This window comes from Lynx canadensis, chromosome B4, assembly GCF_007474595.2.
Source record: "Lynx canadensis isolate LIC74 chromosome B4, mLynCan4.pri.v2, whole genome shotgun sequence".
NCBI classification, from domain to species: Eukaryota; Metazoa; Chordata; class Mammalia; order Carnivora; family Felidae; genus Lynx; species Lynx canadensis.
The window spans coordinates 43,877,828-44,022,006 of NC_044309.1; the positions used below are offsets into that span (position 1 = coordinate 43,877,828).

General features: G+C 40.1%; 6 protein-coding genes and 1 long non-coding RNA gene across 11 annotated transcripts in view; 4 read left to right on the forward strand and 3 right to left on the reverse strand.

Annotated features, from left to right (window-relative positions):
- Positions 1-876: 876 nt before the first annotated feature.
- Positions 877-13,813, forward strand: CLEC9A (C-type lectin domain containing 9A). Its single transcript, XM_030322221.1, is given in 6 exon segments — positions 877-1,041; positions 2,986-3,066; positions 9,552-9,698; positions 11,778-11,929; positions 13,109-13,230; positions 13,681-13,813. Coding segments are annotated over 6 exon segments (726 nt in total). The 5' UTR covers positions 877-950.
- Positions 9,509-43,705, reverse strand: CLEC1A (C-type lectin domain family 1 member A). 5 transcript variants are annotated; one of them, XR_003970209.1, is made up of 8 exons: positions 42,823-43,705; positions 30,893-30,991; positions 29,379-29,555; positions 24,664-24,815; positions 22,333-22,451; positions 20,347-21,028; positions 13,305-13,468; positions 9,509-9,753 (listed from the first exon to the last, which is right to left on the reverse strand). XR_003970209.1 is itself a non-coding variant. In XM_030321675.1 (7 exons), the coding sequence occupies exons 1-6, from the start codon at positions 42,935-42,937 to the stop codon at positions 20,878-20,880; spliced, it is 813 nt and encodes a 270-aa protein (XP_030177535.1). In that variant the 5' UTR covers positions 42,938-43,705; the 3' UTR covers positions 13,276-13,468; positions 20,831-20,877. The 5 variants fall into 5 exon arrangements, 3 of the variants coding, with proteins under 3 accessions (XP_030177535.1, XP_030177536.1, XP_030177533.1); XR_003970208.1 differs by lacking the exon at positions 9,509-9,753 and having other exon boundaries at positions 13,276-13,468; XM_030321675.1 differs by lacking the exon at positions 9,509-9,753 and having other exon boundaries at positions 13,276-13,468; positions 20,831-21,028.
- Positions 43,706-51,921: 8,216 nt separating this feature from the next.
- LOC115518264 lies at positions 51,922-56,933 on the forward strand. Its single transcript, XR_003970210.1, has 3 exons — positions 51,922-52,003; positions 55,617-55,619; positions 56,901-56,933. It is a non-coding gene; the product is annotated as an uncharacterized LOC115518264 (long non-coding RNA).
- CLEC7A (C-type lectin domain containing 7A) lies at positions 54,447-67,447 on the reverse strand. The gene is given in 8 exon segments (XM_030321679.1): positions 54,447-55,037; positions 55,039-55,066; positions 60,290-60,365; positions 60,368-60,407; positions 62,420-62,571; positions 64,144-64,281; positions 65,370-65,468; positions 67,259-67,447. Coding segments are annotated over 8 exon segments (744 nt in total). The 5' UTR covers positions 67,362-67,447; the 3' UTR covers positions 54,447-54,929.
- A 25,637-nt stretch (positions 67,448-93,084) lies between these two features.
- OLR1 (oxidized low density lipoprotein receptor 1) lies at positions 93,085-104,450 on the reverse strand. The gene is made up of 6 exons (XM_030321681.1): positions 104,312-104,450; positions 101,683-101,784; positions 99,752-99,997; positions 95,814-95,953; positions 95,393-95,508; positions 93,085-94,893 (listed from the first exon to the last, which is right to left on the reverse strand). Exons 1-6 carry the CDS (start codon positions 104,385-104,387, stop codon positions 94,749-94,751), a joined length of 825 nt encoding a protein of 274 aa, XP_030177541.1. The 5' UTR covers positions 104,388-104,450; the 3' UTR covers positions 93,085-94,748.
- An 8,399-nt stretch (positions 104,451-112,849) lies between these two features.
- On the forward strand, positions 112,850-121,457 carry TMEM52B (transmembrane protein 52B). The gene is made up of 5 exons (XM_030321683.1): positions 112,850-113,138; positions 115,187-115,230; positions 117,828-117,866; positions 118,416-118,582; positions 119,809-121,457. Exons 1-5 carry the CDS (start codon positions 113,085-113,087, stop codon positions 120,048-120,050), a joined length of 546 nt encoding a protein of 181 aa, XP_030177543.1. The 5' UTR covers positions 112,850-113,084; the 3' UTR covers positions 120,051-121,457.
- A 16,701-nt stretch (positions 121,458-138,158) lies between these two features.
- Positions 138,159-144,179, forward strand: part of GABARAPL1 (GABA type A receptor associated protein like 1) — an 8,786-nt gene continuing 2,765 nt past the window's right edge. Inside the window, exons 1-2 of the mRNA XM_030321684.1 lie at positions 138,159-138,520; positions 143,531-143,609. Coding sequence (XP_030177544.1) covers positions 138,431-138,520; positions 143,531-143,609 — 169 coding nt within the window. The 5' untranslated portion in view covers positions 138,159-138,430. The remainder of the gene's footprint in view (positions 138,521-143,530; positions 143,610-144,179) is intronic.

Consider the following 144,179-nt stretch of genomic DNA (forward strand, 5'->3'; position numbering starts at 1 on the left):
GACAAATGGCCAATATGTGAATGGTGATTAAAGTCTCAAGTTTCTTAATACCAATGCTATAGTCACAGGATGTGACAGAAATGGCCACCTATCCACTAAATAACTCATGCTTCCCATTTAGAGTAACATTGTCATAAAAATTTCCCTGGCCAGGCAAAAATCACATTTATCGGGCCCAGCCTTTTAGATCCAAACACAAGCATTACATTAGTGGATGTGGATGTGCTACGTGTAGGTTATGGCTTTTCAAGCAGATGTGGATTTGCCATCTTCTCTTTCCCTTTCCAAGGGACTCCGGTGTCTCACGAGATAGAAGGAGCCTGGGTCCCCCTTGGAAGAAATTGGCCCACTAACCAGGGTTACTCAAGCTAAATTGTTATGTGAGCAAGAAATAATCTTTAGTGTGCTTTCTGAAACTCACTTGTCACTACATTACCCTAACTACTACAGCAGGTAAATTGATTTTAGAGATGAAATCCCTCCCTAGCTTGTTTGTTTTAAGGATACACAGTGATCCACAGCTCCTTACATCCAGGTGAGCGAACCCTGGCTCTTTGCTCCCTAGGTCATCCAAATGCTTCCTACACCAAATATAAGGGTGCTGTTTGGACTTCTATTCTTTTCATCTTGACAATAACCTAGTGCTGTCACCTTCAACGTCTGCTGTGCTTTGGAAACCAGAGCAATAATCTACTCTACCATCGGCCGTTTCAAGTTCAGGTTCTTTCTCATTTCCTTCTTTAACAAGTTCTACTTTGGCTTCAACTTCACAAACTTCTACTTTCTAGATGAAGATGCATCGATTCTATTCCTTAAACCCAAACGTAGTTTCCCACCGGTGTGAGAAGTAGTCAATTTCAATTCTTTCACCAGCCTGCTCCTGCCACAAGAGGAGATATTTTGCCTCGCCTTCTCCTGGAGACTGCCTTACCTGTCGAAGCATCTCAGACATGCAGGAAGAAGGGACATACAACTCACTCCAGTGGGATAATCCAACACCAAACCCTTACCAGAAACATCTGTCTTCCACCAAATGTTCAGGTAACCAGTTCTGATTATTTAGTCCAAGACTTTGCAGTTTACATTTTGTTTCCTGGCCTACGATGAGCCCAAGGTGATTTTTCTAATGAGATTACTCACGTATGCATCTGATAATGTGCATGATACGCTAACGTTAAAAATGAAGTGATATGGGAGAGTAAATAAAGGTGCGAAAGGAAAAGAGCAATGGCTACGACAAATACGTAACCTATGACAAAAAAGTAACCCTTTTCCCTCTCTCTTGCTGGAAATACAACAAATTCCCAAATTTGGAAGATACATGAAAGAAATCATATATTTTTTTATTAGTTTGGTTCCTGCATAAAATACCCTGAAAATCACCTGACAAATACTAGGAAATAAAGAGAAAACATGAGTTGAAAACCTGGCAAAATCTTATCAGTCTGGAGGGGTCTGCTCCAGTGATCAGTGCTGGTATTATTATTTAACATTTGTATTAGCTTCTTATTATTTTGATAATAGATTAACACGGACCGAGGGGTTTAATACAAGACGAATTTGTTATCTTATAGTTCTGAAGGTCAGAAGTCCAAAATTGGTTTCATTGGGCCACGCGTTGGCAAGGGTGCGTTCCTTTAAGGGGCTCTGGGGGAGAATACATCTCATTGTGTCTTCTAGTTTCTAGAGCGGCATTTCTTGCTTTTCTTGGCTCATGGCCTTTTCCTCCATTTTCAAAGCCAGTAGCATTATGTTTTCAAGTGTCTTTCCGCTTCCATTGTCATATAGCACCCTGACTCCCGACCTCCCACTTATAAAGGCCCAGATCAAACAGGATAAAGTCCCCATCCCAAGATCCTTCACTTAATTTAAAGTCTCCTTTACCACAAAAGGTAATATTTACAGGTTCCAGGGAGTAGGACATGGGCATTTGGGGCAGTGGCATTATTCAGCCTACCACATAATACAAACAAAGATAACTTTTAATTCTTTCTGGCTAGGGTTAAGAATATAGCAAATCATACATTCTTCATTTTTCCTTCCTGAATAGATGCAAAATTACCTGGAAAACAAAATGTCCCTCATCCAAAATTGTATATTTTAAAAGAAATATCTGTGGGGGTGCCTGGGTGGCTCAGTTAGTTAAGTGTCTGACTCTTCATTTCAGCTCAGGTCACGATCTCCCGGTCCATGAGTTTGAGCCCCGTGCCAGGCTCTGTGCTGATGGCCCAGACCCTGGAGCCTGCTTGGGATTCTGTGTCTCCTTCTCTCTCCGCCCCTTCGCGATTCATGCTCCGTTTCTGTCTCTCTCTCTCTCTCTCAAAAATAAATACACATTAAAAATAATTATTTTTTTATTAAAAAATTTTTTTCACATTTATTTATATTTGAGACAGAGAGAGAGAGAGAGAGCACAAGCCAGGGAGGGGCAGAGAGAGAGAAGGAGACACAGAGTCTGAACAGGCTCCAGGCTCTGAGCTGTGAGCACAGAGCCCGACGTGGGGCTCGAACTCACAAATCGTGAGATCATGACCTGAGCCGAAGTCAGACGCTTAACCGATTGAGCCACCCAGGCGCCCCCCGCCCTGCCCCAATTTTTTTTAATAAAAGAAGTATCTTTGAACCAATCTTGTTCAAGTGGCACTGGAGAGAGATGAGGATGTTTGCTTTCAAAAATGGAGGCTTACTACCCGGTTTGCTCTAAAAGATTGCTGGAAGAGAAAACTAGAAAACTAGGTAGTAAGATTGTGGCATCATATACTGTTAAGAGAAGTATGTTGTTTAACCTATTGGATTTGACATTTTTCCAAATCTAACTTGCATTTCCAAAAGTTCAGAGTGCTTTTTTCCTGTTACCACAGTCCCCAGGGCTTCAGAGATTCTCTAGTAAGAATGCAAATTCTTTCTTTCACTCGGTCTGCTCTTAGCCCATGTCTTTCGTCTACTTTCTCTAACTCAGTATCATTGGCCCTATTCCTTGCTCAGGAACATGGTGTCTTCTGGTGGTGATTTCATGTATTTTCTGCGTGGGCTCAGTAACAACCTCTGTTTTCCTGGGCATCAAATGTAAGTACAAAAGGGTATCTTCTAAATAATCTCTCTGTATACATACTACATATACTTTACATATAATTATAAAAATTATATGTAAATTATACATATTATTATAAAAATACATATGTATATATACGCTGCATGTAGCTTTATAGACAATTCTATATATCATTATAAATAAATATCATAATTTATAAATAGATAAACCAATCAATGAGAAACCTGTAAATGCATATAAGTGATGTAAAATAATGGCTTACTAATTTAAGTTATGGGGCATTTATGTAACTCTCTAAGCACTGGGATGCTACTGATAACTTTTAATGCTCATCTTCACGAGTTAATTGTTTAACTCAATTCTAATGCCATCGTCTCTTTGGGGAAAATAATGCAAATAATGACTTATATTATGATTCAATTTGTGACTCTTATTAGTATGCCAAAGGATGCAATTTGAAAGATTTCAGTATAATGCTCTTTCTTTTCTAAATATTCATGTATTCTAAATTTGACTTTATGCAGATTATTTTAGTAAGAGCTTTTCACTTTATATGAGGCAAAGTACAAGATAGTAAGCTTAATGCAATCTGAACACTTTATTTGGGCCATATTTAATCACATTTCTTTAGTCCAAATTTTAAGACATGTTTTCATATCTGGCTAGTGAAATTTTTATAAAATATAATAATTACAGAGCTGCAGATTACAAAAAACAAACAAAAAAACAACCAACAACTTGGATTATCACTCATGCTAGCACTAAGAAATATTTATAGAAAGACAGAGATAAAGTTTATTGTCCAGATAATTCCTCCTTTTCATATGCTCTGGAAAAACATTTCTCTATCTAGCAGACATTAGCTGGTGAGAATTATGAGTTCTAGAATGAAGAAGAGACGGGTTCAGATTTGCTTCCACAAAGTACAAGAAACTTGATCTTGTTCATGTTAGCCATGAACTTATTTTCCTGATTGTTCTTAGAAAATTGTTTTAAGAATTACTAGCAGTTCAGTAAGTAATTGTTGCCTTGCCTATCGCCTCAAAAGAAATTTCACAACAAATGTGAGCACTGCGAAAGCCTTCCTTATCTCACCGTCTACTCTCTCTGGGTATCATATAAAAACGTTATTTAAATCAAACGCAAGTCTGTTTTTTTAGGAAACTCACACTTAAATGTATATTTCTCAAACAGACACACTGGAAATAGATTGAGGAGTTGAAAGAGAACTAACAGAGAAGTAAATTAACCTCTAATAATTCAGTTTCTTCTGTAAAACCTGGGCACTTTGAATGGAATATTGTCTAGCTCCATTCTGACGACAGTACAAGAATTCATGCACAGAGTGACACTGGAAGGATACAAAAGTAACTAAAAACAGGGTCAGGAACGTAAGATAGACGGTGACAACATCAGTGATTGCTGTTTGTTGTTTTTTTAATGCCGTAATCCCATGGATGTAGTCTGTATGAAACAATTTTTTTTAACTCCCAAAACAAAAAATATGGGAAGAAAATACTTCCAGGAGGATAAAGGAAAGCTAGCTAGAAAATAAAGTATTTAAAACTTTCAGTAATTTCTGGAAAATGCTTACAAATACAAGTTTTGGCTTTTTTTTGCATTAATAGCTACAAATACCTACTTTTAAAACTTATAAATAGCACTATACAAATGTAAAATATTTTTACTAGTGGCTTTTCTTCATGTATAGTGGCTTTTAGTTTTTTGCTACCAATATGGCCATTGGCCAAGATCATCTTTTACACTCTCAAAACATTCTTAGGGCTTTTATTAAGTAAAAGCCAGTTACAGAAACAAGAGTTGTGCTAAACAAGAAGTGGTTTGTTGACTTCAGACTTTCTTAACTTATCACTGTCCTTCTAGTTATAGATTATTTTATAGCCAGTATATTTTGAGTTGTAAAAATCATGTTTAATTTCTAACAATTATCTCACCTTAATCATGTTCCACTTAATAAAGAATGTTAAATATTCTCTCCGTGAAAATTTTCACTGTAAGAAAAAGGCCAATATTAATATTTAAATTATTATATACTATATAATTTAATATACATATTAGAAACAGGGACATGTTTCTGACAAAGAGTAATGAATGAAATCTATATCCTGTTTAAAATTTTTTTTTTCAACGTTTATTTATTTTTGAGACAGAGAGAGACAGAGCGTGAACGGGGGAGGGGCAGAGAGAGAGGGAGACACAGAATCGGAAACAGGCTCCAGGCTCTGAGCCATCAGCCCAGAGCCTGAAGCGGGGCTCAAACTCACGGACCGCGAGATCGTGACCTGGCTGAAGTCGGACGCTTAACCGACTGCGCCACCCAGGCGCCCCTATATCCTGTTTAAATATGAAAGTAATGCATGGGTTAATTACAAATTTTTCTTGTATACCATTAAAAATGCATCCATATGTATCTGACAGTAAAATGACTCGAAAAATTAATCATGTACGTTGATATAAAAGGATACACTGCAGTAATTTAAAGAGGTCTTCTAGAACTGTTGCTGTTAATATGGAGATATGGTTACACAATAGTTCCCATGAAATAAGCAGACTTAAAAGTCACTTATGGAAAAATACAGTTTTATAAAAATTATATGTAACATAGATGGGGTTTTACATGCATATGTGGAAAAAAGTTTTAGTAGATATAAACTAAATGCTAACAACTGCTATTTGAATGGTGGGTTTAAATGTAAGGAAAAGCAGTTTCTTGCTTTCTTCCTACTATTTTGTATTTTCTATTTTTTTCTACCAAATGATTTATGCTAATTTCTATTTTGAAAGCTCTGTAGTGCAAAATATTTTCTAAAACATCAAATTTTTTCATTTGTTTTTACTCTTCTTTTTCATTTTCTTAATTCATCCATTAAGTATATCATACAACATCATATAATTACAAGATACTTTTATTTTGGGGGGCTTTAAAACATTTGTCTTATATTCCCCCAAATAAATATATTGTTTAATCTTTATTCCTCACTTGTTGCAAATTGATTACAAGCCCAACACTGTATTTTGCTTCCCATTTGGGAGGGAACAAAAGAGAAGTCTCGTTTCCCTTTCTCCAGTTTTATTACAGTTTTATACAGTACAACCTTTTCAGATGGTAATAAACACAGCAGCAATAACCTCAAGAATATGGTTAATCTAGAAAGAGTTCATCGAAATTTAAACTTCTGGAATAATACTTCAAATTCCTAAAAAAAATATTATTTTCAATCTCTAAACGTGCCAGATTATTGATAGAATAAAATAAATAACATCACTGTCCTACTCCCCACTCTGGTTATATCTAGCCTTTTGCTAAGAAGGAACACAATCCAAGCCACTAGCAGCCTAGGTTACTTGAACCACCAATGGACAAGGTATAAACCATCCATTGCATATCTCCCTAGCTCTTGAGCAAAATATGGAAAAGAGGGTAAGAGTCCTAGACCATATTGAGAAAGATTAGCATATGTGTAATAATAGACCCCAAAGTAGAAGAGATAGTTCGATAAAAGTGGTATTATTTTAAGACCTATTGGATGGATGTTTTCCCAAACTGATCAGAAACACTAAGCCGCGGGTTTCAAGACATTCTATAAAAACCAAACGGCACAAAGAAAAGCAATATCCATGTGAAGAAAACTATTTAATAGACTAGGAATAGATGGGTACTTTATAATATGATTTTTAAAAAGAATCGACCTAAAAAGCGAGTCAGACTTAGAAGGAAAGAACGGCAACAAAAAATAGTATAAAAGTAATGTGAAAATGGGAGAAAGGCAGGCCCTGCCGAATACTGAAATAAAATTATAAATCTAAAATAACGAAGGCTGTGTGGTTCATTCCGCCGAGAAGCAGGCGGATCGAATGTAACTAAAATAATAGAAATATATTATTCCTATTATTCTATCCCTTCAGCTACAGATGGCAAATAAATGAGGATGGGGAGGACAGGCACGTGGGAGGCTCAATCGGTTAAGCATCTGACTTCGGCTAAGATCATTATTTCATGGTTTATGAGTTTGGGGACCCACAAGGAACTCCGTACTGATGGTGCAGAGCCTGCTTGGGATCCTCTCTTTCTCTCTCTCTCTCTCTTAGTCCCTCCCCCACTTATGCATGTGGCACTCTCTCTCTCTCTCTCAAAATAAATAAACCTAAAAAAAAAAACAAACAAGACAATGGGGAGGGGTTTCATTCAGTAAAGGATATGAGACCACACCCAATGTAGCCATCTAGGGGAGAAAGGTTGAAGTCATACCTTATAAATTCCAACGAAATAAATTCCAGCTACCAAATATGGAAAAATGAACTACACTTATAAAAGTATAATCTCAAGTGTAAATTTTTTACTAAAAATGACTCAAGAAACAAAACACATGAACATAGGGGAATAGAAGGAAAAAAATACGATAAAAACAGAGAGGGAGGCAAACCACAAGAGACCCTCAAATACAGGGGACAAAACTGAGAATTGCTGAGGGGGTGTTGGGTGGGGGGATAGGCTAAATGGGTGCTGGGCATTAAGGAGGGCACTTGTTGGGATAGGCACTGACTACCAAAGGTAGATGATGAATCGCCAGATTCAACTCCTGACGCCGTTGTTACCGTATATGTTAACTACCTTGGATTTAAACAAAATCAAAAATTTTAAAAAGCATCTGACGTACGTGGGGCAAACTACCACACGCAAAGTCAGACACACTGGGACAGTGTAACTGCAGCTCGTATCAGGGAAAAGCTCAGTTTACCAAAGTACAAATGCACTAACGGAACCCGTTACACGAGATTGATTTGCCGAAGAAGAGTCACACGACCCAAAATGCCAGGGCTGACAAATGTACAGTTTAACCATAAGAAAAGGGTACAATTTAACGACCACATTAAAGTAAGGGTATGTATTACAATGAAGGATCCGGACAGGCCAGGTACGAACAGGTGTCTCGTCCTCCCTCTGTATCTATCCTTTCGGAACACAGTTCTTCTCTTCAGTCAGGAACCACCAATGTATACACAGAATACTTTGGTACCAGGGCACCCCAAATAGAGTCTTGCTTGGGAATTTTTATATTTTGCTGACTGCATAGGCATACTTCTGTAAGGTACCCGGCTTCAACAGCAGACCCTGCTCAGGACCTCCTTGTAACCGGGGGCAAATCATCGGTCATATGGCATCAGTAAAGAATGCCGACAAGCTAGTATAATCTGGCCCCAACATCCTCAGACTGATGATTGCAAAGCGACACTATTAATCAGTATGTCTCATACCTCGTCCAGAGGTCGGTACCAGGCAGAAACTTTACAGACACTGTCAGGCTGATCCCAGGCCTGTTTGAATGAATTCTCAGCACAATAAGCACCTCATATAAAACAGTCAAGGAAAGACTAGAAACTCAATGAGAAAAATTATAATTATGTATGTAATTATATATTATATATTATATATAATTATACACTTCATAGAAAAGGAAATACAAATGACATTTATATGTACGAGAAAATGTTTCGACACCAGTGTAAAAAGGTAAATGCAAAGTCAAATGATATTGAGATACCATGTGCAACAGCATATATGGAGGGTAATTTGGAAATATGTAATACAACTTAAATGTACATAAACTTTGACCAAGCAACTTATCTTAAAAATATGCTTGCATAGGTGTGAAATTATGTATGACTAAGGTTCTTTATTACAGTATTTATTTCTGGAATGCCAAAAGATTACAAACAGTCTAAAAGTCAATAGAAAATGTCTAACATAAATCATGATATATCCAGACAATGGAATTCGATACAGTTATAATGAAAGGATGAGAAAGCTATTTACATACTGATATGGAATTAGGTCCAAAATGTACTTTATAATTACCTTTTTTTAAAGTTTACTTATTTATTTTGAGACAGAGACAGCATGATTGAAGGAGTGGCAGAGAGAGAGAGAGGGAGAGAGAGAGAGAGAGAGAGAGTGAATCCCAAGCAGGCTCCTTACTGCCAACACAGAGCCCGATGCAACGCTCAGTCTCATGAACCAGGAGATCATGACCTGAGCTGAAACCAATAGTCAGACACTCAACTGACTGAGCCACCCAGGTGCCCCCCAAATATATTTTAAGTGGTAAAATAAAAGGTGAAAAACCATATAAACAGGTTGCTACCGTCCATACAAAGGGAAGAGAGGGCATTTTATATGTATTTGCTTGTAAAATTCAAGCAAACATATATGGAGGAGTAAAAAAGAAATTGATAAAGCTGAGTGCTCTTGGGGAGTGAAGTCAGGTGCATGGGGAGACTGGGTGGTAAAGTGGCTTTTTGCTCTGTCTCCTTTGAAGTTTTTGATTCTTGAACAGTATAAATTGTAAACAAAAACTTAATGCGAATTAAAGTCCCAAAGATCATCAGTAATTTGCAGCTGTACTTAGTCTGTATGGAAAAACTACTTTGCAATAATTTGTTAGTATTTTTTATTAAGAATGATTGTTATTGTTTGAAGTGTTCCAGGTGTCCACTATTGCAATGAAGCAGCAAGAAAAACTCATCCATCAGGAGAGAACGATGTGGAATTTCACACGATGGCAGAAAAACCATAACCTTCAGATGAAATACTGTCAAACCTTGATGCAAAACTCCTTCGTTTCAGGTAATTGATATCAAATCAGTTTCCACTGTGCAGATACAAATGTAGGCACCAATCCCTTAAAAGAAACAGTGACATACATTTTACTCTCTGCAGAACTACGGTCAGAGCTTTAAATTAGGAGGGACGTAATTTTGATCCACACTTCAGTTCAATCTTATTTATATATTTCCATAGAACGTGGAAAATACTGAGGTCCCATGAAATGCAGATTTAAAAAGCATATAGTCAAATTTCAAAGGGAAATGTGTAGGATTAGATCAGATTTTTTTTTAAGCAGCATTTGATGTTTTACCCAATCACTCCAATTTGTAAGTGCATCTTTAATTATAGTTCTAAATTCTTCAATATATTTAGTTGAGACATTGCTTTAGATTCAAATTTAGATATCCCTTTGGGCAGAAAAATCATGTTAGAAATCAGAGTCTTTACCACAAAAATTATAACAATGCAGTGTTCAGCTCTTTTTAAATATTCTATGAAGTTATTTCAGTTTTATCTTTTACATCTCTTACAAGCATTTCTTTTCAAGTAGGCTCCACACCTAACATGAGGCTTGAACTCACAACCCTGAAATCAAGAGTCACACTCTACCGACTGAGCCAGCCAAGCTGCTCCCCTCTTATAAGCATTTAAACCTAAAACAGCCTATTTCTATTTGTTTTGTAGTTTGTCAAATATTCTATGGTTACCTAATTGGCATTAATTATCCTTGGAGTGAATACCATTTAACGAATCCCCAATGAGAGAGATCAAAAACCTACTATAGCTCCTTCTGACTAAAATGTAGTCAAATAAATGTTTACAGAATCACTGTGTGCCCCACAGTGTTTTTAAATACATCAAGCTTTTGCAAGCATGAGTTGGGCCCACATCTGAGCCACCAACCTTGAGACAATGATAATATCCATTTTGGAGACCTACAAATCTAACATGTCCTCCAACCTTTCAGCTGCCATTGTCAATGCCACTCAGGCTATAACTTTAACAATAGACAAGACACTGATCAGCATAGATTCTAAATGAAGGATAATGAAAAGCTTTAAATAACTCAACATTGGATCCATGGAAACTGATAATGAACTATTTGTGACCCTCAGTAGAAGTCCTCTGTCTAGAAACTAGAGTTCTGGAAATGCCAGTGTCTTTCCCTCTATAAAACTGTGCAAGAAATGGTCAAATTCCTGCTTTTCGGTTCCCCTTGTATACTCTTGAGCACACTTTTTTTGTGAATACATTCTTTAAGACAGGGTTCATAAAACCGATTAAACAATATGGCTTGCTTGTTAGTTATATCCAAGTTCTGAAATAAGCTTATTGGTCACTTATGTTTTTCTTCAATTTTCCTCACTCACGTTTTTCTAAAATCATTCCTCAAAGTAGAATGAACTGTTTGTTCTCTCCCTTACATACGAAACACGTTCATGTTTAACTCTCAGAATTTAAACATCAACTTGAAACTTATTACTCAGCTTACCTAATGGTCCAGTATATTTCCAATTAGATTGGACCAGTGAGATTAACAGACATGAAACAATAAGCAAACAAATGAAGACATAAATGATGTCAACCTAAAGAAGGGAAATATTTATAAAAATAGAACAATCAGCTCACTTATTATAGAAGAGGAACAATTTGGGGAAAAACATCCCAAAGCTAATTTTAAGTTTAAAAAAAAAGTTTACTTATCTATTTTGAGAGGGAAGGAAAGAGAGAGAGAGAGAGAGAGAGAGAGAGAGAGAGAGAGAACCCCAAGCAGGCTCAGCACTGTCAGCTTGAAGCTTGATGTGGGGCTCAAACCCACGAACGTGAGATCACGACCTGAGCCGAAGCCAAGAGTTGGTCGCTTAACCAGCTGAGCCACCCAGGCCCCCCAAAGTTAATTTTATCTTAAACTAGTTCTTACAGACCTATTGTAGCTGGAAATAATCATATAAATCTCACTACGGTAAGTACTGCCTCATACGAACCATTTGGTTAAAAGTGCTCAGTTTCATTGGGGGTGAGACAAGGGGTTCCTTTGGGGAGATGTGCTACTGATATTTTTCTGATAAATTTAACGAAGTATGTTTATATTCAAAGCCCATAACTGCAGCCCTTGTCCAAACAACTGGATTCAGAATGGTGGAAGTTGCTACCATGTCTTTGAAAACTGGAAAATCTGGCACACCAGTAAAGAGGACTGTTTGAAGGAGGGCTCTAATCTTCTACAAATAGACAGCAAAGAGGAAATGGTAAACAGTATCTCGTGGTTTCCTATCATTCTGAAAATACCCTGATACGTTAAAAGAAAGGACTCATTCTAAGAAGACAGGACTCCTTAATATTCTACAAGAGTAGTATATTTGTTGTACGTAACAAAGGTTTCAAAGAGACGAAGTGGGAATTGCCAAAGTTTGTTTTCCCTTTAATTAGACAAACAAAACAAAAGCAGGAAGCTATCCAGAAATCAACGAGAATATGTTAGCTGTATGTCCTTTGTTAACCAAAAAGGCGAGGCGGTAAAGGAAATACTATTTTATGACTTGTTGATCCACTCCAAGATGTACGTATATTACAGTTGTGTGTGGTTCAGAGTCATCGTTTTCAATGCTGTCGGGAAGTATAACAACCAATCACAACTCTGTAATTACCAAGGAAAAGCGGAAGTATAAAAAGGGAAGTGACGTCATGAAATGGAGAGGTCTATGAAAATAAGCATTTGCTAAATGAAACGTTTAGTCTGGTTTACTACCATCTTAACAAGCAGTGTTTCCCTGAAGTCGTTTTACATATTTATGGAAATAGGTATGAAGTAGAATACAGAGTTGACACATTTCTGCCCTTATTAAAAATGTATGCTTGCTATACTCAATAATTAGCTAACCTTCAATTTTCCAAGAATAATGAGAGAACAATTTAACAATATGTTAAGGACACGCAGGAAACCAAGACAACTTGAACTCACTACAATTATAGGCTCCCACTATTTTTTCTGTGCAAATTTGGTGACAAAAGCTAGTCATGTTTTTTTCTAACAGAATACCCCTACAGTTAAGTTGCCTCTGGAATCTTCTAAATTATTTCTCGTATTGAAGTATACTGGGAAAGAATGATCTATGCGGTCTATGATGTCAAGGATATTTCTACTTTTCCTGATTAGTATCACACCTTGTTTTGACATGTATTAACTGTCAAACTCGGAATCTGTTAAGATTATTTTATTGCCAGATGCTTATTTTCCTTATAGTCCTTAAGACCCCATCTATCGTACGACAATAAAAACAAATCTACGAAATGTATCCCTTCTTTTAAAACCATCTCTGTCTTATTCTTTCTCAATTTCCATCGAGGCAAAATGTCACACTTTATATTTCATCATAGTTTCTTGCTGTTTTCCCCCTAGTTCACTGTTGAGGTCTTGTTGCTTCTAGGACTTTATCACTGGCAGCCTGAGGAAGATCAAAAGTGGCTATGATTACTGGGTGGGACTGTCTCAGGATGGTCTCAGCAGATCGTGGCTTTGGCAAGATGGCTCAGCTCCTCCCCCTGACCTGTAAGTGTCTGAGGGAATTGTTACAAGAAAAATTAGAAACCTGAGGGAATTCAGACGTTCCTTTTATTTTATACCTCAGAGTTTTTCCAGAAGACAGAACCAGCAATGATAGCTTCACAGGCTTTTTATTGGAACCAAAGCTGAGGTCATTGAAGGGTAGCTTCATGGCTTCCAAGTTTTCCTCCTTCTCAGTCCTGCTGCCATCACCCGTAGCACATTCACATCAAAATTGGAGACGCTGCATGAACAACATTTATCAGTATCATGACATTTCCTGTGGACCGTTTAATGGCTAGAGTACTAAGGGAAAGACATTATGGTGATTATTAAGCGATTTCCATATTAAGGTTTTTAGATAGAACTAGGGAGATTGGTGAACAGGATTAGAAATCCTGACCATCACTGTCAGCCCCATGCCTAAAGTCAGATTCACTGACTTTGCCTCCCCAGGTCACCAGTAAAGACACTCCAATCAACTAACCAGCTTTGCGGATATCTCAAGGACAAGTCCCTGTCTTCCGCTAACTGCAGCATTTGGAAATATTTTATCTGTGAGAAGTATGCATTATGATCCTCTACCTGAACAAAATTGCACTTGAAGAGATCTATTGCAAGAGTGTGCTGATCAGGCCATTGGAAAACCTGCCACAAAATTCCAAGGGGCAAGTGAAGTATGCCGATGTGTGGGCTATGAAACTACCTACCTGAGAGGTAGGTATCAAAACCTATCTCTGCATTTACGCTTGGCAATTTCCTTCAATGCTTTCCAGACCTTCATTTGACATTGTGTAAATTGCCAAGAGTAAAAGTGACTTCGAGCTACTGAGGACAAAATCCCGAAACGCTGAGAACAAACTGAAGAAAAAACATGTCCTTGTGCTTTTGTTTCCCCCCTAATCTAGAGTGACTATAAACTCCACACAAAAATCTATAAGCCCCTGGGGGGGATGATGCCTTTCTAGCTGGCTGATTTTTTTTGTATATAAATAAATAAATGTAGGCTTTTAAAATCTCTGCCTGCCAGATCTTTCTTTGCATGTTTTCTAGGCTTCCAGGCATTCCACTATTGAATCTGCGGGAGAGTAGGACAGAGATATGGATTTTCGTATTAGAAAGAAGACAGCTCTCTGCTGCCTGTAAGACAATACCCTTTTAGGATTGCAGAATTCTACTGGACACTTGCATTACGAGCACTTTATATAAGTAGAAGGAGTAGTTAGGCCGTCAGTACCAGTGCATCTCCGGTAAAGGATAGCTGTGAACTTCCTTCTTTCTCTCTCTGTCTCTAGTACTCACAAATCAAAGGACTCAGGCTGGGACTCTCAAGGTTAACACTCCAGCATTTTTTTTTTTTATTTTTAAAATTTCAATTCCGGTATAGTTAACATACACTGTAGTATTAATTTCCGGGGTACAATGTCGTGATTCACCAATTCCATACATCACCCTGTGTTCATCATAAGTGCATTCCTTAATCCGCATCATCTATTTAACGCCCCCCCCCCACTTCCCCTCTGGTAACCATCAGTCTCCTGTCAGTAGTTAAGAGTCTGTTTCTTGGCTTGTCTCTTTTTTCCCCCCTTTGCTCACTTGCTTTGTTTCTTAAATTCCATATATAAGTGAAATTATATAGTATTTGTCTTGCTCTGACTTTCTTATTTCACTTAGCATTATACTCTCTAGCTCTTTCCATGTCATTGCAAATGACAAGATTTCATTCCTTTTAATGGCTGAATAATATTCCATTGTGTGTGCGTGTGTGTGTGTGTGTGTGTGTGTGTGTACCACATCTTTATCCATTCATTAATCGATGGACACTTGGGCTGCTTCCATATCTCGTCTATTATAAATAATGCTGCTATAAGCATAGGGGTGCATGTATCCCTTTGAATTAGTGTTTTGTATTTTGGGGGTAAATACCTAGTAGCATGATTACTGGATCATAGGCTAGTTCTATTTTTAACTTTTTGAGGAACCTCCATACTGTTTTCCAAAGTGGCTGCACCAGTGTGCATTCCCACCAACAGTGCAAGAAGGTTCCTTTTGTTCCATATCCTTGCCAACATTTATTGTTTCTTGTGCTTTTGATTTAAGCCATTCTGATAGGTGTAAGGTGACATCTCATGGCAGTTTTGATTTGCATTTCCATGATGACGAGTGATGTTGAGCATCTTTTCATGTCTGCTGGCCATCTGGAGGTCTTTTTTGGAGAAGTAACATTCCACTGTAACTGCATCTCTCTGTGCCTCAATTTCTTCATTGTAAAATAGTAATAGGATTTATTTCAAAATATTATTTGAGAATTAAACTATTAATGTATGTTAATTGCTGAAACTATTGCCTTTCCTAGAGTTTGACACTATATCAGTGCTCATTATTATTATCTGGAGTAAATTACTAGTCATCTGTAGGCATCAACTTTATTAATGTAGTCCAGATAAACATGACCCTTTTTCCTGCGCGGGTTATGGGAATATTGAGAAGCTAAAGTTTATATATAAATGTCAGCAACTGTCTAGACAAAATATCTGTTTTAAAGTTAATGACTCTCTTCAAATAAATCTATAGACAATCTGAATCCTAGGTCTGCAGGCTCCTTGTACATAGATCAGCTTGTTGCCAACACACAAGATATGAAAGTATCTTGTAATCTACAGGAAAGAAAAATTCGCCAATTATTACTACATTACTTCTGTTTACCATCCTTATATAACTTACTACACAGTAAATTCTCATCAAATACCTGCTAAATTCAATATGATTTTATTTAATTTTTCATTTTTCACAAGGACTAGCTGAGCTACATTAGATTCTCATCTCTCTTTACAATAAAGATACCGGCTTAAATAAAGTGAAACAAAATAAATCCACTGAGGCTAGTGGAAATAACTTAAATGAACCTAGAAGTCTATTGTAAAAGGTGACCTCTGAGGGAGAAGGTCCTTTAAGGATGGGAAGAGCACGTTTTCATGTTTTGTTTTGTTTTGTTTTGACTTTTTTAATGTTTATTTATTTTTTGGGTCGGGGGAGGGACAGAGAGAGAGGGAGACAAGAAGCAAGCTCCAGGCTCTAAGCCTCTCCAGGGAGAGGGAAGCAAGCTCCAGGCTCTAAGCTGTCATCACAGAGACGACGTGGGGCTTGAACTCACAAACTGTGAGATCATATCTGAGCCGAAGTTGGACTGAGCCACGCAGGCGCCCCTATTTTGTTTTTTTAATTTACCCTTGACCTGGAGTTTAAACGGTGGGCTTTTCAATAACAGGCATTTTTCTCTAATTTTCTGCTGAACCTGGAAAAGGAAAATAGCACAGAAAACACGGTATAAGTTGAGTCCTGTGTTTAGTTTTCACAGCTGACAGCTGGCGGTTGAATATAATAACCTGGAATAAACGAGAAACAATAACAATTTGACTGTCTCAAGATTCTTCAGAGTATTGTCATGGAACTATGTTTACAGAAAGGATAGGAAGCATTTAATAACTCTGTTAAGAAAAAGTACAATGAAGCCAAAGGCAAACATCCTTCAGCTGATGTCATTCCATCAATATGTGATGCATAATTTACAAGCCAGAATCTTATCTACAGTGCAGCTGGCATAGGACCCTACAAATTTCCTCAGTGGCAATACTGCTTTACACATAGATATTACGGGTGGAAATTTTTTTTTTCTTTCAGATTGCTTTTGGCCCAGAATATCAAGATCTTTTTCCAGGCACTGGTAAGGGATTGGGCCTTGGCACAGAGATAACGAGTTTTATATGTTGGTCTCACCAATACTCAATTGGATATCTTTCATCCATCTCATTGAAATCCAAGTTAGCTTTAAGAAAAAGGAGGAAAGGAAACATAAAACCCTGTCCTATAAATGTAAAGAAGCTTTGTTACAAGCTATGGTTAAAGTACATTAAGCGTATAAAAAGGAAAACATGAGAATGGTAATGTTGATAGAATAATAATATTACCAGATCCTAAAAACTTATTCACACAACGCACCTTGTAAAAAAGTTATGTACACTGTAAATAAAATCACGATGGCTTTTGCATTCTGCGAAAATGACAAGAATCCCTTTACAAAGTAGTTGATTGAGGAGGGCACCCGTGGGGATGAACACTGGGTGTCGTGGGGAAACCAGTGTGACAATAAATTTCGTATTAAAAATAAATAAATAAATAACAAATATTAAGGCCAAACACAAGGCAATCTACTAGAGTCTTCTACTTATTTCATAAGCGCTTATGTCTCCAATGTAAAAGCTCCCCTTACACTTCTCACTCTTCCTGCTATTACAGGGCTCATGATCTGTTTCCTGTTGATAAGTTTTAAAAGCGGTTCAATATCCTCAGGAAAAGAAATAACTCATTGTGTACCCTAGGGAACTCAGATCTACCAGGAAAGGCTATGTTCCTCGTTTGACTTTTCCTGAAATTTCTTCAGAATTAACTAACCACACAAAAGCCTGGAAGAGAAAAAGTTTTCACGAGCCAAAAATTAATTCACGTGGTGCTGCTTTTTCTGATTAACCATGGAAACATGTCTTAGCAAATCACATTTCCAAGTTCACGTCATGATTATTTCCTATTCTTTTTCTTTTTTTCTTTTTTTTTTTTTTTTTTTGAGAAAAAGAGAGAAAGAGGATTCCAAACAGGCTCCACTCTCAGCGGGAAGCCCGATGCGGGGCTCGATCTCATGAACCATGAGACAGTGACCTGAGCTGAAATTGAGAGTCTGATGCTTAACCAACTAAGCCACCCAAGAGCCCCTATTTCCTATTCTTAAATATTTTTAAAAATGGGGAGAAAATGTTGTGCCCTACTATATTTCTGTTCTTTTGAAATATCTGCTCATATTGTGATCAGCGTCGCAAGTTTTGTGATACAGATGATGGGACCGAGGGGAAATATGGAGAGAAATAGGGTTAAGAATAGCAAGAATGTCAAATAAATGCTATTTTTTCCCTCTTCACTATCTAAAGTGACACTTTCCCTTAGGTTGCAGATTTGAAGGAAGAACACTTTTCAACACCCACTTTCCAGGCAGCTAGTCTCTTTAAAGTAATGGCATTTAAAGAGACACTTGTCATTCAACCCTGAACTAGACTGCAGTTATGTAGGATGCCAGGGGTCAAAACGATGTGTCCCATGTCCCTGTTTTACAACTTAGTCCACAAAATAATTTGACTTTCTCATATTAACCACGTTTTCTTCCTGTGGTCACAAAACTTAAATAACACTTAATTGCTTAACTAAAGTCCTAAACCACATTTCTTGTTATGTGCCTATTTTATTAATTGCATTCATTAAGTATCTGCACTCATCATAAAAAACATTTGGTAATATCCACATCTTCCTAATGTAAGTGCCTCTCGATAATTTACTAAAGAATACAGATATCCAAAAAGGGCTGCTTATGCTTTTTTGTGGTCCCTTATGTAAAAAAAAAATAGGGGTTCCTGGATGGCTCAGTCAGTTGAGAAACTCTTGGTTTCTGCTCAGGTCATGATCTCATGGTTCATGGGAACCAGCCCTGCTGAGAGCACAAAGCCTACTTGGGATCCTCTCTCTTCCTCTCTCTCTGCATCACTCCCGCTCACAGTGTCCCTGTCAAAATAGATAAACTTTAAAAGAAAACACTAAATCCTTTTTTTACGTGTTGTTAATGTCGTTTACATTTCATATTGCAATTTAGATTGTAAAACTAATTTCATATTTACCCCAGTTCAGCTAACCACAGCACCACGAGAAAATTACAAACATTTCCACTTCATACTTAATGAAATAAACTTCATGAGGTAAAGTGATTTGCCCAATAATGAATCAGTATAGGGGATCTAAAACATCTCATTTTATGGCCACAAGTGCATTTATTTTTGCACAACACAATAAATCAAGACAAAATTTGTTCAACGCTGAAGACATTTCCTGACGAATCGACAGAAAATTGAAAAGAAAATTAACTCATAAGTAAGAAATCAACATGTAGTGATTGCTAAGTAATGCAGTCTTATGAAAATGAATACAGACATATTCTCTTTATCATGATTGCTAATTTAATATCATTTTACCATGAGATAGATGCTTACTGAAAATAAAACTAAAACACCCCAGTTTCCACTGCTGACAAATAAAGATTTATAATAGATGATCCTTTCTAGCATTAAACCCTTAAAATTGATTTTTCCATAAACCAATAGTCAGTGGTTGTGATGGTGTTATTTACCATGACCCCTGTTATGATTGTGCATATTGGCTTCCTGAGAAAGGAATGCTTACACAACAAACCAGTGATGTGTGCAAATGTCACAGTCTCTCTTCCCCTTTCCAGGACCTGACTGGATAACTCAACCTATTAAAATTTCCCTGACTTATCTTTAGCCATGGGTTGATGACCAGCTTGCCTCAAAAGATTTCATCTCAGGAAAGTGCTAAAATCACCTTCTTGAAATCAGTGTGCCTCTCAAAGACTTATCTTCTTCCAGTGATCAAATAATCAGTACTCTTGTACAGTCCCTACAAACTCTCTGTAAGGCACAAACAACCAAAACACAGGTTGCTATCATAGTTTGAAGAACATCTCCACGCTGAAAATTTCCCCAAATCACAAATCTATTCTCAAATCACATACATTTCACATTATTTACATTTATTATTATTAAATCTTCAGTACCTGAAAGGCATAAGCATGGATCAAATGGAAGAAAATCGGAACTGATTAAAGACTCACATGATTAGATTCACATAAAGAGACTGACATTTGCTCTGGTCTTCAATCTCTCTGAAGGGAGGATCGGGGCAGTAACTGGGATACAAAACTGAGCTGAGAATATTTCTTTCTTGGAAGAAATTCCTCAGGAAAGGAGATAATTGTTGGAGTCTTAAGTGAACAGGGGGAGGTATGTTCATAAGAAGTTAAGATTCTAATAAAGAGAGTTATCCCAGTGGAAAGCAAGCCCTAGACATGGCAGATGGGGGCTTTATTGAGAGAGTAGGAAGGGAAAAGTACGGACTGAAGCAAACAGAAACAGAAAGAATTAGTTCTGTATTTAAGAACGTTGTATAGAAAGTGACTGCTAATTTCTTATGGTCTACTTGACCTTTGGAGTAAAGAATGTTACACACCTTTATTTCCTCTACTTCAGTAAGTTTCTCACTTCTCCAAATATTAAGGAAGACATGGAAAAAGGCAGATGATATTAGATGATGAGAAGGAAGAACGCTGGAAAGCATCTCTAGGTCAAGAAGGTAGATTACAACTTTACGAAAGTCTGCGACTGGTGGGTGGTATGCAGATAGGACTTCTTTGTGACTCATAAACATTTGCATGAACCTAAGCTCAGAAATGCTGGTGATCTTGAGCAGGAAACAGGCAAGTGCTTCTTGTACCTGTCAGAGAAACTGCCTTTCCTCCTTTTTTCCCATTTCCCAATGTCTCGAATATCCTTTGCAATGACCTTGCTTGGCTCAAATCATTTTGCTGCTTTGTTGTACAAACATGGCTCCAATAGGAGAAAAAAAGGAACTGAAACCAAATTATTACAGGTGCCCATAAAGAAATTGACTTTTGTTCTGATCTTCAATTTCCCTGAAGGGAGCATGACATCACCTTTATGGCGGAAGAGTCAATCACCTCCACGTAATGGCTCAGAGAGGCTAATGGAGGCTCTCAAGCTTCACTGCTGCAGCCCTTCTTTCACACGCACACCGCCTCAACTCTTTGCAGTCCTTTGAGAAAGCCTTCCCATTGAGGATGGTCACACAGTCCCTGCTTCTTAGGCTGGTGAAATCTATTATAATCTCAAACCTTGAAGAGAGAAAAAAAAAAAAAGGTTAATTGAATCATAGTTTACTTCTAAAGTGAAACGTTAAATACCCAGAGAGTACATAGGGAGTATCCTTCGCTTGACAAAATTGTAGAATAGACACGCAGAATGAGTTTACTGCGAAGACGGGGTCACCAAGCTCTTACTTTCAGCCCCTCAATTTCCATACTCATTCTTGGAAGCATCCGTTCATCTAAAGCAACAAAAGCTGTTTCTAATTAAAACTAGGATGCATGGGGCGCCTGGGTGGCAGTCGGTTGAGCGTCCGACTTCAGCCAGGTCACGATCTCGCAGTCCGTGAGTTCGAGCCCCGCGTCAGGCTCTGGGCTGATGGCTCGGAGCCTGGAGCCTGTTTCCGATTCTGTGTCTCCCTCTCTCTCTGCCCCTCGCCCGTTCATGCTCTGTCTCTCTCTGTCCCAAAAATAAAAAAAAAAAAAACAAAAAAAAAACTAGGATGCATGCTACAATCCATCAAATTTATCATATGATTTTACCACCATCTGAGAAATCATCTGCGACTCAGTTTAATTAACTGTAAAATTAAAAAAAAAAAAAAATGATTACACTGATTACGTCCTACCTCCTGGGAGAAGATATCCTGTACGATATAGAGAGAAGAAAGGTATCTGTCCGAACGTGGCTTTAAACTGTAATATATTTGGGGATAGGTATTACATTTACCTGTTTCAAAAGATACCATGACAATCCTATCTAAGTGCTCACATAAGTAAAAGTAATTTTTGATAATATTACTCTTACAACGTCAGCAAATCTAGTCTCAGAAACTGTACTTTTAAAGATGTGCTCCCCTGGGTGTTGTATAGAAACCCATTTGACAATAAATTTCATATTAAAAGTAAATTAATTAAATTAAATGAAAAATAAAATTAAATAAATAAATAGATAAATAGATAAGTAAATAAAGATGCACTCCCTATTACACTACCCAGGAAGCCAAGAAATCTGAGGTCTTATATTGTCTCCGGGTATTGATAACTCCAAGGGACTTCAGGCCCTGAGATAAACACTCTGAAAGCATCCAGACGGGGAACTGCCCCCACTGTTTCACTAACAGTTTGTAGGTCTCCTTCACTGGTTTATAAGCCATTGAAAAGCAAGCACTATGTTTTATTTTTGAACGTCTTGGTCCATCCTCTTACAAATTCCGCACCCAGTGTAAAGCAGATGTTCAACTAATGCTGATTGAACCCAATTGTTGGACCCTGTGATGCAAGCAAACCCTCTCTATTAAATGCTTTTCCCACAAAATGTTCTGAAGGCTTACAGTTCAGAGGAGTACGGGGTTCCATCGGTCCATAGCCACGCCTGTCTGCTGCCATTGCGGGATAGCCCTGTCCAATAAGAGTAGAAAAACTCAGAGTAGCTCTGAGGCATGGCAAACTCCTGTGAAAGGCACACAAGAAAATCTTTAGCTTTAGAGATGTTACACCCTATACACACAGAGATGTGTAGGGCCAGCCAACACTTTTAATATAATACAAGAACAACACATGGGTCCTGCCCCACATAGGTGATAGTGCCCTTGAGAGAAAAAGTGTCTGCAGGGAGGTCAATTTGGCCAAGTTAAAGAATTGATCTTGTCTTAATAATTATGGAATGTATACTGATATTCTGAAACCATGAATCGCATCAACCAAGATTTATAAATGACCCATTATTTGCAAGTCACAAATACTAAGGCTTATATAAAAAAACGAGAGGCAGATTTACAAAGAGATGGGGAGTAATTCTGGGAAATGGAAGAATATGGAAGGACAAGTGTAAACACGGGAAAAATAACCTTTATACAGGGACTGACCCAGAAGGAGAAAAGACTAATGAATATAATTTAATGCAAAAAGATGTAAGAGAAAATTTGGAAAGATGATTTATGTCTCAGACAAGGAAGGGCAGAGAAATTTTTCATATGTGTGTGTCTATTTATATTTTTGTATAGTATTTATATATACATATATACTCATATATAAATTTCTTCCCTAATATCTATATTGAAAATTTTTTATTTTTTTAACATTTATTTATTATTGAGAGAGAGAGACAGAGCATGAGCATGGGAAGGGGCAGAGAGGGAGACACAGAATCTGAAGCAGGCTCCAGGCTCTGAGCTGTCAGCACAGAGCCTGATGTGGGGCTCAAACTCACAAACCGCAAGATCATGATCTGAGCCGAAGTCAGACGGTCAACCAACTGAGCCACCCAGGCGCCCCTATACTGAAATGTTTTTAAGTTATTCACTTCCTTTTACCTAGTCTCACTCTTGATAACATAGAAATTATATAAATTTGTGATAATTATCCATTTTTATGTCCTTCTTTTCCACCATATTACGAGTTCCTTAAGGACACACACATTTTTTTATGTCTTCAACCCTTCAGTTAGTTAATGGCACATGTTTGTTCAAGAAAAGATTATTGGCAGTGTATGTGAAACTATCACTAAGTAATAGTCATCAAGTAGGCCTATCGAAAGAAGTGTAGTTGAAATACTTCCGACTGAAGGGTAGATCCCTCAAATTAAAAGTTCTGAATATAAATCACATGGAAATGATTTAAATATATACAAGGATATGAAGCATGAGAGAAAATCACTGTATAACTTTCACGATATTCCCTACCATTATATATAACGCAGTTCAATTATATACCTGAGTCCTCAGTATGTACGAGAGGTGGGGGAAACAAAGAGAATAAGAAAAATTAGATGGGCTTATGGTAGGACACATTGTCTTAGTCAAATAAAGTTACCTCCCTTTCTGCTTAAATTGAGCTGTCAAGAAAGGATACAAGTATTATTTTAGTGGATAAGAGACAGTGCAGAGTTCTATTCATCACAGATTTCAGAAAGTAGGTAGGAATTTGGATGTAACCAGAGGGATGTTAAGAGTTTGCATAGTGAGGTGGCCTTTTATTTCAATTAAATAATCCTTTGTGGATAAACTACTTACTCTGGGCCGAGACCTCCGCTAAAACAATGATAAATACATAACGGTCACACTGCTTGAGGGACTAAATCCAGAGGCAACGATAAATATTTTTTTAAGGTGGCGACAATTAGTGATTTTTAGAGTTTATTTTAACCGCATATACTTAATATATGTCAATTTATAATTTCACTTTCATATTTGCCTTGACCCGTCTATGTTAGGTTATAAACTTCTGGAAAGCAAGGTATTTATCTGCAAACTCTAGTAATGATTTACTTAATGAAATATTTTTAATGAAAGCCCTTGTCCCTTTATAACGGAAGGACAGGAAGGACTATTTTCATCTTTCTGACACTGCCTCCATATTGTGCCCTTCCCGCCCACATCCAAAGAGGTGAGGCACAAAAACAGTTTTTAATTTGATTCCTGACTGGTGGAGATTTTGAAGCGCCTCCTCTCGTGGTTCTAAGGCATGGGTTTCTGTGGAGAACAGAAAATGCCTTCTTCCATAACCCAGGGAATCACTCGACACAACAGGAGTAAGACTTAGGCCTTGATGGCAGTAAGTGTGAGACTCTGTGAGCATTGACTCCTTAGATTCTTCTTATACGGCGCTTTGAAAGACCTCCTTTTGCGAACAATTCACGCACCGACTAAGCCTCAGGATCTTACCAGCACTTCCTGCGTGTTTATCTTCAGCATGGTGGCGTTCTCTGCAATGCAGAAATATTCACAGCCTTGCCAACTCTTGCTGTCTCTACAGAATCGGTAGCATTTGTCCCCATGCCATTTCCATTTTTCTGGACAAGGGCTGCATCTGTGTTCTTGGAAAGAAACCAATTTTGATACGTTATTTTTCTATCCAGGTCTACCTTCTTTCCTTTCCTGAAGTTATATAGTACGTGATGACTCAAGAGAGAATTGATGCCCTTTCTCTTATTTAGTTGCCCGGGTGATGATAACTACAAATGTTTACCGAACACCCTCTATGTGCCACGAGTTGTTACTGGTACTGAATATACAGTGGAATTTGAAAATATCCAGTGAAAATTGAAACAGGGGCGTCTGGGTGGCTCAGTCGCTTAAGCATCCAACTTCGTCTCAGGTCATGATCTCCCAGGGCCGTGAGTTCGAGCCCCGCGTTGGGCTCCGTGCTGACAGCTCAGAGCCTGGAGCCTGCCTCCGATTCTGTCTCCCTCTCTCCCTGCCCCTCCCCTGCTTGTGCTCTCTCTGTCTCTCTCTCCGTCTCCCTCTCTCGCTCTCAAAAATAAATAAACGTTAAAAAAAAAAAAACTAAAAAAAAAAAAAAAAACTAAAACAGACACTACCTGCTTTCATGGAGTTTGGAACCTAGCAATGAATGATTGGAATTGCTTCTTGCCATATGTAACAGAGAATATTCAGTTTCATAAAGAGCTTTTAATTATGCATGGTATTTAAGAAACAACTGAAGCTTCCATACTTTTCTTCCTCAAAATTCTCTTGAATAATTGTAAAAAAAAAATTTTTTTTTTTTTTATATAGAGAGAGCATGTGCATATGCACGTGTTCAAGCAGGAAAGGGGCAGAGGGAGGGAGACAATTCCAGTCAGGTTCCATGCCCTGCACAGACCCCACGAGGGGCTCAGCTCATGACCATGAGATCATGACCATGAGATCATGACCTGAGCTGAAATCAAGAGTCCAATGCTTAACCGACTGAGCCAACCAGGCACCCAAAGGCTTTTTTTTATTTTTTATTTTTAAAAATTTTTTTTTCAACGTTTATTTATTTTTGGGACAGAGAGAGACAGCGCATGAACGGGGGAGGGGCAGAGAGAGAGGGAGACACAGAATCGGAAACAGGCTCCAGGCTCTGAGCCATCAGCCCAGAGCCTGACGCGGAGCTCGAACTCACGGAGCGCGAGATCGTGACCTGGCTGAAGTCGGACGCTTAACCGACTGCGCCACCTAGGCGCCCCAAAGGCTTTTTTTTAAAATGCAATATATACCAATAAGATATGGACTCTTTTCTCATTCTAAAAAAAGTCAATAAAATTTAAGAAAAAAAAAAAGCATAAGTACTAAGCAAAGTATGAATTCAAAGGGTAAATCTCCATGTGTCAGAAATTAAGATGGGCCCCACAGTCGGAAAAGGTAAGTGCACAGGTCAAGGGTGAGAAGGACTATGTGGGTAGAGGTTATAAGTGTAGGAACTACTCCCTGAAAGCCATGGTTTCAACACTGGTGAGGGTACATGGCCTTGGGCTTTTGAGAACAGATATTTGTAACCACAATCCTTACGGAGGTATGGGAACTCAATCATTCCATAAAAATATATCTATTTTAAAAACAACCCAGTGTCAAAATGTTAACATGTTACAATGTAAATGGTCAATATGCTAATGGGTATGATGTTATTGTTCGCATTTTTTTGTGTGTGTAGATTTGAAATATTTCTTAAGGTAAAACAAAGTTTTAAATAAATAAATAATCTGGGAGATTTTTCGTAAGTTAGTTGATATTTCTGGCTCAGACTTTATAGCAAACTACTTACTCAGCTCTCCACTTGGATATCCATATGATACTTCAAATTCAACAGGCCCAAAACAGTGTTCTTTTGGTTTCTAACCTTCCCCCTCATAACTACAGAATTCTGCCCCATCTCACTTGATCACGTCTCCCCTAATTGCATTGTCCAAAATCTCTGGAGGTATCCTTGACTCCTTTATTTCTCTCACCTCCCATTTTATTCCATCCTTCATTCATCTCCACTAATAACATCCTAGTTTGAGGAACCATCATCGCTCTCCTGGATGATTGCAAAAGCCATTTCTGATGTCATTTCTCTGTTTTCACTCTTCCTTCCTCTAGTCTATTTTCAACATATTTGCAGAGTTAGCCTTTAAAACTCATGGCAGATATATATTTCCTCGGCCGGAGATGCTGCAGTGGATCCTTATTTTGCCCAAAATAGAAGCCAAATCCCTTACCATGTCACCTAACGCCATAAATAATCACTACCACATCTCCTATTAGTTCTCCGCTCCCTCACTCTGCCCTGGGCACACAGGCTCCTTATCATTCCCTGAACAGGCAGTTGTATTCACTTGAGGGCTCCTGCACTTCCTGTTCCGGTTCTTTCCAGAACCTCCTTGGCTGGTTCTTTCCCCATATTATCTACATGGCTAACTCCCCCCAATGCTTCAAATCTTTGCTCCGATACCCTCACCTTATTTAGGAATTCATGGTCTCCCTACTTTAATTAGCAACCCACCATCCCTAAATCCCTGATGCCTCATGCCTTATCTACTTTATTTCCCATAGGATTGATTACCTTCTTATAGATTATGTTTAGTTTGACCAACCCTTTCCTGTGTGCCTGAAACCTGAGCTTTCCCAAAATGTGGGACTTTCAGTACTAAAGCTGGAAAAGTTTCCAGCACACTGGGACAAGTTGATCATCTTATTTTATGTTTTTAAGTCTATTTGTTACCACCACCCCAATAGAGCAAGAGGTCTACGAGGGCAGAAATCTGTGTATACGTTGCATGGCATGCATCAGTCAGTGCTCAATAAATCTTAGCTGAATGGGAGAGTGGATGGATGGATGGATAATGGGAAAGGAATGGAGAGCATCAGAATAAAACTGAGAACGAACATCAAACCAAAGCTATATGGACATTTTCATGGCAATAAGGGATATCGTTAACAGATGGTGGGTAGATTTTATATTTAAGGGAGGCATGGTTTACTTGCATAACCAACTTTCTGTTTGTTTTTATACAGCTAGCTGTAAATCCCAGAGACCACCGGTTTCAGAGAAACTTGGATTACCTTTCGAAGGCACAGCGCCCACCATAGAAGACAACATACAGCGGGTTGTCGGAAGCACAAGAAGAAAAAAACAAGACTCTATGAGGTGGTTAGATGCATTGATCATCTTGACTTTGAGTATGATTGCATAATGTATGTGTACCTTGAACCGTAACGTTATCTACTTCAAATACATACAACTACATTTGTCAACTATTCCTCAGGAAAGTTAACAAAGAAAAACAAAAGAAAGAAAATCGTGACCAGTGAGGCCATGAGTCATGCGGAAAAGAGTCGCCTAGAGAAATGGAAGCGTGCACGTGGGTGCCATTTACTGGCTAACCACGCAGTCTGGCTGTCTGGTTAGCGTGGGAAGTGATACCCGTATGGAGGAGGAAGACTTCAACCCAATTTAAAGTCCGTGAAAGAAAAATAAAAAGTAGACTCGAAATGTGGGTTGCTTCCTGTGCTCACACAATGAGCAGAACAGAAGAGAAGACTAACTGGAATAGAGTTAGGCATGATGAAACCCAAAAAAGACAGGAGAAAAAGGCCTGGGAATGAGATGAGGCTTCCGGTCTTGTGGTCATCAAAGCGTGGCTCATCTATCACTGGCATTGTCATCATCACCACAATGCAGATTTCTGGTACCCAGAGAAGGCAGAGTGGATTTAAATGACTGTGATTTGATTCAGCCTATCAGCATTTTTAAAATTTTTTTTTAGTGTTTATTTATTATTGGGAGACAGAGAGAGACAGAGCATGAGCATGGGAGGGGCAGAGAGAAGGGGAGACACAGAATCTGAAGCGGGGTCCAGACTCCGAGCCGTCAGCACAGAGCCTGATGCGGGGCTCGAACTCACAAACCATGAGATCATGACCTGAGCTTAACTGACTGAGCCACCCAGGTGCCCCGATACCATTTATCAGCATTTTTAACCTGATGCCAGTGTGGTTCTTAAAATGGGAGAACTATAGTTACGAGCTCATTAACTTCTCAGTGAGAAAAGATTTATAAACTCATTACGAAATGTATACTACTCTCAGCTCTTCATGTGCCAAGGTAAATTAAGAAATAACTCTGTATTTTATTTATGTACACTGTTATCTTGGTTATTCAACGTTAATTGTTTTTATTGTGTAAAATGTCTGAATTTGAGGGGCACCTGGGTGGCTTGGTCGGTTAAGCGTCCGACTTCGGCTCAGGTCACGATCTCGCGGTCAGTGAGTTCGAGCCCTGCGTCGGGCTCTGTGCTGACTGCTCAGAGCCTGGAGCCTGTTTCAGATTCTGTGCCTCCCTCTCTCTCTGCCCCTCCCCTGTTCATGCTCTGTCTCTCTCTGTCTCAAAAATAAATAAACGTTAAAAAAAATTTTTTAAATGTCTGGATTTGAAGAATCTTTTTAGTATTATAACATAGAGGTACCTGAACTAAATGATCCAGTAACTGGGGATGGGAGGCGCCCAAATTCTTTATTATGTTTGCCAGACAACAAACTGAATATTATGTGACTCCCAGGTACACGGATGGGAAAGTCAGCTCTACCATGACAGATATCCTGAGGGCGGAGGGAGCTTAGTGAAAAGGACTCACCTCCAGTTTTGTTATAAAGCTCACGACACAGTTTTTCAGCCACGCGCTGCAGAATTTCTGCAAGCTTCCTGTTCTTTGTCTGGAGAGACTGCAGCTGTCGGGAGAGATTCGCCAATCTTTCTTCCTTGTTAGAAATGCTGTCTTGCTGAGTGTTGGAAAGCTGGTAGAACTGGAAAACTAACCCGAGTTACCAAGTCAGACTGGACAGCTGGTTTCTTCATTTCTACTTCCCCTTTTTACATACGGGGAAGAAAAAACATTGTGCTGTTTAAGATCTCATGCTTTGAGCTTTCATATCGCGTGCATTCAAGTTTGAACTGCAGTACACAATAAATTGCATTGTCTCAAGCAGTTTAATTTCTCAAACTCCGTCTTTTGATCTGACAATGTAGAATCATAATAACAGTTTCTAACTTCAGGACTAAAATCTTCACCCATATTCACTACTCAATAAATATTTTGTGCATACGCTTATAGCACTGCTTAACCTGAAACCACAAATCCACTCATCTAATGATTAGTATGTTGACTATGGACAATCAGCATATATTGTTATCTCATTCAGTCATTAAAGTAGTCCTATTATCATTTCCATAGTTTTATGGATTCCCACTGGGCTCAGTGAGAACAAGCAACATCCTTAATATCTCTTGTCTAGAAAATTTCAGCCAACCCTTAGGCTTAAACTCCAGATTTCAGATTTCTAAATCTAAGTAGAAAAGTCCTTCATGAATCATGAAAGTTGCTTCATATCCCTAAAAGTAACGGCGGTCATGAAACAAATTATATCAAAATGAATTAAAACTTTGGAGGCCATGGTAGAAAGAGAAATATATATTTTTTTAATTTTAAAAACTTACGATGTCTTGAACCACCTTCTTCAACTGCTCAGGAAACATTTACTATAGGGTCTCAATCTCATGAAGCAAATTCACCCACTTCACTTTTTTAGTTTTTGAACTTGTCCTTCCTGGTTTGAAATTTCAAGACTTTTCCACACGCATGTTTCCTTGTTTGGTTTTCACAAGATTTTGCAAAATGATTCTATAACTTCCTGGGCTTTCTGAAAAATACTGTGGTCATTAAGGACCTAGTCTGTCCTCCTTATATTGAGGGGGTAGACATCAATGAAATCTCTTCCCTCTGTATTAGCCTGCTGAGTCATGCACACTAAGAGCAAAAACCACTGCCTCTACTCTTTTGTAGGATAAAAGAGGGTTAAACCATGCGTGCATTAAAAATTGCTGATTTTAAATATCGGCATGGAAACGGACAAAACCCTGCTCGATCTCAAACGGAATGTAAAAGTCTAGCTAGCAAGCGATTGCTGCATCTTAATGCTTCTGTCACTACTCATCATTTACATGGGTGCTTTAGAATAAGGTACACTGAAGTACCCATGGGGTTAGGGTTAGGGTTAGAATTAAAGTAAAAAAAAAATTCATAAAAGTATTTCTCATCCCAGACAACCCTTAGAACCAAGATCCTCCCCCCAAGTCAGAGCGCAGACTTACACACAAGCCCCAGGGCCAACAGGCCAAGCAGCAGCACCAAACACAGAGTCAGCAGGGTCAGGGCCACTGGACGCCAAACTGAAGAGGGAGGCCGGTGCCCTGCAGGGAGCAAAGGAAAAGGCAGGATTTCGCTTTTTGTTCCTCTGGATCTCTGCCACCAGTGGGCAAGTGAGAAGAGCTGGTTCTGAGAAGGAACCCCTTCTGCAGGAAAACAGTAACCAGGGGCTAGATAACATGCCCTCCATCCTCAGGAATGCTGTTAAAAGGCTCACTGCCAAGCCTCACTTACACAGCGGGAATCCTTCACCGGCCCCACGGAGTTCCGCCGCCCTGCCCCCCCCCCCACCCCCGTTCTACTTTGCGCTGCATCGAGCAACGCATTGCCAGTATCTTTATAAGCTGGTTTGTGTAACCTTCTTTTTTGCCAAAATCCGAGTTATGAAAGACATGGAACTGCCTCAGCGAGGAACTGTTGTTCACACCAGCAGAGAGGTGAAATTAGTGTGCTGTTACTTTCGCAACGCATCGCCCCCCCCTCCACGTTCCGCATCGTGTTTCTTCTGAAAAGCAAATTGCGTATGACTAATGAGAAGTGATCATTTTACTGTTTGCTTTTGGGGATTTCTTTGTTGAAAGCCCCTTTCCTGTAAGGATTTTGTTCGTTCACTTCATTTATATCTCTGTCAAAATGGACCGTCAAGAAACGTGATCATCAGGGGCTCAAGGATGAATCTAAGCTATCTCAATTTAGAACAGTTAAATAATAAATGCTGCACCCCCACAGTCGTGCTTTGTGGTAACCGCAGAGGAGCTACTGGGTCAACAGGGAACTGTCACCTGCTGAGGCTGGCTATGGATACGAATGACCTGTGTGGTATCCTACAAGGAAGACGCTGCCCCCACCCCCGAACGTGTGGCATCTAGCATCGTGATTAAAATGAACAAAGAAAGAGCAAAACCCTCAATAAAACTCTGATGCTTCCTTGAAACTGTGTTTCCCTTCATTGGGAATGTTAGGTCAGGTCCTAAAACAAAAAGGTTGAAGACATCTGAATTCATCTCCTCTTTGATACAGTCCTCCATGTCATGTATTCTAGGTCGTGTATTCTAGGTGTAATTTGTGTTACACCTTATTTCCAAGTGGGGAATGATAAGTAGTAATGATGGTGTAGAAATAGCGAATGTGTGGGGCCCTGGGTGGCTCATCCAGTCAAGCATCTGACTCTTGATTTCTGCTCAGGTCCTAATGTGAGCCCTGCTTCAGGCTCTGCACTAACAGGATGGAGCCTGCTTAGGATTCTCTCTCTATCTGTCTCTCTCTCTCTCTCTCAAAATAAGATATATAATTTTTTTGACATTGGAATTGATATATTTTAAACTGTGAATCTTATTTTCTACTAACAATCACCTCCATGAAAACTTCCACTGGATTGCATTACATTTAGAAAAAAATCCAAATTACTTTTCATGAAGACTCAGATTGCTCTTTAAAAAAAAATTAGGGGCTCCTGGGTGGCTCAGTCGGTTAAGCATCCGACTTCGGCTCAGGTCATGATCTCCCGGTTCGTGGGTTCCAGCCCCGCGTCGGGGCTCAGACAGCTGACAGCTCAGAGCCTGGAGCCTGTTTCAGATTCTGTGTCTCCCTCTCTCTCTGACCCTACCCAGTTCATTCTCTGTCTCTCTCTGTCTCAAAAATAAATAAACGTTAAGAAAAAAAAGAATTAAAAATAAAAAAAATTAAATTGGATTATATTATTTCCCCACCTAAAAGCTTCCTATAGCTTTCTTGCACTTAAAATAAAATTCTACAAGAGTCTTGTTCTTCCGGACCCTACCTAGTTCTTTCATTCTTTTCTGAACTACTCTCCCCTCATTCAAAGATCCTACACACAGTGGCCTCTGTTTAACCTTGAAACAAACTTGTCCTTTGTGTTACCCTGTGTTAGCTCCGCCTCTGCTCCTGCATAATTAATTGGCAGGCTACTCCCTGCTCCTCAACTTTCCATTTAAATGATGCACCCTTGGAAGAGGTCCAGGAGTTCATTTCTTTTTTAAGTTTAGGTATTTATTTTGAGAGAGACGGAGTGTAAGCAGGGGAGTGGCAGAGAGAGAGAGAGAGAGAGAGAGAGATAGAGAGAGAGAGAGATAATCCCAAGCAGGCTCTGCAAGGTCAGCACAGAGCTTGAGGGGGGGCTTACACTCACCAACAGGGAGATCATGACCTAAGCCAAAATCAAGAGTCAGACGCTTAGTCGATTGAGCTACCCAGGCACCCTAAACATTGTTGATTTTTAAAAATCTATTGCGTTTTCAGCCATATTTCTGACAGCAGAAGGTGGACTCAGCTAAATTCATCTTCTAGCCATACTGGTTTCTATTCACTGACTTGTGTGAGATTCTGAATCACGAACAGATATTGGAGAGATGTGCTTTCTTCCCCATTTCCTTTGATTATGTGGCCTATGGGATTTGGTCTAAATTTTCCTGGAAATTGTTGGACTGTCAAGGCATTGACTTAAGAGTATCTCAGATCAACAGAACATAAAAGTACGAGATCAGAAGCCAGAATATAGCTGATGCTAAACATCCTCTCCAAACCCTAAGTCTTTTTAAAGTTCCTTATGGCCAAAAAAACCTTAAATAGGTGGATATTTCTGGATTCCAGAGGTACTAGCCCATATGTGCACCCACCACCATGATGGCTTTATTTTTCTCTATATATCTTAATACTATCAAATATATTATATATCTTACTCGTTTCTGTCGGTTTATATCTGTCTTACCCCAATAGAAAGTAAGCTCCTTTTTGAAGAAGATTATTGTCTATTTAGTCACTAGAAAAACATCAGTTCTAGCACCTAGAACATCAGGTGAAATCAGCTCAATTAATGTGGAAGGAAGGAAGGAAGGAAGGAAGGAAGGAAGGAAGGAAGGTGCAGATTATATATAAATATCTGTCATATACCTATCTACTCCTGCTGAAACCTATTTATATTAATACACTCTGAAGGCATAAACTATTTCTTAAATGCTGTTCCTTTTTTATGACTAATATTTCCCTGGTCCAAATTATAAATAATAAGAAGGTACACAGAAAGAAAACTATAGAAATCAACCAAACTATCCCTTAAGAAACCTGCTCTTCCTCGTATAATATCGGGGCCCAAGAGAGGTGTTGATCTTCTACCGAAAGAATAAAAAAGAAGAATCTTAAACCTTTACTGTAAAGCAAGGGCATGGACTTAACATATAGAATATTATCTAATAATAATTATATCCATGTAAAGAATAAATACATCACCTTTCCTAAGATTGTCTCTAGGACAGAAGACAAAAGCAGGAGTCTATATCTTTTGCTAAGGAACAAAGTTATAAAAATTCCCTTCTAAAGAATCATCTTTCCCTGGTCATTTGGAAATTTTTCTACTCTGACTCTCCTCTCTCTCCCTCCTTTTCTCCCTTCCTCCCTCCTTCCCTCTCTCTCCCTGCCTCCCTCTCTCAGTATTCACAATCTCTTCCTGTTTATCTCAAGACTCAGAAAAACACAACCCTAGGGAGTTTCTACAGGAGGTGTGCTCATTTCCCAGGAAACCGGGCTTCCATAATGGAAAGCCCTTGGAGTTGAGAGTTTCACTTTTTTTTTTTTCTTTCTTTCTTTCTTTCTTTTTTTTTTTTTTTGATGTTATATTTCCCTCTATTTTTCTAAGTTTAATATTCCTGAGTTTTATTCCAAGTGTCTTGATCATAAAATGAGGTCTGTCTCTAGGGGCCACCTCCACCCTGAAATAAGAAAAAAAAAAAAAAAAAAAAAACTGCCTGGGAGGTGCTTCAGTTTGGCTTGGCTTTATCGTGGTTCTATTTTTTGGAAGAGAACCCCTGTGCTGTCCCCTGAGGCATGTTTAGAAAAAGGTGTGGACAGGGCAAAGAATGGTATAAACATCTTTAGGAATAATGAGATACATATATAAAAAAAAAAAAACAAAACACCCCTTTCCTGTATCTTTTTACTATAACTATATTATAAAAGGCTACAGTGCTGAGGTCAAGTTTGGAAGGCAAATTCCTTTGTAATTATAAGAAACGTTGTAGATGAAGAGAGTTGGCATCCTTGACCGGTTAGTTACTCTTTCTTCATCAGGCGTCAGAAAGGGGGAGTTTCCCTTGAAAGAAAGGCTCCATTCCCAGGGCCTATAAGAAATGACACCTGTATTACCAGATGTAGTTTTTTAGTATGCCTCTGAAAGAGAAAGCATAATAAAAGCTGGAAAAGACACAGAGAATCTAAATAATTTGCACAAAGCCACATGGCAAACTAGGGCCAGAGACAGGATTACATTATCATGCTTAACAGCACACTTTGTAGACTTCTCCTTTACCAGGACTCACAGACATAATGGAGGCGAATTAGACCGGTGGCAAGGTGCATCATCTTTCAGAAATTACTTTTAACGTTTTTTAATCATGAGATATTGCCGCTTAGATATCTGACTTTCAAATTTCCAATGTTGTCTTTTTAGCAACTTCTTTTTGTTTCCTTACTCCTCCCATAGGGCACAGAATAAATCTCTGGGAGAATATTTGAGGGGCCGTGAGTTGAGAATATTTTTCAGTGTTCATGAAAACGCAGATTTTCATTATCTTATGATTTTCTTTCACATCCTATTCAATATTTTCATTCTCTCTAAAAGTAAATGGATGTTATTCTTCCTATCATTTCAAAAGAATATGCATCTAAAAATGTATAACCTATTTGCAGAATATCATTGAGTTTTTAACTCACTGCAATTAGAAAGTCGATTACACATATGTTTTTGAGTAAAATTTAGGTGAGTCAATTTTATATCTTAATTAAGAAGTTTCACTTATGAAACACAATTCAAAAATAACATCGCTACTCATAAAGATTGCTAACACTCCTTGAGTTACTAAGATAAATGCCTTATGCATTATCTCGTATCTTACAACCCCCTGTGAGTAGATACTCCTCATGATCCCCATTTTACAGGCAGGTAACTGAGTCCTAGAGGGGTGAGTCCCCTTACCCAAGGACACACAGCTTTTGATAATGACAACTACTGAGTGTATTATGTGGTCATATTTCATTTGACTCATCCAAAAACTACCCAAGAGGGCACTATTTTTAACCTTCCTTTGGATTTTTAAAAACTGCAGTATCTAGGAGTTGCTTAATTTGCTTAAGTTTGCACAGCTAGTAAGTGAAGGAGCAAATGAAATTTGGCTGCAATTTTTAAATCATTTTCCTAGCCTCCCAACAGATCCCACATCAATATTTGTCCTTATATGGCAGTTCCGTATGGAATTATGGAAAGACTCTAGTGTTTTACCGCTTACTACTTTTCACTTCTTTATTGTGAAACACCTCAGAAATAGCCACCTTAAATCATACCTTCCCTACTCTGCCACCAAATGCAAGTTTAAGTTCTTCCTAAAGGAAAAACAAGTCTTCTTGGTATAAAAGACCCTGCGTAGCAGGATCCCATCCAACGTTTTAGCTTCATCTGCCAAAGGTCCCTCCTCATATGCCCCTTTTCTTTGAAGACTATGTCTCAGCCCATTAATCGACCTTCTCATTGCGTTTGACTCTGCGGGTGATTCCTCCAATGATCTTATCCTGATCTAAATTCCCATCCAAAAGTAATACTTCACCTTTTCCCTCTGAGTTCTTGCCTTTCTTAATTTTACCCACTAATACACTCTCCCAGGCTAGCTCTTACCTATCTGCTTTTGTCCCTGCCCGCGTCTTCCTCACTACTAGTGCCCATCTTGCTCTGCCAAGAGCAAATGTCACCTCGTTCAAGGATATTCACATGAGTAAACACAGTCAGGAACTTGTTCATCCCTATCTGCTCTTGTGGCCTTCTACACATCCTCAATAGCGTTTACCTGCCATTTTCTTGTAATTGATTCCCATTACTCCTTCCACTTCTCCAAGCACCTAAAAATCGGCTCTCCTCATCAATGTACGGAAAACAAAAGGTTGCCAGACAGGAGGCAGGTGACGGGGTGGACAAAATGAGTGAAAGAGAGTGGGAGGTACAGGCGTCTAGTTATGGAATGAATAAGTCAAGGAACGGAAGGGACAGCATGGGAAACACAGTCATTGCGATTGCCATAGCATCGTGTGCCGATGGATGGCAGCTACACTTGTGGGGACCAAAGCATGAACTTATCAAATCACTAAGTTGCACAGCTGAAACCGATGAAACATTTTGGGTCGACAATACTTCGCTTAAATAAAAATAATAATAGCCTTCCATGTCTACCATCTTGCTTGATGTTAAATAGGTATGCCTTAAAGATTTGTTGGATCGGTGAGATGTGATTTATGCCATGGCATGTAAGTGACACTTTAGTTGAGGAAGGGAAGCTAAAAAGCCAGAAAAATTTGAGAATATTGTAATGAACGTAAGCAGCGGTAAAGCAGAACATAAATGTGTAATTAAAGTGTTTTTATGTTTTTTTCTTAAACCCTAATATGTCTTCAGGTTCTTTTGATAGGTTTATAGTCTTCTGTTGGAACGTTGGCCTATCAGAGGAAGCATGATGAAAACACACAGGAGGGAAAATGCTGGGATTCTTCTTCTAGGGATGGAATACATTCATGCAAATAAAATGCCTCACTGGACTCTTAAAAATAATAATAATAATAATATATAATAATATAAATTTTCAAATGCACTTGCGCAAACTCATAATACCTCAGATCTGACACTTGATCTTTTCTCTTTACAGCTAACTCCTCAAAAAGAGAATATTTAAAAAGGAAAATGACAAATTGTTTATTTTCCTATTTAACTAGGTTCCTTCCGAAGTCCTGTATTAAAAATTACCAATAATCTATTTTCTTCTTATTGCTAAACAATAAATTGTTTTAGCCTTCCTTTTGCTGCATTTCTGCAATATTTATTATTTAAAAATTTTTTTCATGTTTATTTATTTCTGAGACAGAGAGAAAGAGCATGAGTGGGGGAGGGGCAGAGAGAGGGGGGTACACAGAATCCGAAGCAGGCTCCAGGCTCCGAGCCATCAGCACAGAGCCCCACGCGGGGCTCGAACTCACAAACCATGAGATCATGACCTGAGCCAAAGTTGGTCGCTCAACCAACTGAGCCACCCCAGGCGCCCCTATTATTTATTATTTTTAAAATTCACCATTGACTTTTCCATTTCTCTTGAAGTTATTGTTTTTTGACTTCCTTAATGTCTCTCTCTCTCCTGGTCCACCTCTGCCACTGTTTACCATTCATTATCAGTAGCTTTTATTGGAACGTCTCATCCATCCTGCCCCTGATTCTCTCCTCGGAACTCTATTCCTTCGGGGTTTTTTGTCTTTTCATTTTCCATTCTCCTTCTCAGTGACCTTGCTCATCCTCAGAAAGTTTAATTCTAACCAAGATGTCAACAATTCTCACATATATATGTAGCTCAAAATCCTTACTTGCAACCCACTTGCAACACATCCAAGTGTCTGGGCAACTCCAACTGCCCGGAGTTTCTACCCCAATTGTTGGCAACACCATCTACAGAACATTGGTGGAACCTAATCAACCTGTGCTCTTTCTTTCCTTGTCTTTCCACTTGTAACCAGTCACCAACTCTTTAAACTCTATCTCCTCAGCGTCTGATTCCCCCTTCTCATTCTCACACTACTTCAGTTTAGGTTCTTCTAATCTCACACTTAGCTAATGCTAACTACCTAGGTATTAGCTCGTGCAGTTTCGTACCCCTGCAATGCATCTACCTCTTTGCAGCCTAGATGGTTTTCTAAAAACACAAAACTGATTACGTTACTCCTGTTTAAATCCTTCTGTGAGCTTATTGTACTGAATTGGAATGAAATACCTCAATATGACATAATAGGCCCTTTTAAACCTTTCCATACTAGCTCTTGTCAGCTTCCCCTCTCTCCAACTCTACCATCAGCCAGAATGCAGTGCTTACAGATCTCTGAAAACACAGTTACTTATGCCCTCCGTGGCTTTTCTGTCATGTGTCTGTCTGCCTATCATGCCCCTAACCCTTAAACCCTCCCAGCTTTGTTTTCATATGATGTAGAACTTTCTTTCTTCCTTCCTTCCTTCCTTCCTCCCTCTTTCTTTCTTTCTTCTTTCCTCAAGTTAGTTACTACAGCTCAGTCTTGGCTTCAGGAACTGAACCCAGTGATTCATCTCTCATATATGACACCCAGTGCTCATCCCAACAAGTGCCCTCCTTAATGCCCATCACCCATTTAGCCCATCTTCCCACCTGTCTCCCCTCCAGCAATCCTCAGTTTGTTCTCTGTGTTTAAAGAGTGTCTTATGGTGTGCCTCCCTCTCTCTTTTTATCTTATTTGTCCTCCCCTTCCCCTATGTTCGCCTGTTGGCTTTCTCACATTCCACATACGAGTGAAATACCTCTGTCTTTCTCTGAGTGATTTATTTTGCCTAATGTAATACCCTTCAGTTCCATCCATGTCGTTGCAAATGGCAAGACTTCATTCTTTTTTGTTGCCAAGTAGTATTCCATTCTGTATATAAACCACAGCTTCTTTATCCATTCAACAGTTGATGGACATTTGGGATCTTTTCATAATTTGGCTTTTGGTCGATAGCCAATACCAACAAATTGGTTGATAGTGGCTGATAGAGTTGCTATAAATATTGAGGTGCATGTTCTCCTTCAAGTCAGCATTATTGCATCCTTCACAATTGCATCAAAGACCATAAATACCTAGGAATAAACCTAACCAAGAGGTAAAAGATCTGTATACTGAAAACTATAGAAAGCGTATGATAGAAATTGAAGAAGACACAAAACTTTAAGTTTCCTCATAAACAGGGATCATATTATATTTGCTATTACTTTGCAATATCGTATTTGGCATACCTTGCAATATGCCTGGCATAACGTAACCTTGAACATAAGTTTTTAGAAAGAGGTATGAGGACATGTCTTTCACTTTTCCTTTTTATCTTCTGAATTGTTTAGCATTTTTTAAGATGAACATAACTTTATACTGAAAAAATGAAAATCGAGGAAATAAACGAGTGGACATAATTTATTTTATTGATTTAGAGAAAAAAATTAATTTTCCAATCATAAGAACTTAAATCTGCATGCCAAAATATTCCCGGAGTGAGTTTTGCTCTGGTATTTTTCCCCTTCTCCTCCTCCTCCTCCTCCTTCTTCTCCTTTTTTTAATGTTTGTTTGTTTTTGAGAGAAAGAGAAACAGCATGAGCTGGGGAGGGGCAGAGAGAGAGGGAGTCACAGAATCCAAAGCAGGCTCAGGCTCTGAGCTGTCAGCACAGAGCCCATCGCAGGTTCGAATTTCACAAGCCGTGAGATCATGACCTGAGCCGAAGTCGGATGTTTAAACCAACTGAGCCCACCCACATGCCCTTCCTTTGCTCTGTTATTTTTAATAGTAAAATTATATCAGATCATTTTCCTAAGAAATAATTAAACTTTCAACAGTGACATCCCTTTAAATATTTGCATCAGCACAAGGTAAAAACGAAGTATCATACATGAAGGGCAAGATAACTATTTTCAGAGGTTTGCCTTCAAGACACTTCTTTGTAACCTTTACTCCTACTGTTTCAGTTTCCCCTTCTAAGGGAAAGGTTGCCAGATGTTTCACTAAGTGTTTTATCCTGCCCCACCTACCTCTCCACCCCCTAGCTCGGCAGAACTTATTTGTACACCCTGTTCCTGATTATGCTGATCACTGATCTTTGTGAGTTCCTGGCTCTAGCTAAAGATGAAAACTGAAGTTATACACAAGCCACTTAAAACCACAGCCGTGAAAGCTGATTCTTCACAGGATTTGTTGGAGGAAAACATATCGGATCGTGCGGCTCATAATCGGTGGCTACAGAAACTGACATCCCAAAGTTGTCACTTTGCTTCACATCAAGGAGGCTAGAAGTCCCCAATATCTTCTTACAACTTAGTAGATAGTGTAGTAGAAAGAAAACAATAAGATACAGTCACATTAGTGAGTCTCAGGTGGTGATCATTCAATGAACAGAAACTGAATGGAAAGGTTTAATAGAGGAAAGGAAGAAAACCTCAAAGTTATTTGATAAAGGAGAAGTGGAAGGGAACGGTGAAAAAGTATGTGTCCAGATTTATAGAAGTGAAGAAAACCTGAGTGTGGCCAAAAGAGAAGGACATACTACGATCCTGTCACTGATTAAGAATCTCTCTGATGCAGGGGCGCCTGGATGGCTCAGTCGGTTAAGCTTCCGACTTCAGCTCAGGTCATGATCTCGCTGTCCGTGAGTTCGAGCCCCGCGTCAGGCTCTGTGCTGACAGCTCAGAGCCTGAAGCCTGTTTCAGATTCTGTGTCTCCCTCTCTCTCTGACCCTCCCTGTTCATGCTCTGTCTCTCTCTGTCTCAAAAATAAAAAATAAAAAAAAAAAAAAAAGAATCTCTCTGATGCAGACTAACACAAAAATGTTAAACAGAACACTTAGGAATTCTCAAGGAATGGCATACTGAAAAGAAACACACAGGTATGTCTGTGGTATGCCAAGGACTTTACATAACTTCTCAACCTTAAACCCCAGCCACTCTATAAAATAGAAGTTTCATATACACAAATGCTTAAAATACTTTGAGGCACACAACGCTCACTGTATACGTGTTTACTGTCGCTAACATTTTATAAATGAAGGAATTGAGGCCCCAGAATACTTAAGCGACTTGTCCGATACCCCAGTCTGTAAGCAGCACAGCTGATATTGGAACCTGGCTCTGGGGCACCCGGGTGGCTCCGTCGGTTAAGCGTCCCACTTTGGCCCAGGTCATGATCCTGCCGCTTTGTGGGTTCGAGCCCCACATCGGGCTCTGTGTTGACAGCTCGGAGCCTGGAGTCTGCTTCAGATTCTGTATCTCTCTCCCTCTCTCCCTCTCTCTCTCTCTCTCTCTGCCCCTCCCCTGCTTGCACTCTGTCCCTCTGTCTCCTATAAATAAATACTAAAACAAAAAAACAAAAAAAGAGCCTGTTTCTGTGTTATGCTGTGAGGTCTTTCCACTAGAACTCAAATCACATTTCGCCTTACATTGACTGAGTTGCCCAGGATATAAGATCCTTCTCTCTGTATATGAATTCTATGGACTGAAAAAAAATATTTTTATTGCTATGTCAGAAAGTGAGTTATTGGAAATAGAAGCATAAGGTAGAAACTTAACTAAGGTAGAAATGTAACTAAGATGAAATATTTTTATAGTTCACTTCAACCATCTCAGTAATATTCTGGTAGTAAGTAGAACAAAAGGGAACAGAATGGGATGTTATTGCATCTGAGGCCACTATTTAGATCATCGAATCACCGAATTAAGCTAAGGGGACCTTAGAAAGCATTTACTTTAATCCCACCTCATCTCACATATGATAAAAACCAACACCTGATGTTGACATGACTCTCCCGAGGCCTCACAACTTCAAGATGCAGAATTATGACAAAATACCCAGGTTGCTGTGTCTGCTGGGAAAACTCCTTCTAAAGCCACGAGTCCCAAACCAGCGAATTCCCAGATCGGATCGCAGATGGTAAATAGAACAGCATTGGATTTGGCCTTCATGGGAAGCCGGGAAAGAGAAGGAATGCTGCTTTAATTCTACATACAATCTCACCTTTGTATACTTATACCTACTTGGTAAACACAATACACCCTTAACTGCAAACCACTGTGCTCATGATAGAATCTTAGAAAAATAAACATCTTTGTTCGTGCTGAGCTTAGTTTTTCAGACGTTCATATACGAGGCACACAGGTTGTGGAAAGTGCACAGTGACAGGTAATTATCAATCATGGAAACACTTTCTCTTTCCCTCATGTGGCGCATTCCCCAGAGAGAGAGCTCATCCCATGCATCGCCCAAGGGTCTTGCCAATTTGCACTCCGGGAGGCAGAGTACCTTTGCGTCCAGCCTCTGGCTGCTGGCTTGGAGACGAGGCTCGAGAATGCACACTCACGACGGTGTCCCCATCGTCATCCAGCATGTCCCTTGTGCTGCTGTACTTGGCCTGCATCTGGATTCCTGCAGGGATGAGGCTGGGCCGCAGTTTGATTGCACCCAAGCCGCGTGGCTTCTGCGAGCACCACAGGAACTACTGCCCTGAAAGTCATTCCCGATGTTCTTCTATCCCAGCGAGTAGCAGGGGAAGCCTCTGGCTCCAGTTCCTGCCTGGAGAGGCCCAGCCCCTCTCCTGGGAACTTGTACGCGGAATGCCAAATTGCTCAGGCAGAGGGGAAATAGCATGTGTTTTTCATTTGGGCGGTCTCCGTCTGAACAATTTTCGAAGGGTTGCACTTCTCGGATCCCTTTTGTTCATTTATTTATTATTCCTGTGTAAGTACAGTGCAAAAAAAAGGGAGGGGGGCAAGACCTTATAATCACACACAGATTCCTTCAGGCTCTGCAGAGTAATAATCGGCCGAAGAGATACGTATCACCTGTTTCTTATCTACCATACACTCACTGAGTCACTTAGATGAAGGTTAACTTCTGTGCCTTTATGAAAAGAGAACAGACGACAGGGCCTCCCTCTTCCGCGAGGGCATATTGTGTAGTATGAAATGTCATATACGTGGGATGTCAGCACGGAAACTATTTCGAGAACATCTCATTGATTGTGCTTTTCCGTTTTACAGAAAAAGGAGATTGAAGTCCAGTGAGCTGAAGAAAGTGGTTGTTGTAAAGTCACATAGCTAGTTAGGGACAGTATTAGCTTTACAAGTGTTCCCCTATTGGACTTCTCCAGAAACAAAGGAACTGGCAGGTGCCATTTCCCTCCCCCGCCCCTCAACATAAACAGCAACCACCTGCAGGAACCAGTGCCGTGCTGATTCACTACCTAACTTGCTAATACGCACCACCAGCCCCCCCCCCCCCCCCCCATCTTCCCATGCTGCTTCAGAATATCTGCCCTTTCCAATTATGCTTGCCTCCGTCTTGGCACTGCAGGTCCCCTCCCCCCAGAAGACCAGTGTAAACCTTGCCAACGCCCAGTCTACCGCCCCACAGGTTTTGCAGGGTCCCGGGCCAGTTTTGGCAGTGAGAGTGGTGGCAGTGGGTCCCACAGAGGACTGGCAGGCACCTTATTGAAACTGTGTGCCCTGCCCATACATGCTTTGCAGATCTGGCTTTGTAAAGGTGGTGATGGTGGCAGGTCTCATTTTGCAAGCACACCAGCATGCGCCTTACTAAAACTGTGGATCCTACCCTGGCCAGTCCCATGTCTGTGGCAGTGGCATGCCTGTTCCAAAAAACTCTTGGGCATAGCCCATTCAAATTGGGGTCCCAAGGCCGACAGTGTGCAAGCAGCCCCAATAGGGGCCAGCATCACTCCAAAGTGACTCCTGCCCTGGGATGAGAGGAAGATAAACACACATGCCAGTTAGAGGGCTGCCCCAGCAGTGGGCTGGGGGCACACTGCGGGTTAGATTGTAGGCCCCACTCACCAAAGAAAACTTCTTAGGGGACACTACAGGGAAAGTGCCCTGCAATTTGCTACTACTGCATCTCTGGCAAATGCCTGGTCAGACTCAGCTTGAACCCAAGGTGGCCCCAGACTGGTCCACTAACACCACAGAGACAAAACACTGCCCCAAACATGGAAAGAAAACCACTGCAGATGACTGGACTGAAAGAAAAGCAGTCAAGACTCAACAGCAAAGCCCACACAGCACACATAGGAGATACCCCTGAAGCACCAGGTTCAAGAGAAGGAGATGTAGCTGGCTTCCCTAACACGCAGAAACAGACAGAGGGAATTAGACAAAGTGAGGAGACAGGAATATGTCCAAAATGAAAGAACAGGACAAAACTACAACAAGAGATCTAAGCAAAATGGATATAAGTAATATGCCTTAGAGAGAATTTAAGTAATAATCATAACTTCACCCATAGGACTTGAGAAAAATGTGGAGGGTATCAGTGAGACCCTTAAAGAGTTTAAAAATAACATATCAGAGATGAAGAGCATAATAAATGAAACTAAAAATAAACTAGATGGAATAAATAGCAGCCTAGAGGAAGCAGAAGAACTAATTAGAGACCTGGAGGACAGAATAATGCAGAGCGGTTGAGCTAAGCAGGTGAGAGAGGAAGGAAAACACGCAAAATGAGAATAGACTTAGGGAACTCAGCAATTCCATCAAGTGTAATAACATTTCCATTGTAGGGATCCCAGAAGAAGAAGAGAGAGAAGGTTTTACAGAAAATTTATTTGTAAAAATAATAGCTGAAAACTTCCCTAATCTGGGGAAGGAAACAGATTGATATCTGTTGCAGGAGGCAACAGATCTGTTGCAGGAGGCAGAGACCTCATCAAAACCAACCCAAGGTGGTCCACACCAAGATACATATATACATACATAGTAATTAAAACGGCAAAGAGTAGTGAAAAAGAATTTTAGGAGCAGAAAAAGGGGAAGCCTATGAGGCCATCAGAGGATTTTTCATCAGAAACTTTGCAGACCAGATAGGAGTGGCATGATATATTCAAAGTGCTGAAAGAAAAAAATCTGCAGCCAAGAATACTCTATCCGGCAAGGATATTATTCAGAATATAAGGAGAGATAAAGAGTTTCCCACACAAACAAAGGCTAAAGGAGTTCATGATCACTAAGCCTACCCTACAGGAAATGTTAAAGCAGAGTCTTTGAATAGAAAGGAAAGGCCATAAGTAACAGTTAGAAAATAGGAAGCACAGACAGTAAAAGAAGTATAGCTGTAAAATGCAGTCAAGGGAGTCACAAAATAAAGATATAAAGTATGACACTATATACCTAAAACGTGGGGAGGAAAGGAGTAAAGAATGGGTTCAAACTTAAGTGACCATCAACTTAACATAGACTGCCATATACAGAAGATGTTATATACAAGCCTAATGATAAGCACAAATAAAAAACCAGTAATAGGGGCGCCTGGGTGGCGCAGTCGGTTAAGCGTCCGACTTCAGCCAGGTCATGATCTCCCGGTCCGTGGGTTCGAGCCCCATCGGGCTCTGGGCTGATGGCTCAGAGCCTGGAGCCTGTTTCCGATTCTGTGTCTCCCTCCCTCTCTGCCCCTCCCCCGTTCATGCTCTGTCTCTCTCTGTCCCAAAAATAAATAAACGTTGAAAAAAAAAATTAAAAAAAAAAAATAAAAAAAAATAAAAAACCAGTAATAGATAAGCAAAAAATAAAGAGAAAGGAATCTGAGTATACCACTAAAGAAAATGAGCAAACTGAGAAGAGAGCAAGAGGATAAAGAATCAGAGAGCTACAAAAATAACCACAAAACAAGTAACAAAATGGCAATAAATATATACGTATCAAGAATTAATGGGGCACCTGGGTGGCTCAGTTTGTTAAGCATCCGACTTCAGCTTAGGTCATCATCTCATGGTTCATGAGTTTGAACCCCGCATCGGGCTCTGTGCTGACAGCTCAGAGCCTGGAGCCTGCTTTGGATTCTGTGTCTCCCTCTGTCTGTGCCACTCCCCTGCTCGCCCTCTATCAAAAATAAATAAGCATTTAAAAATTAAAAAAAAAAAAAGAATTACGTTGAATGTAAATGGACCAAACATTCCAATCAAGAGACATAGGGTGATAGAATGGATTAAAAAAAAAAAAAAGGACCCATCTATATGCTGCCTACGAGACACTCATTTCAGGCCTAAAGACAACATGCAGATTGAAAGTGAGAGGATGGGGAAATATTTATCATGGAAGTGTGTCATGGAAGAAAGCCAAGGTAGCAATATTTATATCAGACAAAATAGACTTTAAAACAGAGGCTTTAACAAGAAACAAAGAAGGACACTATGTGATTATTAAGGGGACAATCCAACAGGAAGATATAACAACTGTAATAGTTTTGCATACAAAAGGGGAGCACCCAAAGACATAAAATGGTTAATAATCAGGGCTCCTGGGGGACTCAGTCAGTAAAGAATCTGACTCTTGATTTCCACTCAGGTCATGAGATGAAGCCCCGTGTCAGGCTCCACACTGGGTGTAGAACTTGCCTGAGACTCTCTCTCTTTTTCTGCTCCTCTCCCACTCATGCTCTTTCTCTCTCTCTCTCTCTCAAAAAAAAAAAAAAATACAAGTTAATAAATATTAATAATGCTAAATAAATAAATAAATAAATAAATAAATAAAACAGTTAAGAACAAGCAGAACTAATCGATAGCAATACAATAATTGTAGGGGACTTTAAGACCCCCCACTTACATTAATAGATCATCTAAACATAAAATCAACTAGGAAACAGTGGCTCTGAATGGCACACTGGGCCATATGGATTTAACAGATATATGAGAACATTCCATCCTAAAACAACAGAATACACATTCTTTACAAATGCACATAGAGCCTTCTCCAGAATAGATCACAAATTAGACAATAACACAAGTCTCAGCAAATTCCAAATGATCAAAGTCATACTATGTATCTTTTCTGACCAGAATGTAATGAAACTAGAAATCAATCAAAGAAAAATATGGAAAAACCACTATACATGGAGGTTAAATAACATACTACTAAACAATGAAGGGGTTAACAGCAAAAAAGGAAATTAAAAATTACATGCAGAGGGGGTGCCTAGGTGGCTTAGTTGGTTAAGTGCCTACTTTGGCTCAGGTCACGATCTCGTGGTTCGTGAGTTCAAGCTCTGTGTCAGGCTCTGTGCTGACAGCTGGGAGCCTAGAGCCTGTTTTAGATTCTGTGTCTCCCTCTCTGTCCCCCTGCTACTCCCCCACTCATGCTCTGTCTCTCTCTCTCTCTCTCTCTCTCTCTCTCTCTCTCAAAAATATAATAAAAATTAAAAAATAATTACATGGAGCAAAATGAAAATGAAAACACAAACAGTCTAAAATTTTTGGGATGCAGAAAAATCGGTCCTAAGAGGAAAGTTTAGTGCAATACAGGCCTACATCAAGAAGCAAGAAAAATCTCAAATAAACAACCCAACACAAACTTATACCTAAAGGAACTAGAGAAAGGAGACTACACAAAACCCAAAACCAGCAGAAAGAAAGAAACAATAAATATTAGAGCAGAAATGAATGATATAGTAACTAAAAACAAAACAAAACAATAGAACAGATCAATGAAAGCAGGAGCTGATTCTTTGAAAAGATCAATATAATTGATACTCCTCTAGAGAGAGGACTCAAACAAAATCTGAAATCAAAGAAGATAGGGGCACGTGGGTGGTTCAGTTGTTAAGCCTCCATCTTCAGCTCAGGTCATGATCTCACAGTTTTATATATATATATATATATATATATATGACCCTAAAGACTCCAGCAAAAATTACTAGAAGTGATAAATGAATTCAGTCATTGCAGGATACAAAATCAATGTACAAATATCTGTTGCATCTCTATACACTAAATGAAGTAGCAGAAAGAGAAATTAAGAAAACAATTGCATTTACAATTTCACCAAAAATAATAAAATCCCTAGGAATAAACTTAACCAGAGGTGAAAGACCTGTACTCTGAAAATTATAAAACCCTGATGAAAGAAATAAAACACAATATAACAAATGGAAAGACATTCCATGCTCATGGATTAGAAGAACAAATATCATTAAAATGTCTATACTACCCAAAGAAATTTATAGATTTAATTCAATTCCTATCAAAATGCCAACAGTTTTTTTCATAGAACTAGAACAAATGTTCCTAAAATTTTTATGGAGCCCAAAAGACTCAATTAGCCAATGCAAACTTGAAAAAGAAGAAAAAACTAGAGGTATCACAATTTTAGACTTCAAGATATATTACAAAGCTATAGAGATCAAAACAATATGGTACTGACACAAAAATAGACACATAGATCAGTGGAACAGAATAGAAAGCCCAGAAAATAACATATAATTATATGGTCAATTAATCTTTGACAAAGGAGGCAAGAAAAAGCAATGGGGAAAAGACAGTTTCTTCAACAAATGGTTTTGGAAAAACTGTACAGCTACATGAAAAAGAACAAACCTGGACCATGTTCTTAAACTTTACAAAAAAAAATAATCTCAGAATAGTTTAAAGACCTAAATGTGAAACTTGAAACAGTAAAAATCCTAGAAGAGATCATAGGCAGAAATTTCTCTGACATTGGCCATAACAATGTTTTTCTAGATATGTCTCTTGAGGCAAAGGAAACAAAAGCAAAATTAAACTACTGGGACTATATCAAATTAAAAGGCTTCTGTCCAGCAAAGGGAACAACCAACAAAACTAAAAGACAGCCTACTGAATGGGAGAAGATATTTGCAAATGACATATCCAACAAAGGGTTAGTATCCAAAATATAGAAAGAAATTATACAACTCAACACCCAAAAACCAATTAAAAAATGGGCAGAAGACATGAAGAGACATTTCTCCAAGGAAAACATACGGATGACCAAGAGACACATGAAAGATGCTCAACATCATTCATCATTAGGGAAATGCAAATCAAAACCACACTGAGATAACACTTCATACCTGTCAGAATAACTAAAATCAAAAACTCAAGAAACAACAAGTGTTGTTGAGGATGTGGACAAAAAGGAACCCTTGTGCACTGTTGGGGAATGAATTGGTGCAGTCACTGTGAGAGAGTCTGGAGGTTCCTCAAAAAATTAAAAACAGAACTAATCTAGGATCCAGTAATCACACTACTGGGTATTTACGCAAAGAATATGAAAACACTAAATTGAAGGGACATATACACACCTATGTTTTTTGCAGCATTGTTTACAAAGCCAAATTATGGAAGCTGTCAAATTTAGAATAAATTTAGATAAATGGAAAAGAATATATATATATACACACATATATACATATGTATGTACATATATGTATGTATATGTATATACATATGTATATATGTATATGTACATATATGTATGTATGTATATGTATATATGTACATACATATATATGTATATTTGTGGTGTGTATAATATAATATATACACACACACACATGGAAGATTATTCAAGCATAAAAAAAGAATGAAATCTTGCCATTTACAACAACATGGATGGATCTAGAGGTATAATGCTAAGTGAGATAAGCCAGTCAGAGAAAGGCAAATACCATATGACTTTACTCACATGTGGAATTTAAGAAACACAACAAACGAACAAAGGGGGAAGAAAGAGACAAACCACAAGACTCTTAACTACAGAGAACAAATGGTTACCAGACGGGAGGTGGGTAGGGGGTTGGGTCATAGGTGAAGGGGATTAACAGTAAATTTATCTGATAAGCACTGAGTAATGTATAGAATTGACGAATCACCATATTGTACACCTGAAATTAATGTAACACTGTGTTACCACACTGAATTGTTTTAAGCGTTTTTCGGTGGGTAACTAGGTGGCTCAGTCAGTCAAGCATTCAACTCTTGATTTTGGCTCAGGTCATGATCTCTAGGTTTGTGGGATCGAGCCCCATGTGGGCTCTGTCAGTGCAGAACCTGTTTGGGATTCTCTTTCTCCCTCTCTGCTCCTTCCCTGCTCATGTACATGCTCTCTCTCTCTCTTTCTCTCCCAAAATAATTAAACATTAAAAAAAGTGTTCTTCTGTTGTCAATTCAATCATCTTTTTTTCTTACAGTATATGAGCTCAGTTTTACATTTTATAGCATATTTGTTACACCACGATCATGAACAATCACACATTTAGCTTGAAGTCAGGACCTTTTGCAAGTATTGCTAACTACATGTGATTTTTTATGTGACTCCAGGAAGCCGGGTAATAATTTTTGCCTAAATTTCCTAACCTGAGAAGACTGTTTTAGATAATGTCCAAAAATCCTTTCTGAACCAATACAATAATTATATATTCTACCAATACTTTTCTATATTTTAGTTGACATCTTGGTTAAATCAAGCATACTAAATATAAAGAAATGGAGAAGATGCTTTGGGTGGGGTCGGGCAGGCCCTATGAGGGCAGGATTAGGAAACACACATTCTAGATTTATCATGTGTCTCCAACCGTGTATTGTTCATCAAGTTATTCTAGATAAAACGAACGTAAAGACATTTTCTCTTGCATTATGCCTTGTAAAAAGTAGTAAACCCAAATTAATTTGGTCCATTTTGCATTGGATTGATGTATTAGAAAATGGTATAGGAGCTAAGGCAGTAAAAAAGTTTGAAGTGAAGGGCATCTGGGTGGCTCAGTAGGTTAAACATCCAACTCTTGATTTTGGCTCAGCTCATGATCTCACAGTTCATGGGATTGAGCCCCGCGTTGGACACTGATGACAGTGAAGATCCTACTTGGGACTCTCTCTCTCTCCCTCTCTCCTCTGCCCCTTCCTTGCTCATGCTCTCATCCTCAAAATAAATAAATGGATAAACTTTTTAAATAATTTAATTTAATTAAATAAACTTGAAAGGAGAGGTAAGTGAAGCACACAGTAGAAAGAAGCAGGAAGATCAAATATTAGAAACTGCAACAGCTGGGGCCTGAAAAAAATAAAGTTAGAAGGTGTTAGATAATATGATTTTCCTGAAATATCAATTAAAACTCTTCTCCATTCACTGATTCAAGTAGATTCTTGATACTTTTCGCCACAAAACCTACATTACCATTTCTCCTACCTGTCCTTGAACATTTACTTTTTTTTCAACAATGACAAAAATATCTTTGAACACCTACTTAATTCAGGTGCTAGTCTCAGATTCTAGTTTTGTAAAACAAAACGCTCTGCCCTTTGGAGCCTATGTTCTAGGAGGAAGGCAGAGGATATACAGAAAGACAGTAAGCAAATAATAGAGCATATTAGACTAGGACAAGACTTATGAAATATGTTGAAGGTAATGGAGATTGAGAATATACAAAACGGAGGGTTGATAATTTATTTATTTATTTATTTATTTATTTATTTATTTGAGAGAGAGAGGGAGAGAGAATCCCTAGCAGGCTCTGCCCTGTCAGCGCAGAGCCCTATGTGGGGCTTGATCTCACAAACCACGAGATCTTGACCTGAGCTGAGATCAAGAGTCAGATGCCTTAACCCAACAGAGTCACCCAGGCTCCCGGAGGGTTGGTAATTTAAATAAGGCAAGTTGACGTCAGCCTCATTAAGAAAGTGAATATTGTGCAGAGCCTTGAAAGAAGTGAAAGAGTGCATCCTGCACATTATCTAGGGTAAGAATCATTCAGGTTAATGGAACAGAAAGCTCGAAGCATGCCAGTTATTATGAAACGAGAGAAAAACCAGTGTCCTAGATGGAATAAATGAAGAGGGGAAAAGTAGATTAGGTCAAAGAAGTAAAGCGGCCCACGGTAAGTGTCTCACAGACCATTGAAAAGGTCTTTTCTTTTTGTTTTGATTACCTATATTTATTTTTACTCTGAGATATGTGGGAAGTGAGGTGAATTTTAGTAGAGCTTGACATGATTGTTTCAATTTAGAAGAATCACTCTGCTATTTGGCAAAAGACCTTAGAAGGTCAAGGTGGACACTGGGAGATTACTCCGAAAATTACTGCAGTGCCTCAGGCCAGAGAAGATGGTGGTCGTCGAACAGGAAAGTGTTTCCTCTAGTATGATCATTACCCACCTTGAATTTACCCTTTGGAACTAAGTTCAGTTAGCAGCCATCCTCCCTTTTCTGTCTCTTGCAACAGGTTCATGTTTCTGTTCATTCCAACGTCCGTGTCCACGTAAACTGTGGTATAACCATGTATTGACGAGTCAGGTATAGTATGCTTGGAAAGCCTAGAGCTATCTTACTGTATGCCAAAGTTGTGTCACAGTCCACACTTTTATCTTTAAATCACAGCTTATCATTGCCTAACCTGTCTGCTGTAAGTACAGCTGACATTCAGCACCCGGAATTATTTTTCTTGATGATTATGATTTCTTCAAATCATTCCACTCTGTCCTTGGGACTCAGGAGGCTCGGATCAAGCCAAAAGCAAAACTAAAATACAAAATCTTCAAAGTCTTACTTCTGCCTTAATTTAACTCTTACCTGAATTAACTTTGCCCTTGCCACATTTCTTTGGTATGTGTGACAATACACAAGCTTGCCTATTAAAGGGCACGAGGAGGGGCGGCTCAGGTCATGATCTCGCGGTTGGTGGGTTCGAACCCCGCGTCGGGCTCTGTGCTGATGGCTCAGAGCCTGGAGCCTGCTTTGGATTCTGTGTCTCCCTCTCTCCTGCCCCTCCCCTGTTCACACTTTGTCTTTGTCTCAAAAATAAATATTGAAAAAAAAATTAAAAACAAAATAAAATAAAAGGCATGAGGAAATTTCACGAAAAATCTCTAGCGTCTTCTCTTAGATTTTTAAATACTTGAGAACCCAAATTTATTCTTCAATCTAAAATGACTATACTACCTTCTCCCCAGTGCCAGAATCATTATCATTTTCCGATGGGGAGAGGGCGTATTGCGATAGTGTTTATTACACACAGCATTTGGAGGCCAGAAGTTTCTTTAACATTTTGAGTACAGTGATTCACATAACATACAATTACACATTTTAAAGTGAAAAATCCAGTAATTTGGCATGATTTCTGTTCGCTTGTTAATGACCACGGGAAGGTTGTAACTCCCTCTCCGCTAATAAAAGGAAGACCCTTTTGGGAATAAAAATAGCACCAGTGGGAAAATGTAAGAGAAAAAAAAAAAGAGACAAATCCTCATATGAGGAAACATGTTCCTCATATGAGGAAATACCTTCTTACAGGCATTATTGAGAAAGTGCTAAAAACTTCCAAATGTTAATCATCAAAAATAGTACGACACGTTTTGCCTTCCAGAATGTTAATACCGCAGCAATGGGATTGTTTTTTTCTATATTCATTACCAGATCTTTTTTGATTGATAGTATTTAAAAAGGAGAAAGCTTTCTTGTAAGAGCAATTCCCATACAACTTCACATTATACAAAATCTTATTAGTCAGAAATGTGGCAGACGTACTCTCTGAGCTATTTATATGAAAAAAATAATAAATAAAAATATTTATTTGCTGCTTTTTCATGATGCTTTTTTTAAACAATTTTTTTTGTTACATTTTTATTTACTTTTGAGAGAGGAGACAGAGCACAAGTGGGGGAGGAGCAGAAAGAGAAGGAGACACAGAATTCAAAGCAGGCTCCAGGCTCTGAGCTGTCAGCACAGAGCCCAACGTGGGGCTCGAACTCATGAGCTGTGAGATCACAACCTGAGCCAAAGTCGGATGCTTAACCAACTGAGCCACCCATGTGCCCCAGGGACAGAGAAAAATTTTTTAAAGGATTTTTTTAAATGTTTATTTATTTTTGGGAGAGAGAGAGAGAGACATAGTGCGAGTAGGAGAGGCACCGATAGAAAGGGAGACACAGGATCCGAAGCAGGCTTCAGGCTCTGAGCTGTCAGCACAGAGCCTGACATGGGGCTTGAACCCACCAACTGTGAGATCATGACCTGAGCTGCAGTTGGTCGCTCAACCGACTGATCCACCCAGGCGCCCCTCATGATGCTTTTGATCATAACTGTGACCATATTGATGAACAAGATGATGGAATAGCTCCGATTGTAGTGAAGACGTTCTTTCTCATTTCTTCATTCAGCTGTTCAGAGATACATTTTGCTTCCACCTGTGTCTGGCAAACTGCTAGAAGTGGAGAAAGCATCATGGGAACACACCACATGTACTCCAGGGGCACTTTTTAAGGACAAAAAAATGAGTCTGGTTAGCCCAGAAATAAAGAGCCTTTGGAAACACCACGGATACGTGGCTAACCTCCAGGTTAATGCTAAGTCAATAGTAGAATGGAGATAGAAGTTCAGCTGTCCCTACTCCACAAGTAGGGCTCTGTTAACTGGAACGTAAGGCTGGTCTGCCGAAACAGTTGAAAAGTACAGCATCACAGACTCTCCATACCGTTTTCTCAGCTAAGACTGAAGTTGGCTAAGCTCTCTTGATTATTTTTAGCCTTTATTCTGACCTCCAGCATCTTCCTTTCCCGTTTCGTTTTTTGCCCTTCTGGCTGTTACACACTTCTCTCTGTTCTTTGCATCAACAGCCTCGTCATTTTATTGACAACTTCTTCTCACAAATACTGTATGAAGGCAAACTACAAAGTTGGTCATAAATTATTGATAGGTGAATCCACACGCAATCGTGAGATGAGTTTTCCTTGAATTTCTGTGCTTCTGATCTGAAACCTGTTAAAATACAAAGAGGTGATTAGAAAGAACATAAGAAATACTGTCTACTGTCTATAGAACGCTGAAAGAAATTGACAAGGATCTTGTGAAAAGAGTTTCTGAAGTGTCCATGTTATTGGAAAAGGAAATTTGAATTTAGATTGCATTAGTTTTCAAATGGTAACAGGATAGGCTTCATTATTAACGCATAAAAATGACTCAAAAATTTTTTAAGAAAAACACTGTTACATAAAATGAAATAAAGCTCCTGACAAATAAGAAAATCATTCAGTATTCCATAGAAAGTTCTTTGTTGATCTTTCAACCTCTCACCTAGAAATATATTTATCAAATGAAACAACAGGCTAGTGAAATTATCTTTGGGTGTATTTAGTGAACAGACCAATCAGAGGAGCTATTATTGAGAAATACCTAGCACTAATGAAGAATCATAGATATCGAGCCCATTTAAAGGCAGGGAAAACAGCATTATGTATTTTAATTCATTCTGAAGACGGAGTTGTATTACAATACCATGATAGACAATTATGATCATTATCATGGTAAGTGGGTGTATGGCCCTGTTCTCTTTGCTGAAATAGAAGAGTTCTCCTGAAAGGGCGGCATTTATCCGTCAAGCTTGAAGGGCATCACTGAGCCTCACCATAACAGCTACAGACTGGTACTCTTCCTCTTGTGTATCTATCTCTTCTTGGCCCTGAGGCTGGAGGATTGAGAGAATTCTTTTGTAGAAATGACTAGGCCAAAGCAGGAAACAGCCTTGATTTAGGCCTCGTGGAAGAAAGCCAAGAATTATAAATAGTGACAGACTAGATTTGAGAAAGAGCCAAACTGAATCATAGAACTGAGAAATTCACGACACAAAATTAAAAATTTAATGGAGGTTTTTAACACCAGATTAGCCATAGATGGGAAAAAAAAAAAAAAACAAAAACTAGTGAACTCAAAGATATATGAGAAGTAAATATCTAACGAAAAAAAAAAAAGGCTGAAAGATTCAGGAAGAAGCAGAGAAGACATACAGAATATTGAGAATGGGTCTATAATGTATATAACTGGAATCCCAGAGAAAGGGAAGAAGCAACATTTCAAGCAAGTATGGCTGAGAATTTTCCAAAGCTGAGAAGACATCAGATATTAAACACATGTTAGATGTGTTAGATGACCTTTCAAAACACCAAACCAAAAAAAAAAAAAAAAAAAAAAAAAAAAAAAATAGAAAAACATGGCAACATCTTTGAATGGCCAAGAGAAACAAACAACACATTTTCAATTTATGCTCAAAGAAAATATGTTTTGGAAAAATTGAAATAGAAACAGGTTTAGACAAACACAGAGAATTAAACTCTCAAATTTCCACTCTAAAAGGAATCAGGGAGTTTCTTCGGGGTAACAAAAATGGTTGGAAGGAGAGGCAGAAGAAAATAAAAAGCATTACAAACCATAATATGTGGGAAAATCTAGAGGAGATGACTATATAAATCTACTGTTTGTTAGGGCTATATTTTTTTATTGAATCCAAGAGGGTCATCAATTGTTGATAGGGCCATTTATTGACCTAATACTGTGAAATAAATCCATCCAAGATGGGAATTTAATAGAAAACCCTGCAGAAACTGGAAAACAAAGGACTCATTCGGTGCAGAAGCCAATGAAAATTAAAATACCGCACAGAAAAGGACTGTCAGAAGTGCATGTCTCAGTCTCGCCACCAGGTGGGAAGATGGGAAGAGAATAATTATATTCCCCAAGAAGGTGCCCCAGAAGTAACTGGCAATTACATAGTTCTATCTGAATCCATATACCAGTGTAGTTAAAAAAAACAAAACAGGGGCGCCTGGGTGGCGCAGTCGGTTAAGCGTCCGACTTCAGCCAGGTCACGATCTCGCGGTCCGTGAGTTCGAGACCCCGCGTCAGGCTCTGGGCTGATGGCTCGGAGCCTGGAGCCTGTTTCCGATTCTGTGTCTCCCTCTCTCTCTGCCCCTCCCCCGTTCTATGCTCTGTCTCTCTCTGTCCCAAAATAAATAAACTTTGAAAAAAAAAATTTTAAAAAAACAAAACAAAACGAAAAACCAAGTAGAGTGTTTGAGTAATCTCACGTTTGTGGTGCCTCTCTCTGACTGGCAGAAACAAATGCTAATCCTTGACAGACCTTTAACTTCAGCTGAGACCTACAGTGATTATAAAAGGACAGCATTTGTAAGACAGGTGCCAATTGCTGAGATATTAAAATGTGGAAAAAGATGTGAGAGCATTAAATAAACTCCGCAAAAAACAATGGCATGTAAATTGAGGAGGGAGTACACAGAGTAAAGTAATATTCTAATATTTTTTATATTGCCAGGGAAGAACATGAAAAACAATTAAGATTTGGGGCACGTGGGTGGCTCAAGTCGGTTGAGCTTCTGACTCTTGATTTTGGCTCAGGTCATGATCTCAGGGTCATGGGATAGAGCCCCGTGTCAGGGTCTGTGCTGATGGCATGGAACCTGCTTGGAATTCTCTCTTTCCTCTCTGCCCCTCACCCCTGCTTACTCTCAATCCTCTCTCTCTCTCTCTCTCTCTCTCTCCTCTCTCTCTCTCTCACACACACACACACACACAACACACACACAAACATTTAAAATCAACCAACAATTAATATTAGACTTTGATGAGTGAAGGATATTTGTTGTAATCTTTAGAACAACCACTAAAAAATTAGCGAAAGAGTAAATTCTAAATTATTATAAGAAAAAATGGGGTAGGTATGCCTGGCTGGCTTAGTGGTTGAGCCTCTGACTTGGGCCCTGACTTTGGATCCATGGTCATGATCTCACCGTGCATGAGTTTGAACCCTACATCAGGCTTGCCTGTGTCAGCACAGAGCTGTTTGAATCCTCTGGCCCCCTCCTCTCACTGACCTCCCCTTGCTCATGGTCTCTCTCTCTCTCGCTCTCTCAAAAACAAATAAACATTTTTAAAAAATCAAAGAAAAATGGAGTAATAAAAATATTAAACAATTCAAAAAGAGGAGAGAAAGAAAAGAAAAAATTCATAGGATGGACCATACACCTGTACAGTATAAAAATTCTAAATTTAAATGTGCCTAATAATACAGCTTCAGCACATCAACTAAAATGGTTACAGAATGGTAAGTAGAATCACATTGGGAGACTTTATATACTTCTCTCTGTAGGGAAAGAAGATAAAAGATAAAAACCAGAGAATTGCAATCACGCAGAGTATGTTCTCTGACCATAATGGAATTAAGCTGCAACCCAAAGCAAAGGGATAATTATAGAAACACACAGGTATTATAAATTAAGAAATGCATTTCTAAGTCTATGGACCTATGGACCTATGGACCTCGGCATGGAAATTAGAAAGTATTTGAACTAAATGACAATAAAATACATTAAATTATAGCCTTAAATGCACGTATTTGAGAAAAAGAAAGGAATTTCATAAGTCAAGCATTCATATGAGAAATTAGAGACAGAAGAGCAAATTCAACACAAAGAAATTGAATGGAAAGAAGTGGTAAAGATGAGAACTGAAATTAATAAAAGAAATTTTTTTAGGGCAACCTGGGTGGCTCAGTCGGTTAAGCGTCCAACTTCGGCCTAGGTCATGATCTCGTGATTTGTGGGTTTGAGCCCCGTGTCGGGCTCTGTGCTGACAGCTCAGAGCCCGGAGCCTGCTTCAGATTCTGTGTCTCCCTCTCTCTGACCCTCCCCCGTTCATGCTCTGTCTCTGTCTGTCTCAAAAATAAATAAACGTTAAAAAAAATTTAAAAAAAAGAAAATTTTTTAAAGGCACAGAGGAATCAACAAAGCTGAAATTTCTTTCTTTGAAAGAGAAATTGAATTGGAAAAGACACCTGAAAATAATGGGAAAACAAACAGGCTCGCTCTCTCTCTCTCTCTCTCTCTCTCTTATACACACACTCACACACACACACACACACACACACACACTAATAATAGAAACTGAAAAGGAAAATATAATTCCATATTCTTCAGATATGACAAAGAAACTAAATGACAATTACAGTGAAGAAGACCTCAGCACTTTGTGATAGTTAATTTTTTGCATTAACTTGACTGGCCACACCCAAATTAACATTATTTCTAATTATATCTGTGAAAGTGGTTCTGGGTGAAATTAGCGTTTGAATCCGTGGATACATGAAAGCAGACCGCAGACCCCAATACGGGTGGGCATCATCCAATCCACTGAGGGCTGAAATAGAACAAAGAAGCCTACAGAAGAAGAGTTTGCCTTTTCTTGCCTCACCGTGTGAACTGAGACATCTCAGGGTAGCTCGTCTCTACCCGAGTACTAGGTTTTATACCATCAGCTCCCTTGTTAGCAGCCTTCCATACCTGAACGGAATTTATGACCACAGGCTCTCCTGGGTCTCCTGCTGCAGATGTCAGACTGTGGGACTTGTCGGTCTCCCTAATCACATGAGCCAATTTCTGATAGTAAATCTCCATGGATAAATTATTCCTCAATGTCACGTGTATCAGTCAGGGTTCTTCAGAACCAACAGGTGATCTACATAGATCTTTTTCTAAAGAATTCTGGCTGATACACACACAACAAGGAAGAACTTATAACTAAGCACATGCAAACTATGTGTCAAAGAACTCTGTAAAATGTGAAATGTGTTGCTTTTACAATTAAGGATAACAGCACGCGGCACACGTATTTACTAGGCACGGGACACTGTGCTAAGTGATGTTACTTTTATCTCCTTTCTTTACCTTAAAAGGCCCACCAGGTAGGTACTATTTTCATTCTCATTTATAGATGAGGAGAAAGGGGCTCAGGTGGGTTAAGCAACGTACCTAATTTCACACAGTGAGCGGACCAAGCGTTGGCTCAAGCTGAGAGCCAACTCCAAAGCCCATGCTCGTAGCCAGAGTTTTATACTAACAGTGACAGCTCCCCCTAACTGGACAGCTGCCGACATGTGCAAATGCCCTCCTCATAAGAAAGCTGAGGCACGTTTGTGTTAGTAACACTAGATGACCACTCAACTCTTTTTGACTGTAAAGTCCTCCTCTACCGTCTTTTCTTTTTTTTTTTTTCCTGATTCACTCGTTGTCTCTCGCTATCATTTTTCTTTCTGCCTCTCTTTCTTATCATGGCCCACAAATCAGATTCTTAACTGGTTGGCATGCTCTTAGGTTTCTGAGAAAGGGCATGAAGCTTGTCTTTCCAGTTACTTACAAGTCAGAAGAGAATCTCGAGCCGTCCTCCCAGAGCCATGGTCCTTCAGTTTGATGGCGAGAAAGCCCTATCCAAATGAATTATCGGGTTGAGAAGACGCTTGCTTCATTATGAATTCCTGTAGGAAAACATAAATACAAACGCATGTCCAAGAGTGGTAGAGAGAATGAATAGACAGAGATGATAGACAAAATAGATGGGGAAAAACTCTTACAGACATTGAAATAGAGACAGCAGATTGAAATCGCTTTGATAAAGAATGCCTGCATAGGCTGGCATCAACCTAGAGAAAAGTGCCAACCATGAATGCCATTGGGTGTTTCCAGAAGCCATATTTCACTCCTTCAGAGTCGTTATTGTTTAATTTTCCAATGAAGAACAGATCCGTAACGTCAAAATCGTACAGCCTCCTTCCAACTTGCCCAACAAAATCCAAAGATGACAGAACCCTTCCGCAATTTTCATGGATGACAAGCCACTATCTTCTCCTCAGATTGACTATATGAACTGATAAGATTTTTGTCAAGAAATGCTCTGCAGAATTAGGTTAAAAAAAAAAAAACCTATAAAAATAATTTAGTTCCACGGCGTGTTTTATGAATAAGTATTGAGGTGGTTTTTTTTTTTAATTTTTTTTAACGTTATTTATTTTGAGACGAGAGAGACAGAGCATGAATGGGGGAGGGTCAGAGAGAGGGAGACACAGAATCCGAAACAGGCTCCAGGCTCTGAGCTGTCAGCACAGAGCCCGACGCTGGGCTCGAAACTCAAGGACCGTGAGATCATGACCTGAGCCGAAGTCGGACGTCCAACTGACTGAGCCACCCAGGCGCCCCAGTAATTTGAGTTTTAATGACGACATTTGAATTGTTGACAAATGAGAGAAACATCTATGAGCCCGACCAACTTCCAGTGTCCTTCTCCTTCCTTGCCATAATCTACTTCCATCAATTTTCATGTGAACTACAACTGTTAGGTGATGTGGGACAGAAACACAAAAATTGAGAGGATGTGAAAGCAAAGGTAGAAGTTCTAGATTGTTTAGATGTATGGAGTGTTTCCTGACTATTAATTCCTACTCATAGCCCAACTGAGTCCTACCCTTCATTCATGATGCATTTTAAGGCCCACTTTTTCTGTAAAACTTTACCTACACTGGCATGTCTCTGATTCCTATGTCATCTATTGCCAATACGAGATATTTAGCTTTTAGCAGCTGTTGAGTTGTTACTTTCTTCTTACAAACTATGTAAGCATTGAACTTGCAAGGTTACTTTTTAAACCTCTTTTCCTTTCCCAGGATATTTCAAGGAGTAAATGATTTATAATGTGTATTATTATTACTGCTATTTTTCCTTGATAATAATGCTGACAAGGGAGGGAATTTTCTATTTTACTCCACCAACTTGAAGAATTGAAACCCAAACCCACAAAAATGAGGAGTGGTGATTATTACAGTCAGGCAAACTTGGAGTGTGTTTGAACAGATTTGTTTTAAAGTGAAACATATTTACTTTTAGAATTAATTAATTTTAAAAAGCACATAGGAGCACTTGGGTGGTTCAGTTGGTTGTCTGTCTGACTCTTGATTTTGTCTCCGGTCATGATCCCAGGGTTGTGGGATCGAGCCCGTGTTGGGCTGAGCATGGAGTCTGGTTAAGATTTTCTCTCTTGGGGCACCTGGGTGGCTCAGTTGTTGAGTGTCTGACTTCAGCTCGGGTCATGATCACACGGTTCGTGGGTTTGAACCCCGCAACGGGCTTTGTGCTGGCAGCTTAGAGCCTTGAGTCTGCTTCGGATTCTGTGTCTCTCCCTCATCTCTCTTTCCCCTCCCCTGCTTGTGCTCTGACTCTCTCTCAAAAATAAATAAACATTAAAAAAATTTTTTTTAAAGATTTTCTCTCTCCCTCTGCCCCTGTCCCATGCTTGTTCTCTCTCTCTATATATATATGTATAAAATAATAAATAAACATATTATATATTTTACCCATTTAATACATGCTATTATTATAATTATGGAGGATATGAAAAGTGACTTTCTTTTAGGGAAAATTGTCATTATCTGGAATCTACCTTTATTTTTCTGCTCAGTAGAGACCACAGATAATTACAACTGAAGTCTACACTTACCAGTTCTTTTTCACTGTCTATCTTCAGGAGATTAGAGTGCAGTTGAGAGCATTGTTTTTTACTGCTATTCCAGGAAGCTAATGATGTCCTAAATAGATAACAGTTGTTCTCATGTATGATCCAGTTAGGAGGACAAGAGTTGGAAAAAACTCCTGGAAATAAAAAGTAAATACAATGATATTCATATCATACCAATTTACTCTTTCAGTGCAAGCGACCATTCATCCCGTGGACACTTAATAATCAATGAATTGCCAGTGATATATTTCATTTTCAGTTCAAACTATAGGGCTATGAGTTTTGCAAGTTTGTTTATTTATTTTGAAAGACAGAGACAGAGAGGCCAGAGAGAGAGAGCGAGAGAGAGAGAAATCCCAAGCAGGCTCCGCACTGTCAGCACAGGGCCTGATGAGAGATTCTATCTTATAAACCATGAGATCATGACCTGAGTTGAGATCAAGAGTTGGATGCTTAACTGAGCCACCCAATCACCTCAATAGGGATACAATTTTACATAAGAGACCATAATAAAATCCTCCATTCATTTAAACTTTAAATATAAATTGAATAATTATAAACAGTGTTTTAAACAGTCAGTCCTCCTTTCCCTTTTGATTTGTATTCTATTCTTTCAAATTCAGTCCAGGACCTCCCTTTCTTCATGATAATTCTTAAAACAAATCAACTTAAATCAATCTTTGAGATATACAGTAATTCACGTTAACTTCTTTAGAGGTGTGAGATCCAATTAACAATACAGCTTTCCAAAGCAGAAAAGTATAAAAGCAATGATTCATATTATAGAATATCTCTGTTTTGTATCGTTAGCTACGTGATGCAAATAGTGAGAAGATATGGGTCCAGAAATGGAAAATTGAAGTCAAAATATTGTCACAGTCAATTATGATGCAATTAGAAATAAGGGTAAAGTGCATATCAAACTGTAATAAAATTAATGAAATTGTATGATTAAAGAAAAACAATATAACCGGAGTTTTCAAGAACATATCTGTTAGGTCTATCTTTTTGGCATGTGCTCAATTTAGCCTCTTCATTCTTAGCACATTTTCCCTACTTTCCTTTTTCTCTGCCTTTCTTCCTGACATCCTATATCCTATTCTAATGACATTCCTTTAAAATGTCAATTCTGGGGGCGTCTGGGTGCTCAGTCGGTTAAGCGTCCAACTTCGGCTCAGGTCATGATCTCGCGGTCCATGAGTTCGAGCCCCGCGTCGGGCTCTGTGCTGACAGCTCAGAGCCTGGAGCCTGTTTCAGATTCTGTGTCTCCCTCTCTCTCTGACCCTCCCCCGTTCATGCTTTGTCTCTCTCTGTCTCAAAAATAAATAACGTTTAAAAAAAAATTAAAAAAATATTTTTTAAATGTCAATTCTGAAAGAAGAGAGAACACATTTCTTTCCTTTGCATCAAGTTATACCATCATCTATAGATCGAAATACATAGAAAGTGATCATTAGTTACTGATTTCAAAAAAAAAAAAAATCCAACTTAGCAATGCCTGGCCAAAAGCGTGGGATATTTATATCACTTTATTGTATATATGATAGGGGCATACTATTGTGAGATAATACTGATATGTGCTTTCCCTGAATGCACAATCCCTGCATGTAAAAGTGCTCTCTTTACCCACCCTACTCCAGGTCTTAGCACCAATAATTGACCTTTCTGGATTAAGGATTCCACTCATCTTTTAACTCTGCCCTTGCCTGTGGTTGTGAGAGCCTTGGTAGGAGCCACACTGTCTTCTAAAGATGATTGTGTGGGTTGACTGTAGTTCTCTTTATTTCTTGATGGAAAGTTGTCATTCTTCAATGGGTTGCTCTCTGAATTGGGTCTCCAAATAGCTTCATATACCAACAACAATTATAGTGACAGAAAAAAAAAAGTCATTCTACTATATTTGAAATTATAATTCCCAAACCCATATTTATGTTGGAACACAAGGGATATATTCTTGATTCATGATAAATAGAGAACACATTGCTGATTGAGAGGTCAAGATAGATAATAGATAATAGATAAATAGTGATGATAGATGATAGATAAATAAATAGATGATAGATAGATAGATAGATAATAGAATAGATGATAGATAGATTAAATAGATGGAAAGAAAAAAATAACTTCCATGAAGGTGTAGTAAAAACGAGAAAAAAATCGAACAAGTAAAGAAAGAGTATGAAAGAGAAAGCAAGAGGCAAATGAAATAGAGTCAATTGGAGCAGGACAGATTTGAAATAGTAATTAATCTATCCTTTTTCTGTTATTTAAAAATGAGAGCTCCTTGAAAAAACCCCAAAGGACAATAATATGTTATTGACAATAGAATTTGTGAGATATAAAATCTAAAAGAACTCATTCACCCATCACAGAATGTCTGTTTAGTAAGTGCCTCAGGTAATTCCTGATATTATTCAAGGAAACTTAGATTAAGATCAGGTACAAAACAATTTCCTTAAATCATAAGATTCATAAAAATAGTTATAGTCTCTTTTTAAAAATTTTTAATGTTTATTTATTTTTGAGAGAGACACAGCACGTGGTAATATACAGATTACGTTAGATTATGCATGTCAAGCTCTTAAAAGTGTGTCTGGCGGGGCGCCTGGGTGGCGCAGTCGGTTAAGCGTCCGACTTCAGCCAGGTCACGATCTCGCGGTCCGTGAGTTCGAGCCCCGCGTCAGGCTCTGGGCTGATGGCTCGGAGCCTGGAGCCTGTTTCCGATTCTGTGTCTCCCTCTCTCTCTGCCCCTCCCCCGTTCATGCTCTGTCTCTCTCTGTCCCAAAAATAAATAAACGTTGAAAAAAAAAAATTAAAAAAAAAAAAAAAAGTGTGTCTGGCACAGTATACATGCTTATCAAATGTCTGTTGTTGTTGTCTTCGTTGTTGTTAATTTCTCCCCCCCCCCCCCCCCCCCCCGCCAAATACTTACCCGTGGTACCCAGGACCACAGCTGTCACCAGTATTACCAAGCATAGGATTCCCAAGGTCACGGCAATGGGACGCCAATAAGGAGACGTAGCACAAGTTCCTAGGAAGCCAGAAGGAACAGAAATTAAATGAAGAAGTAGGGTGAATCACACGGCACTTCAGTTCTACAGTTCATCAAAATCTGGCACATTCTGATGTGAACCATTATACGCAAATAATCTAGTCATCTAGGATTATCTGAATTTTCTCTCTCCTTTATCATACCTCTTCAGATGCCAGAACTGTAATTTCAGCACATGCCCTGACATCTGTACACTCCTAATTTTAGTTTCACGTTGACGTCCATAGGTCCTGACACTATCAGGATTTTTGAAATCCCACTCATTTTCTTTTAATTTTTTTTAATGTTTATTTATTTTTGAGAGAGAGAGAGAGAGACAGAGCATGAGCATGGGAGGGTCAGAGGAGGAGACACAGAATCCGAAGCAGGCTCCAGGCTCTGAGCTGTCAGCACAGAGCTGGACTCGGGGCTCGAACCCACCAATGGCGAGCTCTTCACCTGAGCCAAAGTTGGACGCTTAACCGACTGAGCCCCCGCCAGACGCCCCTGAAATCCCACTCATTTTTATAAAAAACAGCTTAATGTGGGGAAATAGCATGGGTCCCTTAGGGCAACCTTCTCTTTTCAGTTATTCATTGAATAACCTTGGGTGAATTACTGCCTCTGCTTATTCATTTCTCTTTGTGAAAAATTGGGTAATAATACCTCAGAGGATCATTGTGGGAACTAAATGGGCTAGCACATAAAAGCATCTTGTCCAGAGACTACTAGGTCATTATACATAACTCACTGTTTGTCAACAAATACATAGAAACTTGTACCTGACTCCCTACCTCTTACATCATCCAGTTTGCCACTCCTCTTAAACCAGTTGAGCAAGAAAAGAATTGCATAAGTGGTAAAGGGCAGATGAGCAAGGTGAATGACCAGAAAGCAGAGGAGTGCAAATGCTCATGTCAAAACTTGTGACAAAAATCTTCTCTTGATAACAGGAAACTTATTTTATGTTAATGCACTGCAACAAAGACTGCCTTTGACTGAGAATAAGCAGTCTAAGTGTTTCAGAGAATTGTATAATAGGAGAACCATAGAGGACACTAAATGGTTCATTCTGTGAAGAGAGAGATTTTTCAATGTCTTTCACCATTTTCACTCTTTTTATATTACATTTAACACTCATATCCTGTTCATAGGATCTTTTCATCTAACACGCATTTCATCTAACACACATTTTCTAATGCTAGTATACAAAGACCCCCCACTTTTGATAAAAAAAAATCCAAATCAATTTCTTGTCACAAAAAACCACATCAGATTCATGATTCCAAACCCTATGACTTCCAACTTGCCTTTAACACTAAATCACATATTTGGATTTTTTTCTTGTCTATCTTCCATCTTTTTATTCTTCTCTTTCTTATCTTCAATATTCTGATGTTGTTGACATATACTTCTCGAAGTTTCCATGACCTCCATTCTACAATTTACTCCTTTCTGCCAATCAAGCAACAAGACACTCCCACTAAAATTTCTTCATCTTTGCATTCATCACACTTATGTACAGTTCCTTAGTGCCGAAGTGTCTATTTCTACAGAACGGAGACATTGTAGGTATTTTCTGTCATCATAATAATTATTTTAAATACTAATAATTAGTCACCTAATATTTGCCATGAGGAAAGGCTTAGTACACTTTCAAATATCCTCAGTGATGTCTGAGAACCTTTTAAAAGGTTTTCCTCCTACAAATCACAAATCTTTCAAATTTTCCCCACGTAAGTGTTTTAGTTGATGACAACAAGAATGTTGAAGGCAGAAAGAAAAAATACCTTTCTCTAAGACCACATGTCTCCCAGTGACGCCTTGAGAGCTGAAGTCTAAACGAGTATAACCATCTTCATCCAAATTTTCTACCTCAGAACGGTATTCCATTGTTCTACTGAGTCCCTGAATTGACACAGCATTTGAGAGCTCCTTCCTCTTTTCTTAAGACAACTGCCTGCGGACAAAAGAGGATGTATGAGTCAAATCATGTGGGATAGGCACTTAATGAGTTTTAACAAGTTGAGCTTGAATAGTCCAATCAGATAGTCAAAGGCAGGAAACGAAAACAATGCCGTGTTGAGTTCCCATTTGTACCTTTAGTTTCTGTTTCTAAAATTGATGACTCTTAAGAAAATGACAACGCAACACAATAGATAAATCTTTGTTTCAGGCCAGATATAAGAAAAATGAAATACGAATTCATACATGCATTCATTTATTCATGGGTTTGCTCATTCACTAAACATTTATCAAATGTGCAACTTTTCAACTGGCAGGAGCCGGGGATACAAGGATAGAGGATTAGTGTGAAGAAGCTCATTGCCTGGGGCACCTGAGTGGCTCAACTCGTTGAGCATCTGCTCTCGATTTCGGCTCAGGGCATGATCCCTGGGCTGTGGGATTGAGCCCCTCATGGGGCTCCGTGCTGAGAGAGTGGAGCCTCCTTGGGATTCTTTCTCCCTGGATTCCACGTCTCTTTCTCCCCATCCACCCCTCCCCCACTCATGTGCGAGAACAATCTGTCTCTAAAATTAATTAATTAAATAAATTTTACTCAAAAAGCATAGTGCCCTTCATATGAAGAAGAAGAAGAAGAAAAGGAGAAGGAGAAGAAGAAAAAGAAGAAGAAGAAGAAGAAGAAGAAGAAGAAGAAGAAGAAGGAGAAAAAGAAGAAAAAGAAGAACCAGCTCACTGCCTAATAGAGGAAACCTGCAGATAGGTATATAAAGGATGCCATAGGAGCAATTGTTGTAACAACAGAGAGGAGAAAAAAATAATCTCTTCAGGATTTGCTAGGGATTGATAATTCGAAGTGGTAATTATTTATTGAACAATTACTATGAACTAGGTACTACCCATTGCCCATGTTTTGTCAATCTCAATGTTCCAACAAGTCCGGATGGGATGCTTTTCTTTTTTCTTTTTTTTTTTTTTTACTTTCAAATGAAGAAAATGACATATAGAAATGTTAGCCCTTTGCTCAGTTTTAAGAAGCTAATAAAAATATTGAAGCAGAGTCAAACCAAAGTCTACTCTTGCTGCCTAACTCATGATCTTTTTAAACACTTATATTACAAGGAAGTAGTCCCCCCCTTATCTGTGGTTTTGTTTTCCATGGTTTCAGTCACCCCCCAGTCAACTGTGGTCAGGAAGCAGATGATTCTCCTGATGTATCATCAGAAGGTCAATAGTAGCTTAACCCTGCGTCACAAGGCCTCTATTATAGGTATGTACGTATAGAGGGAAAGAACGGTATATACAGGGTTCAGTACTGTCCTTGGTTTCAGGCATCCACTGGGGATCTTGGAACATATATATCCCCCAGGATACGAAGAAACCACTGTAATGGCTTATGGAGAATTCTGGGACTGAGATATTATGCAAAATTCCCAAATTAATGAGATAGGGAAAACACTTATCATTACTGGACACTAAGCAGTTACCCAATCCACTTACAAGACTTTGAGGCAAGCAGAATAAAGGAGACATCTAACTACGGCAGGCAAAGAGAAATGAAGCCGGACGCTCATTAAGGCAGTGAGGACAGATTTCATTCAGTAACACTGTTACAATAGAAAAGAGGGACCAGCATCAAGGAACTCAACTTCCCCAAAACAAAAGACTGAAGACTTTTTAAAGGTGTGCTAACAGAAAGACCGTTAATCTGTGTTAATCCGGATGTTAATCCGAGTGAAGACTTAGTGCTTATCTAGAAGAGAAATAAACTTCTCCTATCTCTATGACAGGTGGCAGTGGTACATGTTAAAGCAAGGTGGTGCCCCCACTGAAGCTAGACCCTTATCCTCCCACAGGGACTGGGAGAGGGAGACTTATCTCCCTAACTCCCTGAATGTGTGCCTTTCAAAGAGATGGCTCTCAGGTTCTCGAAGAAATAGCTTCGGGTAGTAGATTTCCTTTCCAAGGGTCAGAGAAAAACTCTTTGTAGACACATTGCAAAGTAGTAGTGTGGATCCCAATCTCAATGTCCATCAGTGTTCCAGGTCTTATCATGCAGCCTTTGGACAACAGGGGTTTTTTGACGAGTATCTGGGAGAAAGGTCAGCTGACTAAACAGAACAGTAATGAGGGGAGCACCTTCCAGGCAATAATAAAAACTAGCTTTCTGCTGTGGACTCAGGCCCCCTATTGGGAGAATTTTGTGTAATAACTTTTATTTTCTAGAAGTTCCTTCCTCTATTTAATCACAATCCTACAAAAACAGTTGGGCTTTCTAAGCTGTCAAAGCGATTTTTCCATAAATGGAAACTTTAGTCGTCTCTTTTTGTCTGGGATTAAAACAACTGAACAGTAATTACACAAATCATTGACATACTAGAAAAAAGAAAAAAAAAACTCTCAGTACTTCAAGGAACAGGAGGGGGTTAGGAGAAGAATCTATGTATTCAGAGAAAAACACCCCTGGTTACACATTAAAGTAAGCAACAGGCGAAAACCCAAACAATCCTTAAAAATGAAACACAGTTTATAAACTCAAAATACAATTAGTTGAGGGGGTCGCCTGTGTGGCTCATTCGGTTGAGCGTCCTGCTCTTGATTTCGGCTCAGGTCACGATCCCCCAGTTTGTGAGTTCGAGCCCTGCATTGGGCTCTGGTCTGACAGCACAGAGCCGACTTGGGATTCTCTCTCTCTCTCTCTCTCTCTGCCATTCCCATTCCCCCTCATGCACACCATCTCTCACTTTCTCTCTCAAAACAAAGAAACTTTAAAAAGTAAATAAATACGAACAAAAATACAATTAGTTGAATCAAGAGTCCGATTAATGAATTAGTTAATTACTTAAGGCACTGCATTCAGAATACCTGAATTAGCCTGGTCGTATTTTCATTTCTCTGTGTATTTATTAACAATGTTTTTTTTTTTTTTTTCAACGTTTATTTATTTTTGGGACAGAGAGAGACAGAGCATGAACGGGCGAGGGGCAGAGAGAGAGGGAGACACAGAATCGGAAACAAGCTCCAGGCTCTGAGCCATCAGCCCAGAGCCCGACGCGGGGCTCGAACTCACGGACCGCGAGATCGTGACCTGGCTGAAGTCGGACGCTTAACCGACTGCGCCACCCAGGCGCCCCTCTCTGTGTATTTATTTAGCTGTTGTGAACAGTAGTGTTCACTCCCAGAATTGAAGCTCAAAAAATAGAGGTGCCTGGGTAGCTCAGTCTATTAAGCATCTTACTTTTGACATCTCAGAGCCTGCTTGGGATTCTCTCTCTGTCCTCTCTGTCCCTTCCCCACTCGTGTGGGCACACCCATGCACATGCATTCTCTGTCCCTCAAAAATAAATAAACTTAAAAAAAAGAAAGCTCGAAAAATAATATCCTTCCTAATCAAATACCTATTTTGCTGGGTTTACTAGAATGAGTGTCAGGCCAGCAAAAGGAAACAGGAAAGCCCCAAGGATGTGTTCAGTGTGACTTTTTGGAAAACTTATAGAAAGAAATGCATATGAATAGATAAATAGGTAAATAGATGACTAAATGAATTAAATAGAAAACCAGATTATTTAAAACAAACTAAGCATTCATTTAAAACCCTTGTAAAAAAATAAATAAATAAATAAATCGTCAGGAGATAGCAACTCTCCCAAGTGCCTTCCCCATTTCACAAATTTCCAAAAAAACTTTGAAAATTTCATCTCTAATTTGAATGCTAGCTTGGGTCTCCTCCTTCCTCTCTACCCCCCCCCCTTTTCCCCCCCTCCCTTCTATCCATTAAGCAGTTAAACATCTACTGAAAGTTTACCGTATTCTCTTTTGTACATATTCTCTTTTGTACCATATTCTCTTTTGTATCCATGCCTGGATACAAAGAGGCATGAGGCCCCTTCCCAACTGGTTTCACATTGTATTTGGAGAATAAAGGGAGAAAAATCACTTACATTGTTCAAGCACCTCTGGTTTGGGCGGCCCACAAAAACTCCTTTGCTTTATTCCCAGCACTCTTTCCAGTTTTAATTTCAGGCTTACTACAAATGAGGTAGTTGACATAGGATCCTTTCTTAGAGGGCATAATTTTTTTTAATTAAACCAAAGCTTCTCTTTAAAATCAGCAAATCCGTCATGGTTTAAATGTGCCTTTCACCACTTTTTCCCAGTCCACCTTCTCTTTTCTGATTCTGTTCAGGCTCCTGCTACCTTATTGCTCCCATAGCGTCATGGTTTCAATTTGCTACATTGTTCACATTCGACATGGAACGTCTACTACCCCTCCTACTTTGCCCCTCTTTTCTTCCATTTTTAATGTTTATTTTGAGAGACAGAGACAGAGCAGGAGCAGGGGAGGGGCCGAGAGAGAATGAGACACAGAATTCGAAGCAGGCTCCAGGCTCTGAGCTGTCAGCACAGAGCCCCACGCGGGGCTCGAACCCACAAGCTGTGAGATCATGACCTGAGCCGAAGTTGGACGCTTAACTGACTGAGTCACCTTCTTTTCTTCCATTTTAATAGGGAGAAGTATACATAATGTGCATATATATCACTCTGCTATGGCACTTGTATTTGAAATTTCCCAGTCTCCCCAAGGAAGAAATGCATTTCTGTGTCATTTTCTTATTGTGAGATGTTTATAACCGTTTTACTCGCTATCCTTGTGTCCTTGAGCAATGCTGTACCCAGCATATTTAACACCCAGACTGTTATTTTTTCCTTTGCTTTATTTTGTTTACTTTCCTTTCCTCTATACAACAATATAGTTTTCAGTAATAATCATGAAATGGAACGAATGATAATAATGGTCAGAAAACAAATGCAGGTAGTGGATATATTTCATTGGAAGTTGTAAATAAAATAATGCCAATCGAAATTAAAATATGTGTTTAAATAGGTCTATGAAAATAAAAATAAATATTGTACAAACTACTCAATTAAATCGATAAAATCCTTTCCATTATATTAATGCCTTTTTTTTTTTTTTGGAAAAGGAGAGGAATTTATACCTATATATAGGTATGCCACTGTAATAAATAATGTTATAATTTCTCTTTGGCTCCCTTATCTTCTCCAAATTTGTCAATGACATTGTCAAAATTAATCGTTATTACATGTTCGTGTTAAGTAGACTGTATACCCAGATATAATCAACTCATTTTTGTTCAAGATTGACCTAAGACCATCTTTTTTTGTTCATTTTAATTTTGAAAAATTTCTTTCACCGAAGCAACAGGTATATAAATAGGAAAAAGACTTACACATAGGATGTGTGTGGCAAAGATTTATAAAAATCCCGTTTCACAATTATTCGAGAAAATGTAGTGTTGTCCGTGTCTTTGTTTTTTCAGGATCAGTTTTAGAAACTTTCAAATTTCTCTGCAGGTTGAACAATTGTATAAGTACAAATAATAATTGCAAACTGTCACATAGAAGGACAATAGAAGTAGTTCAAATTTTGTTTTTTGGGTTTTTTTTTTTTTTTTTTACTTTATAATCACTGGGCAATGCAATTGATGTCGATTTCAAATCTATAGTTTAAACCCAAAAACATTCCATAATGAGTAAAACTGCAAGCAATGTAAACCAAGAGGTACTCTGAGTGAACTTGAGCAATTCCAAACCATTCCAGATTGGTCTACAACAGCATGTGTCAGTGTTAACGAGGAATCCTGTGAATTAACTTCCATGTAGAATACATTTACTGAAGGAAAAGGTATAAACCTGCAAATCTGAAGTGCATATAGATATAAATATAGATATATATACACAGATATAGTTGATCCTCCTTATTCATGGATTCCAGAATTGCAAATGTGCCTAACATGTCATTGTAATTCCAAGTCAATAATTATGGCTCTTTCATGATGATTCACCGGCATGAGCAGAACAGTGAAAAATCTGATCCACCCTGTTGAGGAGGAAGACTTCCTCGGCCCTATGGCCCTTCTAGACTTAGAATCAAACCGACATGAGACAGACTAAAAGGAGAAAATCACATTTAACAGGTGTACCTACCGGACGTGAGACTCAGAAGACAAAAGCGTCAGCATATGAAGCTTCTTTGAGCTAAGGAGAGGGGGAGGGGTCTGAAGGTACAAAGGGGAGGAAGGCCATTGGCAGGAAGGTGAAAGGGGATGTTTGGAAAAAGAAGGCTGCCTTATTATGCCCCTAAGCTCCTTCTGGAAAGAGGAGTCTGTTAATTCTTCTCTTCCTGTTTCAGGATCTTCTTTCCAATGTAAATGTAGGCAGTTGTGGGGGAGGCATAGTTTTTCCTGCATCTGCTGGGTTTTGATTGCTTTTACTGAAAATAATCTTTATGCCAAAGTGGCCCGTGTGGGAGCAGCCCGCCCGGGAAGCCCCTACCTCCAACATGCCTGATACCAAATGAATTTGAACAAAGTGACACTGCCTTTTCGTTCTGGCTCTCATGCCGTAGAAGAGTGTCCTTTTTACAATCCATTTAGTGCTTTTTCTTTTTTTTTTTTTTTCTCTTTGCACTTTTTGTTGGTTACTCCACGGTTTGCAATGTCCTCAAACATAGCGCTGAAGTTCTGTCTAGTGTCCCTAAGCTCAAGAAGGCTGTGATGTGCCTTATGTGTATTAGATAAGCTTTACTCAAGCATGAGTTACAGTGTTGCGGACTAGGAGTTCAATGTTAATGTATCAACATGGTATGTTTGCTGAGGTGTCTTTTAACAGAAACATATATAAAACAAAGTTATTCTTCTGTTGACAAGAAAATGTTGTGACCAGATGCTTCCAGGAGCCTAACCCTGTATTTCCTCTTGAAGCAATAGTCAGTGTTCTCTGTGACTTCATAGAACATAACTACTGATGGGATTTTGGGGTGATGGTGGGGTTCAGAGCTGGCGGCCAAGAAAAAAAATCGTGAAGACGTCGTTGGTGCAAAAAGGTGATTTTATTAAAGCACAGGGATATGACCCGTGGACAGAAAGAGCTCCACGGGGGTTGTGACAGGTAACTGATTATATACCCTCAGGTTGGAAAGGGTTTAGGGACAGTTAAGTCTCTAAAGAATTTTGGAAGCCAGATTTCCAGGACCTTGAGGGGCTAGGTGTTGTTAAAAACCGCCTTTTGTTACCATTTAGTAAATCCTCAATCATGAGACTCTTCAGATGCATAACCGGGGGCCATAAGCATGGGATAAGATTGCCAGCCTGTATCTTGGGGGAGTTGAGATACAGGAAGTTTCAAAGGAATTTTTATATATATTTTTTTTTAATTTTTTTTTTCAACGTTTATTTATTTTTGGGACAGAGAGAGACAGAGCATGAACAGGGGAGGGGCAGAGAGAGAGGGAGACACAGCATCGGAAACAGGCTCCAGGCTCTGAGCCATCAGCCCAGAGCCCGACGCGGGGCTCGAACTCACGGACCGCGAGATCGTGACCTGGCTGAAGTCGGACGCTTAACCGACTGCGCCACCCAGGCGCCCCAGGAATTTTTATATTTTAAAGTACACTTACAAGATCCTGGAGGGTGAGGACAATGTTAAGCCAAGATTCCCTTTTGCCCCTAGCAAAGCAGCTGAGCTCCTAGAGGGAGATCACTTTACCTGTTTGAAGGATTTATCAATGGGCTGTAGGCAATAAGGGAATTTAATTTTTCATTTGCCTTAGTTTCCCACATCACCGTGGCAAGCACTTAAAACCCCTTTCCTTTGTTCTTGGGTAGTCAGGAGTGTGTGAGGAATATCACACACATTGAATGGGGGTGGAGGGAGGGGAAGGGGGCAGGGGAGTGCTAGTTTGTACTTTGCCCTCAGCTTGCATTATGGTCCCTCATCAACTACCATGAATACTAAAAATTGACTGCGTACCTAAGTAGCTAAACAGAGTTTTAAAACTAAACAATAATCACGAAAATTGTTCAAAACTTTGGGCAGCAAAAGGTATTTTCAGGGAATATTTGATCATTGGCATTGTTTGGTGTCGCTAGTGATGATAAAAAGCAGACTGACTTTTTTTTTTTTTTAAGTTTTTTTTCTTTTGAGAGAGAGACAGAGCGTGAGCAGGGAGGGGCAGAGAGAGAAGACACAGCATCGGAAGAAGGCTCCAGGCTCTGAGCTTCAGCAGGGAGCCTGACGCGGGTCTCGAACTCGCAGACCTCGAGATCATGACCTGAGCCGAAGCCGGACGCTTAACCGGCTGGGCCACCCAGGCGCCCCTCAGACTGACTTTTAATAATTTTTTTTTTTAATTCTCTGCAGATGATCCACTACCCCCATATTGCCTGCTTGGCTCTCTCTCCCGGCCCCGTGAGGATTTAGATAATCAGATGCTAGACTGTCTTCCTAATTTTATTTCCTAACCATCTCCCCTTCACTGTTCATGGTCTTGAACACTGACCTCTTTTATCACCCAAACACACTAATTTGTTCCTGTCTTAGAGACTCTGCATTTACGCTGTGGCCAACTGCTTGGCCTTCAGAACTTTGAATGCGGGATTTTTCTTGATAATCGGTTCTCAGTTCAAACACCATTCTCTCTGGGCAGTCTTCCCTGATTGCTGAATCTGAAGCTGAATACAACCAGGGTGCTTTCCCAGCATTCTGAATCACATCGTAGAGTTTTGTTTGTTTTCTTCCAAGCACTTCACACTATTTGAATATCACTCATCTGTTTATAATTAGACTCATCCCGTGCACAGGTTTTACAAACTCCAGGAGTCAAGAATCTTGTTTGTCTTGTTCACTGATATGTCCCAAGAACCTACCCCAGCTTCTGATTCACTGTACATTAGCGATGTATTGGGTCAATGTATTTAATTTAATTAATGTATTAAATAATTAAAAACCTTTAAAAGTAATAATATATGTGATATATATGATATATAGATATAGATGATATATATATATCTATAGATAGATAGATATAGATGATATATAATATATCACATATATTATAGCCTAAAATTATTCAGTTCTATTGTCTGGTTCAGTTTATAAATGCCCAAAAGACAAGAATTCTGTCTTTATAGGTATTCTGTATCCATTGTCTGGTGTAGTGCCTAATTGGGGGGAAAAAAGAGAAAACAGGCAATTATACACCTTATGAAAGAACCAAACTATCGGTAATTCTAATTTCTAGTCCCAAATCACACCCGAGTTGTCTTTAAGTTTCCTTTGGAGAGCAGAGGCAAGCAAAGGGTAGAGGGTGTCAGTTTCAAATGGGAAGTGGTTTTGGTATGTTTATGCATCTGTTTTAGGTCACCTGTGGCACTGTCCCTCTTTCTTCCACCCGTAGCGACTCTTCTTTCTCCACTGCGTTTACTTTTGTTGCTCTACGTTTTGGCCGAACATGAGCGTGTTGGCTGTATTTTCTTCCTCTCCTGTATCCTTAAATTTAGCACCATCTTTAACAGGAAGAAAGAATGTGGAAGCAAAATGTGATACAGGACAGGTGAAACGAGAAAATAGCTAGACTGCCCTGGTACTGAAACACCCAGAGGATCTCTAATTCTGCTTGTTTTATATGTAGTTATTTCATACATAATTTCACTTAGAAGAAAAGCAATTGAACCAACAAAATAGCGGGAAGCTGTTCGCCTGGTATATCCTATTCATTTTGTTAAAGAGAGGAAACAGCCCAAGATAGGGCAATTGAATTGCATAGGGCGAAAACAATCTCTTAAGTTATCGGCAGGACTTCTAGATTCAAAGTTCATGTTCTATGTGACGGATGCATCGTGTTGCCTGGCTGCTCCCGATTCCGTTACTGATTGACTGAATAATTATTTACATATATTGTTTAATTTTTTTTTCCTGTGTTTGTCCAGTAAAATGATGATGGGTTTTACTCTCTCTTGGGATCCTTGGATGGTGAATAAGAGAAGTCCAGGATAATGAAAACAAGAAAACAGATTCGCTGGGTTGTGTGACCTGAGGGAATTCAGTGTAAAATTAATCAAAAACATTGGCAAAATCAGACAGGAGTGAACGAGGCGATGGTGCCATCTGGTGCTTTTATTAGGAATTTCAAGACAAGTTAGAGGAAGTTAATCCGTTTTAATCCACTTCTGACTCTAAAACTGAAGGTTCATAATAAAAATCCTTAAAGGCGTATAGTATTATCACATATGTTTCTTTAATTTTTAACTTTTAATTTCTGCCCCCGTAAGTTCCCAGAAGACAGGAATCTTGTCTTAACTACTTATTCCCAATGCCTAGAGTACTACTTGCTCACATTAAGTAAGTAAATAAAATTGTACCCACGTAGCTATTTTAAATTTAATTTTTGACTTTCTTCTTCCACACTAGAGTATAAACACCATGAGAACAGGCTCTGTGTATATTCACTACTGTTTACCCCTTTAGTATTAAAGAAAGAAGGCACTCGAGAGAGAGTTGTTCAACGAATGAATGATCACACACACACACACAAAAGTAAGTGAGAAAAATATTTAATCCCCATCTCTCTGTAAAAGTAAATTAGAATAGTGTGGAGAAAGCAGAATATCCTGATAGTATTATTTTGGTACTAAGTTACTGAAGTATGTAATCACCTATTTTAAAATCGCACATTAGGCACCCTACATTATTTCCTATATACATTTCCAAAATGTAATACACATGCTTACTATGATGGTCATAATATTCAGAAAAAAGTGCTCATTTAATTTTTTTTTTAACGTTTGGAATTTATTGTAAACGAGTAAAAGACTTGGTGCTATCCAAGCATCTCAGAAAAGACCTTAGCAAAGGCTGGTCATTTGACCTTTATGAACAATATTGAGGTATATTTTTGCCGTCAGTCTTATAGTGTGCCTTATCGAATTTAAATAATTAATACGATTATTGGATTGTTTCTTCTCTAATGGTAGAATGATAAATCATCTGTCAGCTGTGCTCTGACTGGAGTAAAAAGTTAGAACTGAGACATGTAACTGTTTACTGATATATAACATGGACCATTAAGTTTAAACGTGTTCCAACCAAGGGCTAATTGAATAATTTTCAAAGCCACTTGGATTTTCCCATGGTCCAGGTACAAGCCAAATGGCTAACAGTCCTACCTAGAATTCTGAGTTTCCAACTGCGCAAATGCTTAGAACCACTTCTGTCTCATTTTTAAAATTTGCTCTCAGAAAACCAGTGGCCCATCCATTTTTTGGTCCATGGCATCCTTGACAGGTTAATACTATGGGGTTCACACTGTGGGGTGATCATGAATGAGGCAGAGGTTGGGAGTAAACGGAGGTGCGAAAAAGGTGCCCTTGGAGACACTAAGGTATGAAGATTGGATACTTAAAATTTCCTCATTTTACTTGCTAAGGTTGAAAATCTTGAAACTTGAATGATAAATTCAGGGCAGCGTGCATATTCTGCTCATGGTTTCAAACCAGCACAGCCTAATTCTGTGAAATACTCTAAGGTAATCCAATATTTGAAATAAAATCTGCTTATATACCATCTATTCCCATACTGACCCAACTGCCTTGCAGAGAGCCCTAATTAACTCAGGAAATCTCTACAAAGTAGATGTGGTTAAGGAAACAAGTGCCAAGTCAGGGTGCATTCCACAGCACAGTATTTCGACAGCAGCAGCAAATTCTAAGCAGTGTTTGCAAACACAATTCAACCTCGGTTAAGAAGGTCTTTAAGTTACTTGGTCAATTTGTTGCAACGGGTTGAGAATCTACTATGAAACACAGAAACTCTTTTTTTTAATTTTTTTTTTTTTTTACATTTTATTTATTTTGGGAGAGAGAGGGAGACAGAGCACAAGTGGGGGAGAGGCAGAGAGGGAGGGAGACACAGAATCCAAAGCAGGCTTCAGGCTCCGAGTTGTGAGCACAGAGCCCAACGCGGGGCTCGAACTCACAAACCGTGAGATCATGACTTGAGCCGAAGTGGGACGCTTAACTGACTGAGCCATCCAGGTGCCCCTGAAACACAGAAACTCTTGTGGGGCTTTGTAAAGACAGGAAGAAAATGATAACATAAATAGTATTAATAACTAACATTTCTTGAACTCTTGCCAAATCTTGGGCACTATATAAAGTATTATATAAATGTTATTCCATTAAATTCTCTGTGACCTATTAGATGTGAAACGAAGATCTATGAGCTACTAGTGTTATTCATATCTTTCAATTAAGAAAATTGAGGTAATAAGATACCCAGTGAAGAATTTCAATTAAGGAAATCAAAATAATAAGATATTAAGTAACGTATCTTTTTTTTTTTATTTTTTTTTTATTTAAACAAATTTTTTTTTAACGTTTATTTATTTTTGAGACAGAGAGAGACAGAGCATGAACGGGGGAGGGGCAGAGAGAGAGGGAGACACAGAATCTGAAACAGGCTCCAGGCTCTGAGCTGTCAGCACAGAGCCGGACGCGGGGCTCGAACCCACGGACTGCGAGATCATGACCTGAGCCGAAGTCGGACGCTTAACCGACCGAGCCACCCAGGCACCCCTTAAGTAATGTATCTTAAACAACAGGTATAATAATAGACTGGGATTTGAACTCAGGTAGTCCAAATTCAGAGTCCTTGTGCCCATCTTTAATGAGAAACAAACATAGCATAAACCATAAGTTATTTACATCAGGGATCAGCAAACTTTTTCCTGCAAAGAATGAGAGTAGGGGTGTCTGGGTGGCTCTTAAGTGTCTGACTTTGGCTCAGGTCATGGTCTCACAGCTTGTGAGTTTGAGCCCCCCAAGCGGGCTCTGTGCTGACAGCTCGGAGCCTGGAGCCTGCTTGGGAATTCTGTGTCTCCCTCTCTCTGCCCCTCCCCGACTTGTGTCCTCTCTCTCTCTCTCTCTCTCAAGAATGAATAAACATTAAAAAAAAAAAGAGTGAGAGTAAATATTTGAGACTTTGTGGATTATTTACAGTCTCTGCCGCATACTTTGTTAAATAACCCTTTAAGAATGTAAAATCCAGCCTTTGCTTTCAGGGTATATGTAAATAGGCTGTAGACCAAAAGCTCTAGCGGTTTAACAATAACTTTATTGCTGAAAGTAATTTAAGGAAATAACAAGGATAAGAACAAGAAACAATACCTAAACTAAGAGAGAGAGAGGGAGATCCCCAAGATTGATCAGATTAGGTCAATTGCCTCTGAGTCTAAGGTGTAGGAAGACAAGTCACCGATGTCTGTAAGAACTGGGGACAGAAATAGACAAGTGTGACTGGACAGTGACTCATAGGCACCGTCATCTTGGCTAACAAAGACAGTGCTGTCATCAGCTTTGAAATAGAAACTATACCAACCCAGAAGCAAAAAGCTCATCTTCCAGGCTTAGACTAGAATTTTTTTTCCTAGGGTTTCTTTTAGCTCAGCCCATCTTTGTTCAGGGCTATCAGTAGGTCCGACAGAAAGAAACACTTAAGTACATAATTATAAAATCCTTCTCTTGGACTTTTGCTGAAGACCAAGATGGATTTACCTTTGAACCGGAAATAAACAAAAAGCTGGCAAATACATAAAGCAGCAGTTTTCAAAACCTTGTTTATCGAACAACCAACCACCCTGATCCTTGGGAGATGGAAAAAACAAACAAGGTGAGCTCTGTGATTGCCCCAGCCTGTCCTGTTTACAATTTGCAGGCCACACACAGGGAAAGGGAACTGAGGAGGGGACCGGAAAACACTTGAATTGAGAAAGACAAAGGCAGCAGGAGTTCAGAGAAGTGTGCAAAAGAGATGAGAACTGCACAGGGAGAAAACCCCAGCTATCTGCTCACAGAGGGTCCTCCGTGGGCAGTCAGCAGGGGACAGATCAGAGGCTGTGAGGGAACTACCGGAGAAGTGGGGTAAGAGCCATCCAAGAAGGACAGGGAAACAACACCCAAGGTTCACTCAGGGCAGGCAATAATGCCCCTTTTCAAGAGCAAGGCTGGAAAAGAACACAGTTCAGAGAGTGTTGGGAAGAATACTCAGAAAATCTTCCCTTCCTTTTGGAGAATAGTTAACGCCAGCCTGAGAACTTCCTTGGTACGGCCTGACAATCATAAAACAACCAGAAACATCACACTGTTTCTATCTAACTCAAATGCATCTCACGATAAAATGCAGGAATGTTCACAGGCACACAAAAATATGTAGCATCGGCTTAGGTAACATTAACAATGTCTGGCTTTCAATCAAAGATTAACAGTCATGCCGGGAGTCAGAAATACATGACCCTCATGGGAGATGAGGTCCCGAGGAGAAAAATAAGTAAAACCATCTCAGAGGTTAGAATGAAAAGATGCAGACACAAAATAGTTAATATGTTCTTAATACATTCATATATTTTAAAAGCTGCGTAAAGACATGGAAGACATTTTTTTAAAAACAATACCAGGGGTGCCTGGCTGGCTCAGGTAGGAGAGCCTGTGATTCTTGATCTTGGGGTTGTGAGTTCAAGTCCCAGGTTGGGTGCAGAGGTTCCTTAAAAATAAACTCTTTAAAGACTCTTAAGGGGCGCCTGGGTAGCTCAGTCGGTTAAGCGGCCGACTTCGGCTCAGGTCATGATCTCGCGGTCCGTGAGTTTGAGCCCCGCGACGGGCTCTGTGCTGACAGCTCAGAGCCTGGAGCCTGTTTCAGATTCTGTGTCTCCCTCTCTCTGACCCTCCCCCGTTCATGCTTTGTCTCTCTCTGTCTCAAAAATAAATAAACGTTAAAAAAAAAAATTTAAAAAAAAGTTCTAAAAAAAAAGGACTCTTAAAAACTGAGAAGAAACTGAGGGTTGATGGGGGGTGGGAGGGAGGGTAGGGTAGGTGATGGGCATTGAAGAGGGCATCTTTTGGGATGAGCACTGGGTGTTGTATGGAAACCAATTTGACAATAAATTTCATATAATAAAAAAATAAAATAAACTCTTTAAAACGACAACAACACAGCACAGTTCTAGAAATGAAAACTATGAAGTGTGTGATGAAAACCACACTGAAAGATTCTAATGACAGAAACTCAGCAGAAGAGATTAGTGGACTTGAAGATACGACAATAGAAACCATCAAACATGAAACATGAAGAGGAAATAACTTTATTTTTTAAAATTTATTTATTTTGGAAAGGTGAAGCAGAAGAAAACATTTGAAGAAATAATAGCTAGGTAGCTTAAATTTTGCCAAGCTTGGTCAAAAAGCAGAAAGAATTCCTGACAGGCAGACCTTCTCCATAGGAAATGATAAAGGAAATCCTTCAGCGCAAATTAAAATATCACATGATGATAATGTGAATCTAGAAAAAAAGAAAGAGCATCAGAAATAGGAAGTATATGGGTAAGTATGCAGATTTTTAAGTATTTAAATGACTTGAAAAGATAATTTACTCTTTAAGCAAAAAGAATAACTATGTGGGGCGCCTGGGTGGCTCTGTCGGTTAAGCATCTGACTCTTTTTTTTTTTTAATTTTTTTTAACGTTTATTTATTTTTGAGACAGAGAGAGACAGAGCATGAACAGGGGAGGGGCAGAGAGAGAGGGAGACACAGAATCTGAAGCAGGCTCCAGGCTCTGAGCTGTCAGCACAGAGCCGGACGTGGGGCTCGAACCCACGGACTGTGAGATCATGACCTGAGCTGAAGTCAGACACTCAACCGACCAAGCCACCCAGGCGCCCCAAGCATCTGACTCTTGATTTTGGCTCAGGTCATGATCTCACAGTGTTGGTGAGATCGAGCCCCACATCGGACTCGTGCTGGTAGTGTGGAGCCTGCTTGGGATTCTCTCCTTCCTGTCTCTCTGCCCCTCCCCTCACTAAGACTCTCTCTCTCTCTCTCAAAATAAATAAATAAACTTAAAAAAATAACTATGTATTTTGGTGTTTACAATATATATGTGTACAATATAAATGTGTACATTTTATTTATGTATGGTAACATTAGCATGATGTCTGGGAGAAGAGAAATGAAAGTATATAGCAGTAACTTTCTTTTCCTTTACATGAAGTTGTATAATATCACTTCAAGGTAGACTACAATAAGTTATGATGTGTATTATAAATCCTGCAAGAACTATAAAAGTAACAAAATCAAGAGAAATAGCTGATAAGCCAACAGGGAAGATAAAATGAGATAGTTAATTAACACAAAAGGAGGCAGGGAAAGAAAAAAAGGAACAAAGGTAATTTGAGACAAATCGAAAACAAACATCAAAAATACTTATATCTAATTATATCAAAATCACATTAAATGTAAACGGTTTAAATGCCCAAAAGACCGAAATTGTCAAATCATATAAAATAGCAAGACTCAACTAAATGTTACATAAAAGAAACACATTCTAAGTATAAAAATATATATGCTAAATGTGAAAGGATTGAAAACGATATATGTTAACATTACTCAGAGACAACCAGGAGTGACTATATTAATTTCACACAAATGGATACATAGCAAACATTATTAACAGAGATAAAAAAGTGCATTTCATACTAATTTAGGGTTGATTTTTCAAGAGGGAATAACAATCCACAATTTTTGTTTTAATTTTTTTTTTAAACGTTTATTTATTTCTGAGACAGAGAGAGACAGAGCATGAACAGGGGAGGGGCAGAGAGAGAGAGGGACACAGAATCTGAAACAGGCTCCAGGCTCTGAGCTGTCAGCACAGAGCCCGACGCGGGGCTCGAACTCAAGGACTGCGAGATCATGACCTGAGCCGAAGTCGGACGCTTAACCGACCGAGCCACCCAGGCGCCCCAACAATCCACAATTTTTATGCTTCTATTATATGAAGCAGAAACTGATAGAACTATAAGAGAAGCAGACAAAACTATAATCACCATCAGAATTTTAGATATTTCTCTTTCAATAATTGATAGCCTAATAGACTCCCCCAAAATCATCAAGGATATAGTAGGCTTGAACCAACTTATCGATCACTTTCATCTGATGTACATTTTTGGAACCTTCCATTTAACAACAGCAGAATACCGATTCTCCATGGGGTGCCTGGCTGGCTCAGTTAGAGGAGCATGTGACTCGTGCTCTTGGGGTCATGAGTTCAAGCCCCACTTTGGGTGTAGAGATTACTTAAATAAAATTTAAAAATATATGCATTCTCCTTAAGTATTCATGAAAAATTTAAGTCTCAATAAAATCAAAAGAGCAAGTCACAAAAAGTCTGTTCTCTGCTCACAGTGGAATTAAATTGAAAACCTATAGCCCAATGATCTCTGCAAAATCCCCAAATATTCAGTTTCAGTTGCAAACTGAATAACACGCTTCTACATCACCAATAGATCAAGGAAGAAGTTGTTGGGCAAGGTTACTGAAAAAAAAGGAACTGCCAATTGGCCTGTGAGCTAACCCCTGGGAGGCTCCTCACCCCTTCCTCTGTTTTCAGAATGTGGGTTCCTCCTGCCTTTCCCACTCCCAACGGTTGCTCCAAGGACAAAGGCTTGAGATAGTGATGTGTTGAGAACACCTGCATAGCGTAGGTGACTGAACCCGGTGAAGGCGTCTACGTACATTTCGAAATAGGTGGGTGTGGGAATTCACTGTCTTTGGGCCACCCAAGTCACATTTCACATCTAAGTTCCCTTTGCTTCTTAAACCTGCCACCTACCGATCTGGAAAGGCCTGCCTCTTTCCTTCATCCATCTCTGCCCTCCCCTGTGAGTATGGGGCTGGTTACACCCAGGAAACTGCCGGGAGGTTTGTGAACCAACATCTGGCAAGCCGGCCAAGAGACTGAAGAAACTAGCCATGGGAAAGAGGGATCCTCAGGAGAAATCCCACCTTGGCCATTGACTTCTATGTGGGGAGGGGCGGTCCACACAAGCCTCTTAAGTTAGGAAAAGCGGATCCTTGAGGGAAATCCTGAGTTGGTTATTAACCTCTCTGTGGGGAGGAGTGGCCCACGTGTTAGATGCTTGTGGACCACCGCGTGACTCCAGGGACACCCCCAAAACACAGGTTGCTATAATGCACTTGGTGAAGCCGCACAGGGCACACTGTGAGGGAGGAGGGAAGCACGTCGTTGCCGCGGTGGGCTGGCCTCTACTGTGGGCAACTCACTGGCCCCCAGGCCCAACCAGAGGCCGAAGCTCGGCTTAGAAGGTGAGAAGAGCTGAGGTTAGAGAGGGATGTGGGGGTGTCCGCCAGTCTGCTAGTTTCAAGGCTGGCAGACAGGGCGGGAGAGCAGGGTAGTCCGTTGGAGACCCTAGGGTGCTGGGTGCAAAGCTAGGAGGGTGCAAGCTGCCACTGATGAAGATCCGGGCATTTGTGGCAATGCCTGATTGAGAGGTGGAATCCCCGGAGGGCACTTTGGTGGCTCAGTCCTTTAAGCCTCTGACTTTTGATTTCGGCTCAGTTCATGATCTCATGGTCCTGAGATGGAGCCCCTCATGGGCGTCAGGCCCATGCAGCCTACTTGGGATTCTCACTCTCCCTCTCTCTCTCTCTCTGCCCCTCCCCGACTTGCATGCGCTCTCTCTGTCTATGTCTCTCTCAAAATAAATAAATAAACTTAAAAAAAAAATACACAATGGGGCGCCTGAGTTGCTCAGTCGGTTAAGCGTCTATCTTCGGCTCAGGTCATGATCTCACAGTCTGTGAATTCAAGCCCAGCCGTTGGATTCTGACCTGATGGCTCAGAGCCTGAAGCCTGCTTCTGATTCTGCGTCTCTCTCTCTGTGCCCGTCCCCTGCTCATACCTTGTCTCTCTCTCAAAAAAGAAATAAACATTAAATAAATTAATAAATTAAGTAATTAATTTAAAAAATTAAAAAATTTAGAAAATAATACACCGTGCTGTAGACATGACCTTGCCCCAGATCTAGTCTACGGTCTCCAAAAGATCCCAAGTATCAGTGAAAACTTTAGCCATGGCAGTGGGTACCCAATTCACGGCTGGAGTTTTGGAATGAAACCTGAATGGTTATAGAAAGTTCCAAAGGTTTGTGGAAGAGGAATGTTGAGAAAAGAATTTTACTTATAGTCAAGCTAAGATTGGAAAGGATTTATGTGAGGGTTTTTTTTTTTTTTTTAAAGGAGAGTTTTGAAATCAAAAGTACACTGTAATAAAATGAAAATTTAGTTTTCTCTCCATTATGAGGACAAAGTTTCCTTAGATTATTAGCTTGATCTTAATAATAAATTGTAAACAAAGGTTTTCCTTTATGTTTATTGTAATTTGCCTAGGAAATAAAGATTCTGCGTCTTGTCTTTACTAAGTTTTTTATTACTTAAGAAACTGAGTCTTCTCTATTAAAAGAGACAAGTTTTTTTTGTTTTTTTTTTTTTTTTACAACTGTATGACTTTTTGTCTATGTTAAATTTCATGAGAAACACCGTCAAATAAGAAGTGATGCTAAACTTTCTTTAGGATATGTTTACATAACATTCCTAATATCTGATAATGCCCGGGCATAATGTTACCAATCACAATTGTAAAATGTATGTCATAGAAATAACCAAATTGCCTTGTCAATTTCACTATGATATACTCCCATCAAATCTTGAGCCAAGGCCATTTTTAAGTCTTTTGTCATTGCAGATAGTTATTAGTTATTGCTTATTGTTTTACTCTGATGCTTTGGCCAAAAAAAAAAAAATCCCTTAAAAGTGCTTTATCTTCAAGGAGATTTACGGAAAAGTCTTTGATGAGCACAGGTATCTGATAACTAAGGTAAATTTGCCTACGTGTAAGAGGGACAGTGATGACCTTTTCAAGTACTTCCCCAAGGTTACCGACATAGTCCCACCATATGTCATGGGATGGTAGCTGCGACCTGTCCCTGTTCTCCTTCCCCACATCAGTATAACGGGCCCATTACGTGGATGATGCAATGTTAACGTGGGGAGACTTGTCTCTGCCCCAGGGCGCCCTGCTGGCTTTGCTGGAACATCTGTAATGGAGAAGAAGATGGGTAATGGATCTACAGAAAATCCAAGGCCTAGGCCCTACTGTAAGGTTTTGGGTGTTGCCTGGTTGGGTGAAACCCGTGTTATCCCAAAAGCTGTGCTTTTTAGGGTACAAGCCTTGTACCCCAAGGGGAAGAGAGAGAAAGAGAGAATCCCATCTTGACTGGATCGACTAAAGGGATTCTGGGGGACTTTTGTTCTCCACCCGACACCGTGCCGCCATTCCTTATACTGCCTGGTACAGAAAGAGTGCGTATGGGACTGGGGATCAGAGCAGCATGAAAGGCAGAAGTTCTAGTTGAACAAACGAAAGCTTTGGGCAGCTCTCAAGCAGGGCTACCATTCGAGTTTCATGTGTGCGTGACTCCGGAAGGGACGGGTTGAGCACTGTGGAAGAGACAAGACAGAAGGGAAGAGGCCCCTAGGATCTTGGTCCCAGCTCTGGAAGGGGGTAGAACCCCAATATACTCCCATAGAGCAACAGCTCCTGGCGGGGTACACAGTGTTCCTCCAAGTGGAGCCTCTCACACAGCAGCCAGTATAGCAGCCAGTGGGCTAAGTTCAAAGCAGTCTGTCTTAGTGATCACTCATGAGTCCTGGGCATTAACCTTTTGCTCTGACAGTTGGGCTGTTCTAGAGGGATTAACCCTATGGCTCGGACAACGGGAAGCCAAGGGGCTCCGGCCATAAATAAGCCCTTGCAAGGAGAGGATATGCAGATAGACATCTGGGTCCTTCTGCAAGAGCCTGAAGCAGTCCTCGTTGCCTTCTACACACTGTCTCCTACGTCCCAGCTCATAATGCCTAACCCTCCCTGGCAGTCAGAAAGTGAAGCTCCAGCTTAGTTACAAGCCCTATCTACTGACCTTTCAATAGATGACAGCTGATTGGGTGCATAGAAACAGGGACCACCATAGTGCCTGGGGGGATAGCATATCGCCAAGGACGCTGGACTGCCCTTGAAGTACAGTGACTTGGTTAAATGCTGTAATAGTATGTCCTGTGTGTTCTAAGCAATGTCCAAGACAACTGCCAAAAGAATCTGGGACCATCCACTGAAGTTCCCAGCCAGTAATGGATTGGCAAATTGATTATATTGGCCCTTTTTCTCTGAGTGAGGGTTCTAAATATGACATGGTTTGTGTGGACCCTGCGTCTGACCTAACCCAAACTTTCCCGTGTCACTGTGCAAACCAGGCTGCCACCATTAAGGTTTGAGAGAAGCTGAGTACCATAGACAGTGGTGAGGGGTCACAAGTCAAAGGTCATGATGTATAAGACTGGGCAAAAGAACTGACATTGGGTGTCCCATCGCCTCTATAAACGGATAAGCAGCAAATTAAATTATTAAGAGGTAAAACCATCTTGACTGGATCGACTAAAGTACTATCCCAGGCTTTGATACATTTGAATGATCAACCTCAAGGGCCCGTTGCTCACATGCCAGACTGAGGACCCCTGCTGAGGCACAAATCCTCCCTGCTGGAGGTCTTGGGAAGCAGCCGTGACCTGACTCTCACTCAGGATCAATGTTCCATGCTGTTGAGAGCACAAAGCTCCTGATCGTTACTGGGGAAAAAAAAATGATCTACTGGAATTTGCAATGGGACATTCCCCCAAGATGGGTGGGTTAGTTTGCACCATCTGGGTGAGGGGAAACTATTCAATCTCCACTGAAATTCTGTTGTCTTGCTGCAAGATGGACCTGTTGAAATGCACTATACACGGAATGGAATGTGCACCATCGGAAGAGAGAAGATGTGGGTCCTGTCCCCAGTCCTTCTCCTCAGGTCTGAGAGCACTGCCTTCCCCAGTGAACATACATGATATGCACAACCAGGTCAAGTTCCTAAAACCGCCAACCTCCCTCTCCTCAAGGCCAGGTGGGCACATTCTGTTTTCCATTGGTTCAACGTTTGGCTGCTGTCTTTGTTCCCGCATTGTTTTAGAGGATGTTATAGCACATATAGAAGCCCTTGCTAAACTCACCCAACAAGACTCTAATGAGAAGAGCTATCTTCCAAAATAGAATGGCCTTAGACATTATTACTGCCTCTCACGGAGGCACCTACGCCATTATCCAAACAGAATGCTATGTGTCCATACCTAATAAATCTGCTAATGTATCATCTTTATTAAGTCACAAAACAACACAAGTAAATAACCTGAGTGATCTCTCCCCCCAGCTCAGGGGACTTAATAAATCAATGGTTTGGATCATGAGTCTCTTGGTAGAAAAATGTGTCACTGATTCTTGAAAGCATTGTTTTGTTTTTAAGATTTTTTAAATGTTTTTATTTATTTTGAGATAGAGAGCGAGCGTGAGTGGGGCAGGGGAAGAGAGGGAAAGAGAGAATCCCAAGCAGGTTCCATGCTGTTGATGCAGACCCTGAAGAGGGGCTCGTTCTCACTAACCATGGGATCATGACCTGAGCTGAAATCAAAAATCGGGTGCCTAACCGACTGAGCCACCCAAGCACCCTGGAATCATTGTCTTAATCTATGTTTTCTCTTGCGTGTACCTGGATTATTGCTATAGCATCTGCCTCCAATGTAGCCAGCTGGCCACCAAAGGAGCTGCCTCCATACTGGTGAAATTCTTTGTTGACTGCTCAGGGCACATTGTGGAAGAGGGGGGCACATGAGATTGTAAGAGCCAGTCATGAAGGGTGGAGTTTTGGGGAAGGTCATCAAAAAGACACGACCTCCAATTAGCCCCGCGAGCTGGATTGGCAATCAGAGTTTCCTCATTCCTTCCCCAGTCCTTCAAATGTGGGTTCTGCTTGGCTTTCCTGCTCCCAAGAGCTGCTCCAAGGACATAGCCTTGAGATAGTGATGTGGTGATGAAAACACCTACACTATGTACATGGTTGAGCCTAGTTAAGTCCCCTGCATAAATCTTTAACATTGGGAGGGTGGGTGGGAAATTAACCAGTCTTGCTGCCACCCGAGACAAGGGTTGTATGTGAGTTTCCTTTGCTTATCGAACCTGCCACCTATTGACCTAGAATGGCCTGCCTCTTTCTTTGGTCTCCCCTTGCCCTCTGACGGGTGTGGGGGCAACTTCAGATTTCATCCAGGAGGCTCCCAAGAATGGTACCAGACAACAGAAATTAAAGGGAAATTAGGAAGCAATTTCCTTTTGAATTGAGAGAATGGTGGGGGGGGATCAGAATTTGTTGCATACCAATAGAGCAGTGCTTAAGGGGAAATGCGTAGCACGACACGCCTATATTTAAAAAGAAAAAAAGATCCGAAATCGATGAAGTGAGATTTCATCTTCAACTAGAAAAAGAAGGACAAATTGAAAATGTAATTAAGCACAAGAAAGGAAAAAAAATCAGTTGAAGTAGAAGTTAATAAAATATAAAACAAAAAAGTAATAGACTTTTTAAAAAAAAACAACCAAATTCAATGAAAAAAACATATTTTCAACAAGAAGAAAAATGAACTTTTTCTTCTAAACCAAACTTATTCTAAAAAATGGACAAAAAATTAAGAATTTCAGGAATGAGATTGCATTAATATGCATTCTAGAGATATTAAAAAAGGATAGCGTGGGTGGCTCAGTTGGTTAAGCATCCGATTCTTGACTCTTTATTTCGGCTCAGGTCATGACCTCACAGTTCGTGAGATCAAGCCCCTATCGGACTGGTGCTGACAACACAAAGCCTGCTTGAGAGTCTCTCTTTCCCCCCTCTCTTTCTGCCCCTTCCCACTTGGGCACACATGTGCGCGGGCTCTCTCCCTCTCTCAAAGTAAATAAACATTAAAAAATAAAATAAAATGAAAAGAAGAAAATATAAAGAAAAATGTTAGACCAAAAAATTAAACATTTAGATACAATGGACAAATTCCTTGAAAGACACTAACCAACAAACCACCTGCAAGAAAGAATCATTGGGATGGCATTACATCCATTAAAGAAACTGAATCTATAGTTAAAAAACTATAAAAAAAAAAAAAAAGAAAACCCATGCCCAGATGACCTCAGTGATGATAAACTGTACCAAACACGTAATGAACAAATAGTACCAATTCCACACAAAACCTTCCAGAAAATTAACACAGGGGAGGAATTCTCTGAAACTAAACCAGACAAAGCCTTTACACAAAAAGCAAATTACATAACAATATCTTTCATACACATAGTTGCAAACTTCCTAAGCCAAATTTTAGCAGGATTAATCTGCCACGTATTAAAATGATAATAAATCCCAACAAACCAAGGTTGGTTTAACCTTTTATTCCTATTCAATGTAAGTCATCATATTAAAAAACTAAAAAGAAAAAAAAATTGAAATATATGATCATCTTTATAGATGTAGAGAAAGTAGATGTAGGTGAATCAATACCCATTCCTGATAAAATCTCTCAGCATTCTACAAATAAAAAGAAACCAGTTCGAGCCCCGCGTCGGGCTCTGTGCTGACCTCTGGGAGCCTGGAGCCTGCTCCGGATGCTGTGTCTCCTTCTCTCTCTGCCCCTCCCCCACTTGTGCTCTGTCTCCCTCTATCAAAAATAAATAAAGGTAAAAAATAAATAAATAAATAAAAGGGAACGTGTTCAAACGAATAAAGAACATCTGTGCAAAATATACAGTTAACACCATATGTAATGGTACTAACACTGTATGATTTCTTCCAAATCAGGAACAAAATAAGGACGCTCATTCTCACCACCTTCATTCAGTGCTGTACTAGAGGCCTAGTCTACGAAATCTAGCAAGGGAAAGAAATAAAAACCATCTAGAAAGGTAGAAATAAAAGTGTTTTCATTTGCAGGCGACATGATTATCTATGTAAAACTCCGATGGAATCCACAAACAAAACTACTAGAAAAAATAAATGTTTCAGGTCAGGATATAAGGTTAATATAAAAAAGTTTATTATAATTCTATATACTAGCAAAAGACATTTGGAAATTAAAATTACAAATGACACCAATACCATTTCTAGTAGCATCAAAAATATGAAATATATGATGACAGTCTAAGAAAATATGTGGGACATCTATACAGAGAAAGTTACAAAACATTGCTTAGAGAAATTAAGGAACACATACAGAAATGGAGAGATATGCCTTGTTTATGATTCAAACACATAAGTATTTTTAAAATTTCAATTGCCCCTAAATGTAGCTAATAGATTCAATGCAATCACATTCAAAATTTCAATAGGGTTTGCTTGGTTTTTTAGAAATTGACAAGCCAATTCAAAAGTTAACATGAAAATACAAAGACATAGATTAGCCAAAACAACGTTGGAAAAGAACGACATTGAACAACCACTACAAGATTTCAAGAAACTGCAATATTCATGGTGGTGTTGTAAAAATATATAAGCAGACCAAGGGAACATAACAGAGAGCCAGAAATAGACCCATGCACATATGGGTAACTGTGGACAAAAGTGCAAAGGCAATGTAGTGAAAAAAGAACAGTCTTTTCAACGAATGTTGCTAAGACAAGCGAACATCCTTATGAAAAAAGAAAAATAAGACAGAAAGAGAAAGTGCTTTAATACCTGGTTCACAAATTAACTCAAAATAAATTACAGGTTTCTGTGTAAAGCCTGAAACTATAAAATGTCTAGAAGAAAACAGCAGAAAGTTTTGTGACCTTGAGTTTGGCAACAAGTTCTTAGAGACAGCAGTAGAAACGTGAAAATGGACTTCATCAAAAATTAAAATTTTCTGCTTTTCCAGAGACTGAGAAGTCATAAACTGAAAAAAAAAACTCACCAAAACGACATCTGATAAAGGACGTTTACCCAGCATGTACAAAGGGCTCTCGAAATGTAACAGTATAAAAACAAAGAACTCAAAACTTCTCAGAAGATCGGTACAGCGCTTTATCAAAGAAAATATGTAGAGAGTAAATAAGCACAATAAGTAAATAAAAAGATCTCAAGATTATTTTTCATTTAGGAAATGCAAATTAAACCAGAGTAATACACCACCATGTGCCTATCAGAATGGGTAAAGTGACAAGACTGACCATACCAAGCGTCAGCAAGGATGAGGTGGAATTGGAACGTTCATACACTGCTGGTGGGAATACCAAATGGTACAAGTTTGGGGCGAAACGTTTGGCAATTTCTCAGCTAGCTGAACATACACCTACTGAATGGTTCTGACATTAAACTCCTACGCATTTACTCACGAGAAGAGAAATGCTATGTGCATACAAAGGCTGGTACACAAATGTTTATAGCACCTTATTTTGTGATAGACAAATACCGAAAACAACTCAAAAGATCATCAACAGGTAATTTATCCACAAATTGGGGTATACTCATACAAGGGAATCACATTGAATATTTTAAAAGGGGGAAAAATTGATGCAAACAACAAGGCAGATGAATATCTGTCTTCCTAGGAATGGTCCAGCTTTTCTTTTTTGGATACAGTTGGTGCTACATTATGTGCAATGAAATGGAAAGGCTTCCTTTAAAGTAGGAAAACCTGGGAGGGGAGGTAGCCGGGGACTAGAAACACTGAAAATAGAAGGAATACTTCAAATTCCATCTGTTTCTGTTCAGCAATGTTTCCGCGGCTGGCTCAGTTTGCTCCTTAACGGAGTGTCTTCACTGGTTGGCCCGGTATGTTTCCACATTAGCACAGCATAACAGAGTTGAGAAGAGGTCATCTATAAATGGTGTGTACTTTAGGGAGAAAAAAAACAACACAAAAACTATTTTTGCCCCCGGCACCATGATTCTAACAAATACTCTCCTGAAGGAGTAAAGCTATATGGAGCTGTCCTTTGATAGAGAAAGGATGAAGAAGTCAGAACAGATTCAGAGACCAATAAGGAATTGTATTTGGGTCACTGAAAAGATGATTCTATTTATAATTACCTCCCGGAACATCTCAATCACACCAAAATGTGATGTTCTGGGTGTGTGCGTGTGTGTTGGGTGTGTGTGTGTGTGTTTTGGGTGTGCACGTGTGTAAGTGGTGGAGTGTGGAGACAGATCGCAACTTAAAAGACGAACAAGTGGCAGCTTTTAAGGTCGAGAACTCAAGTTCCTTGATTCCATTATGGGCTTTTCCTCTTTTCTGTTTCTTCACCAGCTCTGTTCCCATGCAGATTTCCCCTTTTTCGCCTTCTGCTTGCAGGGGGGTCAAGTTCTCCATTTTCCATTTTCTATGCGGTTTAGGAGGGTGAGGGGGCAGATGGCACTGAGGTAGAGGACTGAGTACAGAGGGCTGCCAAGACTTGAAGAGGAGTAAAACTTTAAAACATAAAAAGGGGAGAAGGTTTGAAGGCTGGCAGGAGGATTGGGGAAACCAGGCGAAAAACGAGAGAAAGAGACATAGAATCAACATTTTGGATATCTCCAGCCAGGCATCTGCAGACCTAGTCTCTGCTAAGGAATTCTGCAGTCAGCTAATAACAGGCAGTTCGCAGGGCTCTCTCGTTTTGCACCTAAATTATAAAGTACAGCTTCAATTCCAGAAGAAAAGTCTTTTCCTTTGCTTCCAGAGCCTTCAAATTCACCGTGCTCTCACTAGATTTGCCTTCTTCTGACATATAGTAAATGCAGTTAAAATGCAGTTGTCAGCAAAAACAGCTCCCCTTTGTATATAGGCACAAGTGCCTGAAGTATACCTCTGGGAAAGAGATCCCTGGAATCGAAACCTGCAGATGGGGAAGAAAGAACAAAAAAAGCAGATTTACTGCCACCTTGTGGTCAGAAATTTAACCTTGTTTGTTTGTTTGTTTGTTTGTTTTTAATTTATTTTGAAAGAGAGTGAGAGCGAGCATGAGCGGGGAATGGGGAGAGAGAGAGAGAGAGAGAGAGAGAGAGAGAGAACGCCAAACAGGCTTTACACTATCAGCACGGAACCCAATGCGGGGCTTGAACTCACCACCTGAACTGAGATCAAGAGTTGGATGCGTAACCAGCTCAGCCACCCAGGTGCCCCTAACCTTGCCTTAAAGCTTCCAATCAGTAGTAAATGCGGGAAGGAAAACTCAAGAGAAGGTCGGAATGATTAAATGGGCAAGTCTCTGTCTGACAGAGGTGGGGAAGGAGGGGTTCAGAAATTCCCCCAGCTTCTCCCTGGCAAGAAGAAGACAGTGTATGGAATGTGGAAGCCGCTTCACTCACAGGGTCAGCAAAGAACAGGAAACTTACAAGTGGGGCATCAAAGGAGAGCCATCCTCCCAGAGCCATGAGCTGCTCGGCTTCCTCAGAGACAACCCTATCCAGAACGGGAAACTGGAATGGGCGCTTGCTCGCTGGATGAATTCCTGTGGGGAGTGATAGTGATCGAAATCGATCATAAAGTCAGTGTGGTCGTTTTAGATTAGAGTCACAGAACTGCAGAACCAAAAGAGATCTTTGACATCCTTTCTGTAGTTTTACAGGAATGTTTACGAAGCTGAAGATACTATGTAACCTCTCTATCCCCAGTCATGTGTGTACTTAGTGGCCAGATGAGGCCAGAAAATAAGTACTCTGATACTCAAACAAGTGCTCTTCCCCCAAGGGTGTAAACCAGGTTTGTTTCCCATAAGGCAATACTCCAGCCCAACATACAACCATAAAAACTCACCAGATCATCTGTGCTGTTAATTTTCAGCATGTGGGCATCCAAAGACAAGCAATGGTTCTGGCTTTTTTCCCAATTAAATGGGCCAGAGGAGTATACGTAACAGTTTGCTTCATGCCAGAGCCAGTCTTGGGGACAAGGAGCTAGGAAGATAGCATATCTAATCAGTGAGTGATGCCTGAGTAAAAATATGTCCACAATTCTTAAATCAAGTCTTCCCTCAGGACAGTCACATGTATATCATTTCCTCCTCCTCTTCTTCCTCTTCTCTTAAGTTTATTTATTTATTTTGAGAGAAAGAGGGAGAGGGGAGGCAGAGAGAGACAGAGAGAGAGAATCTCACGCAGGTTTCGCACTGTCAGCACAGAGCCTGACACAGGGCTCGAACTCACAAACCACGAGATCATGATCTGAGCCAAAATCAAGAGTCCGATGTTTAACCAACTGAGCCATCCAGGCACACCACCTATCATCTCTTCTTAATTAGAATTATACCCAGACTCTGCAAATCCCTCAAGAGACTCACAGTCTTTATTTCTCTTAAAGTATTCTGATTTTAGTACACTAAATTAAAAGCAAGGTTGTCGAAAAGCAAAATTGAGCTGACATGTAACTTGAGAATCTGATCTATTTTTTTTTTATTTTTATTTTTTTACGTTTATTTATTTCTGAGACAGAGAGAGACAGAGCATGAACAGGGGAGGGTCAGAGAGAGAGGGAGACACAGAATCTGAAACAGGCTCCAGGCTCTGAGCTGTCAGCACCGAGCCCGATGCGGGGCTTGAACTCACAGACCACGAGATCATGACCTGAGCCGAAGTCGGTCGCCCAACCGACTGAGCCACCCAGGCGCCCCTCTGATCTATTTTTTAAAGTTCTGTTTGGAGTAATGGAAGTAAAACTTTGGGGAATGGATACATAATAGCAATTCTGCTATAAAAAGATACACCGGGGGCACCACGCTGGCTTAGTCGGTGGAAGGCTAACTCCTGATCTCAGAGTTGTGGGTTTGAACCCCACGCTGATCGTAGAGATAATTTAGAAATAAAATCTTTATATAAAAAAAGTATGCTTATGCATTTAAAAACTTCGGTTTTTCAAATAATGAATTTAGGCTTCAATACTGTGCTTACTGGGGGCATCTGGGTGGCATCAGTCAGTTAAGCGTCCGACTGATTTCGGCTTAGGTCATGATCTCACACTCATGATCTCACCTTTGTGCGATTGAGCCCCTCCATGTTCAGCATGGAGCCTGCTTGGGATTCTTTCTTTCCCTTTCTCTCTTCCCCTCCCCCAACTCTTCGCACACGGCGTGCCTGCGCGTTCTCTCCCTCAAAATCAATAAACGTGAAAAAAATTACTGAGCTTCCTGTTTCTAGACACGTGCTGTTCAATACATAGCCATATGTGGCATTCGAACCACCTGTATTTCTTTTAATTTTTTTAAAGTAAATCCTACCTCCAAGGTGGGACTTCAGCTCACAACTCCAGGGTCAAGAGTCACACACTCCACCACCTGAGCCAGCCAAGCACCCCTCGTTCACTTAAAAAAAAGCTTTTTGTTTTATTTAACAAAGGCAACATCACTATGGGCCCCAAAATGTTGGCAGTTCTTTCCACATGTTAACTCGTTTCATCCTCATGACAACACGGCCAAATAGGTTTCATTCCTGTTCTTCGTTGGGCACACGGAGGAAATGGGAATGTATGGGAATGGGAACCTTGGCAGGTCCCTCGAGGAACCGCGTGTTGAATCGCTACATGGCACTACCTCTCAAACTCCTGACTTTGAATCAATTGAAGAAATATTTCTTGGTGCCTTCGAGACATTTTGATACAGAATCTTGGGGTAAACGTGGACATGGCCATTTCTTAAGAGCTACCGGAGTGGCAATGTTGCACGCCAAAGGTTGACAGCCACCGCTAATTTCATACTCAAAACTTGTCTCAAACTTGAGAAAGCTGGTTGTTTGTTTGCATGTGGTATTTTACTATTAATGTTTTTGAGAATCTTCTGCTTGGTGAAAAGCGGTACTTTATCTGCTAATTGGCCTTTATCTGACGCGGTCAAGGAATGGAATGTTTTACCTGGGCTATCTACCAGTGAAAAACACATTGCTTATATTTTTGATTGGTTGTCCATGCCTGGAATCTCTGGGAGATGGTTCCGGATGGTGATGTAGATTTAATCTCACACAACTGATTAAAAAAATGGTTTCACAGCCCCACCTGGGGAATAAATCATTTGGTTGGTATGTGGCTATGTCTGCTTATGTAAACATTCCTGTCCTTGATGTATTAGTCTCCTTCCTTACACCTTATTAGAGATGATGTAGTCTTTCGTTTCCTCGATAGCTCCCTCTTCAATAAAAAGTTGAGGGGCGCCTGGGTGGCTCAGTTGGTTAAACGTCTGACTCGACTTCAGCTCAGGTCATGATCTCACGGTTTGTGGGTTCGAGCCCCGCATTGGGCTTGGGATTCTGTCTCCCTCTCTCTCTGTTCCTCCTCTGCTTGCTCTCTAGCTCTCTCTCAAATAAAAATAAACTTAAAAAAATTACTTAAAAAATAAAAAGATGAAATGACATGTTTGACACTTGCTAAAGATCAATTTATCTAAAAATCTCTCTTCTTTTGGAAAGTTAAATAACCCTCTAAATATTGAAGGGCTTTATTAACTTCAAAACTTTATAAAAACTATGTATCGTTATTATTATCATTTAACTTATCTGGCTATCAATTTTTCTCATCCTTAAAACAAAGCGATCTGTGGGTGTTTGCGAACTGTTATCACATAATCCTTTTTCAAATAAATTACATCGTTGAGATCCACTGACATGTACAAGCAAGATACTGGAGAAATCTTTGTTTACTAGTGGTAGTTAGTTACTAATGCTGAGAATAGGGCACTCCTTCATACACCTTCAAGGAAGCAATGCATCTCTGAAAGGATCTCCGTCTCACGTCCCTTAAATCTCCCTATGATGAAAAGCATATGCCTGATTTAATTGCGTGTTGTAGAAAGACTAAATGACACAGATAACTCTGTAATAACAGCAGAATTCACATCATCATTCCCTTCTTATAGATGCTGTTTCCACCTGCCTCCTAGATTCTGAGATTAAATCAATCTTCTTAGATAAACTGGCTTTCTGGGCCCTTCGTATTTTTTTTTTTTTTTTTTTTTTTTTTTTTTTTTTTTTTATCTAAAGTACCCACCCAACACTTCAGGTCAGCCTGCCTCCGCTGATTTAATTTAAACAGATGTAGGGGCGCCTGGGTGGCGCAGTCGGTTAAGCGTCCGACCTCAGCCAGGTCACGATCTCGCGGTTGGTTAGTTCGAGCCCCGCGTCGGGCTCTGGGCTGATGGCTCAGAGCCTGGAGCCTGTTTCCGATTCTGTGTCTCCCTCTCTCTCTGCCCCTGGCCCGTTCATGTTCTGCCTTTCTCTGTCCCAAAAATAAATAAACGTTGAAAAAATTAAAAAAAAAAAATAAACAGATGTAGCGTATTTTAAGAAATAGTGTTATAGCATAAAGTTAATGTAGAGCTACCCAGGGACAAAGGAAACCCCGTAGGAAAAGAAATCAATGATTCAGATACATTAGAATGGAAAGAAGTAAGAATCTGTGGCAAAGGGTAGGGGTGGGAGCATTCTTCCAGAAAAGTCTCAAAACTAGAATCTTAAAAATTGAGAAGAGTTCGGGGCTCCTGGGTGGCTCAATCGGTTGAGCACCTGACTTGGGCTCAGGTCATGATCTCCCGGGTTCCTGAGCGGGAGCCCCACAATGGGCTCACTGTTGCAGCCTGTCAGCACAGAGTCGGCTTCAGATCCTCTAACCCTCTCTCTGCCCCTCCCCTGCTTGCGCTTTCCCAAAAATAAATACTTAATTTTTTTTTTTTTTTTTTTTTAAGTAAAGAAGAGATCCCTCTCCACCCTCCATACCTGAAAAGTTTGCTGCTTCCCTCAGAGCTTCTTGGAGATTCAGGTTCTGGTGATGAAGTTCCATCTGTTTCTTTGATTTTTCATCCAGCTTCTGGGTAAGGTTTTTTATCATCTCCTTGAGTTCCTTTTCTGACTCCTGGGAAGCTTTTTCTGCCTGCTGCTGTGCTAAAATCTGTCCCTCCAGTATAATTTCCTGGTGGGTAAGGTTTGCTTGATGTTGCTTTAGGAGACCAGACACCTGTGATACTAAATCAGAGCTGAAATAAGAACTCCATTAACCAATCCCCAGTAAAAATCCCTCCACTGGATTTTGAGGAAACCAAAGAATCCAATCAAATAATCTATTTTGACAGCAAAGAAACTGCTGGAAAATGACCCAAATTTACTCAGAAATTATGGATTAAAAAGCTATTGGGTATTTCTGCAGTATTTTGTCTAAATAACAGGAACTGGCACAAGCACTTTTGATCAAACAAAACAAAATAGGATTTTACTTATTATTGATGGTTACAGACAAGTTTAAAAGCAATCATAAGATAAGTGGTATATCAGTGACATAAATAAAATACAGACAGTCTGAAATAGATGCTAACCAGACTCATTATCAAGAGCAATTGTCATTAATGATCTACTCTGTTTGTTTCTTTATTCTTCTGCTAACTCACTACCGTTTTGAACTTCCTAATTTTATTTAAAAACTGTGACACCCTTTTATTGGAGACACAGATTTTAAGTTGCTATGTCAAAACAGTTTCAAACGTTTTTTGTTTCATAGGATTTTTTTTTTTTTTTTTTTTTTTTGCCTTTTCTTCAGCACATTTTAGGAAGGGTGAGGAGAGCATAAAGTTTGTGAAATCTAACAGGCAACTAATATTAAGGGTCAAATGTCTCAGTTCTGGAAGCTTGATGGTTCGGTACAAAACAGACCCCTTGGCTTGAAGGCCAGATCTGACTCTGTTGTAAAGTGATTCTTCTCACAGGAAGACTCATCCAGTCACCACCACTGAGTCAAGGGCACTTCTTCTAGTCATTAGGGAAAGCCTTAAGTGTTAACAGATCGAAAAAATAGTTTGTGATCTTAACCAACTGAGAGACAAATAGCACTTCAAAGGCTGTAATCATCTAGATTCTAGATAGATGAAATAACCCAGATCTACAACTTAAATACACAGGCAGATGAGGCGGGTGATCTGTACCATTTTCATTCCTTCTTGGGCATTCTCATTCTTCTTATCACTTCTTTTCCTGTCAACATCCTCTTTTCTGAATGGCCATATTATAAATTCGAATTACATTTAAGTGTTTCATTTATTAAGAGGGTGTTTCTGATTCTTAAATTTATTTTTTAACTTTATTATTTATTTTTGAGAGAGAGAAAGAGAGAGAGAGAGAATGAATCCCAAGCAGCCTCCGTGCCATCCTCACGAAGCCCGATGCAGAGTTCAAACTCACAAACCAATCATGAGATCATGACCTGAGCCAAAATCACGAGACAGATGCATAACTGACTGAGCCACCCAGATGCCCCTCTGATTCTTAACTTTAAATTGGTATTTAATCACCTCTATTAAAACTCAGTGTGAACTGTATGACATTTCTTTTCCTACTGGGTCTCTTAGGGGATCTCGTGGCTTAATTGCTTCCAATTATTTTCTTTCTCATCATTCCAGGATTTAAACAGACTTTACCCATGAAGTTATAAAAACAAAACAAAACAAAACAAAAACCCACCATTCATAATCTTCATTCCATGTCCCAGTCAACTTGAGGGATAAGTACAATACACTTACTCATCTTCCAGCTCATTCTAAAAACAGTTGCCTAAATTGCATCCAAATCAAGGATGTTTGTAGTTGTTATGAAACAAATGAATTAACCACATTTGCAAGTTCTCACTTTGTCCTCCATCATTTCCCTGTGCTAGAACTTACCTTGCATTATCAGCATGATAAGAGTCACCAGTAATCCCAAGCAAAGGACCCCTAGAAGCACAGCGGCAGGGCACCACCACCGAGAAGAAAGAAAATAAAGACCTAGAATGATAGAGGATTGAATCAGAAGGACATAAACGATGGAAGCAAGACGTCAAGCAATTCTTTGGAAACTGTCTGTACCTGGTACTTTGCACTCCTTACCTCTAGTCCTCCCAAGGGCTCTGCCAATAGTTCATTACCCATATTTATAGATGAAAAATACAGATAATATAAGTAATTTACCCATGGTCACACATTTGACGCTGTTTAAGAGCCAGGATTCAATACCAGGTATGTGATGTTAGGTATCCGATTCTAAAACTTATACTCATCTATTCTCCCTACAGTGACTTTCCAAGAAACCCTCAGTCCAACTTTGTTCGATCAACTTTATATTTTTAGTATAGATCGTGTGTGCGCATGTACATGCACACATACACACACACACACACACACACACCTCACATACAGTGTGTTTTATAAGTAGCATACCATAAAAGAAGGTCAGATACCAAGCAAATAAGCTTTAGTCAGTTAATCAACAGATTGCCTCAAAGAATAGTTTTTGTGCTTTCAATTTTTATTCTACTGAAATTACATCTTGGAACTGAGGTTATTGACCAAACAAAAATAGGAATGCAACTTCAATACTACTCTGACTCATATTAATGTCATGTCCTATACTCACACCAGCTGTGGCCCTGTAGTTGCAAGAGGAAAGTTCATCATTATTATAGATAAAAATAAATCATGCAGCTCCCAGGTATATGAATGCCTAATTACGTGTTCCACCACTAAAAAAAGCCCAGATATTTTGGTTCAGCAGGAAAATATCTCACATAACGCATCTGGACTTCTCACCCTGTACAATACACAAATAAGGCACTGGTCATGTTATCCTTTATATGTAGACAAGGAAACCCAAAGTTTCAGTGAATTGTGCAAGATCACACAGATGTTAAGATCCAAACATAGGCCTTTAATCTGTTAGCCGCTATGCAGCTTAGAACACTGCATCACAAATTTCCAGTGTGAATGTGCAATGATCCAAATCAATCAATGGTCGAATATATTCACAGAGTTCTCATTATGTCAAAAGCACTTCTGTTAGACTTTAGAGATGAGACAGACACAATAGAAAGTGTAACAGGAAGAAATACAGTTCATTCACTGGTTCAAAAGTTGTTAAGCTCCTAGAGTGTATATGGCAAATTGGCAGAGAAGTAGGAGATAGTTGTGTCTCTTGCAAATAATTGCCTAATCCTAGCTTGGGGGTAGGTATCTGTGTAAATCTTTCAACCAATATTTCCCTTTGGTCCATATTCATTCTATACTATAGAAGACCAAATATGTCTACCACTCTTGAGCGATGAAACTCTTGAATTTTTAGAAGAAATCACAGGATCCACACCTGTGTGGGGAAGGCACATACTCCCATTTTCTACAGGTCACCCTTTGTCCCATTTCCTGGGTAGGTAGAGACCATTAACCCAATCTCGGCTCCCGGTAGTGATTTTCTGATCAGAAAGCAATTGGATTCTTTGTAGTAGGTGATTGATCAAATCAGGTTCTGAGAGAAGATTTAGCTTCATAATGGTAATAAAATTCAGGCCTATTTACTACATGAAGAATGAGTGAATGAATGAATGAACAAATGACTATTGTTGACTTGTAGGTTTACCTGTAAATGACAGCACTGTTTTCATACCAAGTTAAGTTCAGCTACTCAAATGTTCAATCATTCCATGTTCAAACTTATTTTCCCTGTTGAGGGAAATTTCTATCTTGTTTATGGGAACATGACCTGGAATGTCTTTATCCAAATTCCTGACAACACTGTATTGTACAAATACAACTTCCCCTATTTGTATTTTATTCCTTTCTCTGGGAATGGGTATAAGATAAAAGGCAATTTACTCAGACTGTCTGTGGAATTGGGATTATGAATTAATTTACATTTAAGGAGTTTAACTTACCGTATATATCAAAAATTACAATTTTCAAGGCAGTGGTACACAATAAGACGTGATTTTGCGCTCAACTATACTGAATACCATTTCATCTGCTTTGGATAATTCATAAAAAGATATCCTGTTTTTGCAATGCCTCAAGAAGACTTATTATAAAAAGTATCATTGTATACATGGGGTGAATTCAGCATCTCCTTAACCTTCTGATGGATTGGATTCTTGATAAAGAGGAGGTTGTGATACAATTCTAGCTGCCTGAAAATGAGTGGTTTTGTTAATTCCCCTGATCCCCAATTAGTCCTCTGTAAAAGGGGGGATTATAATAGTCCTAATTTCAAGATGTAAAGATTCAGAGAAGTAATGCACGTAGAGAGGATATCAGAGAACACAGCCTATGATAAATGTTCCATAAAAATTATTAGTATCTGCTACATCATCATTCAAATCAAGTTAGTTCATTCACATCTAATTTTTCTTTCTTTTAAGCAAGTGTTACTAATTCTACACTGTTTTTCCACACTCTGGTGTTTAAACTGTCTGATCCTCTATTCAGTTCCTTTACATGTTGAGCTAATCCTGGAATTCTGTCCCTATGTACGTTCACCCACCCCTAGTACCTTTAGCTTTCTCTCCATTTGGCTTCTGGTCGGGTTGGTCTTTCATAGTCGTACTCTTAAGGTCATCAAAAATCATTTCCAAATTCACTCCAAGAATGAGAGAGTGAAGCAGTCAAGGACTTCTGCATAAAGTAAAAATTGGTGAGCTCCTGCTGGAGTGTTTAAATAGCTACTGCTATCTATCTAATAGAAGAATGACTCAATCATTGGTAGGAGGAAGAAGAGGCTTTGCTTCACACTGGGAAGTCGGCTGACGCAAATTCTTGGGTTATGTCTATTGCAAGCGGGGAAAGTGGCGATTCTGCTAAGTATTTCAGGATGTTTCACTAGGTAATTTATGAAAGGGAAAACTGTATTTTCCGTGAGCATTAGAGGAGAGCCAGTTTCCTCTGTCCATAATTCCCGTGTCCCTATTTGTTATTTCACTGTAGCAGACTTTCTCTATATTGTAACTTTCATAAGTCTCTTTTAATTCTGACTGTTTCAATCAGCAATAGATCAGAAATTTTTGAGGTAATCACAGGATTCATCTCTAGCCATGATGACCATGATAATTTTAGAAACTTAATTCGAAGCACTATTTCATACAGTGGCAGTATAACATCGCACCCAGTGAGAACACTGGAGCCAGAGGGAGCTAGTTTCAATCTTTCCTTTGCTAAGCCCTTGATCTATAATCTTCGAGAATTACTTAACATTCTGAACCTATGTGGGTTTTTTTTGTTTGTTTGCTTTTAGAGAATTGTCTCTTTTCTTCTTCTTTTTAATGTTTATTTATTTTTTTTTCCAAAGGAGAGAGAGACAGCAGAGCGTGAGCCAGGGAAGGGCAGAGAGAGAGGGAGACACAGAATCTGAATCTGGCTCCAGGCTCTGAGCTGTCAGCACAGAGCCTGAGGCAGAGCTGAACTCTTGAACCATGAGATCTTGACCTGAGCCGAAGTCAGGACACTTAAGTGACTCAGCCAACCAGGAGCCCTTGGATCTATGTCTTTGTCTATAAATTGGGACATTGGAATGTCCACTGGATGATGTTGATAATGTTGCTATAAGGATTCATGTGAAATATTGGCTGAAATGCTAAGTACTGTACTTCAAACATAAGAACTCAATAAATTACAGTTATAATATTCGTAGTAGTAATATTTAGCATAGTTGAATTACCAGAAAAGAATACATTTTACACATAATTGGAGTCACAAGACTCTTCATTGATCTCACCGTAAGGATGACTATATGAATTCATTGATAGAATTCTCACCTATTTTCCTTTACAACCTCCTAACCAGAGAAGAAATGTCTTACTGCAGTTATGCATACTTTTAAAAACATTTTTCATTTTTGAGAGAGAGCATGAATAAGGGAGGGGCCAAAGAGAGAGGGGGACAGAGGATCGAAGTGGGCTCTGAGATGACAGTCGCAAGCCCTGACGCGGGGCTTGAACTCATGAGATCATGACCTGAGCTGAAGTCGGACGCTCAACTGACTGAGCCACCCAGACGCCTCTACATGCTTTTTTAAAAGTTCTTATTTACTAGAGATATTTTCTGAAGTATTTATGGGCCGAATGATGGGATATCTGGAATTTGCTTTAAAACTATGCCAGGGAAAAACATAAAAGGAGGGGATACATAAAGAACGTTGAAAATATGCATACATAAATAAAATATCTAGGAAACTATGAAAGAAAAATCACTGATATTGACAGCCTAATTAGATTCCGTTTCCATCCTCCTCCCTGGATTTTTTATTTTCCCTTTTTCTGTGCCAGGTATCTGAGACCAAACTGAACATAGTTCATCTGTCACTTAAAGTTTTTGCTTTGTGATACAGTTCACCAGAAAAGCTCAGCATGTAGCAAATATATCCTGGTCAAATCAGCTTGAAACAAATCAATGCTACTTACCTTTATCACGCAAGCGCTACCCAACGTCCCTTGACTGTAAGTGCCAGAAACCAAGACTGCTGCCTGAAGTCACCATGGCGACTTTCGCATAAATAGAATCTCAGGAAAGTGTTTTTGATAATGAATTAATAAATGCTGAAATTACATCTCAAGGAAGAGGACACTTTATCATTCCCCACAGTGACTCAATTATTTTGTATGCCATCAACATTCTAGTGGATTAAGATGAGATACAGATGTATACTTGTTGACATGGCACATTTTTCCTTTTTAATGTTATTTATTTTTGAGGGGGGGGAGGGGCAGAGAGAGAGGGAGACACAGAATCTGAGGCAGGCTCCAGGCTCTGAGCTGTCAGCCCAGAGCCCGATGCGGGCTTCGAACCCACAGATTGTGAGATCATGACCTAAATGGAAGTCAGACGCTTAACGAACTAAGCCACCCAGGCATCTGGACATAGCACATTTTTCTTGTGAGCTAGTAACCTTTTATGGATTGTCCTAGGAAGAAGTGTCTTGGAAAGACATATGTGACCATGTAGCTAAAACACCCAAAGATACACCCAGGACTAGAAAGAACAACATTCTTTGAAGGAGGCCTAAGATTGAGGTAGATTTCTCAGACTTCAGATATTCACCTTCACACCCCACCCACGAAACCAAGGACCAAATAATCATCCATTGTGCTTGGGGTCAATACTCATAAGATGCTCCCTAAGCAGTCTGGGACCTGGTGATGAGCTCTACAAATCCTGACTCCCTTCAAAACATTTTTTTTTCTTAAAAAATCCTCTGCACTTAATATCTATAGGTAAGATTGCCATCACTGTGGTAGAGGTCCCCTTCCTAAGGAAAGAAAACAAAAACAAAAACCTCAAAGGCAACCGGGCTATATGACAACATCCTTCACGATCTTGTAAACATAAGACCACTTAATCAGACTACATATTTGTGTGTTACCGTTTATGGGAGACCAAGGAAGTAGAAAATATATTTTAAAAACTATACCACATGGTGTCGGGGCTCAGTTCTTCGGTGCAAACCCAACTGAGGGGTGCCCACAGGAATAAAATTGCTTCCTGGAAGAAAAGCCTCTGTGTCACGATTCTCTGTGCAGAATCCGCTACATCATCAGTTCCCCCCCGCCCTCATTTTATATACTCTAATAGAGCACTCTATTGATTTTCCATTCCATTAAAGTTATTCCCTCTCTCCAACAAATTACAAGCTCTTTATGAGTAAAGTTGGATCCCTCCTATTAAGAAAAGCTTATTCTTTCCTATTGCCCTGGAATACCATCTAGGTTATAATATTCTGCAAACAGTAGGCAGTTAATACTTGAGATTCTTAGCTACTAAAACATCACCAGCATAAGCTGGATTTTGAAAATACAAAGGCATTTAAGGAAAATATGTCTTTGTTCTTTATTTTGAGGAAAGTGGGAGCTAATGCCAGAAAATGTAAGAGATTTACTAACGTCTCTTTTCTACCTGAAGCCAGACAAGAACTCAGCTCACTATTCTTCTTCTCCAACTTCAGCTCTGTAATTTTCATTTTTTTTAATTTTAAAAAATTTTGTTTAAGTTTATTATTATTTTGAGAGAGAGAGAGAGTGAGAGCAGGGAGGAACAGAGAAAGAAGGAGAGAGAATCCCAAGCAGGCTGTGTGCTGACAGATGCGAGGCTCGAACTCACGAACTATATGAGATAAGACCTGAGCCGAAGTCAGACACTTAACTGACTGAGCTACCCAGGTGCCCCAAACTCCGTAATCTTACTTTTTTCTTTCATTTTTTTAATGTTTATTTATTTTTGAAAGAGAGACAGAGTGCGAGTGGGGGAAGGCAGAGAGAGAGAGAGGGAGAGCACAGAATCCGAAGCAGGCTCCAGGCTCTGAGCTGTCAGCACAGAGCCTGAGATCATGGAGCCGATGTCAGATGCTTAACCCTTGACCAACTGAGCCACCCAGGTGCCCCAAATTCTGTAATCTCGAACAGTGACTCCAGTGATGGTGAGTATATGTGTCACTTGTCTGGGCCACAGGGTGCCAAGATATCTGGTCAAACATTTTTCTGAGCTTCCCTGAGAATGTTTTTGGATGAGATTCCCATCTTAGTCAGTGGGGTAAAGATTTCCCTCCATAATGCGCATGGCCTCGTTCGATCTGTTGAAGGCCTGCATAGACAAAGACACTAATCCTCCTCCAAATAAGAAATATTCTCCAGCAGCCAGCCTTTGGGTTGAACTTCACCTTGGCTCTCTTGGGTCTCAAGCCTGCTGCTCCATATTACAGATTTGGACTTGGACTTGCCGGTCTCCATAATTGCTGAGTCAGTTTCTTACCATACATCTTTCTCTATAAATATGCACCCTCTTATTGGTCCTGTTTCTCTAGAGGACCGTGACTAACATAACTCCTCATTTCTTCCTTCTCCCCGTCCTGGAAACCACCATTCTATTTTCTCTTTCTATGAACTTGACTACTCCCAGGTACCTCATATAAGTGGAACATACAATATCTGTCCTTTTGTGTCTGGCTTATTTCACTTAGATTAGGGCTTCACGATCTGTCCGTGCTGTAGTACGTCTCAGAAGTTTCTTTTTATTTTTTCTGATGTTATTTATTTTTGAGAGACAGAGACACAGAGCACCAGCAGAGGAGGGCCAGAGAGAGAGGGAGACACAGAATCTGAAACAGGCTCCAGGCTCTGAGCTGTCAGCACAGAGCCCGACGGGGGCTGGAACCCACGAGCTGTGAGTTCATGACTGAGCCGAAGTTGGGACGCTTACCGACTGAGCAACCAGGCGCCCCATGAATTTTCTTTAAGGCTGAATATATCCCATTGTATGTATATACCACATTTTGTTTATCTGTTCATCCATTGATGGACGTTTGGGTTTCAAAACCTGTGGGATAATTTCTACAATCCTTTCGTGGCAGATAGCTGGACGAAATTCACAGACTTTAACTAGTTCTCATTCCTGCCCCCTGATGTTTTCATGCCCTTGTGTAATCTTCTCCCCTTCAGTGTGGGTGGTATCCATGTTTGGATGTGCCAAAGTGATAGAATGATATGATTATGTATTTGTGATTACATAAGTTATAGTGTTATTTTTGGCTAAAGTTTCTCTCCCTCCTCTTAGCCAGATTTAAAGAACCAAGCTTACAGAAATCCTATAACCACAAAGAAATGAATTCCTGGGGTGCCTGGGTGGCTCAGTCAGTTAAGCATCTGACTCTTGATTTTGGCTCAGGTCAGGATCTCAGTTTGTGAGTTTGAGCCCCACATTGAGCTCAGCGCCCTCTGTACTGGCAGCGAGGAGCCTGCCTGGGATTCTCTCTCTCTCCTTCTCTCTCTCCCTTTCCATTCTTTCTCTCTCCCCTTTCCAAAACAAATACATGAAACATTAAAAAACAAAGAATGAATTCCCGCCTGAGGTAGCTTGGAAGCATATCCTTCCCCAGTTGAGTCTTCTGATGGGAATACAACCCAGAAGACATCTTGACCTCAGCCTGTGAGACCCTAAGTAGAAGACCCAACCAATCTGTGCTCATACTTCTGATCCACAGACACTGTGAGATATATATATATATATATATATAATGTGTGCTCATAAAATTTGTGGTAATGTGTTATGTGGTATATAAAACTAATATACTTTGATAAACTTAATCCCTTCTATTTTGTTAATGCCCTTAAATCGAATCCTGAGTGTCAATGCCTCTGAGGTTGTCACTCAATGCTTACATTGCAATCTTGATTCATAAGATAGAGCACTTCCTGGTGGAGTCGTTGCAAGATGAAACTGATGTCTTCTGCTTTGTTATCTATTTTTGAAGCTACGGGTGTGGCCCAACTCACTGCTCAACACTTTATAACTCATGCTTAGTGACTCACAGTAAAGATAGTCCTGGACTCTATTTCACTGAGGCACAGAAAGGAAGGGAATTCATGGTTGGTCATCTGACATAGGCAAGGTCAAAAGGAGAATAATCAAAGGGGCCAGAAACAAGTAATTTTTTAGCTCCACTTGTTACAAGTTTTGTATAACAATTTCCTGAGGCATAAGTGAAAGGCCTCTATGTACATGTACCCTCCATTGGTTCCACTCCAAGTCTTTAACAACCTGGTCAAAAGCTAATGATTCACAAACTTAATAGAACTACAAGATTGTGTAGGATTGAAATGAGGTCGTTCCCCTCCATCTCAGCCACCTTCCCTTCCAGTCTGTACCCTGTTTCGTCTTCCTACACGGATCCTCTCTCCTCTCTCAACATTCAGGATGTAGAGGTTTTGACAGGGACAGAACTGGGCGTTAAAATTGCCACAAGGCATAATCACTCTCATTAGGATAAACAAGAAGTTCTACTTCTCTGAAGAATAATCCAGTGAGGGAAAAAAAAAAATGGCAGTAGTTATTCTAAGAAAGAATATTAACAAGGAGGTCATTAAAAGAATCGTGTTTTGTTCAAACCTGTTAGAAAGCTGGAGGGCAAAAAGGTGATGGCAATCACATGCAGGAAAGTGCAGTGGGGGCAAAGATCATGGTAATGGGCAAACCTGTTCACTCAGGTTTGGCTGGCATGATCGGGGAAGAGATGGCCAGAACATCAAGGGGAAATATTCAAAATTGGAATACCAGGAAAGCTAAAACATGGCCATGGTAATAAAACACTGACAGGAGATCAGTTATTCAGCATATTGAAGGTGAAGGTCACTGGTAAAACTGAATGGAAATCAAGAGAATCCTAGTTAACACCTTCTAAAATACTGGTACATCAGGACAATTATGTGCATTTCACACACATTACCTTACTGAATCTCTATAAGTCTATGAAGTAACATATTATTATTACCCCACTTTAGATAGAATGAAGCTGACCCAACAGGGATATAATAACTGCCCAAGATTACACAGCTATTAAGTGAGAAAGCAGGTATTTAATCCCAGATAACCTAGCTAGGTTCTTAGCCATGATACTCTATTGTATCTCTGACAAGAGAGAGAGAAGGGAAAGATTAGTGATGTTATCATGTGCAGGGCACTCTAAATAGAAATAGAAATATTCCAGTAAAAATCCTTCATGTCTTTGTGGTATTTTCTCTATGAAACAACATCTAGGGCAAGTCAAGTGAGCATTCCTCTCCTGTTTTGTAAAAGGGAACATTAAGGCTTGGAGAAACGACATAATAATTTAGTAGAGAGCCAGGGATTTTCTGGTCTCCCGGTCCTATGAAATACTTCCCACCTTGCCAAGTTTTCTGCTGAGATTTGAAAAATACTCTTCATCTTAGCTCCGTCCTCCTTACTTTTTAAAAAATAATGCAATGATCATTTAGTTTTGGAACTTAATGTTATCTAATCACCAGGCTTTTCTGTCACTATTTGATTTCCTTAGCTAAGAGAGAAAGAGAAAAAAAAGTTATATTCTCCATGCTCATTTAATGCTGTGTGGGGACTTTGAATCAATCCCACCCCACAGTTGCCCTCAACAATCACTCAGTAAAATTAGATACGATCTAAAAGGTGGTTTTATTCAATTCTTACGAGACAGATATATGTGTGTAAACTAATGTCTAATTTTCTTATGAAATACTTTGCACATTGAAGTTTTTTTTTGAAATACTTTATGAAGTAAAGTATTTCTGACTTAAGTATAAATCACTTATACAGCATTCATTTGTTCCTATAGATGTGTTTCTTTACAACTATTCCCTTGCCATGTTTGCTCATTTTAAAATTTTTGATGTTTATTTATTTTTGAGAGAGACATAGAGCGTGAGCAGTGGAGGGGCAGAGAGAGAGAAGGAGACACAGAATCTGAAACAGGCTCCAGGCTCCGAGCTGGCAGCACAGAGCCCGACGCGGGGCTTGAACTCACAAACTGCGAGATCATGACCTGAGCTAAAGTCAGATGCTTAACCGACTGAGCCACCCAGACGCCCCGATGTGTGCTTATTTTTATTCCGACTTTAGATTTTATTTAAGAGAGAGAGACAGAGACAGAAACCTAAAGACCTATAGATCTTGGAACCCAGCTAAAACATTTTTTGTGTGTGTCTGTCTGACTTATCTGTTTCAATGAGAACTGAAGTCAGGGTAGAGGGGAATTTCGTGGTCACACCCAAACATTCTAATCTCCAAACCTGCTTTCCTCAAAGATGGGAGAGTTTTCCAGTCCATTTGTCAACCTCTCAGTCCTACTGCAATGGTTAAGAATAAATGACCCAGAACCAGGAGACTTGATTATCAACATAGTAAAGGGGAGGGTTTCAGAGAGCAGGAGAGGAGGGTTAATCACATGGAGAAGGGGAGTGAATGGAGGTTGGCAATTATTCAACAGTCTCCCTGAAATGTGCTGGTGAAGGACCAAGAATATTACTCTTTTTCTGATGGAGACGAGAACTTGTTTGATCACCAGCAATCTGCCTTTGAGCCTCCTAAAGTTAAGTTTCTCACCACTGCCTAGAGAAATACATAATTCTGAGGACTGATGTGTCCTCCCTGAATGTCTTCCTTTTGGGGACAGTGGGAGAAAGTTAAAGACCTACAGAAAGGATTACTAATAGGGAAGGAAGGAAGGCAGGGGGAAGTGAATGTGGATAACATAAAAACAGAGTAGAAATAGAGAAAGAAGCCAGGATGAAAGGGGAGAGAAAGACCACAGAAAATAAAAGCCCAAAGGAATAAGAGGACAGAACAAAAGAGAGTGAGAAAGAGCGCGCGTGCGAGAAGAAGAAAACTGATTTACTGCTGAGAAAAGTTTGTCTCCTTAAGTCCTCTAGGTCCGGAAGTCAGACCTAGCACAGAGCATGGAAAGGAGGCAACAGACACCCAGTCTGTGATCCTGGAGAAGCGGTTCAGCCCCCATGGTGATGCAAGCCCAGGCCGTGACAGCCTCTGCCCTGGTGTATTTCATCCAGGTGAGTGTGAAAACATAAAAGTAAACCTTTGTTTGTTTGTTTGTTTCTCAGATAAATCGACTCTCAGAAGACCTTTGGGGGAAATGGATGAGAGGAAAGACACATATTGGACCAAAGGGGTCGTGGGGAAGAATGACTCGAATGTTTCCTTAGTGTTATAGTGTTCCACAGTCCATGAGTGGCTAATGACATCAGTGAAAGGGGGGGGGGGGGGGGGGGGAGTAGTGGCAGAAATTAGGGTAACCGGAGATACATGCAGAGTAGCTATGGTAATTCGGAAGGGCCACTTATCGATATTTCTTTTAGCATCGTATCACCCATCCCTCAAAATCCCAAATGTATTCTCAAAAAGAATGACACAGTTTCCCTGAATGGAGTTTCCACATCAGCACTGGTACAGTTCTAACAGCTTAGGTGCCTCCGGATCAGAAATCAGTTAACAGAGGAAAAACTCTTTCGAAATACTTTGGACTTTTTATTTCTCGCCACTAAAAATCAGAAGGCCCTAAGTAACTCATTAGCTGAAAAAAGGGTCATTAGACTGATGATCCTGGACAACTGTCAAGGGGAAGTTTGCATAGCTAGCAAGGGATGGACTGTCTGTTTTGATTTCTATGTCCTCGTTAAAATAATGTCTGCAAATCCATTTCTTTCTTCTTGTATTTTCCTTTTGCTTCCTCTTCATTTCCTTGCTTTTCCCTTTCCTTCTTGCCTCTTCTTTTTTTCTCTTCTTTTTCTTTCCTCTTCTTCTTTCCCCTTCTTTCTTCTTCTCCTTCTCCTCCTCCTTTTCCTCCTCCTCCTCTTCCTCCTCCTCTTCCTTCTCCTTCTCCTCCTTCCCTTCTTGCAATAATACCCAAACGAAGTATTTTATCTGTTTGGCACGTTAAACTTTTCTTACCTTTAGTCAGGAAAAAGAAACACAGAACCAGGGCTGGGCTGAGAAAATACACTTTGTCACCCTTAGTGACCAACCATTTTAAAATAAAAAAAAGAGACAGAGAGAGAGATTCTCAAATGTTGTCTGCAGAAGACACCTGGTTAATCCTTTTACAAACCCTTTTTTGCCTGATGTATCGTGATAGTGTGTGTCCCCTCTCGCTTCCATAAACTCGCAATGAGCACAACTCTCTGTTCCTTGTTGAGGGCCTTTGTGGTTTTGTTGTTGATTTCCTGGAAATATTAAGTCATTCAAGTTACAGGAAGAGAGATACAGTGTCTGAATGCAAGTTTCTCTATTTGGGGAGAAAGTCAACTGAGATACAAGGTAAAAAAGGAGTAGAAGCTTTCATTATTGTTAGCAGAAGGGACTTGCTAGCAATACCGAGGAGTCGTTAGAGCAGATTTATCCCTTGTTCTATTAATTCATTCAACGCGTGTATAGGATAAAGACTGATCTGAATTCTGGCTACCTCAGTGGGAGCACACAGTTGGTCATGTCAACTTAAATTCCTTTGCCTCCGTCACTTAATCTTTCAAAATAAGGTTAAGTATACCCACCTACATGATTATTGCAATGAAATGTTAAGACATTCTTAGCTGACTGGCGTATCGTAGCCACTGAATAAATAAAATTGTTCCCTTCCTTTGTCCCTTTCTCTTTTTTCCTATAGTGTGTTATTGATGCACTAAGGGAATAAAAAAGAGGAGTGGTCTAGAATGCAATTTGTAACTGGGAGAGAATTAGGAAGACAATAACAACATCCTGAGGGACAGATCAGGAAATTTCTAGGACAAACAAATTGATTTAAATGCTGCCTAAGGTGTAATGCTCACCCACCTCCAAAAAGCAAAACAAAACCATAACCTCCCCCCCCCAAAGCCAAGATATTTGTTCCTCCAGGTTCTCCCATTTCAAATCTAATAATCAGCGGGCATGGGAGCAATGAAAACCAACAATCCTCAACCTGCCTGACCCTCTGACCTCGTCCTCATATTTTCCCGGCTGTCACCATGCAATCTAACAACGCAGAGTCATGAGGAACAGTCGATAGGCTGCTGAGCAGAGCAATGAGACATTTCCCTGTCTGAGACTATTTCCCTTCCTACAGCTTCCTCGGGCAAGATGTGAGGAGAACTGTGTGAGTCCTGAACAGTAAGTATCTGAGACCCGACTGGGAAGCAGGAGAAACAGACAAAAACATTAGTACCCAAAACAGGGTCAAAGGGTCATCAGATATCTGTGACTTCCCTTTATCTTTACTTACATGGCCATCAGCCCACTAATCACAGACAGGGTTATCCAAAAATAAAGACACGCACCAGGGTGTCGTCCTAAGTACTTAAAATAAAATCACTGACAGCATTTTTCCCCCCACGGCCAATCTTCCCCTTAAAACATCGGAATTAACCTCCGTTTATATAGTCACAGAGATTTGCAAAAGGTTTTCTCGCCCATGCTTCTTCGTGACTCATCAAGACAGACTGGGTTCAAAAATCTCATCCTGGGCAGATAAGTTTGGGTAATTCCAAAGTAGCATCACCACCTGAGGTATGAAAAGCATTTTCCGTATTTTAGGGCATATCACTATTTTTTTTTTCTAAATTTTCTTTATTAGTTTTCTTTATTTTTGAGAAGCAGAGAGAGACAGAGCCAGAGCGTATGTGGGGCAGGGGAGCAGAGAGAGAGGGAGACACAGAATCAGAAGCAGGCTCCAGGTTCTGAGCTGTCAGCACAGAGCCCGATGCGGGGCCCGAACCCATGAACCGTGAGATCATGATCTGAGCCGAAGTCGGACGCTCAACCGACTGAGCCACCCAGGCGCCCCGGGCATATCACTATTTAATGCACATGTCATTTAGCTATGACTCTGAGGTCATTATCCCTTAATCTAAAACTATCACGATTAGGTCTTACATAGACACAGAGGACACACAAGGGGAAGAGATTCATTTCATTTGGAGGTAAATTACTTAAAAAAAAAAAAAAGAAGCAGGGCCAGTTGGAACAAAACAGTTGCTCAGCGTGAAGGAAAACACATATTTAGCCATGGGAAGGGTTTCTCAATAGCTAAGTCTGTTAAACCCAGGGGAAATGGTGGTGGCCTTGACTGCTTGTCACACTGTCTGAGGTTTTAGACACCTACCAGTATAGGAAGAGTCCGTTTTTGTTTTTAGCTGTTATGTTCTTTATTATTTTTTCCATTTTTATTTAACTTATTTTTTTAAATTTGTATCCAAGTTAGTTAGCACAGAGTGCAACAACGATTTCAGGAGTAGATTCCTTAATGCCCTTTACCCATTGAGCCCATGCCCCCTCCCACACCCCCTCCAGTAACCCTCTGTTTGTTCTCCATATTTAAGAGTCTCTTATGTTTTGCCCCCCTCCCTGTTTTTATATGATTTTTGCTTCCCTTCCCTTATGTTCATCTGTTTTGTCTCTTGAAGTCCTCATAAGAGTGAAATTATATGATATCTGTCTTTCTCTGACTGACTACTTTCGCTTAGCATTATACCCTCTAATTCCATCCACGTAGTTGTGAATGGCAAGATTTCATTCTTTTTGATTGCCGAGTAATACTCCACTGTAGGTGTGTGTGTGTGTGTGTGTGTGTGTGTGTGTGTATACTACATGGAAGAATCATTTTTAACACAGTGAGAATTGTAACATTGTAGAGCAAGAAGAGGCTTTAAATAAATGGGGAATGTGAGAAAACCTACAGGAGACACTATTTATTGAAAAAGCAAACTATATGTTACAAATGTACAACCGAAAAGAGGAGGTAGAAGTGAATTTCAACGGGTTTCAATAGCTCAGTGTATCAGAAAGTATAATTAAATTTGTTTATCTTCAAAAAAAAATTTGTTCCTCTTCAAAGATAAATAGCTCCTCTCTTTCCCCTTTGTACTCCTGAGCTTACCCCACAATTCCTTCTCCCCCGCAATCCATATATTTTTCATCCCTAGAGAGAAAATTTATAATTGCCATTATTACTTCAGTTAATTTAATTAACTTCCGACACAGCGAAGTTGGGCTTGACAGTTTTGTCCCTTCCCGTTTGGTTTCAGTGGGTGTGCATATCAGTTTTGATCGTGGATGTGAAAGTTCAGGTTTTTTTCTTTTATGGTGAGAGTTTTTCTGGTGGCCCTTGCGACAATTGACAGCACGTAAATTACAAACTTCACTGCACCGCTTTCGTCTTATAACTAAAATTTTCTTTCTGTTTAAATTTTACTGATCGCTAATGTATCCAAACGTCAACTTTCATATCCATTTTCAAACTTTGTAAACTCACATTCCAGGCTCTTCCCTGATAATTGTCCTCATAACAGTTTATAGTGGTCACAACTACCCTTTCTATAAACGCTGTTTTCATAATCACTACTCTAGTCGGTCTTATAGTGCTTTACAAAAGTATTTACACCATGCCATCTGTAATATAAAATTCTTCTTAAGGCGTCCCATTTTGTAATATGTTCCGCTGGTTATACTGAAGTCACTATAACTTGTATGTTAACTAACTGGAATTAAAACACAAACTGAAAAAAAAGTATACACACACACACACACACACACACACACACACATACACACATACACACACACATATATATGTAGTGATGCTTTTATTATAACAAGGTAGCATTATCGCATTGCAACTCATATTTATGATTCTGGAACTACAGTGGGCATTGACTATATTTTTATTACAGAAAAAAAAAACTCCAAACACCTTTATTCTTTCTCCATAGTTGCCTGACCACAGATTGGGTACATCTCTGGTATATATGGTAAGTTCCAACTCTAATACCCAGAAAGACATCTCAAAGGAACTTTCTTTTTCTCAAGGGCATTTGTTTTTTTTTTTTATCTATTTATTTTTTAGTTTTTAAATATACTGATGGCAGGGGAAAAAAAAAAAAAAAAACGTATGAGACACCCAGTGTACTTAACCTTGCATCCCACGGAGTCAAGTTTCTTTACCTCATTGTTAACTATGTGACAATATGCCAGGATTTCCTATTTCAATACCTTCTCCTCGGCCAACATCGAAAGGTTATTGTGTATTTTCTCAGCGTTAGCTCCAGAAATTTCTACAGGAAGGAGAATACTTTCTACGGTAGAAACAGACCCTCCACACCGCATTAAATCTCTTCTTGTTTTAACGAACCGATTTCAGTCTTGCTGACGAATAAGTATATGTGTATAAAGAAGTATTATGGTCATTCCATAAAATATTCAAACAAAGTCAGAGTGCAGACACTGAAGGCCGATTATTTCCCAGGGCTGGGAAACACACCAGACCCCAGGGCAGTCACTGCCCCGTGGTCATCTTGCAGGTTGCTGGTGGTCATTGGCGGGCTGCTGCTTCTGTGTGGCCTGACTTCTGTGTGCTTCCGCTGCTGTCTGAGTCGCCAGCAAAACGGGGAAGAGGAGGGCCGGCCTCCCTATGAAGTGACAGTCCTGGCTTTTGATCATGACAGCACTCTCCAGAGCACTATCACTTGTGAGTACTGTGACATTATAACACTGGACGGGGATTAAAAGAACCATCAGGACAGAGCAACGGATATAGAAACAAGGACTGAATCATATTTTTTAGAAACTGTTTGAAATTAAAAAAAAATTATATATATATATATATATATATATATAATTTTTTTTTTCGAGAGACAGAGAGAGCATGAGCCAGGGAGGGGCAGAGAGAGAGAGAGAAAAAGAGAGAGAGAGTACGAAACAGGCTCCGCACTGTCAGCACAGAGCCTGACGTAGGGCTCCAGCTCACAAACTGCGAGATCATAACTTGAGCCATGAGACCCTGACCTGAGCCAAAGTGAGATGCTTAGCCGGCTGAGCCACTCAGGCACCGCTGAAGAGTACTGAAGATTCTAGAATTCAGGACCATTCTAATTTCAGGGACCCTGATGGTGTGGTGACCTGGGCTCATGCTGATGCTGTCTTCTCCAGTAGTAGTCGGACTCATGATAGAGTGAAGAAGTAGAACGTTGGAGAAAACATTGGGAATGTTTCATAGGAAGAGTTACCCAGTCTATAAACTTATTTTGATAAAACAATTTTAAACCATGAGTGTATCCCTTTTTTCAAAAATGTCTTGGATTTTGTGAGAACTTGTATCTTCTATTACCAATATATATTTATTTTATCTCTCTGGAGAAATTAGCCACGCGTGCTTTCAACCCTTTGTTCTGTAGAGTATCTATGGATATACTTAAGGAGTGGCTTACCATTCCCTTGAGGATCATAAAACACTTTCCTTTATCTCCTTCGGTTCTCTTCTTTATATTATATTTATATAAGAGCCGGTGGCCCAACATTGTGATATTTATTTTGAAAAAAAATATGTTTGCTGTTCACCTTTCCTGCTTTTCTTATGGTCATTTTAGAGAACAGAGAAATAAGACGGAAATAAATATTTCTAAGGAGTCTGCATTATCAGTGCATTGGTGTAAAGTCTATAAAAGGGAAAGGACGGGGCTGTGAGATATGGGAACACAATTTAGATGAGCCGAGGACCCCGGAGAAGACAGGCTCTCCTAGCAGAGTGAAGCTGGTTTCTAAACAGCCCTCGCAGGATTTTCATAACATCTGTGGCCGAGAGTGACAATGAGTTTGGACACTTGCTAAAAACGAAGGGAAATTAAGTGTGTTGTAAGTCCCTGATTTCTGAGGATGCCGCATTTTCTTTAGCTCTATTCCTTCTTTTCTCGCCAGCCTTGCAGTCGGTATTTGGTCCTGCAGCTCGAAGAATCCTGGCTGTGGCTCACTCCCACAGCCCCCTGGGCCAACTGCCTCCCTCTTTGGACACCCTCCCAGGGTATGAAGAAGCTCTTCACATGAGTCGCTTCACCGTTGCAAGGTGTTGGCCGAAAACACCTGACCTTCCCCCAGTGCGAGAAGAAAAGCAGCTGTCTCCAGTGGACGAGTCTCCTCGAGCAGGACCCTCTTCCAACTGATGGGAATTCTGATTTTATAAATGGGGTGGGGGGGATCCCCAGGGTAGCCACAGACAGACAATGGGACATTTTTCCCCCTAACTTTTGGAAGATTTAGGATGACGACTATACATTATTCAGTGGGAAGGATGGCTTCCCACTCTTCGTTTCCAGCCACGTGTATTTTCTAACACGGAATGCTCTAACTGGGAACTCTAATTCTTTATCCAGTGGCCAGAATTTGCAACTAACCTCTAGTAATGCTGACTACTCCTGAACCAAGAAAGCATCAAAAGTACCTTGAATGCCTATAGCTATTGAGTTCCTTTGCCTATGGGATACTGCAGGTGGTTTTTCTTTCTGCCAGCTGTAACGCAAGAGTAGATTGTGGCACATTTGAGGAGAAAGACAAGAGTGTAGGCACAGCCATAGGCATGAATGCACTGAAGCCGTGAATTCTTCCTCTTGAGAGAACATTCACTTTTCTACTGAATGCCAGTGACACTCTTGGCATCATAATACCTAATACCTAAGTGGACCCAGGTAATCGTAATACCTAAGTGGACGTTCAGGATCCAGGGGTAGGATTGCAGACACGGGCTAAGGGAACAGAGTACATACGGTATCCAAGTGCTGACTATCAAGGTCTTTCCTCCACCCTGGTCCTACTCTCTAGCAGTATGAGAAACTTCATGGAGTGCAGTAACACTTTCTATTAATTTCTCAGTGTTTCTGCCTTGCAAACACATGCACGCACACGCACGCACGTGCACGCCTGCACAGACACACGCAGTCTTTTCTCTAAAAGAATGGCATTGTTTCGCTTTCTCTTTCTGGCTTACCCCTTAAAGCCAGGTTATCTATAGTGGCCCACACTAGTCTCTAGGAGTGGCCTTCACTGCCACCTCGTGGCCATGGTAGAAAATGTCGTCTCCTATTTGAGCCGATCTGCACCCCTCTCCAGTTCTTGGGAGTAACTAACTGAACTCAGCCCGGATGGCATCCTGACGTGTCGTGCTAAGCTGTCCGCCTGAAACACTACTGGACAATTGGGGATATGATGTATTGTTACTGGACAACTGAGAAAGTAAAGTGTATTGGGGAAAAATTACTTGCCAGTGACCTTAGATAAATCATTGAAAATCTTTAAAGGAGTTTCCTCATCTGTAAAATAGGGGATAATAACACCTCCAAGGATTGTTGCGAGGCTCAAATAAGCTAGATACAAATGACAAGATTTGTAAAGTATTATGCACATGGATTTGCCGCTCTTAATATTGACATCTAATTTTCACCTGGCTACTATGATTCTGAGAATTGTGCTCTCGTTTGTTCTTTGGCCACCCAGCTTGTTAGGTTACCACTAAGTCACGCTGGAAGTCACTTTTATTCGTCAATAAATATCTGTCGATTGAGGTTAACGACCAATGATATGTGATTCCTTTTAAAATAGTCTGTGTAGAGGGAAGGGATGTTTGAGAAAACTCATTTATTTGGCAATTAGCTTCCTCACTGGGGGGAAGTCATAACCAGGGAAGAGCTGATTAGGATAGCACCTCATTAAATACACCCTTGGAATGTTCACTCAGCCCAAGGGGAAAACTGTTCTAATTGAGTATAACCTGCTGGAGATCTGAATTTATCCTGAGTCATTTATCACATTGCCTCTGGAAATTGTTAAAATGCATGAATTGTTAATAGACCCCGAGGTGGCCTTGTTTTGCTACTGCCAAAGGCATCACTTCATTATCACACATTCCATAAAATATTCTAGGCTCGTTCGTCCTTCAAGATACCACAGTCTTGAAGAAATTAAAATATCATCCGGTAGAAAAAAATCTTGGCAGAAATCCTGCCTATAAGTATCTTATTCTAAAGAGATCTCTCAGCCCTACCTCTCCCCTCTCCCTCTCCCCTCTCCCTCTCCCCTCTTCCCTCTCCTCAGACAGGCGGAATCTTCCATTCCTGTAACCCTCCCATTTTGTCAGAATATTAACACCCGCTTGGCTCTACTTCCTTCTCTACTCAATCTACCTGTTGATCAGTGTAATCACTTTCACCACTGTTCTCAGTTTTGTTTAACCCCCTTCTTACTTTTCTCGCACCTTTCCTTCAAACTTTAAACATTGGTTCAAGGAAGCGAGCGGATTTCTTCCCAAAGCCCACACTGCCGAGCAGTGCAGCAGAAAACCCAACACTAGTGAGAGAGCTCATGATAAGGTCATGGTCTCCAACACCACTTGAGTCATCTACCATTTCTTCTAGAGTTTCTTTATTTTATTTCTTTATTTTTATTTTTTTTAATATGAAACTTGTTGTCAAATTGGTTTCCATACAACACCCAGTGCTCATCCCAACAGGTGACCTCCTCAATGCCCATCACCCACCTTCCCCTCCCTTGACTGAAGCTTGAATCTGACCTTGACTCTGACTTGACTTAAGCTCACAGAGCTTAAGAAAAAGTCGAAAATACAATGGTAGCAAGCACGAATAGTGCAGAGAACCTGCATGAAAAGGCAGAATGAGGGAAGAACATTTTCAAAGATGGTGAAAAGTTTGATACGTGTGAGGAACTGAAAAAAGAGTAACTGATTATAGTAAGCAGAAAACGGAGTCTGAGAGGGAAAAGGAGTCTTGGGGGCAAGGAGTCTAGACTGTATTTTACATGCACTGAGAAACCATTGAAAATTTTAAACAGTGAGTCACTTGATGCAATTTGAATTTTAAGACAATGACTCTTGATGCTATAGGAGAATGGACTGGAGGAGGACAAGTATGAAAGCATGAAGACTAGATGGGAGGTATTGAAGAAGAGTAGACAAGATGTGACTGTGGCTAGGGATTGTGATTGTGGATAGCCCATGACTGTGGACTAACATGGTGATGTTGGAGGTGGAAATAGAGATAAACGTAGGGATTTGAAAGATATGTTGGAGGTAAGATCATCAATACTTGCTGATGGATTGAGTAGGGAAATGTAGTAAGGGAAAAGAGTGAAAAATAATTCCTAGATCATTGACCTGAGCCAATACATGGAAGGTGTAGCTGTTTATTAGGATGGGAAAGATTGGGCAAAACCAGGTTTAGGGGAAAACTCAAGTTACTGATTTCTAAAATGGGGAAGAGGCATTTTATTGACAAAATATATCCCAAGTTAATCTAAGGCAATGCCTACTTCACTAAAGCAGCAAAAAAGCACAGATGTGCCAATGAGAAAAATCAAAAGTTTTCCTTGAGATTGAATGAGGAAAGTCTTAATTTGTAAAACAAGAAGAGAAAAAGAAATTCCATATGAGGCCTTTATAATTTGCAGTATTTGTAAGATAATCCACTGTAAATGGCAGAGATTTTTGGATATGCCTATCTGGGACAGAGGGGTCTGAATAGGAAGATAAAAGTTCAGAACCCATCCAGTTAAAATGTCTATTTATATTGTGGAAATAATTCCAAATGGAATCAGGAAGTCTTGGAAGGGGAGCTCTCTTGAGTGTACCCCTCATTGTAGCCTACATAACCAGCAGGAAAAAGGAAGATAAGGATTATTTTAGCAAGTAGGACATCATAGCTCCTGATTTTTAGAAAAAGAAGGGAGACCCCTGCCTACCCCTGCAAGAAACAAACAAACAAACAAAAACCCACTAACCATCGCTTGCAGATGAGAAACTGCTACAACCTCAAACTCTTATCCTCCCAATAAACTTTTGTTCCAACAAACATTCCCAGTTTCCTCCTAAAATCTAATAAAAGCTGACCTTCCTTTTGTCTCTTTGGACTTACCTGTGATTCACCATAGCTTCCTGTTCTGAACTGCAATTCCTCCTCTGTACCCAAATAAACTTAGTTTTTTACTTAAATAAAATTCTCTTTGCTATGTTTAAAGTTAATAATATATGGCTGACCCTTAAACCCCAATTGGAGTTGTGTGGATCCACTTATACACGGATTTGTTTCAATACAATACATTACAATACAATACAACACAATACAATACAATACAATAAATGTATTTTGCTTCCTTATGATTTTCTCAATAACATTTTTTTCTCTAGCGTGCTTTATTGTAGAAATAAAGTATACATATAATATATATAGCATATATATAATATATATATGTAGCATGGGAAATATGTGTTAATCAACTGTTTATGTTACTGATAAGGCTTCCAGTCAATAGTAGGCTATCAGTAATTACATTTCGGGAAAATGAAAAGTTATGTGTGGATTTTTGACTGCGTGGGGGTCAGCACCGCTAACCCCTCCCTCACCTCCCACACTGTTCAAGGGTCTACTGTATATAGGTATAAATGAGATAATTAACTCCTCCTTCTTACCGTCATCCTTCTTCTTCCTCTTTCTTGGTCTTACTTTTTACTGGTTTCTTTCCTTCATTGTAATACTTGAATATGAATCATACATTTTAAAATGAGGAGGGCCTAGGTTTGAAGAAAAATGTCACAGGGTTAAGGCTTACACTAAGTAATTCAGATACTGAACTTGAAGACAATGAGGGTTACTTAATGTTTTATTAGCAGGAGAGTTCCATAATGTGATCAACATTTAGAAAGATATCTCAGTGAAAGTTTGAGGTCTTAGCTGAAACGTAAGCAAGTCAGGTCTTCATTTCAGCCAGGAACGTATTGTAAAAATCCCAGTGAAAGGTGGTCAGAGTCTGAAAAGGAACACTGGGGGTGGTGATGAAAGGGACTATAGTTTTATCTTCTTGTCAGCAGAATTCCAGGTTCTTTCGGTCTTTCTCTAGATCGTCCTTCTGACTTCAAGCAGTAGAGATTCTCTCCCACCCCCTTTTTAGCCCAAATGACACAACATTTATAAACCTTCTGCACCCTGCAATGAAGCTGCAACTGTCCGTCCTCTACAGCTTACTTTAGGTTTCTTGGAGTGATTACACTCCACAACCCCTCCCCTCCCCAACTTTTTCCATCGCTTTTCACTTGCCCCAGCTGAAACTTATACAAGGGACAGTGTCTAGTGGGATATCAGTATCTGAAAGGAGGTGTCTGTCCCTACATAGTGGGAGGAGGAGTTGTCTCCGACAGCGCAAATCTCTTAATCCAAGAGGGAGACCTGAAAGGCAGACGTATATTGATTTACACAAGGACACAAGGACCATACAGGCTCTCCTTCCTGGGGGAAGATGGGTCGGAGAAAGATTGACTGGGCAACGATGACTAGTTTTGTCTGTGGTTCGGAGGCAAATAAAACAGTACAGGATGACTGTGTAGGAGAGGACAAACAATTGTCCCTTCACCTTTCTAGGTTCTTGGCTGAGACACCTCAGTATTAAAAAGAGAAATTAACGAAGGCAAAGGTAGAAACCTAATAACATGTATACCTCCTGTACACATGAAAGAGACCCAGGAAGATTGAGTAACTCCCTGAAATGGCCCAACCACCACCTTAAATATCATCTCCAGCTAAAGACAAAAGAAGACTGGGTGGGGTGGGGGGGGGGGGTATGAGAAGTCACCAGGAAAAGCCCAGTTAAACAAAAGTTAAGCAGATTTATGTCACTGTCTTCTCCACTGATGAGAATCTCTCAGGATTTAGTCATCTGCCTCTTCCTGATACGGAAAGGGAAAAACACCGGTACACCTGTACGTTTACCTTATAAATGTAAATGTCTCTTACAAAACTTTTACTCAGTTTTCAGAGTTATCCCGTGTCTGCTGTCTCTTAAAAGCAACCGGCTTAGGACAATCCTTAAGCCAAAGAGACATATTTTTTTTTTTTTTTTTTAATTTTTTTTTTAACGTTTATTTATTTTTTGAGACAGAGAGAGACAGAGCATGAGCAGGGGAGGGTCAGAGAGAGAGGGAGACACAGAATCGGAAACAGGCTCCAGGCTCTGAGCAGTCAGCACAGAGCCCGACGCGGGGCTCGAACTCACGGGACCGCGAGATCGTGACCTGAGCCGAAGTCGGACGCCTAACCGACTGAGCCACCCAGGTGCCCCAAAGAGACATATTTTGAGGTGGCAATTCTACCACCTTTCACCTGCTTCCAGTCCACATCTAGACCATGAAGTACAGTATTGAATCTTATTGAGTTGGCCTTATAGGTGTGGTCTATAAGACCTTTATTAGAGGGTCTGATTAGCTTATACATTAAGGGTAAACTTGTATACGAGGGTATGGAAATAAAGCAAAAATGGGATTTACGTAACAAATTGAGGAGGCTGAGGAGAAAAATTGCGAAGTCTGAAAATGGCAAGTCTTATTTTCTTTTCCTTGGGTAAGCAGATTGTCTGGAAGGCAATAAGGAGGCCAGGATGGGAAGTTTGCCCTTGAGCTGGCAGACTGACTGGGAAGACAATTACAGTGATATATGGATTGCCCAGGATACACTGAGACTTCAATTATGGGAAATATTTTACATGCTGTCTCTGAATAATGTTGGCCAGTGTCCCTCTTGGCACCTTTACCTTAGTTAACCTACAATTGCACTATTTCCCATCTCCGAATTCCTCATAATTTGAAGAGTTTGGAAAGAGTATCATGAACATGGTAACACTTGAGTTGAACTCTAAAGGATGATAGAATTTTAAACGTCAAGTACACAGTATAAAAGCATTCTTTTTTCTTGTCTGTGAGTTGAGAAAAGCTGAGAATGTGAATCACGGAGAATGCTAAACATTCCAAGAGTGATATAATAGGAATGAATCTGGAAAGACAGGTTAGCATCTTTGCATGCGATCTTTGCAGATTGATCTTTATCCTGCATTCTATGAAAGCCATTGTGAAGTTCTGAAGAGAGAAAAGAGGTCATGTCACTTGGAAGATGCTTTGGCCGTTACCAGAGCACGAGTAAGAGGTGAGATCTGGAATACAAGGAGACCATTATTGTACTGAGCTACTCTGAAGACAATATTTCTCCCGTGTCTCTCATAAAAGCTTACTTGTCAACAAAGTTATGAAAGAAAGCCAATTTAAGTATAATGTCTCTTTTCTATATTTCAGCTTCTCGATACTTATTTTTTAATTGTTTCTGTTGCCCTTTAGTTATTGCTGTCCTTGTTTGACAAATGTTAGCAGTGTTCCAAGTGTCTAGACCTTTCTTGAATCCCAGTTTATATGTCAGAGTTGCCTTATATAGGATCTCCCCTGTACTTTCTTCTTTCACTAAAGTTAGAACCTGCTTTCCCCCACTCCACAATGTTAATACTAATCACCATAGGGGGCCAAGTTGAATATTGCCCTCTCCCTCTTCCAAAAGGGTCATAAATACAACTCAATGAATACCAAAGTGGCTCATGGAAATTCAATTCAACGGGGACAGAAGTCCCTCAGGAGTCAAAAAAGTGATAAGCAATCATAGTCATTTAATTCTCCATTAATGATCAGCTTTGGAGGCTGAACTGCAGAGAAGTGAAATACTCTGCAGGGAGTGAGTGACTGAGCTGGACCTTGGACTCAACTTCTTTGGGCCTCAGACTCCAACCTGAAAACCCTTTTGCTCTTATTTTTAATATTTAAGCTTTATTCCTTTTGATCAAATGTAGACTTTCATGCAGATTAAAAAGTCAAACAGCTCTGCAAGGCTCATGAAGAGAAACAGTACCTCCTCACCATGCACACTTTTTCTACTCCCTACTTGGTAGCTCATCTTTTGAAACCTACATTTCTCCAAATACTTATGCATATGTTGCTATTCTTGATTTTTATTTTCAGTTTGGTGTATCACGCACTGACTTGCCGTTAAGGAAGAGGAAAGTGTAGCTGTTTTTCATCACCACCAGCTCCACCTTGGCTACCAAAACACATTGGAACGTTTCTCGTTGCCCTCCCCTATCTTCCAAATATAGTTATATCATAATTTTGATTAAATGCGTTTATCGGGAAGCAGGAAAAAGACTATTAATGACTAAGTGCCTGAAATCAGGCTTTCATAGGTTAAAATTCCGGTTCTGTTCTTTACTCCCTGACCAATCTGGTTGTAGTCACTTCATCATTCTATGTTTCAATTTCCTCACCTGTAAAATGATGATAAAATGAGTACATATACATTATATTATTATGTGAGGATTGTGAGGGTTAATACACACGTACATCCTATATATAAAACACGTATGTTATACATTAAGCACTTTTACTATCTTGTAGATTATCTCTCTCACGTTAAATACAGTTTCCTACATCCCACGTCTCTTCCCTTCTTGGTTTACTTCCTCCTTTGGGGAGTGCTTTCCGAAAACAGATACATAAGAAGTAAATTTTTGGAGAGCTTCTGTGTCTAAGTGATGTCTTGTGCTATCCTCATACTTAAATAGTAGTTTGACATAAAATTCTAGGAAGAAAATAATTTCCCTTAGGAATATTACTTATTTATTTATGTATTCATTTATTTATGAGAGAGAGAGAAAGAGTGTGTGTGTGTGTGTGTGTGTGTGTGTGTGTGTGTGTGTGTGACTGTGGGAGAGGGGCAGAGGGAGAGAGGGAGAATCTTAAGAATCTTAAGAATGGCTCCATCCCATGACCCTGGGATCATGACCTGAGCTGAAACCAAGAGTACCGCACTCAACTGATTGAGCCACCCAGGCACCCCTCCCTTAGGATTTTAAAGGCGTAACTAGCTTTAAATAAAATCTGACCTCCCTCCCACATTTTCTGTATTCTCTGAGTCTCCTAGTTTTGAATGTCGGACCTCTAATTTACCTATCCTGGCCCCCTTCTTCATCTTTTTGTCCTGTTACTTTACTTTCTAAAAAAATCTCAACTGTCTTCTAATCCTTTTATTAAATTTTACCTTTCTCATTCTCTCTCTCTCTCTCTCTTGCTCTCTCTCTCTCTCTGTCTAAATATACGTATTTGGGCCTGAATATTCTTTGGTTGTAACTCTTTTTGTTTCATGGACGCAATATTTTCTCTTGTTTCTGAGGATATTAATGATACTTTTTTGAGGTTCTAATCTCCCTAAGTAGTCTTTTTTTTTCCTTGAAGTAGTTGTTCATTGTTTGTTTCATATCAGATCTTTCTTTCAAATCCTGACTCCTTACTGTCTGTTCCTGTTTAAGAACAGAGCACTAAAAGGCTCATTTGCATTCTGTATGCATGCAAACCCAGCTGGGCTACCAGAATTCTGAGCACAGATTTAGGAGGAAAAAGGTTGGGGATTCAAGAGACTGTGTGTAAATTCTCAATCTTCCTGTTCTCAATGTGTCATCTTTGACTGAACCTGCTTCCTCTATCTGCCGCAGTTCATAGACCTTGTCTATCCCATACAAGGGATAAATCTCCTCTCTGTACAGGAATGGGGAGAGACAATCGCATGGCTGTTTGGGGCAAAGGAGGTACACTGGGGGCAAAAATGCCTGAAACTTTCTCTCTAAGTTCTGTAATGAATAATGGGCCACTTTAGATTTTCCCTTCTGTCAGTTCAGGATTCTCTTTCTCAAGTCTCCCCTGTCAGTTATTTGTCATTTGTCATCTCTTCTTTTCAGACTTCTTTTCAGTTTTCTGTTTTCTCTTCTTCTTCTTCTTCTTCTTCTTCTTCTTCTTCTTCTTTTTGACTTTGTGAGTTTCTTGACTTCCTTTTTTTCTTTTACAGTCTGTGTTTGTTTCTTTGGGCTGTAGGATTCAGACACCCGTTCTCACACGTGGATTTTTTTTTCCCCACACCAAGCAATTCTCTGACACCAACTGGGCATCCTGCAGTTCAACTCAATTCTGACATTATTGTCATCTGAGAAGAGAGGCAAGACGGGAAAAGAACAAAGGTGCTTTTTTTCTTTCTTAATGTTTATTTTTGAGAGAGAGAGAGAGACAGAATGAGAGGCGGGGTGGGGGGTGGGGATGGGGACAGGGGAGAGTGCAGAGAGTGAGGGAGACACAGAATCTGAAGCAGGCTCCAGGCTCTGAGCTGTTAGCACAGAGCCTGACACGGGGCTTGAACTCACTAACCGTGAGATCATGCATGACCTGAGCTGAAGTTGGACGCTCAACCGAGATACCCAGGCGCCCCAAGAACAAAAGCCTTCATTTGGAGTCTCAAAATTGCAATTTGGAGAGCACAGATTCAGATAGAAACCCAAATAGTGTCCCACTCATGGGGTGAAAGTGTCACCAGCTCCATCCCAAGATCTGACTTTCAATGACCTTTGTCTTCCATTTTTCCTTGAGCTCCTCTTTCTGGCTTATCGCCTAACTCAGGTGAATGAAACTGGAAACCACCCCTCAGGTGATGTCAACTACCCCAACAAGACTTCTCTCAGCCCAGACCACCGGACCTTTCGAGCTAAATCTGACTCCCCCCCTGTGCAGATGGATGATGGAGTAATCCTTGGAATGACTGACAATTACCTTGACCTGATTATACTATTACTACCACTGCCACTAATAATAATAATAATAATAATAATAATATAAGATAAAAAATGAAAAAAATAAAATGAAATCTCCACCCAAAGAGGAGCCTCAGCCTCATGTACATAGCATACAATGTATGTGTAAGTATTTTTTCCTTACGGCACCTGCACAAACTTATGCCTTCTACAAAAGGTGACAAGGCTTCCCCGTCTAAATATTCATCCTAACCTTCAATAAAAGGAACCCATTCACCTTTCCTTAGGGAGTCATGACTTTGGAAGTTATTCCTTGGGATCTCCTTATTTGCTGCAAATAAAGCTTACTCTATGCAACAACTCATCTGGCGGATCTGTGGCTCACCAAGAAGGAAACTCACATTAGTCTGGTTACAAAAGCAAGGGGGATTTATGAGAAAGACGAAAGGGAACAATTATATGACCTGGGTAAAAAAAGAAAAAAAAAGTCAAATTGTACTAATAGGCTGAGCTGCTTTTGGTTACACAACGATTGACTATTCTACTGGTGTTAACAAATGAAATTATTCCTGGTATGCATTAGCTAAGTAGCCTCTCTTCAGAAAGTCTAGAATCAAGTCTTATGATCAAGATACCTCTTGTCCTGTTGACTTCTGAGAAAGATTGCTTGTAAAAGAATTGTTGCTTCTGGCCCAGTTCAAGAGTCTTTTTGCCCAGTTCAAGAGTTCATTAGCCATTTGTTTTAGAGAGGGGAATGGAGCTTTTCTCAAAATGGAGTCTCTCGTGTTCCAAGTTTCATACAAGTTTCTTTTCTCTACCCGGAGATGATGTCGGATCCCACAGGTTAAGAGCTCAGTTCTACAGGATTGCTCTCCCACCCCCTCCTTCAGATGACAATTGCAAATCCAGATTGTCACCAGTGCCCCTGGGTGGCTCTGTTGATTAAGCCTCCAACTCTTGATCTCGGCTCAGGTCATGATCTCACGGTTCCTGAGATCTAGCCCCACATCGGGCTCTGTGCTGATAGTGCAGATCCTGCTTGGGATTCCCTCTCTCTCCCTGTCTATAAACAAGCAAACAAACTAACTTAAAAAAAAAACAAACCCAGATTGTCATTTGAGCTTCTATAGTTCAGACGTTCTTTTTTTTTTTTTTTTTCAACGTTTTTATTTATTTTTGGGACAGAGAGAGGCAGAGCATGAACGGGGGAGGGGCAGAGAGAGAGGGAGACACAGAATCGAAACAGGCTCCAGGCTCCGAGCCATCCGCCCAGAGCCTGACGCGGGGCTCGAACTCACGGACCGCGAGATCGTGACCTGGCTGAAGTCGGACGCTTAACCGACTGCGCCACCCAGGCGCCCCTATAGTTCAGACGTTCTGAAGACCTCCTTGGGTGGTTAATTTGCTCCACTGGCTCCTACAGCTCAGAGAAACATTTTACTTGTAGAATTGATGCATAGGGCAAAATATATATGGGAAGGGATGCAGAGCTTCTGTGCCCTTTCCAAACATACCACTCATCCAGAACCTCCAGAAGCTCTATCAGTCCAGAGGCTTTGAGAACCCCGTCGTTTTAGGTTTTTATGGAATCTTCATTACATGAGCATGACTGATGAAGTCATTGGCCATTGGTGACTGAACTCAGTTTCCAGCCCCTTTCCCCTCCTTGGAAGTCGAGGGTAGGGTTGAACAAAAAGTTCCAATTCTCTAACAACTTGGTTGTCTCCTCTGGTGACCAGCCCCATCCTTAGGTTACGTTGGGGCATTCCAAAAGTCACTTATTAACACAACAAAATACACCTTTATTGTTTTCATCACTTAGGAAGTTCCAAGGCTTTTAGGAGCTCTGCCAGGAACTGGTTAAAAGACCAAACATATATTTATCATGATAAATCACAATATCACAGACTGCCATAACTAAGTACCATAGACTGGATGGCTTAAGCAACAGAAAGGTATTGTCCCTCAGTTCTGGGGGCCAGACATCTGAAATCAAGGTATTGACACAGTTGGTTCCTTTCGAGGGCTGTACGAGAAAATGTTGCATGCCGCTCTCCTACCTTCTGGTAGTTTCCTGCATTTTGGCTTGCAGGTGGCATTATTTCTGTGACTTCACATACTTTTTCCTTGATGCACGTCTGTCCCTATATTCAAATTTCTCTCTTTTTAGGACACCAGTCATATTGGAGTAAGGCCCATCCTAATGGCCTCATCTTAATTTGGTCATCCACAAAGACCCTATTTCCAAAGTTACATTCACGGATACTGTGGGTTAGAAATTCAATACCTTTTGGGAGGATACAATTCAATCTATGACACAGTCGTTTTAGTGGAAAACAAATACATCTTTTTTTAATCTACCAACTTAAGTTTAAAAATCCCTTTGTTCTTTTGACTATGACAAATGCACTTGTCTATGACTATGACATACTGCGCATTTTTTTGGTCATTATTTTGTATCCAAGCACTCAGGACATAACCGTAAGTAATGTTAGAGTAAGCAGTTTGGTTCTAACAGAGTACCTAGAGGCCAGCATAGTGGAAGCCATGGCCAGCGATCAGGAAAGTGAGAGGCCTGTCCTGGCAGCACTCCACAAGAAGCCAGATCAAACTAGACAGGCCCAAGAGAGTGGATGCCGTGACAGGGAACCTGTTTTATAACCCAAGAGGCTGGGGAGTATGTGCGGGGAGGCCATCCTGGAGGAAAAGTCTTGCGAATCCCCAAAGCAGATAAAGCAGATGTTATGCCCCCGGGATGTCCTTAAGAGTGTGGTTAAACAAAAAGGAAGAAGGAGGGGGCAGGTTCAAGAAGGCTGCAGATCGCAGAACATCATCATGGCAGATTTGTCCAAGATAGCTTTAGTCTGGTTCATACACGTCCCCTAAAGGAAAGTGACTTGGCCACAAACAATCCACTGGTGGCTAGTAACTTTTTTGCCCCTTCCCCTTCCGCCTTCTGTCTTCCATTTTGTCCAGCCTTTCAGAGTGCCTTCACGTCTGTTAGGTGCCCAATTCATAGAGCATTGAATAAAGCCAATAAGATCTTTAAATGTACTCGGCTGAGTTTTGTTTTTTCATAAAACTAAACTAAGATAGTGACAGTTGGGACAGAGCAGAGTGGGCACATTCAAACTATTACGAAGGAAGATCTACCAATGCACGGTCCCGGGGCAAGGAAGATTCCGGGTCCTAGAGTCTGTCAGTCTCATCCTCCTGACAGTTGGCATATTTGAATCAACTAACTCCTTTGTTTAAATCTCAAGCTTATCAAGTGAGTTTAGCAAATGGCTGTAAGTAGCTGAACCTCATTGATACATTTCTCACTGGAGATCAATACATTGATATTCTGGTTTTACACATTATTTTTTATTAAATTATAGTGGACATACAATGTTCTATTAGTTTCAGGTGTCCAACATAGTGATTTGACAATTCTTTCCACTACGCTATGCTCGTCACAGTAAGTATAGTCACCACCTGTCACCACGCAGCATTATTACGGTATTTTTGCCCATATTCCCTATGCTATACTTCTCATCCCTGTGACTTAGTTATTTTACAACTGGAAGTTTGTACCTCTTAATCCCTTTCACATGTTTTGTCCATGTCCCTGATGTTTCCCCTCTGGCAACTGCTAGTTTGTTCTCTGTATTTATAAATCTGTTTCTGTTCTTATTTGTTTGTTTTATTTTTTAGATTCCATACATAAGTGAAATCACACGATATTTGTCTTTCTCTGCCTGACTTCATCCATTTAGCGTAATACTTTCTAGGTCTACCCACACCGTCATAAATGGCAAGATCTCATTCTTTCTTACGACCGAGTAACATTCCATTCTACGTATATGTGTATATGTATGTACACTTAAGCAACGCTTAAGTTGTTTCCATTACTTGTCTATTGTAAATAATGCTGCAAAAAATAGTGGGGTGTATATATCTTTTTGAATTATTGTTTTCATTTTCTTGGGGTAGATAGCCAGTAGTTGAATTATCGGATCATGTGGTATTGCTATATTTCATTTTTGGAGAAAACTCAATACTGTTTTCCACAGTGGCTGCACCAATTGACATTCCCACCAGTGATGCACGAGGGTCCCTTTTCTCCACATCCTCACCAGCACTTGTTATTTCTTGTCTTTTGGTAGCTAGCCCTTCTGACAGGTGTAAGATGCCATGTCACTGTGGTTTTGATTTGCATTTCCCTGATGATGGGTGATGTTGAGAATCTTTTCATGTGTTTGTTGTTACATATTAATTCAAATGTGATAATATAAAAATATCCTGAATAAAAAAGAAGCCATGGGGTGCCTGGGTGGCTCAGTCGGTTAAGCGTCCGACTTCAGCTCAGGTCACGATCTCGTGGTCCGTGAGTTTGAGCCCCGCGTCGGGCTCTGGGCTGATGGCTCAGAGCCTGGAGCCTGCTTCCCATTCTGTGTCTCCCTCTCTCTCTGCCCCTTCCCTGTTCATGCTCTGTCTCTCTCTGTCTCAAAAATAAATAAACGTTAAAAAAATTAAAAAAAAAAAAAAAAAGAAGCCAGACCTGTCTATATGGTCAATTACAGCTGTTTTCCTATTTTAATGATTGACTAGGGGGGAATCTTATAAAAGGTACTTTAAAAGCAATTGAGAAAATATGCATATTAACTCTATATTAGATAATGTTGAAAATATGGGTAATTTTTTAGGTGGAATAGCAGTATCATGATTATGTAGGAGCACGTTGTTATTCTCAGCAGGGCAATATGGAGTATTTGGGGGTGAAGTGTCATGATGTTTGTATTCACTTTCCTTTTTTAATGTTTATTTATTTATTTCGAGGGGGAGAGCGTGAACTGGGGAGGGGCAGAGAGATCTAGCCACCCAGACACCCCTGTATTTACTTCCAAATGAAAGAAATCCAGGTGGTGGGTGTATACATGTTCATCATACTATTTTTTGAAATTTTTTACATATTTGAAAATGTTCACAACAGATTGAAAACATTCTAACCCTTGAGAACATAAAAAAAAAATTAGAAGATTACAAGAAAATTTTGAAATGTATATTTTAGAAAACGTAAGCCTTTTTCTTTCTTTTTTTTTCTTCTTAAGACATTATTTTGGGGGCAGTTTTAGGTACAGAGATTTCCCATATACCTACTGCCCTCCACATATGCATAGCCTCCACCATTATCAGTATTCCCCACCAGAGTGGTACATTTGTGACAACTGGGGAATCTTATACTGACACATCATAATCATCAGGAATCCATAGTTTACGTTAGGGTTCAGTTTTGGTGTGATACAGTTTACTGGTTTGGACAAATGTTTACTGGTATGTATCCATCATTATACTATCATACAGAGAATTTTCACTATCCTCCACCTAGTTATCCCCCCCACCCCCAAACCCTGGCAACCACCGAATTTTTACTGTCTCCATAGTTTTGCCTTTTTTTTTGTCGTATCCTATACAGTTGGGATCATATGGTGTTTAGCCTTTTAGATTGGCTTCTTTCACTTACTAATATGCATTTAAGGTATTTTCATGGCTTGACAGCTCATTTCCTTTTAGCACTGACCATATTCTATTGTCTGGATAAACCACAATTTATCCATTGGCCTACCAAAAGACATCTTGATTGCTTCCAAGTTTTGGCAATTACGAATAAAGCTGCTATAAACATCCATGTGCAGGTTTTTATGTGGACAGACTTTCAAAGATTCTTTGGGTAAATACTAAGGAGGATGATTGTTGGATCATATTGTAAGAATATGTTTAGTTTTCTAAGAAACCACCAATCTGTCTTCCAACGTGGCTAGGCCAATTTCCATTCCCCTTAGTAATGCATGAGAATTCCTGAAATGTGAGCTTTTTAATATAGTATTTTGTCTTTGGCAACAAAATGAATTTTGGGGGCACCTGGGTGGCTCAGTTGGTTAAGGTTCCAACTCTTGCTTTCAGCTCAGGTTATGATCTCATGGTACATGGGTTCCAACCCCATGTTGGGCTCTGTACTGACATTGTGGAGTCTGCTTGGGAGTCTCTGTCTCCCTTTCTCTGCCCTTCTCCCACCTGCATTTCCTCTCTCTCTCTCTCTCTCACACACACACACACACACACACACACACACAAATAAGCAAACATTGAAAACAAATTTTTTGGATATTTTATCTGATTAAATGTGTTAATTTACAAAATTACCCTCTGCATAATATTTTAAATGTTATGCTGAGAATAAAGGTAGAGAGTAAATTTTGGAACACGACAGATTGTGGATTTTATAAAAGGCTTGAGGTAGAAATATTAACCTGAGATTTTATCTTCAGATTATTTTTTATATATAAATTGCCACTATGCTTAGTTAGGTATTTTTAAAATAAAAGCTAAAATCAGCATTTTAAGTAGCTATGATGTGATCAGGCAACAACCCTCTTAAAATATTAATCTCCATCATGATTATTTTTCTCAACTGGTTGTAAAGTACTTCCTTTCAGAGATCTTAGCTATATTGGGTCAAAGCTAAAATGAGCTAAAAATTTCATTTTCAAAATAAAGACTGAAAATTATAAACATGTAACGTGATAATATAATTCCTGGATCTTTATACAAAGGACTGAAGGATGCCATGGAGAAAAATAATTAATACCAAGAAGTAAGACTATGCTCTTCATTTTCCTTTTTTCAACAATGAAACTTAATTTCTTTATTTTGTGGGGTTTTTTAAACCAAAGACACTGAGACCTTAATAAAAGATAGGCGACAGGGACTGCCCTTGTATATTTCAGAGCTCCCTGGGCTTGGTCACAGCAAAGCAGCCCTTCCTGTCTCTTCTGCACCTTTCACCATTTTCGCTGCCCTCCCCATACAGGTCCCTGGAATCACTGCCCTTAGAGGCGGTTGGAAAGGCTCCCCCCCCGCCCCCCCCCGCCGCCCCCGTCCTTTGATTCTTAGTGGGGAAAGGGCAGGGGCACAGGGGCGCGACAATGGCACCTGGTCCACCAGTCTTCCACCTGCCTATTCGGGTGGCACTTTCTTTTCACCTTAGGGACGCTTAACAAGCGGCACTATCCTCTGGTGAATTTTTGCCGAGTAAAAAAAGAAGTGTTTGAGAAATACTGAGTTAATCACCTGACTTGCTCCGTATTTTCTTTTCCAGAAGTCAGGCCCAACTTCTGAGTTAATAGGAGAAAGCGAATCATTTCTATGTTGGAACATGAGTGAAGCCCCTTAGCAGTCATGACTGACATCACTTCTCTGGACCTTGATTACATCTCATGCCCTTCACCTTATACATCTCCTCAAATTCCTGAGTCATGCTCTGTTTATGCCGCTGCTCTAGGAGCAAATTGCGGCAAGGACCCAAACAAAATGAATGACGCCAGCGTGGTGAAGGAGGGGTCACGGTCGGAGGGAGCCAGCCTAGCCATCGCGGAGCCCGCGGAGCAGCTGAAGGCGCAAAGGGCAACATGCAAGATCGCGCACTTCTGCAGTGGCCAAAGGAACCCAGGAGCCCCGTTCTTCCTTTCCCTGGACTCCAGATCCCCGATCAGGTGGAAAAAGCTGGATTTTTGCCCTCTGTGTTTGTTTTTGGACCAAACCAAGAAACAGCGACAAAGAGGGAAGAACGGGATCTCTAGAACATTTTTTCCCCCTTCAAGCCATTCTTAATGTCACAATCCCAATAGAATTCGAAGTACAGGATTTTCCTGGTTGCAAAGAACTGCTCAGGAGAGTCTGGCTTGAAAAGAACACCCGGCAATCTGCCGCGTTTCTCCCTCCACCCCCCCTTCCCCGCGCGGTCCGAACGCCGGGGGGCGGGGCGGGGAGGCGGGACGTCATGACGTCACAATACCAAAGCGCTGCCGAGTTGTTTTTGTGTTCCCAGCTCTCGGGAAAAGCCGCTGGGATTTCTCTACCTGGCCGGCCCCTACCTGCGTCCGAGGGGACCCGACATCCCTTCCGAAAGCTCTGCCAAGCTGCGCAGCGACGGGAGCTGACATTTCTGAGGCAGTTCTGATACCTATCGGAGTTGGGCAGAGGGAAGCGCGACCGGAGGGACGCAGCCATCAGCGACGGCGGCAGGCCCCGTCCGGGGATCTTGGAAACACTGCGGTCCATCATGAAGTTCCAATATAAGGAGGACCATCCCTTTGAGTATCGGAAAAAGGAAGGAGAAAAGATCCGGAAGAAATATCCGGACAGGGTCCCTGTGAGTGTAATGGGAACGGGGAGGGGGAGGGGAAGGCGATTAGCGGGGATCGTGGGGACGAGGGAGTGTGATGGCAGCCCTCAGGCACAGAAGAAGGGTGGCCCCTACGGTTACTGAGCCCTGAACGCCCTTCACTGCAAGGAGAGCCGGTGGAATGGACCTGGTTGCGGAGCTTTTGAAACCCATCTCCCCGGGGCCCGTCATCTTTAGAGCTGACCGCATCTTTAGAGCGGAGCCTACGTTTGAGTGACTCAGCAGGATTCAGAGATGTTCAGATTGGGATGTGTTCAAAATGCGGCCCTTTTGTGAGAGGAGGATCGGGTTGGGACCACACATCTCCCTTTGAGATCGCAGGGAAGTCGTTCTGGAAATCATTTGATGCAGCGAGGTCTGCGCCCCTCGATTTCTGGCCTTAGATGCTTCTCCCTTAAGTTGGCTTTGGCCCTCATAACATTGGGTTTGGGAGGGAAAGGTTCGGAAGCCAGTGGATTCTTCCTTTTATTCCGTAAGAATTAGAAAGAGGCGGGGGGTGGGGTGCGCACCACAAGACAGGCCTGGCCCAGAAAACAAGGTCACGTTCTCTGCGCCACGGCCCGATTGCCTCATAGTTCTTGGCTCCAGGGGCATGTATGGGGGCAGCCAGCCTCGACCCGGTGCTTATTCGATCAGATTGTACCTGGACACAATGCGGAAGGACTGAGGCTGGTTTTTTTGTTTGTTTGGCTTTTTTTTTTTTTTTTTTTCGGTTTTGGAAGCTGATTTATGTGGCTAAAATTAGCGCAGGCAGTGAGGAGGAAAAGAAGAAACATTGAGGTAGCTTTCTGCATCCGGGCGTTTTTTCTATCATCCCCTCCCCCGCCACTTGCCTGGTTTTTCTCCAATGTGGGCTGCGCAGCCTGATTGCAAGGCAGAAGACTTTGAAGTGTGATAGAGCAACCCCCGTTGGGTTTGGGAGATGGAGGCGCATTGTACTTTTTAATTTCAGGCAGGGACATCGGGATAAATATTACATGCTATGTACAGGTAAAGTGATTGTGATAATCTGATATGCCTTCTTGACCTGCAGGTGCTCTTTGGGACTCTTCTCCAAACCTTCCCTAACTTTCGTCGCGTTACAGCTTCTGGAAGCAACTTGGGCCTTATGTCAGCAGTAGAAACCCCTTACGGTCCTTTTCTTACGAGGAAGCAAGACATTAGGGCTGTTCCATTCCCCCAGGAATTGCACACAAGAGTTTTTGGCTCAAAGGGGAAGCTAGCCCTGTCACCCACCCAGTAAAGGATCCTTCACAAATTATTTGTTATGCTCCCTGGACCTTGGATGACTGCTTTAAAAGTTTCCCCCAATTTTGTGGTCATAGCGATCGTACTCTCTTATAATATTTTCAAATGACAACTGACTCTCATTGACTGGTCATGTACTCTGTACCTGGCAATGTGTTACACGCTCTGACTTTATTCTCTTAATCCTCACACGGTTGCGATCGCATTCTACAGAGGAAAGATCTGAAGCACCCAGAGATTAAGTATTCCCGAAGGTTTCCTGTGGCTGGTGTGTGGCAAAGCTGAGATTCTATCTCTGGTTTCTCAACTTCTCGTACAGTTCTATTCAACAGAATTAAGCAAGCATGCCCTGTGTGCCTTGCACTGTTAGGTGTTGGAAATCAAGAAAAAAAACATTGTGGCCCTCACAATCAGAGTCCTAATGATGCCAGAAAGGTAACCCGTGGAGCAAAATGACTACCGTTTTATTCAGAACTCTCTTACAAAGCTCTGTTCCAGTAGCTCTGCCTAAGAGGGACAGGGACAGACTCTGAAATGGCCCTGTTCCTACCTCCAGTTAAAATTCCCATGTATTTCTTCCAAACTGAGCACTTCCCATTTCAATCATTTACGTGCGTTCACCCAGAATATTTCTACTAATCCTCCCTGTTCTTCTCCAGCTCATTGGTGTGAAATGTTTCACCTCTGTGATAATTTGTAAGCTCTTAGAACCATTACTCAGATCTCATGGCTCCTCCAGTTGGGTTTTCACCAGTTTATAGGCCTCCCAGCTGCTCCTTAGGTGCCCAGGCTGTGATTGTCTCTGCAGTTGTGATGCAGGAAGACAAGCTCTGCTTTCTGAGTTGTGAGATTCGATTCTGGTTCTGGGCAGAAGCCTTAATCTTGCTGTTTACAGAAAAGAGGGTTAGGGTAAGTGATTTCTAAAGCCCCTTCTTGCGGAACCGTTGGTGTTACCAAAGCAATCACGTACCCTGACTGCTCACATAACTGAAATAAGGCCCGGCCTTATTTCTTAGCTACCATCCAAAGGAATAGATGTGCTCATGCCTTGAGAGGGCAGGGTTTCTGGAGATCTTAAATTATCTTCATAGCTACAGTGTATCGAAAACCTGCAACATTGTAGGAAATCTTCGGGAACAGATGGTCTGTTTTTTAAAAATTTGTGAAGGGCCCTGTGGAATATCAGGCAGGTTGCACAGAAGAAGAAAAAAAGAAACTGACAACCAGAAAGGAAAAGCATCTAGCCCAGGGCCCATGAGTAGGGTTGGGATTCTTGGAAACCTAGAATCTTTTCTGGTAAGCCCTGGCCTTAGCGATTACCCCTCTTTTTCCTCTCCAGATCCCAGCCTCCTGTCCCGATGTCTTATTTGCAGTCTATTTTATTGTCCTCTTTTTCTGCTCTCGTGCTTTCCATCACTTCTTACTGATGGGAGCTGACAGGTCTCAGGGTTCCTTGGAGAGACAGTGCTAGGCTCCCTCTCTTTCCCTTTGATTTCCTTAGCCTTGTCTTGCCTCCTGTCTGTCCTCATTGTTGGGCCTTCACCGGTCTCTCCCTGAACCTCTTGCTACTTTTTCTTTAAAATTTCTGATTCATGTATTTTTCTTTCCTCCGGTTTCTGTTTTTAAATTTTTTAGTGGAACTGTATCCTTCTGGTACGACCAGATTCTTTTTCTCCAGAAACACAGAATGATGTTTTTCACTATTTTTTTTTAACATTTATTCATTTTTTGAGAGACAGAGAGAAAGCATGAGCAGGGGAGGGGCAGAGAGAGAGAGGGAGTCACAGAATCCGAAGCAGGTTCCAAGCTCTAAGCTGTCAGCCCAGAACCGGACACAGGGCTTGAGCTCACGAGCAGTGAGATCATGACCCGAGCGGAAGTTGGACGCTTAACCGACCGAGTCACCCAGGAGCCCCTGTTTTTCACTATTTTTTAAAAAGTTTATTAATTTTGAGAGTACCGGCAGTGGAAGGACAGAGAGAGAGAGAGAGAGAGAGAGAAAATCCCAAGTAGGCTCCGCCGCATCAGTGCAGAGGCCCATGTGGGGCTCGAACCCATGAGCCTTGAGATCATGACCCAAGCCAAAACCAAGAGTCAGACACTCAACTGACTGAGCCACCCAGGTGTTTTTCACTATTTTAATGTGAAATATTCATTTCATTTAATATTAAATATTTCATTTAATAGCTTCAGGCACCAAGTCCCTCCCTTTAAGTCCATCCTTGTATTTAGAAACAAATCTTCACATATTTGATGGATTACTCAAGTTTATTGTATCAGTACCACGACTGTAAAAGAGGTGTTGGAAAGTTCTCTTCCTTTAAAAGTCACTGGAATACTGTGGCTGAGAGGAGTGACCTTTGATCACACAGTTCCTAGGGATTCTGTTACTTCTACTTCTAGAACTTTTCCGTACTTGCCATATCTTTAGTCAGGAATGATTGTATTTTCTAAAGTAAAAATATAAAGTGATGGCTCTACAATAGATTTTAAATATTTGTAATTTTAATTAAATCATACAACAGATGTAAATACTAAATAGGGGCGCCTGGGTGGCTTAGTCGGTTAGGTGTCCAACTCTTGATAGCGGCTCAGGTCGTGATCTTGAGGTCGTGGAGATTGGGCCCTGTTGGGTTCTGCCCTGGGATTCTCTCCCTCTCTCTCTGCCCTTCACCTGCTCATGAGCCCGCGTGTGTGTGCTCTCTCTCTCTCTCTCTCTCTCAAAATAAATAAATAAGCATTAAAAAATTGTAAATATATTCTTGTAATTACATAAACTTAAATATATTATTTAAATTTCTATTTAAAATTTTATGCATAGAGTCTTTAATTTTTATATATCTTCATTTTTTTCTCTTCATTACAGGACCATGTGATCTTTATAAAATTTGAAGTACTCTAGAAATATTTGATGTGGACGTTGAAAAATCCCGTAAAATAAACAATCAATATTGATAAATGGGTTATTGTAGTGACTTCCTATTACAGGATTTCTTACTATAAGAACTATTTAGTACTTCTTTGGTAGAATAAAACCATGCCTCGAACGTGTTTTTTGGCAGTCCTTCTTGAAAATTTTGACAAAGTATAACACTTAAAGCACATTACCTATACCTTGAATAAATGGCATTCATAGGAAAGAATAAAACTAATAGTTACTCAGGGCCATCTGAGGGATGAGCAGTCCTCTCACTGCTCTTATTAAATACCAGGAAGTATAGATCCTGTGCCTGACAGGTAACGTGTAATCACTTAAAATCAAGGTTCTCTAGGGGCGCCTGGGTGGTGCAGTCGGTTAAGCGTCCGACCTCAGCCAGGTCACGATCTCACGGTCCGGGAGTTCGAGCCCCGCGTCAGGCTCTGGGCTGATGGCTCAGAGCCTGGAGCCTGTTTCCGATTCTGTGTCTCCCTCTCTCTCTGCCCCTCCCCCGTTCATGCTCTGTCTCTCTCTGTCCCAAAAATAAACGTTGGAAAAAAAAAAATTAAAAAAAAAAAATCAAGGTTCTCTTTACTTTCCATCACGTGCCTCTATTCTCTTCTTACTGTAGTAAAATGAACTATAACCTCACTGAGGAAGCCCACGCCCCCATAGGTTTTTGTAAGAGGTAAGGGGGAATAAGAAATGGGAACGTTTTAATGGGTCTAGACAAACTCACTTCAAATAGGAGAACTGTAGGATGTGGAAGAAAAAAGACTAGATTCTGTTCTTTCTTCTCTCCTCCCCACCAGGTGATTGTGGAGAAGGCTCCTAAGGCCAGGGTGCCCGATCTGGACAAGAGGAAGTACCTAGTGCCCTCTGACCTCACCGGTAATGCCTTTTCCCTCTCCACATGCTCCTTTCCCATGGCCTTTTTGGTCCCGCGTGCATGCCTGAGATTGTGGGGTTGAGAGAGGGTAGAGTTGAAGAAGGCGGGTGGGATTCTCCAGATAGTTGGGGAACTCAAACAGGAGTCATTGCTGGTTCCCTTACGCATGTCCCGTCACGTGTCTTGTGTGATTTGGACACAGCAGAAGGCACGACATTGAAAGCAAAGACCAGATGCCTCTCACTTAAACCACTTACATTCAGCTTTGTTCTTGTGCTATTCCATTTATTCCAAAAGGAAAATCAGAGGGAAGATCACATTTTAGAGAGTCTCAGCTGAAGACTTGGTCTCTTCCAGCTACGGTTTTTGGTAATACGTTGTGTAGACACTGGGATTACAAAGAATGTATTAATTCTTCACCCTAATGATCCTTAATGGAAGAACCAGTGGATCCGGGAAACACTGGGAACATTTTGTAGGTGCATTTGCCAGCCTTCTAGAACTTTTTCGGTATGTTTAATAGAAGGTACAGCATTGAACCCCACTTGTTACCCCAACTTTGGGATGAGTGA

Coding starts and splice junctions, on each gene's coding strand:
- OLR1 (XM_030321681.1), bottom strand. CDS start 104,387: ATGATTTTTGATGACCTTAAGAGTACGACTATGAAAGACCAACCCGAC. Junction 101,785..104,311: donor AAATGGAGAGAAAGCTAAAG/GTACTAGGGGTG, acceptor CTATCATTCTAG/GTCTTTATTTTCTTTCTTCT. Junction 95,954..99,751: donor GGAAGCAGCAAACTTTTCAG/GTATGGAGGGTG, acceptor CTATCTTCCTAG/CTCCTTGTCCCCAAGACTGG.
- TMEM52B (XM_030321683.1), top strand. CDS start 113,085: ATGGTGATGCAAGCCCAGGCCGTGACAGCCTCTGCCCTGGTGTATTTC. Junction 117,867..118,415: donor GTACATCTCTGGTATATATG/GTAAGTTCCAAC, acceptor GTCATCTTGCAG/GTTGCTGGTGGTCATTGGCG. Junction 118,583..119,808: donor TCTCCAGAGCACTATCACTT/GTGAGTACTGTG, acceptor TTTTCTCGCCAG/CCTTGCAGTCGGTATTTGGT.
- CLEC1A (XM_030321675.1), bottom strand. CDS start 42,937: ATGCAGGCCAAGTACAGCAGCACAAGGGACATGCTGGATGACGATGGG. Junction 24,816..29,378: donor GCTTTATAACAAAACTGGAG/GTGAGTCCTTTT, acceptor TTTCTTTCCAAG/AACACAGATGCAGCCCTTGT. Junction 22,452..24,663: donor TAAACACGCAGGAAGTGCTG/GTAAGATCCTGA, acceptor TGCCTTTCACAG/GAGTTTGCCATGCCTCAGAG.